This window comes from Magallana gigas, chromosome 7, assembly GCF_963853765.1.
Source record: "Magallana gigas chromosome 7, xbMagGiga1.1, whole genome shotgun sequence".
Taxonomy (NCBI): Eukaryota; Metazoa; Mollusca; class Bivalvia; order Ostreida; family Ostreidae; genus Magallana; species Magallana gigas.
Window position 1 is genome coordinate 45,961,208 of NC_088859.1, and position 144,179 is coordinate 46,105,386.

General features: G+C 33.4%; 7 protein-coding genes across 12 annotated transcripts in view; 2 read left to right on the forward strand and 5 right to left on the reverse strand.

Moving 5' to 3' along the window:
- Window positions 1-234: 234 nt before the first annotated feature.
- On the reverse strand, window positions 235-12,012 carry LOC105329746 (neuropeptide SIFamide receptor). The gene is made up of 3 exons (XM_011431111.4): window positions 10,482-12,012; window positions 2,725-2,824; window positions 235-1,047 (listed from the first exon to the last, which is right to left on the reverse strand). The coding sequence occupies exons 1-3, from the start codon at window positions 10,753-10,755 to the stop codon at window positions 300-302; spliced, it is 1,122 nt and encodes a 373-aa protein (XP_011429413.3). The 5' UTR covers window positions 10,756-12,012; the 3' UTR covers window positions 235-299.
- Window positions 12,013-29,435: 17,423 nt separating this feature from the next.
- On the forward strand, window positions 29,436-41,228 carry LOC105337792 (neuropeptide SIFamide receptor). The gene is made up of 3 exons (XM_066067495.1): window positions 29,436-30,066; window positions 34,902-35,001; window positions 40,161-41,228. The coding sequence occupies exons 1-3, from the start codon at window positions 29,763-29,765 to the stop codon at window positions 40,846-40,848; spliced, it is 1,092 nt and encodes a 363-aa protein (XP_065923567.1). The 5' UTR covers window positions 29,436-29,762; the 3' UTR covers window positions 40,849-41,228.
- Window positions 41,229-54,518: 13,290 nt separating this feature from the next.
- Window positions 54,519-68,363, reverse strand: LOC105337786 (neuropeptide SIFamide receptor). Its single transcript, XM_011442681.4, has 3 exons — window positions 67,907-68,363; window positions 58,777-58,876; window positions 54,519-56,016 (listed from the first exon to the last, which is right to left on the reverse strand). The coding sequence occupies exons 1-3, from the start codon at window positions 68,196-68,198 to the stop codon at window positions 55,215-55,217; spliced, it is 1,194 nt and encodes a 397-aa protein (XP_011440983.1). The 5' UTR covers window positions 68,199-68,363; the 3' UTR covers window positions 54,519-55,214.
- Window positions 68,364-101,736: 33,373 nt separating this feature from the next.
- LOC105348653 (ribosome biogenesis protein BMS1 homolog) lies at window positions 101,737-115,939 on the reverse strand. The gene is made up of 23 exons (XM_011458189.4): window positions 115,786-115,939; window positions 113,746-113,956; window positions 113,423-113,613; window positions 113,258-113,337; window positions 112,355-112,543; window positions 110,625-110,767; window positions 110,078-110,199; window positions 109,683-109,882; window positions 109,338-109,468; window positions 109,158-109,254; window positions 108,441-108,999; window positions 107,867-108,027; window positions 107,403-107,484; window positions 107,120-107,242; window positions 106,612-106,772; window positions 106,136-106,324; window positions 105,783-105,963; window positions 105,412-105,470; window positions 105,192-105,314; window positions 104,869-105,016; window positions 104,195-104,370; window positions 103,546-103,698; window positions 101,737-102,980 (listed from the first exon to the last, which is right to left on the reverse strand). The coding sequence occupies exons 2-23, from the start codon at window positions 113,910-113,912 to the stop codon at window positions 102,771-102,773; spliced, it is 3,645 nt and encodes a 1,214-aa protein (XP_011456491.3). The 5' UTR covers window positions 113,913-113,956; window positions 115,786-115,939; the 3' UTR covers window positions 101,737-102,770.
- A 2,753-nt stretch (window positions 115,940-118,692) lies between these two features.
- LOC105317101 (UPF0489 protein C5orf22 homolog) lies at window positions 118,693-121,359 on the forward strand. Of its 2 annotated transcripts, XM_034455103.2 has the most exons (4): window positions 118,695-119,005; window positions 119,104-119,165; window positions 119,599-119,724; window positions 120,110-121,359. In XM_034455103.2, exons 1-4 carry the CDS (start codon window positions 118,798-118,800, stop codon window positions 121,265-121,267), a joined length of 1,554 nt encoding a protein of 517 aa, XP_034310994.2. In that variant the 5' UTR covers window positions 118,695-118,797; the 3' UTR covers window positions 121,268-121,359. The 2 variants fall into 2 exon arrangements, with proteins under 2 accessions (XP_034310995.2, XP_034310994.2); XM_034455104.2 differs by lacking the exon at window positions 119,599-119,724 and having other exon boundaries at window positions 118,693-119,005.
- Window positions 121,360-121,524: 165 nt separating this feature from the next.
- Window positions 121,525-125,610, reverse strand: LOC105348652 (hydroxyacyl-coenzyme A dehydrogenase, mitochondrial). Its single transcript, XM_034455106.2, has 8 exons — window positions 125,413-125,610; window positions 124,043-124,168; window positions 123,727-123,884; window positions 123,177-123,303; window positions 122,788-122,877; window positions 122,478-122,550; window positions 121,917-122,033; window positions 121,525-121,817 (listed from the first exon to the last, which is right to left on the reverse strand). The coding sequence occupies exons 1-8, from the start codon at window positions 125,527-125,529 to the stop codon at window positions 121,696-121,698; spliced, it is 930 nt and encodes a 309-aa protein (XP_034310997.1). The 5' UTR covers window positions 125,530-125,610; the 3' UTR covers window positions 121,525-121,695.
- Window positions 125,611-134,106: 8,496 nt separating this feature from the next.
- LOC105348651 (tachykinin-like peptides receptor 99D) overlaps window positions 134,107-144,179 on the reverse strand; it is a 23,299-nt gene continuing 13,226 nt past the window's right edge. Inside the window, exons 3-7 of one of the 5 annotated variants that reach the window (XM_011458187.4) lie at window positions 143,281-143,431; window positions 136,165-136,361; window positions 135,939-136,018; window positions 135,518-135,620; window positions 134,107-134,706 (exon numbers count right to left, since the gene is read on the reverse strand). In XM_011458187.4, the coding sequence (XP_011456489.1) occupies window positions 135,553-135,620; window positions 135,939-136,018; window positions 136,165-136,361; window positions 143,281-143,431 (496 nt within the window). In that variant the 3' untranslated portion in view covers window positions 134,107-134,706; window positions 135,518-135,552. Of the gene's footprint in view, window positions 136,019-136,164; window positions 136,362-143,280; window positions 143,432-144,179 lie in introns of all 5 variants that reach the window. The other 4 variants (XM_011458186.4, XM_020062486.3, XR_004598017.2 and 1 more) reach the window with 4 other exon arrangements.

Below are 144,179 nucleotides of genomic sequence, written 5' to 3' on the forward strand. Positions count from 1 at the left end.
AATCTCTTGTTACTAATGATAGGTTGAAAATGTCTGTCTTCCGAAACGGCCATACCCGTTTTGAGGAATCTACACAAAAACTTTAACATCAAAGGTAATTTGTTTAGTGTTGTGTTGTTTATAGTCAAATGAAAGTGAGCAAATAAGGCAGTTAATTAATTATATTGTTAGACTTTCATTCCACAAACAAAATAGCTCGGAGGATTGAATATAATTTGGCAACTCAACAAGACGAATTCATGAAAAATTATTTTTATGCATCAACAACTTCACAGAGAATGAAACAGCAATAACGGTAATCAGTCGTAAACATTATTGAATAATCTGTCTGTTCGAGACGCTTTGCGCTCTTTTTGTAATCCGTTAGTCCTTAGTGTCACGTGACCATTAGTATAATCTACCGACACATATCTAGTACTGGCGTACGAACTCAGTTGACGTGGAATTTCGTATGCTGCTTTCTTGCACATTAAGATAGTTTTTATCCTCGTGCGAATTTTTTTACTGAACAAACTGTATACGATTGGATTGATGCTACTGTTCGCACAGCCCAGCCATTGGCAGATTGGGATGACGTAATTAAATAGAATGAAGTCGTCTTTCGACGGTGGATCCATTCGCATTTTTATCTGTATCACCCACAGTGGAAACCAAGACGCAGCAAAGAGTACCACAACGACTACCAACATCTTGACCACTTTTATTTTGGACCTGTGTATTATCCCGTTAGATCCATACACACCCGGCGCTTTCCTGTGCCAGACTTTATATCCAATCACACAATAACACGTGGTAATCAACACCAGAGGAATGGAATAACAAAACAATAAAGAACCAGCCAGGAAGTAGATTGTCTCAAACGTCGTGGACGGCCACCTCGGTGAACAGACGTATGTCAGGTCCGGGTGGGAACTGTACAGTTCCAAGTTATAAACCACTAGGTACGGTATCATCAAGACCACGCTGAAAGTCCAGATGCCGCACATTATTATTTTACAGGTTCTCCATGTTATTTTGTAGCTTAAAGGATAACATATGGCCAGGCACCTGCAAAATAACAAAGAAACATCAAATAATAGGCCCACACAAAGCCGTCAATTATTTCCATTTCTACAATAAAACATAACAACATAGCATCAAGTAAATTGGTGGTATACTCAGGCTAATGTTTGAACGTGATTACGTGAATATAGGGGATAACGTAATAGCATGTAACTATAGCATACAGTAAGACGCCAAACTATAAATTTTCATCAAAAGGAATGCTGACATTAACCAAAAAAAGGAACTCCAATAGGATAACCCCTGAATTAGTGCTTGGACTCGTCATATTTGCAATACTATGGAATCATCATTGTTCGTGGGGGACCATTGTTTTTGGCTTTCGTGGTTAACTCTTCTCACGAATTTACATCCCCACGAATGTATATACAAGCATTTGTTTAATATTTATCAAAATTATCCCGAACTTGCTACCAACAAAATTATGTCCCCGCGAACCAGAAAAATTTTGGCAACCCACGAACACTGACCCCCACGAATAAAAATTATTCCAAAGTAGTTATCCATCGAAGAATTTTTTTTCAATTAAAAATTGTTCTGTCACTATAAACCGATTTGTTGTATATGATGTGCTTTGCATAAAGCGAGGTTTTTTAAGCCAATACCCAAACAAAATGAAATCCAATGCATGTCATGAATAAACGTTAACCCGATGACACTGCAATTAGTAGTAGTATTTGCAGAGTTCATAAATGTGGATGGCATGTATTGCATTGTATTTATATTATGCGACCCAAGGCATAACGTCTGATTTTTGGTAAATTACAAGTAAAAGATGGCACATGAATAAATAAACTGATTACGTATATTTCTAACAAGAAATCGTTAAAAATGTGATAACATAAACAAATCCAGAAACTTGGAAACATTTGATGCAATTTATCAAACGCCACATTCTTTCGGGAATGAAAGTGATTAAAGTTAAAGCAAACAACTCCTCCCCACCATCCTGGTACCACAGTTACTATAATGCATGTGTAACTGCATCTTAGGCATACGTTTTGAACAAAGTGGTAACTTATCCAATATTTCTGTGGTGTAAAGGAAATACGAGATGGCTGCACATCATCATGGTTTTCTATTTCAGACTGCTTGGAGGCCAAGAACAATTTATTTTATTGTTTTATGACTGGATATCAATAATTTCCATGACAAAAGATAGCAACAAGAGATATCAAACACGCACAATCTTTGAGCCCTTCTTCTTTTTCGTTAAAAAATGCATTCACTGCGTTGTCTCCTCGGTAAAAAAATAAGATATCAGTATCGTTGTATTCGTTCAAATGAGTTACTGCACAAGAAGACGCATGGTATGGTAATAAATTAATACATGTTAGGGATGTTTCATACTTATTTTACTACTTATATAGTTTGCAAATTTTACAAACATCCTTAGGGCGATGAGGTGAATGAGGTGAATTTCCGATCTCATGTATCTCGTGATTTGAAGCGCGTGTTCTTAATTAATCAAACTACCCCGATAGCAACAAGCCAAGATATTTTACAAAACTGTTCAACAGAGCGATGGGACATTTACAATTATGTTCTTCCGATCAACAATTCAATCAACAGAACGTTTTTATTCCGATACAGAGGAGATAAAAACAACTGTGACGAGGGAAAAAACAAATCAAGTTGAGTTCAGACGGATCGCTTTAATACCTGTCAATCGCTATGGCTGCCAAAGTATTCACCGAGGCACAGACGGAGATTCCTTGAAGAAAAGGCGTCAACTTACACAGCACTGCACCATACCGCCAGTCTGTAAGGGAGAAAAAATATCAGACAATGGTTTGGTTAAATATATTTAAATTATCTATTGCTGCCAGTTCAAAGGACAGAATTTCTAAGGAACCTTTAACAAAATGGTGTTTGTCGTTAAACAGACACATATTCATCATGTTATAAAAAAATCACAATAATTTTTTTGCAGCTGTAAGCCATTTTGATTGTAATGATACACCTTTCTGTGGAAACATACAAGATGTAATGGCACTTAAATATGAACGGAATGTCATTTCTGTCAGATTGCAAACGGAAATGATCTGCAACCGCAAACTTGAGCAACGTTTCGCGATGCACGAAACTATCTGGTCTTTGTAACATCTAAATCTTTCAGAAATCGGTACATGACTTGAAAAGTTTCTCAAAAACATCTTGATCGAAGAAAACATTTGGAAAACGCATTATTCTGAACAAAGGATTGCACTTTCTGATTGTTTAGTCTCACTATCCACCACAGGTCATTACTGTTGTATAAGGTCAGTGCCGATTGGAGTGTACTGGGTTCAATTATCTATTTATCAATTTAATTAACTATATGCATGTGATGTAAATGCTAGCATTTTATCTCTGCTTTCCCCTGCGTGAAAAGGATATATGTGCGTTTAATTACGCTGTTCAATTCAATGCCCTAGACATTGTGTCGGGGTAGCCTTGACCTTTGAAACATGCTTATACACCGAGGCTTTATTGATATTTGAGCCCAGGGTCGATCATCTTTGGATTTTTGTTATAGATTCAGAGTTGCCTTGTCTTGGACGATCTCTTTCTTTCACCTGTCCAATTAATATCATGTAATCTTGATGAATCTGCAAAATTGTCCTTGTTCCGTAAAATATGAACGTGTTTTTGAATTTAGAAAATAATGGAATCGCTTAGGGCCTGTACGTATTCTATTTAATTCACGAAAGCACCGTGTTTCTTTCGATGTTAAAGTTGTCAAATGATATAACCAGCCTGGAAAAATCGCAGAGAGTCGATGTTTGCAAAATAAAATAAATTTTGCGTCCAATTTCCGGTAGCAAACCATAAATGATCGAAATGTCAAAGACCGCCAAATCCCATCATTTTAATCATTTATCGAGACAAAGTTGTAGAATATTGTCAATAGATCCCCAAGGCCGTCTTAATCTTGTCTGATCCCGAGTGAATATAGAAGGACTTGCGTAACATAACTCATTATTGAATGAAATTTGAAAATTTCTAGATAAGCATTGAAACAGATGGACATGGTCTACTTATTTTACAACAATTAGTTAAATATCACTCCAAACCTTAGAGAAAGCCATGCCCCATTTCAACTGCTTGGAAGTTCCCAGATAGATACGTCTGGCATTACTAATTATTTCTGTATGGTCTAATTCCAATCTAAATTTAGTATGTACTACTACATGGTGTACTGTAAATTGGTCTAAATGTCAGATATTTTTTCTCAAAGAACAACTTAAGCATGAGAATTATTGAACTGACAACATTGGCTTGAAGAAACAGAGAAGGTGATTTGTCAAACTTGAGACTTTCGCTCTGCAGAGGGACATATGAAGGAGTGTCCTCATCACGTCGTTCGTCGCCTAAAGAGGAACCCTGATGTATTTCATGACTCATAACCGCATCACTGCCATATGGATCCATCAGAGTGACCTTGAACTTGACCCAAAGGCATCATTAATGGAGTTTTAATTACGAATGAAAACCTTTGATATGAATTGATCAAAATCGAGAGCGATACAAACCGGACAAGAACCGATAATAATTCTGAGGCTGTAAAATAAAAGACCCCTATACCATTGCCATTACTGTACCCAGTAAAGACAACTGTACAAAGAAGATAAGGTTAATTTTGCCGAACTTTGCCCAAACTTAAAAAAATAAACCTGAAACGAAGCGGGTCATTTTTAAGTTTGTCGTGAAATATTGTAACTTTATCTTGTTAGTCATTTTCTTGTTAAAATTAAGTTTGATCCCACAAGATTCGTCGCTGGGTAAGGTTTAGCAATACAACCTTACTCTCTAGAAGTAGAAGGTCGTCATATGAACGTGACATATTCCAACGAACATGTGTGACATACACTTATGATTTGGTTACTGTGCCTAAGCCAAGGTCTCCAGCGACACCGGGGCCCGATGTTAGCGATTTTTATTGTCAAATTTAAAATTTGATTTCTTACATGTCAGTTTTCTTATGGTCGGAACTTGAGAATCATTATTCCCTGTGAGAAATTTCTATTCTTAAAGAATTAATTTGGTGCTTATTTCTTGTCCATTTGACCTTTTTAAAAAGATATAAATTAAAAGATTCCAATCTACTTGACTATATAGAGAGTATAATCTTTTTATTGAAGACGTAGTCAATGGTTATTATGTGTCAGATATCTTATTCTTTTTTAGGCCAATGCAGAAGTATGGAGTACGAATACCGGAATATGATGTTACATCGGACATTATTCCAACATCTCAAGCCATGGTCCGAAGAGCGGACTCCTCCAGGTGGGAGAGTATTGTACATGTTGGCCGTGGTTTGCGCTGATGACATAATGTATGTTATGTCCTTTATTTGAAACGACTTTTTTTTTGCAACCTATCAATTATAAACTGGTTTGTAGCAATTCATTTTACGACAAAGCTTTTTTTTTTCAATAAATTCGCGACAAGAAATATTTGCAATAAAAAGTCCTTGCAAACAACAATGCTATAACAAATTCGTTGTTTAGTAAATTCACGTTTTGGCAATAACGATGATATTAAGATACATCATGTAAATATCTACATTTTCACATAATTTAGAATAGATAAGAAAAACATACATGTTTTAACATATGAGGCATTTAAAAACAGTAAAGGTAAGGCGCTTGAATAAAAGTTCTTCTAATTGCAAATAGTATTGACGTCTGTGGGAGGATTGAAACGAAAATAAAAGGCTATATGGAACATATGAATGCCATAAATCGTCTATCATCCTATTGTTTTGTTTTTTGCTTTTGAACATCTCGAGAACGTCTTGTTTGAGTATCGCCATTATCAATATACATCAAATACAGAATTTACAGTATGACACTAGAATAAAGAACTTTAAGATTGAGATTTGAATCCATCAGGTTCAGGTACAGTTGACAAATCATCTTTCTCAGTATCTATTTTTCGTTGACTTGAAGTACAAAATATTGATTTTCACATGCTCCTAAGCTGTTAAAGTATGAAATTGTATTTCATAATAATAATTTTGGGTTTTCTCTTTCTTTTTAACATTGTTCTTTATTACTTTGTTATAAATGGATCAAGGTAACCTTATTCTAACTACGTCAATCGGATACGTGGCTGTCTATCATATATATTCATTAAAGTAAACTAACAGATTAATTAATTTATACACTAACACTTATTTTTGATGTGCGAAGTTTCATTTGATGAAAATGAATCTTTGTTACCCGATTTAAAAAACAGCATGTTTTATCGCACAGAGCAAGATGACGCATGCACAGTTTGCAAACTACTATATCTTTATATCACGCTTACTTTCTTGTGCCTTTCATTTAAACGGCACTATTCAACCTGACATCTTATTTGCTCACATAAGTTAGGTACTTCGGAGTTTTCAATTTTTTACCATATCTCTTCGTTGTGAAAACCCTAAACGTCTGATGACGTTTCTAATCAAATACTGATATTCCATTTTCTTTCGGTCCGCTGATTTGAAAAAAACCCAACTGTTACCGGTACCACTACCCACAAACAATGTACATTTTAACACAAATGAGCGAATTAAATTTATATTGCTACCACTTCTCGTTTCTCTGTGACGTCAGGCGACGTCATCTTTTTATAAAGTGAATTTTAACGAGAATATCTGTCTTTAGTTACTGACTTCTGTGCAACGAAATAAATCCCGTCAAAATTTGATACATAGAATATCACGACAATATACAGTCTAACTTGATGTTTTAATATACTTTTGGTTTTAAGCCCATTCTATAGACACTACATGGTTTATTGTTGACATGACACAGAATCTAGCCGTGCTCCTTGACCTCATTTTCTCAGGATTAAATTTTTAATGATTCTTAGTTATAAAGGAATATATTTTTTTAATTTTAATTTATTTGAAACTATTGCTCAATTATGTCTACCAAATTTAGTAACGATATGACGCAAAGTAAAATAGCTATGGCAAAATTCTTCATATGTTTTGATTGACCCTCGTATTGTACATGCATTATTTTCATTCATGTATTCTCTACCTTCTGAGATTTATGATACTCGGTTGAGTTCAGTATTTCGTAAGAGTTTAGTTCTTGTAGACTTAAAGTCTGTTTTTTATTTTGCTCTAATAATTTTAAAATTCTACTCTAAATTTGTCAAAATATTCCCCCAAATGATTCTTTCCAAATGGATTGAGCAATAATCTAAATAACCCATACTATTTTTGAATTACTTTCGGTGCTGTGACAAACTGGTCCTTGTTCAATATTTATCGAAGATATAGCGGTGCGGGGACCAGTCAGGGACTGTGATTTTCGTTGCTCGGTGTCGTGTAATGATTCCTTCCGGTCTGTGATTAATATTGATGTCAGAAAGCATTGAGCACCATGTGCGTGGAGCTAAGACGTTTTCACAATGTCCTCCCCAGACTGAATTCGTGAGGATACCGGCTCATGTCTGGATTGATAGTTTCACGATGCAATATAACAAGTTTTTTTGTCACTACATCATAGTATTTTACAAAACTTATTGTGTAAGGTGTAAATTATCAGAAGAGGTACTGTATAGGGGGTTATTTTTCACCCTTTTCTGCCTGCAAAATTGATTTTAATACGCCCAGTTTTAAATTCACACGCTGACAATGAGGGCATGAGGACCAAAAATAAAACGGAGGCGAATGTTTGCATATATACAGTAGTTCCTCTTATTAGCTTTGTTGAAAAATGAATAAGATAAAAGAGTTGACTTTAAGAAACATATCCACACTTTAGTGATAGGTGCAAGACTCTTAGAAATTGTTAGTTCGTCACAGATCATCCAAGACCATACAGAAAATAGAAGATCACTTTTGGAAGCAAAGAGAGAAGTAGAAATAGCAAACAATTAATTAACTATGGGATGTGTAGATTTGTCTCTTTGTATCGCTCAACCAGAATGATAAATGTTAAGGATAATGGGCAATTAAGCAATTCAAACGTATATACAGTTGAAGATATTTACTATTTGTTTTTCAGAAATCGTGGCAAACCATCTCATCAGAAAAAAATCAACCGCCAGAGTAACACGTGTTTGAAGAATGGATGGCTGCTTTATAAATGACTTAACCACGTGTTCAAGAGAGAACTGTCGCTTTATTCAATTCATTACTCAATTATATACAGACAAAAAACTCGGATAATTGGATATACTTTTCAGAGCATCATGCCCGGACTATTTTATAGTCTCTAATATTTCATGTTTTAACACCTGAAACAGATTATTTCCTACCAGCTCCCATCGACTTTTTTATCGAACGATCTTGAAATATAAATTCGCATTTTCTCAACCTTTTCACTAACTATATTAGGAAATACTTGTTTAATTTTTATTTTTTAAAGAGACATTACAAGTTTTCTTTAGACAAATTAATCTATTGCCAAAGCAGCTTTATAGGTGTTTTACTTCCCCTTCAGCGTTACCGATTTTCTAATTTCCTTGTTGTATTAAAATAGGACGCAGATCATTATTATTAACAGGATATTTAAAACGGTTAAAGAGTTTCCGAAAGGAGACGGATTCTGATTAAATTTCTACGCTACATGGCCGTCGTAAAGTTCTGTTAGAGATGCAAGATGTCCATTACGACCTACTTGAGCGCCCAGACTTAAAAGCAAATGGTGGTTTACGAACGTTCGTTACCCAATCTGAAACTAAGTCAAGTTACATCAACGTTCGAGATAGATGGCGGTTTTGCTGTTCCATTAATGGGACTGTCTCGTCCACGCATCCGCTCCAGCCCATTCACGGTTTTATCAACGTTGTTTTGCATATAACGGACAAATTAATGGTAAGACGCCTGCTATGAGCTGTCTTTCAAAATGTCGGCTTCATTGAGAATATCACAAAACGCACTTAACACAGCTTAGCCGCAAAACAATTAGTCAATATGAGTCTTGAGAATAAGTGAGTATTAATTTGAAGACATGAAACATTAAAGATTTTTTTAAAGCAAACAAAATTGTCACGAAAATTGAATAATGGTGTTATATAAATAAGAAATGAACTACCAAGAATAGATAATATAAATGGTTGACAAAATGGATGGGAAATGGGCCAAGAAAAGTAAATTTTCTACTGACATTTGTTGCAGGTCTTTGACTTGTATCTAAATAATTCATTAAATGACCTGTTATACAAAAAAGAACTACCTAAAGAAATAATCAAAAGCGATAGCAAGGAGGAAAAACCATTCGGTTTGTTATAAATAGAAATCTCGGAAAATTGTAATATTGGAAAACTTTAATTTATGTATGTGGGAAAGCATTTTCTTAATCAACCAAACAAAAGTAAAAGAACTACCCCCTCCAAACAAACAAAAAAAGCACACACACCAAAAAAAAAACCCACCAAAAAAGAAAATTAAATAAAAAAACGCAACTAAACTTACATTAAAACAGGTTTTTTTTTAATTATATCTGGAAAGGGGGGGGGGGGGTCACAAGCTCTTGCTTTTCTGTTCTCAATATCAATATTGACTCGCAATTTCAAGACACGAGCTATTTTATATTTTGTTTCACTTTTTTCTGTCTTATTTTTTTTTGTATATTGACAAAATTACACGAACTTGCTCTTTCAAAAACTAATTCTTGGCGAGATGATCACGATTACTGAGAGAAGTGTTTAATAAGAGACGAGAAACCCCACATATCTACAGGTATGTCACATCAGTAGTTCACCATGTTTAATATATATCATACATGTATTGTTCAGATAGAGTTGTGGTTGTTATGTTTAAATATAATTAACTTGGTATCACACTATGATAAAAATATTTCTTTTCAATATTAAACAACATATACAAAATACCAGTCTATATGGAAAAATATGGCTGTTGTCTTGCATCACGTATTTTCAGAAAAATTTTGAAAAACGAGACCGCAATATCATGATAGACCTCACGTAATGCAATAAAGATTTCAGATGTCTGGCAATCCAAGAGGTTTATGCAAATTCCACAACGTAAAATATGACTTCATTGATTAATTTTTACGAGCGCACGATTCATATATTCATAATACCGCATGTTTAATCTGATTTAATTGACTCTGGTTGGATGCTGCAGCTTAAACAAAGCTTGACGACACAGTTTACAAATTTTAAATATTACGGATCTAACGTTGAAGAAAAAAACTTCAATGAAAGATTCACTCATTTATTCTTATTAAAAGTTTTGGTTTTATTTTCTGATTTTGAAAATTTTCTGATAATTTAATAAAAAATACCCGAATACATATACTCCTGAAACTAGTAAGATTAATCAGAATTAGGTCCTGGCTTTCATACTGAAATAGAAAATCAAATCGAAAACGTGGAAACAATTTAAAAATTGTAAGTTTTACCTTAGCATAAGTACCGGATATATTGTTGTTAAGTTAATAGTATGATAGTATCAACTGACTTACCTAAGAATATATTAATCATTGTATTGATTGGCATAACGACCAGTGCGACCAATAGGTCTGCCACGGCGAGGTTCACGATGAAAAAGTTGGTCTTGGTGTGCATCCATCGATGTCTGACCACGACTGCAATAACAGTAAGGTTTCCCAACAATGCAAACAGAAATATGAGAGAATAAGCCACGGAATACACCACTATAATGTCAATGTCGTGCTTCAGGTCAGGGAAAGAAATGGAGGTCCCGTTCACAACATCACCACTGGAATTTCTTTCCATTACAGTTTAATCATAAACTCTTTCACTGGTAGATGCTTTTCACCAAAATAAGTGGTTTGTGTAGGGGGGTTATGGCTAGTGTTCCTGGTTTATCTGTCGGGGGAGTTCGCTCTCTGGAATACGCGCGACTACGGCGTGTTCCGTCGATTGTGGTCCTAGCGGAGAATATGACGGGCTCTAATGTTTTCGCTGTTCGCCTAACGATCTTTTATTTTGTTCTCGTTACTTGATCCTTATTGATTGGAGGTGTTCATTTTTAAGAAATATTCCTGCTCACAACTTGGAACATTTAAACGATTCAGTGTAACCTGGCACTTCATTTGGTCCAAAGATTTCTTTTTTATCAATTAACTCAATTATATGCTCCAAGAATTGGAAAGTTTCTTCTGACGTGACCGTGAGTAGGCTTAATGTGCGCAATAAAAAAAAAGTTTTATACAAATTTTATTTGCTGATAAAAATCTAAGAACAACATGGCAAGAGTTCAAGCGTGCATTTCGTCCTGATCTCCCTTTTCTAATGAAAATATTTATTTAATTGTCTGCATCCAATTTCTCCCCTTCTACCTGATTAAGTTAGAAGACGATGACATCCTTGAAGCTACGATTTTCTGTAATACAAATCCTGTCATAATTCCCTACGAGTGGACTAAGGGAAGATGCATACGCGGATGGCGACAGACTATAATTATGTCCAGTGCTTTATGGATGGGTAAATCCGCAAATGACGGCGTGGTCTCTTAACATCAGCCGCCGTGAGCCAAGTACAGTTTTTCTGTGTGCTGACATGTTGTAATTATCCCCTGTAGAACTGTGGAAATTATCATTTTTTATCGTTTTCTCAATACTTATGGCCTTGTAATTTTATTTCATTTTTTAGATTTTCTATCCCGATGCTGATCAAAGAAATCATGTGTCAAAAGAGGAATGAGAACCTAGTTCAAGAAAATGACATGTATAATAAAATTATGGCTACTATCTCGTTTTTATCATTTATTCATCGAAAATATTTTATGAGCGAAATAATTTTTATAACTATACTACACAACAAAACCGAGCTAATTTTGATATGATACTGATTATTACACGTTTGAGGGAAAAATTATTTTTACGCACAACTTCAGATTTATCACTCCTCCCTACACGTGAAAAACGGAACACCCTTAAATCTCATCTCCTACTGTTTTTATCGGAGAAAAGCATTTTGACAATAGCGAGTTGTTCCAATACATTACGTTCATGCGAAAGAATCGGAAACGCATGCGTCAACAACAGATTTGTTTTTTATGGCTATCACTTTGAATATTAATCGAAACGAAAGATTATCTTCTTTATTAGCGCGTCTCTTATAAGATCTCGCTTGTTTTCTATGACATGTAGTAGAACGGCGTCCAAAAACCAGGGGTCGCTGCGGTCAACGCTTGGCGCGTGTAGGATCCGTCAGAAATAGAGCGTCGCTGGTTTGTTGTATTATTACCAAAATAACTAGCAGAAACATGCAGAATTAAGTGATCCGAGGGTTGCAATGTGTGCTCAGACATGTCAAAACAAAAAAGCTGAAATAAACCACTTACGTTACGTATACAATGGATACGGTATTACCGTGCTCTCGTAAACAACAGCCATTGAACAGCAAACACAACTCAACTGAGTATGAATGTTGAAACAATAGAAAAAGTTGAAATTCATCACTGGAATAGACATTGTAATAATCTTAAGACAGTGAATATAACAATATTCATAAATACATATAAAACAGAAAGTAAGAAAAGTGACTGCATTTAACTGATTTCAGAAAGAGAAAACAAGCCGCCTGGGGAACATGATGACTCGCTTCCTCACACGTCCATTTGTTTCTTGGTTTAGAGAAGGCACGATTTGTTGAACATAAGTTTCTTAGACTTTACTATTGATAGAACGCTTGTACTCTCACAAATCGTATACATAAAGGCAATCTTGCTTGGAAACATGAAAGTCTCCTACCTTAAGTGCTGAAATTTAGGGTCACTTAATAGAGATCTGCTACTGTGAAAATATAGAGAAGCTTTAAGGTTTCATCTCAAGTTTGAGAATGTTGGGCCCTACCGTAAATAAAATATATAGGAAATTTTTTTCACGATCTTGCTTGGAAACATCGAAGTCTCATACTTAGAGGTTAAAATTTCTCAAGGTCACAAGCCAGCAATCAACCACTGCCACTGTGAAAATACGGTGATAGTACCCTCTTTAGTTCGAGAAATTCGGACTCTTGTGGAAATACAAAATTTTACTAAAAGAGGGAATGGAACATTTGACCCTAAAACGTCGCAGTCCACTGACAAGTTGTTAAATAATAAGATGAAATGTAGGAACATGGAAAAAAACCCAAACAGATATCAAAATTTTAATGTGAATCTCCACCTGCAAAATTCGTTTGCTTGCTGTTGCTTCCGCGCTACGAGATTTTTTAAAGTACCTAAAAAAGTGCTTTCTGGCTCCAGGGATCTTGGTCCACCTAGTAATGTCTAATTGATTTATGCTTATTTCTTTTTCCTCTCTGTATAAGACAATGAAATCATCAACAATGAAAGAGGCGTTTTTCTTAAAACATAAATTTTTAAAATTTAAATTGTTCTCATCAAGTATTTAAATTCAGTTTAACGAATAAGAACTTTAAGAGTATATTCACATCGAAATAAATTGATCCGTCATTTTTACGATTGTATTGTCAGATAACGAGACTAATTACCATTATTTGAAGCCACAAGCATGAATGGAATAATATGGGATATCCAATTTGGAGAATTTGAATCGGATATAATAAACTTTTTTGCTGATTAGTTTTCTTAGTAAGGTCCTGATGTGTTAGACATCCAACATCTTTAATTATATAGATGGACAAAGCAAGAATGGATTCAGATAGAGATAAAAAGGATACGTGAGGTACTTTGTTTGCCTCCAGTAGAATAGAAAATATATTGTTTCGATCTGTTTCTTTCTGTGTAAAAACCATTCCATGAAACGTGTCAGTTACAGAAAGTGTCCACCTTCTTCAAACATTTCTGATAAATTGGACTAATCTGTCACTTAAGTACAAAGAAGACATTTAGTAAAAATCTAAAACAATTACCACTTCTGTTTCGCCAAAAAGAAATTTTGATCGAGTCAACATGTAGGAGTCCTGTTAGGTGCAGGTTTGTTGCTCCCGGTCTGAACAAATTCGGAATTTTTAGACCGGAAGCTACAGACCTGCGTCTAGAGTACTGTGTTTGGAAGAATATATTTTTGATTAATTTTAATTTTAAAAGTTGTTATTTTTTTGCTTATGGTTTATCATAAAATTATAATACCTGCATGGAAAACATTCTTTTTATTTTTGATTATCATCAACCAAATGATATAACTTTTCGGACCTTTTGAATACGGAAAATTGCACAAACAAATCAAGTCAAACATATCATAAAGCAGCATACAAGCATTCTGTCTTGAAAAGGATTCTTCCAAATTTGTAAATTGTGAAAATTTATATGTGAATACTTCGGACCTGTCATGTAATTACTGTGCAATTAGCATGAACTGGGCGAAGTCGTGGGCGTCTTTACAATGTGCGCACACATTATTCAGTTGTATTCCATGTCAGTAACCTTTACATTATTATCTTGGGATTAACGCTGCTGTATCGCTATATTATGAATCAAATATATATTAAACATTGTAAGCATACCGTTGTTTTTTTCAATTCTTAATGATTATATGCATCTCTTCATCACCTCAGTGCACTTACAATAACACACTGGATAGTCTGTTCATAACCACACAATGCTGACTATTTAGGAATAGGGGTCAATTGTAATGACAACTAAATCTAATGGGACTCTTTTACCCTCGTCTAGTTTTCAGAAATACATATTCTGTAATGCACCGTCTTTGTTCCCGCACCCACTCCAATCCCAACAAGTTTTCATAAAGCATCAATTTCAATCAAGGGGAACAACAATCAGATACAGTTATTTTACCCCTGTGTTGAGAAAAACTTATAAACATGATAATGAAAATCAAGGCTTTAGATTAATAGTTCCAAAAGCCCCCTCGTCCGGACATAAAATTCTGAGCTTCCGCTCGCTAGCATAACACGTGATGTGTAGCACATTTATTTAACAAAATGTATTGGGTTTGATTATCTCTCCGTTTTTAATGGCAATTGAAATGAATGTGACCACATTGCAAAGAGCAAGACCAATCTCAGGCTGACACGCCATTTCTGAAATGAACATAAAATAAAAAATTTGCGATTTTATTTTATTCTGTTGGCAGTGGTCAACGAAATGAGAAGATGAAGAGGTGATGAGCCTGAAAACTACGTTTGATTCCTGTAACAGAGGAAGTGGAGCACAATGAAGTTTTAAATGTAGGGATTGGTTTTCAGAAAGAGCTGGTGGGTGGGAAGGGTTTAAATGTGGGAGTGGGAGCAAAACCGTCATGCGACTTGGGGGCTTTATAGTATTTTGGAAATGGAAGTGGGATTTAAACATCTTAATAGTTAATAAGAAACACATCCTATGCTTTACATGTCTGCCTGCTGCACAATTAGAAACCATCTTTCCCATACGGAGGCCAAAATAACGAATTGTCTGTTGTCCTGTAAGCAAGCGGTAAACCAGGGTAGTGACCCTAAATACCCAGCATTCTTTAGTATAATAAGGGATTACTTAGATAGATAATTTGAAGTATTTCTTGACATCTCAATTGGTCAAGAAAAATAAACCTGAAACAAGGGCACCGCAAAGCGGAGCATCCCCTCGCGAAATGAAAACATTGTGCGGGGAAATGCATTATTCAGAAATAAACACTCATGTAATTGAAGAGACCAAATATTGAACTTGTTAAAAAACATTTGATTTAAAATATTTCGTTTATTCCTATCCCCAGCACGCTCTGTGTGTATCCATGGGGGATAGGTGCATTTACGTGGTTGTACAATTGCTCCCATTACTAGGGAAAACACACCACAAACGTGTTGAATTTTAGTAATATAGTTTAATAAATTCTCTTTATCCAGTGACATACATGACGCATGTAGACAATTAGTGTAGGCAAATTTAAGTTTCATATTGAAAAGGAAACGTAGCTAAGATCTGGCGATTTATAGTCTGCTTTACGAGAAAATTCGAGTTAACATGTAATTTTAAACCCAATATTTTAAAAAGAGTAACATATATGTACATGTATGTATCTTCAGCGATTAAAATGAAATGAATTCCCGGTTAATCATGTTGACGATAATTGTCAAAGTCTCTTCTGAAATTATGAACCTGTTCTTCTCTAAGTAATTCGTTAAATATAGCCCGAAATACGGCCCAGACGGCTGCTTGTTTCGATTAAATAAGGGTGAACTTAATCTCCTGCTTGCTCAGTTTTTCACTTTGGACATCCTTTCAACTCCCCATATCTCAAAAATGTTTGCCTTTTACCTTTACAGGGCTTACATCCAACAAAATATCAAGTTGTTGATTTGAAATGTTTACTTTCACGAACCGGAAGTCGTACATAACATTTCTTAGTGTTGTAATTTTAACGATATCTTAAAAACTTTATAACGAAATTCCTTGAAAATAAATAGGGGTTGTCCTTTAAATATGCTTATGAAGTTTGATACACATGCATGGAAGGGTTTTCTTTAAATTTTGCTAAAAAGGCTGAAAAAGACACACACACATACATACACACACACGCACAGCAGCGATGCTATATCCCCCTCGAAACAAGTTGCGTGAGGGGATAATAACAAGACTGTCAAAACTAGAGACCCATGGGCTACATCGCTTACCCCAACAACAGTTCTCGTATCATTCTATTTTAAAATATTGTAAAACACTCATATAATCAAAGAATTGTCAATAAAATGAGATACACAAAAATAAGCCTTATATTTAAGACATCATACCCTAAGATCTAAGATGCGTAAACCGACTGACCAATCTTATTTTTCTAGCCCTCAACGTTTTAAAGAATATACAATTGTGGTATTAACTATATAATAAACAATTCTAAAAAGTGAAAGAACGTCACTGTGACTTTAATATAAGGATATGAAGATATAAAGATGCTTACAAAGTAAAATAACTAAACGTAGCATTGCATTTCTTAAGAAAAATGTTTTTAAACATTTTCCCTAATATATACCTGTGTTGAAATTTGAACCCATCTTGGGGCCCCAGTATTGGTCTAGGGGTCATGGTTTCATCAATTTAAAATTCATATTATTTTAGAATGTACCATGAATATTAATTCACAAATTGTAGCAATGTAGTTCTTGGGAAGATATTAAAAACACATTTCCTATATGTTTCAACGTTGAACTTTGAACCCTCTCGGGACTTGAGTATTGGTTGGGGGTCACGTTTTTAATAATTTAGAATCTAGAATATCTTAGGATGCTTGCATAGTAATATCACAAATTGTAGCAATAAAGTTCTTGGGAAATTTAAAAAAAAAACATTTTCCTTACATACCTCTGTTATACTTTGAACCCCTCTTTGAGCCCCAATTTTGATCCGGGGGGTCACGGTTTTAACAATTTATAATCTACAATACTTGAGTATGCTTGCATAGTAATATCACAAACGTAGCATTTACTTTTTGAGAAGATTTTTAAATATTGCCCCTATATATTTCGATGTTAAACTTTGAATTGGTACCCAGTTTTGGTCCGGGGTCACCAGTTTAACAATTTAGAATCTTCATGTATGCAAACTTTGTTATGAATATTGGCATTTCTGGTGCAGTGGTTCTTGAGAAGATAATATACTTCTATTTCGGATTTGAACATATTTTATTATGCAAAATAATATTTACATAATAGGATTGGGCAGCAGGCAAAGCCTATTTAAGCCTTCTATACTTCTATTTCGTAATAATGAACCTTTTAAAAAGGGTTTCGCCCCCTTAAAAACAAATTAGCCTTCCCATAAGGTTGTCTTGCACCAAGTTTGGTTCAATTTGGCCCATTGGTTCAAAGAAAAGATCAAAAATGTGAAAAGTTTACAGAGAGACGGACAAACGGACGGACAAAAAGTGATAGGAAAATCCCACTTGAAGCGAAACTATGCAAATTTGAGCAGTTAGAAAAAGTTATTCTCTAAGGTATCCCACTCTTCAATGTTCTTGTATCAAAAATTTCATGAAAAGTATATCGTGGAAAACTGTAGACAAAACACACTTAAAAAATACAATGATAATGGGAGGTCAGTGTTCAACCCTCTTAGTTATGGCCAATTTAATTTGACCTTTTGCACCTAAAATGCGATTTCAGCCTGATTAGGATTTATTGTCAGTTATTTCTTCAAATATATATATATATATATGGCTTCAAAGGCAAAATTGGCTTTTAAAAATTCAGACATTTTATATTTATTTGCATGATTTTATGCTAAACGTGTATCACTATCTCAATATATAATTTTGTACATGTCACACAGAGCCTATAGAACATGTCACCAACATATCAAATGTTACAAATGTGAATAATGAATAAAGTATAATAAAAAGAAAAGTATATTGAAAATTCATAAATTTACTTGTTTCTGTCATTTTTGTCTAAAACCCTTCCGCACAAAAAATAGTTCCCCCTAAAACTTGTTTGTTTCTTGAATTCAAATGGATTTTCCTTATGAATATTGTTTATTTATGAAATAATGATCTTTCTTTGATGATCAAATAAATAAAATCATATTCATTTAAAATTTAATGATAATCTGCGCAATGAAATCAAAACTTGAGGAGTGGGTTACCATAAAGAGAAAGAATAAATCCAGATGACAATAGACAATCGTTAGGAGAAAAACAATAAGCTACAAGCCATTGTCAGAATCCGCTAATAACAAAAATAAGATGGTTGTGGGACAAATTAAAGGGGAAACATCGAGTAAGATGTGTCTTTAAATGCATACAAGAAAAGAGAAATAATGCAAAGAGGTATGTAAGAACGATAAACAGCCGAGTTATTCTCCATTGTCCAACAAAACATCGATGCACATGAAGCACCGATCCATCTTTTTTAGCCTTTTTATGACAATTTATTGCTTAAAAAAATTTAATGCTATGTTAAATCTTGCCAGACTGAAATCAAATGTACGTGTACACACTCTCATGCGATTTTAATGCCGCTTGACTGAATTTGATAAAATATGTACATGTAATTTTTATGTTGGTCTTTCATTTCATTCTCCATATTAGAAAATGGCAAAATGTTATTCAAGTTCTTTTTCTCGACCTAAATGCTATTTGTTTTTCTGTAAAGTTGTCAAATTCAACGGCATTTTTATAAATGAGTTTCTTTTTTTTTTTAAAAGGAGAACATTGGTGAAGTACTTATACTCACTTGTTAAATCACGTTTCCAAATAAACGATTTTCGTAAATGTTTCAGTACCAGATTCTATGTAAGATGAATTCAATGAGCTATTCATAATTGTCCCAGGACTAGACCCATTTAACTACACATGGTGCATGTTTTTGTACTCTTTAAATTAAACGTTAGGATCCTCAGGAGTAAACATTCACTATGAGGCATATATTGGATATCGCATACCTTTGTGAATCTCTTCTAACAAAAATAAAGGAGAAACTGGCAGCAAATCCGAAGTTATTTTACAAAACACTACCTAAGATGGTAAACTCGAAAATCTCATCGATGTGGTATTTACAGAACTAAAACACTGTTCTAGTTCGATGAAAATAAGATATTTCTTGTTTAATAAATGATGTGATGACTCTGAATTAACAAAACAGTTGCTTTTGTTCAAGAATACATCGTTAGAAAATATGCTCTGTCTATGTTATTATTTCCTATTTCTTAAAAAATGTGTCATTTTAATAGTGGCAACTTTCTCTTCATCTCAATAAAACATTTATGACGATTCGGTTGTTGATTTTTATATTGACTTGGAGAGGGCAAGCCATATTGAAAACATGTTTCAGAAAGAATTCCGCGAATAATTGGTATATTTTAAGCGGATCCAAGCAATATTAGAAGTGATAGGATTTGGTGTCAGTTCTTCGTAAAATCCTCAATTTTATATAGGAATCCTAATTGTTTCTTAGTCCAAATAAATCATTGAAACCTCTTTACCTTCTAATGAGGTTTTTAATAATCACATCGTATACGAAAACATGACACCCCTTGCCACAGTTACAAGGAAAAAAGGTAAATTGAAAAATCACAGTAGGTTAAAACGGTTACTACCATTGTTTTTCACATATCCAAGTATAATTTTTTTTAATAGAAAAAATATAAAAATTCGCGAATCAGTTTATATACTTTAAACGGATCCAAGCAATATTTGAAAAGATAGCTTTTAGTTCTTCGTAAAATCCTCAATTTAAAAAACTAACGTTAATTGATTTAAATAACAGGAAAACGTATACAAAAAATATTGTAAAAATGATAACGCTTGCCTTAACTTTTTCAAAATGTGTAGTTGTTTTCCAAATTATGGACATCTCTTAACCTTTTAAAATATTTAAAAATAATCATATCGTATATGAAAACATTACACCCCTTGCTACGGAAACAAGGGAAAAGAGAAATTGAAAAATTTCAGTGGTTTAAAACGGTTACTACTGTTGGTTTTCCAAATATCCAAGTATCATTCTTTGAGCAAAACTTTCTGTTCTTATTATTCAACAAGAAAGAAGTATTGTTACTTAATCCGAAAGTAATGTCTATACGTAAATAGTTTGAAAGGTTAATAAACTGATATCCTCCTTCAAATATATTATTGTAGATTCAAAGTAGTTGGTTACGGTATCAATAAGATTTCATTTAAAAATTACAAATATATTTATTCCTCTTCTTTTTATCTTGTTGCCTATAAAACGGTTTTCAATTTTCATTGACATGAATTAAAAAAACAATCCTTGATAAATCGTATATGTTCGAAAAGAAGTCTTGAATATAGTGTAGTAATGATGGTTACAACAATGAAATCTTAAATATTTAAAATTATTCTTATTTCAGCAAAATGTTTTAATTTGTTGCATTTCTTTTCATTTCATCACGGATGGCTAAATGTTGCGACCGCATACAGTGCCTGATTCTGGAGTTCCAACGAAAATAAAATGTGTCGGAGTTCCTTACACTGAACCCGTGTGGGTAATGGTGATCTGGCGTCAGTTATGTTTTGAGTAGAAGCATTCTTTTCCTTTAAGATTGGTACTGTAGAATCGATATCAAAACCCAAAGTATATATATTATTATTGATTTATTTAGTTTTAAAATGTACCTTGTTCTTCGGAAAAGTTACTTGTACCTAATGATGCATCGGTAATTGAATATTAGTTGCTAAAGTAGCAATATGTGTATTTAGTTAATCTCTTGCTGGAATTAATTGTGCAAAACAGAGTATCCATTATAGGTAAACATCGAGACTCATCGGGTCAAGATTTCAAAGGACGCAGCTGCAGTATCTGGTTAGCGAATTAGCCTATTTTCAGATGAGAGAAGTTAACGCCTTTGGAAAAGACGGTTAATTTTTTTTTCATCTAAAGGGCTCCAAATAAGCTCCTTTGAGACTTTAAACAATGGTAATAGATCTATGTATATCGAGGGAGTGGGATAGTAATAATTATATTCAGGCTATAACGGACCAGTCTGAAGTTAGCAGCCACTAACAGCAGCCACAAAGCCCATAGAAGCTAGCAGCCAATAAGGAAATTCATCAAAGTACTGAGAGTACTCGAACAGAAAATTATATATTACTTTATTACCGGTATATCTAAATTAGGCCTAATATCAAGAAACTTTATGCCTGAATAATTTCTCTGAGCATTGGCAACTTCGGAGGCAGTAAAGCTTGCCTGGATAAAATGTGTTTGTGTCTACTGAATTCAATTGAATAATGGTATTTGTATATACGTATGCTTAAAATTTGATCTCCATGATTGTTTACTCTTCTCCGAAAATAACATGCATCGAAAATCATAAAAATCGTCCAATTATTACTAAAGTGGGACGATCAGACAATTTACATTGTGATTTTATTATCATTAAAAAAAACTAGCCTCAAACCAAAACGAAAGAAGAAATTAAACATGAATTTGGGATTATTTTGTGTCAGCCATGTTTTGACGTGAAACTTTGGAATATATACAATGGTTTAGTTAGCTCACCCGAACCTTTGGAATATATACAGGGTTAGTCAGCTCATTCAAACTTTGTCATATTTTAGCACATTTTGACCATTTACAATGATATATAGGTTAAAAGTGGTCCATTGTCTTCCTTATCTTTGAAGTGTGCATCAAACGAATAACAGGGCAGTGTAGGGGTCCTATGGGGCTATTATTTCCCGGTCTCAAATTTCGGCTGTAGGGGTACCACCAAGTGGCTCCTGGGGGTTCTGGCTCATTTCAGGGGTTTATATCTCACTTGAGATTGAGCACAAAAACTTGGAAATATTAGGATTAGGTACCAAATGGTTCCCAGTCATTTTGGCTTCCTTGGTGGTAACCCTACAGCCCAAATTTGAGACCGGGAGATAATAGCCCCTTAGGTCCCCTACACTGCCCTGGTATCCGTTTAATGCATATTTCAAAGATAAAAGAGATAATGGCCCGTTTTTCACCCCTATATCATTGTGAAATGCTAATATATGACAAAGTTCGGGTGAGCTAAACCGACTCTTTTCGCTGTCATTGTTGTATCCGTCGGGGGTTCACGTCAAAAAATGGCTGAGACAAAATAATCCCAATTTCACCTGAGGATTTTTGCCGTTTTTGACTGCGAAATATGATAATCTTTTTATGAGAATAAAATTACAGTGCTATGTGATTTATTGTCTCATATTCGTATCAATACGATGTATTTTTTATTTTCCATTGTTGTTGTTTCCGGGGAGTAAAAAGCCCCGAGGATAGATTTTTAAACACTGTTCAACTTCGATGTAAACAAATTATCTTACTACACTGTATGTGTCTTGTGTTGTGTTTGTTAGATTGTTTGTTTGCTTGTTTGGGATTTATAGGGGGTGGGTTCTAATTAAACGTAGAGTAAGTATTGTATGTTTTATAAAAAAAAATCCAAAGGTTTGCTTTCAATTGACAACATATAAATGTGTTTTGGTTAGAATATACAGCGAATATCGTTGTGTGCCTTTTAATTTACTTTAATTTATCATGTCTTATATATCATAATACGTTTGCATAGCACTTGATACGATGCATATAGTTTCTCTATATGTATCAATAAGACTACACTTAGGATAACAATATCTTCATAGCTTATTACCCGTATAGACGTATTTCATTTCTATCCAACAAAGACACATTTATAACTCTTATCCAGATGAGCTTTACTGCTTCGGAAGTCGTCAATGCTCGTACAAATTATTGTCCATTTATCATTTTTATCTTAATTAAAATTTGTCGATACTAAAGTAAAATATAATTTTATGTTCGAGTACTCTCAGTACTTTGATGAATTTACTTATCGGCTGCTAGCTTCTACGGGCTTTGTAGCTGCTGTTAGTGGCTGCTAGCTTCAGCCTGGTCTACATCGCTATTTTTTTTTACAATTCCACTCCCTAGTTGCAATTTTTGCATTTCACTATAAGTTGATTCCATCTGGAAGTAATTATTTTTTAAAGTCTACTTAATGAATATGAGCGAAAATCTATGAATTCTTCCAAAATTGTTGCTTTGCAATTTTGTAATACTTTAACAATACTAATGTAGATATTATTAATTACATTGGTTAAACCTAGCTTTTGAATGAGACTCTTAATCACTTTGATCCAGTTAAGTAAGTTAACGTAGAAAACTGAAAATGAAAGTTGTGATTCGAGATCGCCTCCATTTGATGTGCTTTTTGTACTAACTCAACTAAGTGAAACTTCAAACTAGAGTGATAAGCCCTCGACATCCGCAATATCGGAGAGGTGATCCAAGGAAAATTATATCAGGTTCTCTTTGGGAATCAAGTAAGTTGTTAGAACTAGTGTCTAAACAAATTATACATGTATATACTAAAAATTATGTTCAACCTAATTTTAAAAGTAATTATCGTAGACGTCAGGGGAGGTACACTTAAAACAAAAGTGGTCACATAGTCTCTAGACAATGGTCTGTCATTTGATATATAGGTTTTTCAAAGAAAATGCATCTTAAGCGGGTGTAAAAATGCCACCTTGTCAATGGCATAATGCTCTTTCCAGAATTAAAAAAAAAGTCGGTTAGACGAAATTGGGACTGAATGACTGACGTACATACGGAAAAACAGCGATAAAGATAATAGTCGCCTACAGTTTCACCTGTTGGTGACTAAAAAGGCAGCTATAAACTCTATAGTTTCATTAAGTTTCACCTGTAGGGAACTAACAAAACTGTTCAAGTAACATAACATGATACAATTCAATTTGTTCACATCTTTTTATTCAAAGAATTTATTTCACAATCTTAATGAGGTAACCAAATGATAAATGGATTATTTGATTGAACTGCACGGTTTTCATTTTTGAAGAAGCCCTACCACTAAGATTAGGAGCTAAGTCTTATATCTACTCATTTTTCCCAATCATAGTCCATATGTACGTGTGCAACGTCCTTTAAACGTTGAAGAATTCACCAATCAAGCCAATTTTGTAGTCGGAAAATCTGGCACATAAACTGTAGAGCAGAATCGATCCAACGACTTTCCTTTCCAGGACTTGAATGATTAGGTGTGCTAAATTGTGTTTCCGTGCCTTTGTTGAAATTGATTGAGCAATAGATAAACTTAATCTTTAGAGTAAGTTATTCAAAAAAAGCGTATGAAAGAAACTTAAGTATTATAATCAATTTAATTAAACCTAATACTACAAATACTACATGTACTTTTAAACGTTAATAATTCTATTAATGTGAAATGAATAAATTGCATTGTAAACAAACAGTTCTTTTACAGAATCAAGGCTTTGTCGGTCGCTGAAAAACAGAATTGATATAGCCATAAAACAGACCTTGATCTTGATTACGACATTAGTATCTTTTAATGCAGAGGCAGAAATATCAAGACGATTTGAAAATAGGTAAAAAAAAGAAGAAGAGAAGACATGACTTCAAGAGAGCAGAGGACTCAACAAAGAGACCGAAAGATGAGCTTGGAAAAAGGAAATGAAAAGATGCAATCAGAACAGAAAAAAATATTTCCATCCCAGTTGTGCTTCTTCAGAGCACCTACATGTACCTCAATGTTCTCATGAAGAAATATAGCAAACTGTTACAGAGATTACATCAACTATAGACAGGCTCTGGAAATGGAGAAAAAATGGAACTCAAAAAGAAAATGATCGTGTTAATTAGAAAGGATAATTATGCATGGTACAACTACAAAACATAACACTTAGGAGTAAGACTTTTTAAAAAGCCTTTACTGAACCCCAAAATGACCAAAAGAAAGAAGAAGGAAAGAAAGAAAGTAAAAAAAAATAGCAGATGTTTTCTATCTTACATTAACAGAAGAACTGAATATGAAACACAGGTAAGGAAACAAGAAAAAGAAAAGAACTGTCGCAGATACACTGCCTGGAATGTTAATAAAAAGGGCAAACTTTTGAGGGGAGCAGCTTAATTAACTTTACATGATAAAGGAGCGTGGTCACGATTTTGGTCAAATTTTATTTTTTTGTTTTTATTATTCACAATGCTTTAAATAAGAATGCTTTTCTAATGATCAAATAAAATTCAGAGTCAGTCGTAGAGTTATAAGCAAGATACAGACCTCACAATTCTTTGTCATGTAAACAAGGCTCGTGTCCTGTTTTTGTTTACATAGGTTCAATATACCAGTAAAAATCTTTTTCAAGTTGATTTGTCAATCTTTTTATTCATTTTATGCATAAATAAACAGTTCCTAACGTTTGACACATATATTTTAGGCCCAAAACTGAAATTTTCACCTGAACGTTCAAAATGTAAACAAAAACTTTGTTTACATAGCAAATAATTCTAAGCTCTGTAACTCGCTTATAAATCAACGAATGGCAATTAAATTTTAATTGCCTATTAAAAATACCATACTGAAACACTGTAAACATTAAAATCGGAAAAATAATTTTTGACCAAAATTGTGACCATGCCCCTTTAATAGGTTTACAGGTGAATAAAACAGAATAAGAAAAGAGGCAAAATTACTTGAAAAAAAAGAACCAGAGTTTTGACGAAGGGAAGAAATTAGCATTGAATAGAATAAAGTCTGATGCCAAGAAACCATTTACAAAAATAAAGAAAAATAAAATAGAGTTTGCTCAACAGCAGAGATAAACTCGACCAAAAATTTTGCTTAGAAAATCTAGCTTAGCTTAGACATCAATTTATACTATAGTAGCTTTTGACGATGTCAACCATTCTGGGTTACATGTACACATCTTAAAGATTCTGATAGAGAGGCATGCATTTTCAAGCAACATGACAATTTTCAGAACATTGTTGAGACTATACACAAATTGGAAAAAAAAAATCAAACTTGCAGGACCTGACTATGCTGTGCGCATTTGACACGAAGAAAAATATGCTTTAGTATTTTGATTGACCTGATTTTCCTTTACTCATCCCGAGTTTTACTGATTGCTAATAATTAATACGATAATTATTATATCGGAGGCTTTAACGGGTATAACATAGACTGGGCCCACTGCCATCGCAGACTTCCCAGTACTGGGTTCCTATTAATATTGGAAACCATGTGCCTCAATCTTCTGCAAATTTACTATGTCCTTAATCCCAAATTCCCCATATGTAATTCTGCATGTAAAACTATTTCAAATTCCTACCCTGCCCTCTACTTTCCTATTACCTTCCTAAGACTTCTCTTGTTTCTGCAAAGGCCTCTCCGCTGTACACGTGTCGCCTTTGAGCTTTTCAGCAAGTCTGCCTCAGCTGCTGGCTGCGTTGAATTATACTTGTGGCAGTTCATTCTAAAGAGTGTCAGGTCATTCCATTTTTATGGGTGCGTTAAATTCTATTTTAATATATATTTATGACGTGTATCTTATTATTTGTCACTTTTTTATGTTAGTCATATTATTACTTTTATTTTGTTTTATATGTTTTACTATTGGGTGTCAGCATATTGCAAAATATATTCCAAAAAACTTTACAGAGTTGTCAGTTGTTTTTCTAGTCGAAGCTAACCCACTGGATGATGTATAATATTTTACATTTCGTCATTTGATTATATGACATTTGCTTATTTCTAAAGTTGTTTTGTTCTTTCTATGGATATAAATCAAAAAACCTAATGTAGTTGTGTTGGCATTAAATAAAATAAATTAGCTATTATGTTTAATGATAATACTTTTTAATCTATGTGACGTGTGTTTTCCTATTGTTTTTATCATTTGTTTACATTCTATATCACTCGCTGATTGGCGTCGGATGATTACGTAATGGTTTGTGTTATCTCTAGGTTAAATTTCCTTTTTTAAATATCATCTTTGTAATTGAGGTCTAAAGGAATCAGCGTGGTCCTTGAGACCACATGATCATTAATTATCTGTTTACTAAAGAAGAAAGCCACGCTGAACATGCAAGAAAATTATTTTGGAAGAACATTCCATCGACCCCTTTTTTGCCATTTTTATAATGTTGCCCTTTAATTAATATTTGAGTATATGTGAGTATCTTTGGGGAAGATTCGCACCATCTAGTGTAACTTGAGCTTTGCCGTTGACTTCAGGCTGTCCAATAATCCTTCCATCGGAAGGAATTTTTCACGACCCTTTTCCGTTCCGAAATCCCTCCTCCCCTTTCCTCTTGCAATTGTTTAACTTAGCTTTGAAAAATCAGGTTGAAATGAAAGGTTGAAGTCAACGAACACTCTAGTTGTAAATTAATTAGAAAGGTGATTAGTTAATTGATCGATTCTTGATTGGCTTAGTTAGATGGCGAATGGTATCATCGTTGTAAGACAATTTTTTGTGTGACGTGTGAAGTCATTGCTGTTTTCTCCCTCTGTCGGGTCAATCAACCGACGAAATGATAAGACAGATTGCTAACCTTGGATATGGCTTGCATTGCCCAAACGAACTAAGTCCCATTGATGGAAACTGTGTTTATTTAATGATAAAAGAAGGATCGGTGCTCCTTGCTGGCCAATAAATCGAGGACTGAAGCGTCAAAATGTTTCTCATAAAAACAAATTTGATTTTCTGACAACTGAGTCTAGAATTGGTGAACTTAACTCCTTTTGTACATCGATGTTGTAAATTTTGCAAATTGTTGTATTAATTTGATGGGAAAACACAACCATCTTTGTGAGGACCACGAGGGTTCTTTATATAATTAGAGCTACTCGTCGTCATTTGTCAATCACATAGACACCTCTCTGATTATACATTAAACAAGAGTGTCAAGCACTTTAAGTAGACAAAAATAGAGGCGTCTGGCTTTCATTCGCAAGAAGTACATCGTTATACCATCCCCAGACTCTGTGTGCCTGAACAAATAGAGAGAAGTTTCCTGTAAAGTCTCATTCAACAAATCTTCATTTATCAGCCTTGAGGTGAATTATTGAGCTCATTTCAGTTTTCTTCCGCAAAATTTTTCTTATTGCAAATTTTAATGCATGCTTAGAGTTCACAAAAGGCCATTTTTAAAATAACAAAAAAAACATTCAATTTTGTTGTTTAATTTAATATCTATAATTATTCAAAATCAGTTTACATGAATTGTTCTTCTGCAGATCACTCTAAATTGTAAAATTTTCTGTATAAACCATATGTCCATAAAATTAATTGCCCAGATTTGGGAAATTTTGTATTATAACAACTTTTCCAAAATACTGTGTTCTATTTGAAAGAACAACACTCACAACTAACAAGTCATTGGTTCGTGGATATTTTGTAGTAATTTTCTACCTCCAAACAAAGAAGAGTTTGGTGAAGTTACATTTTACCAATAATGGGTCAGGAAGGTTAAGTGTGGAGAAAGAGACAAATGAATAAATAAAACAGAACGACAGTATTACCACTTTCGGGGGCTTCTCGACTCAAAATATTGGTGTCTTTGATTTTTTTCTTTCTTGAATGCCTCAGCTTGCTACCAGCATGCCGACCACGCTTTTGCGTCGACTGAATAGTCTTGCGACATCACGTGATCAGGTGAAAACAGAATATTTAAAACTGGGGCATTTACAGACCTGGTCGGTCAGTAAAGAAATAATTGGAAATTATATGCAATACTTTTAAATGCGTTTAAATTAATTTGTATAATTTGTAGAATGTTTACAGCTTATGTAGATCATCACACTGTTAAAGTTTGGGTGGATTTTTTACATAGCAAAAACAGCGTTAAAATCGGCATTAATAGCTTAAATTGAGATAATTTAAAATGTCAATTTTTAGTTAGTAATCACCAAAAAACCTGTTACAATAAAGACCGATTTTTTAGTTTAGCATTCTGAGTTTTAATCCAAAGACAATTTTAACGGCGAATGTTCGTGTACATCACTATCTATGTCTTTTGGAAACTAAAGTCAATGTCAATACCATGACGTGATAGTAGCCCATCAGAAGAAAAAAACAAAATGTATTTCAAGTCATTCTGATCTTTTACTAATGTATCAAATAGCTCATGGGAAATCCAAAACAGGAACTATGGATTTTTTTCAATATTCTTTTCGATACTACTCAGTTGTATTCCTATACCGTAATGATAAGACTGCTCGCTCATACGCTAAGTCGTTAAACAAGGGCCAATAACAGCGAATCTCCGATCCAGCTCTCTATAATGAAGCGCTACCCGCAGTCTATCGAACTCTTTGCACACTAAAATAGATTTTAAATTGTCTGAAGGTGATGTAAAAGAGCGCCATCCGACAATTTCGATCATTTCATTTCCGCTGTGTGCCCTTCGATGTCATGATGCTATTCCGACAGCGCTAAAACGAGACAAGAGGAGGCATTTAATCAAATATTATTTGATTCTTTGAACAAAAAACCCAACCCAACTAGCTTGTAAAGGATCTGCCTTAGCTTCGAGTAATCCGTGAATCAGGCATGACTTCTACATTGCCTTTTAAAAATTTCACATTTCAGAACTTAAACAACAGTGTTAGTAATGTGAGTGTGAAACAACTTTTTATTCTGAAACAGCCTTCCTATATGATCGCTATCTATTCCATTGCGTACAGTGTAGTGTTTCTGTGTGCTTTGTTTGGGAATCTTATGGTGGTCACCGTTGTTTTTAAGAACCGGGCCATGCGCACGGTGACTAACTGCTTCATTGTCAACCTGGCCGTGGCTGATATCCTTGTTGCAGTATTTAATCTTCCAATTACTTTGCTCTCCAATCTTTATCTGGGTAAGTTTTAAATTATCTCTATTTTAAATTTTGGATTAAATCTGTTGAATCAGAAATGTTTGTTTTTAAAACTCCCAGCTTTACATTCCAAAACTCATAGCTTTACTTTGCAAAACGTAACAGCTTTTGCAAAACTTCAGCTTTATTTTGCAAAACTCACAGCTTACCTTGCAAAACTTAAGCTTTACTCTAAAATACAAAACTTACAGCTTTATTTTAAATTACAAAACTCAAAGCTTCACTTTGCAGAATCCAAACTTCAACTTTGCTATCCTATAGTAAAACAACAGTGGTTTTATCTATTGCTTTTCAAAGGGCATCGTTTTTATTCAAATAATTGAATATAATACGATAGAGTAGATTTCTGTTTTGATGGTAAATGATAAGAAATACAATATTTTACAGTAAAACTGATTTGGCTTAATTCGACATCGACATCATTGCTGACAAATAATGAAAACTGAATGCTCTAAAGAAAATATAAAAATAACGGTTTGGCTTATTGCAATTTTTTGGGGTACAAAAATAACTTCAGGTAAATGCTTGTATAGTTTAAATACTTTGATGTTAAGTAGTGTCTTAAATAATAATAAAAAACCCACGGTCTCTTCTATTTCATTTTTTTCTGAAAACACGAATACAAGATTTTTTAGTCCCCTAATAATGATGTTGGCGGGACTTAAGGTTTTAACGCGTTTTAAATAAACGAATGATACTGCATGTACAATACGAGGTTCCATCAAAACATACGAAGACTTTTGCCATAGAAATATATCTACAAATTATGCTTAAAATCAAAGGTATATTAAAACATCAATATAATTATCATGATATTCTATGTACCAAATTATGACAGGATATAGTGTTTCGTTCAACAGAAATCAGTAACTAAAACAGATATTCTCATTAAAATTCACTAAAAAAGATGACGTCGCCGGACGTCAAATAGCAACGAGAAGTGCTAACAATATGGATTTAACTCCGTAAAACGCCGATTCAAACTGAGAAAATGCTCGATGATGCAAATACTATGTCAAAAGTTATTCGCACATTTGTGTTCAAATGTAATTCACTTTTTTGGGTGATGGTAAAAAATGACAATAATAAACCGTCAACCATCTCCAAAATCCATAACAGAGCAACACGCAGGCACGTAGCTTCGGGGGGGGGGGGGGGGGCGAGCCCCCCTTTTTCTCGCAGCAACTAATTTTCTTAAATTAACATAGTAAAATTGAATCAGCATGGAGTTGCCCCCCCCCCCCCCCCACTTTTTTGGGAGTATGTAAGTTATAAATATACAATCCCCCCCCCCCCCCCACGGATTATGAATCTGAAGATTTTGGGAAATTACATTTTTTCCCCTTTTTTTTTGGCTTGTCAAAATTTTTTTGATGAGTCTTCCCCCCCCCCCCCCACTTTCAAAATCGATGCTACGTGCCTGACACGGACCTCCAAAAAGATAGAGAGCATCCTCTGCTGACCAGTCACACCCGCCGTGTGCTCTTTGTCGTAATCGGAAAAAACGGTAACTGGTTTGATTTTTTACATCAAACGGCCAGAAAGAAAAATGGAATGTCAGTATTTTTAAAATGAGTAACGTCATCAGACGTCCAGGGTTTTCCCTACAGTACTGTGAACGCAGAAATACAGGGTAAAAATAAATGAAAACTTCGAAGTTTAAATTAATCTGAGCAAATTAGATGTCAAGTTGCATAGTGCCGTTTTAAACATTGCAGGATGAAAAGCACAAGAGACTAAGCGTGATATATACATTGGCCATTTTGATAAACTGTGCATGCGTCATTTTGACGTTTCAGTTTTTGACGTTACCGTGCTCCTTGGTAATTAAACTTGTTATTAAAATCGGGTAACAAAAATAAGTGTTGATGTACGAATTAACTTGTTAGTCATAACTTTCAAAAAAAACTATATGATAGACAACCATAATGTGGGGGTACCATACGGCTTTCCATAACAACCACATAGTCTTCGTATTTTTGATTGAACCTCGAAGTCAGAATAAAGTTATCTTCGATCCATGTATAACAAAGTTATTAAAAAGATGAAAAAGAAAGAGAAAGCCCGAAAGTGTTTTTATGAAATACAATTCCAATCTTTAACAACTTACAAGAAAGTGAAAATCAATATTTTGTACTAAAGGCAATGGAAAACAGATACTGAGAATATTGAATTGTCAATTGTACATGATGGAACCAAGTCCAAGTCTTTATGTTCTCGATTCTAGTGTCAGACTGTAAATTCTGTATTTCATGTACATGTATATTGATAATGGCGATACTCAAACAAGACGTTCTCGAGATGTTCAAAAGCAAAAAAGAAAAGAAAACAAAACAAATCAAAACAATAGGATGATCGACGATTTGTGGCACTCATATGTTCCAGTTTTTAAAACGCCTTTTATGTCAAAACTTGTATGTCATTTTTATATTATATGAAAATGTAGATATATTCTTGAGCTTTTTCTAAAATTCACCGTTATAGAATGCTTAGGCTTGATTGTTGAAATTTTATAATTTTGTTATGATAGTAGAAGTTTTATTCATCGTATACAGTACATTTTCAAAAATAAAAGTTATTCTACAATTCGATTTCGAAACATAAAAAAGTGCAAAAATACATTTATTGGCGTTATCCTTCAAATAAGCATGTCTATGCAAGTCTTGACTTAAGTTTTTAAAAATCAACGCAGAAAATACAAACTTGAACTGTTTACAACTCTGATTATTAAAATGTTATTCTGTTCATGGCATCATTGTTTTGGAAAAAGTTACATCATTAATCTTAAAGCATTAAAATCAAAACCGTTTGGGCATCTTTTTAACCGAATCAGTGGCACATTTTTCTGGACGTGAGTGATTTCCCTGTCTACGTGACTGCGTAGATGAGATGTAATAACAAAAAATAAATCTTGTTAGAATTATTATAACAGAGGGAGTATGATATAGCTGTCCAGGCGACCCTAGACGAATTTGTCAACGCTAGTGACTGCTTCCGATGGGAATGGTAATTATTCCTGGAGTTTGACAGAAGATGAAGTACAGGGCTAAATATCGAAGACTGGTGGCTCCTTGGATAGTCAAAAGTTTTCCCACAAAGCCATTTTTTAAATTATTATTTCAGAGCTAATGATGCCAATTGTGTTTACGGTTTTTGATTCCCTTGCAACTTCGGTTTGCAATATGAGAGAGACGACTTTAGTTTAAAAGTACTATTCATAAAATATCTTTTAACCACACCAGAGGTAAACCCACTTTTAAGAAAATTTTAAACACTATAAGCCTATCTGGACAAGAACGCGTTCCAGTGTTTTTCTGATAAAGAAAAAATCAAATTGTGGTTGGAAAAATTTTAACCATTTTCTAAATGTCGCTGAAAATCGTGATTTTATGGTCTACTTTCAATTTGATTTGGGTTTATTTCTTCGGTAATAAAGAAAATACCGTAGGTACCTAATCTTTAAGCAAATTTTCAAATAGTGGATATTGAAAAAAAAAATACATTACGGTGTTAAGGAGAAAAATGTGCTAATGAGATGAAATGCAATGGCATCGAAGATGCACGTAATGCATTAATTCTGTTGGGTGAAGACAATGCTTGAGAGATCGGAATTTATTGATTCATCCTATAAAACGTGTTGCATTGGCATTAAACTAATTCTATTCCTTCCGATTAAGGATACCAATGTTCCAAATCATTTTAGACATAAACTTGCGCGTTCTAGGAATCTAATCATTTGAATTGCATGACAAAATATCTCTGAATTTTTGGGTCGAATAAGCAGCAAGTTCATGGGAATTGGGATCATAAGGAGTTAGCGTGTGGAGTGATTGGTCTTATTTATTTTTGCAGACATGTTTCACACCGAGACCAACTGAAACACTGATAGGTTGTAATGAGTTATAAAGGGGACAATACATACTTAACAAAGCAGAATTCAATACAGCGTTCTCATTTTTTGTCTGTAACGATTTCCCTGTATATAAATCTTTGGTAATGAGATATCTTTATTTAATTATCCTCACCCTCTTGTCTTCATTAATAAACGAATAGATAAAAAGAATGTATAGCCTTCAGATACGTGTATATAGCTCCCCTCCGCCAACCACTGATATAAAGCGACAGATCAATAAATATCATTTATTAGAGAGCTAACGACTTACATCTTAGAACATGGTCATTCATTATATTCAATATTTAACCAGTATCAATTTCCGCGAAATTAATTGAGCAAGGTTAATTAATGGAGGGGTGAACACTCTCCACATCGTTTACTTCTCGTTATCATTATAGGAGATTTTATATATGGACAATTTGCTTTGCTAGCGATTAAGAATGTCACGATGTATAGACATTATCTACAAACTTTTAATTGTTTTTTTTGTAATCGATTTCAGTATGAAATATTTACATTGATCTACTAAGCATTTCTCAAGAAATATAACTGTGTTTCTTTATCGATAGGTTTTGCTCACACTATTAGTAATTGGTTTTATCTTTAAAACGCAGCAATTATATGTACCACTTTATTTCATATTGCACGGTTCTAAGATGTAGTTTTCGAAAAAGTCTCATATTACATGACCACTTGCATTATCATTTGGTACAATATTCAGAACTTAAAAATAAGGTTTATCAACAATACATCGTGTAATAATTGGCATTGACCCGTATTAGATTACTCGTTTACGTAGTCTTCTCATCATTTTTTGCTAAATGAGTTGACGTAAATGAGAAACAGCACTCTAAACATACAAATCTAATTCAACCTTTGGTTTCCAGAAAAAAGAAAATTGATTTGAAATTTTATAATCTAGGTTGGCCTTTTGGACCTATTCTGTGCAAAGTGACGCCATACCTCCAAGGAGTGTCCGTCTGTGCATCTGTAAACACACTGGCCGTCATAGCAGTAGACAGGTAAACACTAAACACTCTACAATATATAGCAATAGACAGGTATACACTAAACACTCTACAATATAAAGCAGAAGACAGGTATACACTAAACACTCTACAATATATAGCCATAGACAGGTAAACACTAAACACTCTACAATATATAGCGATAGACAGGTAAACACTAAACACTCTACAATATATAGCGATAGACAGGTAAACACTAAACACTCTACAATATATAGCGATAGACAGGTAAACACTAAACACTCTACAATATATAGCGATAGACAGGTAAACACTAAACACTCTACAATATATAGCCATAGACAGGTAAACACTAAACACTCTACAATATATAGCGATAGACAGGTAAACACTAAACACTCTACAATATATAGCGATAGACAGGTAAACACTAAACACTCTACAATATATAGCGATAGACAGGTATACACTAAACACTCTACAATATATAGCCATAGACATTTAAACACTAAACACTCTACAATGTATAACAGTAGACAGGTAAACACTAAACACTTTACAATATATAGCGATAGAAAGGTATATACTAAACACTCTTCAATATATAGTGATAGACAGGTATACACTAAACACTCTACAATATATAGCCATAGACATTTAAACACTAAACACTCTACAATGTATAACAGTAGACAGGTAAACACTAAACACTTTACAATATATAGCGATAGAAAGGTATATACTAAACACTCTTCAATATATAGTGATAGACAGGTATACAATAAACACTCTACAATATATAGCGATAGACAGGTAAACACTAAACACTCTACAATATAAAGCAATAAACAGGTAAACAATAAACACTCTACAATATAAAGCCATAGACAGTTAAACACTAAACACTCTACAATATATAGCAGTAGACAGGTATACAATAAACAATCTATAATATATAACGATAGACGGGTAAACACTAAACACTCTACATAACACAGCGATAGACAGGTAAACACTAAACATTCTACAATATATAGCAGAAGACAGGTATACACTAAACCCTCTTCAATATATAACGATAGACAGGTATACACTAAACACTGTACATAACACAGCGATAGACAGGTATACACTAACCACTTTACAATATATAGCCATAGACATTTAAACACTCTACAATGTATAGCAGTAGACAGGTAAACACTAAACACTCTACAATATAAAGCAGAAGACAGGTATACACTAAACACTCTACAATATATAGCCATAGACATTTAAACACTCTACAATGTATAGCAGTAGACAGGTAAACACTAAACACTTTACAATATATAGCCATAGACATTTAAACACTCTACAATGTATAGCAGTAGACAGGTAAACACTAAACACTTTACAATATATAGCCATAGACATTTAAACACTCTACAATGTATAGCAGTAGACAGGTATACACTAAACACTCTACAATATATAGCCATAGACATTTAAACACTCTACAATGTATAGCAGTAGACAGGTAAACACTAAACACTTTACAATATATAGCCATAGACATTTAAACACTCTACAATGTATAGCAGAAGACAGGTATACACTAACCACTTTACAATATATAGCCATAGACATTTAAACACTCTACAATGTATAGCAGTAGACAGGTAAACACTAAACACTCTACAATATATAGCGGTAGACAGGTAAACACTAAACACTCTACAATATATAGCGATAGACAGGTAAACACTAAACACTCTACAATATATAGCAATAAACAGGTAAACAATAAACACTCTACAATATAAAGCCATAGACAGTTAAACACTAAACACTCTTCAATATATAACGATAGACAGGTATACACTAAACACTGTACATAACACAGCGATAGACAGGTAAACACTAAACACTTTACAATATATAGCAGTAGACATTTAAACACTCTACAATGTATAGCAGTAGACAGGTAAACACTAAACACTCTACAATATATAGCGATAGACAGGTAAACACTAAACACTCTACATAACACAGCGATAGGCAGGTAAACACTAAACATTCTACAATATATAGCCAGACAGTTGAACACTCAACACTCTAAAATTTATAGCGGTAGACAAGTATACAATAAACAATCTACAATATATAATGATAGACAGGTAAACACTAAACACTCTACATAACACAGCGATAGACAGTTTAACACTAAACACTCTACAATATATAGCGGTAGACAGGTATACACTAAACAATCTACAATATATAGCGATAGACATGTATATACCAAACACTCTGCAATATATAGCGATAGACAGGTAAACACTAAACACTTTACAATATATAGCGGTAGACAGGTTAACACTAAACACTCTACAATATATAGCGAAAGACAGGTAAACACTCTACAATATAAAGCAATAAACAGGTAAACACTCTACATAACACAGCGATAGACAGGTAAACACTAAACATTCTACAATATATAGCGATAGACTGGTAAACACTAAACACTCTACAATATATAGCAATAGACAGTTTAACACTAAATAATCTACAATAAATAGCAATAGACAGTTTAACACTAAATAATCTACAATATATAGCCATAGACAGTTAAACACTAAACACTCACACTATATAACGGTAGACAGGTATACACTAAACACTCTACATAACACAGCTATAGACAGGTAAACACAAAAATACTTTATAATATTTAGCGGTATACACTTAACTCTTTACAATATACGGCGGAAGACAGGTAAACACTTAACACTTTTCAAAATATAGCGATAGACAAGTAAGCACTAAACACTCTACAATATATAGCGATAGACCGCTGAACACTAAGCAATAAAAGGAGTAGACACGTATACAACAAACACCAATTGATAGGCATACACTAAATCAGGAGCAGTATAAGGTACACACTAAACACTGGACAACACATTGCTATAGACAGGTATATACTTAATATTTACCACACAATACATAGATGTAGACAGGAATCCACTTTACTATACATAACAGTAGACATATATACATTTAATACAATATTTACATTTAATTTAGTAGAAGTGTATATACTCTACAATTGATAGCAACAGCCATGCATTCAATTTAACTCTATAGAGCACATATCAGTGAACACTTTTCAAGTACAAGTCAGAAGATAATAAATGTATACAATGTACTTATTATTAATATACACAATATGATAATTGACTAGTATGGACTGAACACGTTATGGTTAAAACAAGTCGACTTCAATATACTTGCACTTTATAGTAAACATAAGTAAACGAGTGTATACATATCCAATGTACTACACATTATACGTGACAAGAGAAATTACAATTGTACACTTAACGTTTTATAGCTAATACAAGTAGGCAGGTACATGTACATATGTACACTTGACATTTTACTGTCCGTGTGTACATTTGATCATTTATCACACCAGAGAACAGAACAAAGCATTTTGTTCCAATGGATACAAGAATTTTCATACGATTTTGAGATAATATGAATGCTATTATAATTTTTATGCTGCTGTAGACGCCTGATACGTCCGCCTTCTTGTATATTAGAATTACATGTACGTTGACCATATGTACACATTAACTTAATCGGCTATGTTATGGAACGATAACATTTTTTATCAATGTTTTTGCAGGATATGTAACAAATAACAGCCTATTTGTTGGTTTTTGCACTGATTATTTGAGATAATTTGCCGCCATTTTTTATGCATTCCACATACCACTCACAGTTTCTTTATTTGGTGTTCTGTGTGTATGGCGACAAATTGGTAAATTTGCACCACTCACCCCTTGTAGCTTCATCCTGATTACATTTTATCTGGCTAAGTGTAATGTAGAAGTATATTAAATACACACATCTTTGTTTGCAGTGCTTATTTACATCTTTAGAGATTTACTTACAAAAAAAGTAAACATTTGTATGACTTATATGTAATTATTGTCAATTTTGGTGCGGGGGGGTGGGGTGGGGTGGGGGGGGGGGGGGGTAGGAAACTACAGAGAAACTAAACTTGGCTGTGAAACATATGCTTTTATTCTTTCTTGTTGATATATCAATGAATGAATTATAACAAAATACATGTACAACAATTAATTTTGAAATATTCATGCACAATCAAATTTTAAAAAAGTTTTACTGTTCTCTGCACAAGAAATCGGCAATGTGAACAAATTGGCACCCTTTCATCCCTACCTTTAATTGTAGAGAGTAGGTATCCTTCTATATTGAAAACAATTCCAAAAGTAAGACTCATAATAAATTGTTTGCTGAGGAAAAGGAAAAAAATTGTATTTATTAATAATTCCGTATGATGTGATAATATCTCAATGATTTGTTTATAATCATAGTACTAGTGTATCACTGTATGCATACATGAAAACGTTAGGTAATGTTTATATTTATTAGTGAAACAGGACAGATTATTAATATTTAGATTATTTAGATACATGTACTAATCTTCATGCGGGGATCTAGAAAGGAGGGGGTCAGAGGATCTGGACCCTCTCCTCGGGAAAATTGGAGCTTATTAAATTTACATAGTAAAATTTTTTAAAATTGGCCTAGGACTCCCTACAGAAAAAATTAGCTACGCTTATGAAGTTCTCTACCATAACCGCATTTTTACGCAAAAGGGGTGAATAAACCCGGGTTTTAAACTATTACTGGTGGTGAAATACCTCAGGGTTCAAACGCATCAGGTGGAAATGCACCAGGGCAAACAAAATCACTTAGATCCGCGAAGCACACTGCATTATTACTAGTCTACTTAGATATTCTGTGTAAAAGTAAATACAAATAATTATTTAGTTAGGTAGGGAGAAGTGAACATAGCATTTATTTGTATATAAGAGCATGTACGTATGATTTTTATTTAGAACAGTTTGATGTCGCTAGGATACATATTTTCAGATCCTTGATTTGATTGGTTAATTTAGATATTGAATCTCGAATTTCGAATCTTGAATCTCGTATTTCGAATCTCGTATTTCGAATCTCGAATCTCGAATGATCCTTCTCGGCTTTCGTAGATTAGGCACTCGGACTCTCTCTTTTACGTTCATGCCAAGATCTTTACTATTTTAAAGACGATTTTAAAAATTTTCATAAATCATAAACATTTCTAATACTACAACTTAAATCTATTTCAGATACTTTGCAATTTGTTCTCCGCTGAAGTATAAGTTAGACTCCGTACGACTGCGCAGGATCATCGTCTGCATCTGGATCACTTCCGGTGTCATCATTGTCCCGTGGGCCGTTTTCTACATACAACAAGATTACAGCTACACCGATCATATCACGCTCAACATATGCTACGAAAAGTGGCCCAGCGAGATCGCCAAAAACGGATACTTTTTAGGTGTGATTTTTCTGTGTTGCTATACAATTCCGTTGGTTCTTATATGCATTTGCTATATGGGGATATGTATCAAGGTCTGTAACAGGAAACAGCTTGGAACATGCAGTTCAGGAAATAATGTTATTCAAAGATCAAAGGTTAAAGTGGTGAAGATGCTTGCTGTTGTGGTTTTCCTATTTGCATTTTCTTGGCTACCTTTATACATAGTTAAAATGCTTATAGCATTCCACGATACTAATAATAATTTTCTGCATGACACAGTGATCCCTCTCGCACAATGGCTCGGATCGTCAAACTCTGGAGTAAATCCGATTATTTACTGCTCCTTTAGCCGGAAGTTTAGAAACAGCTTCCGAAAAATTCTGTGTCCGGGAATTCTGGGAACCAATGCAAATGGCCAAGTCAGGCGAAACAACACTCCAAAGGGGATGTATGCTGAAGCGACAGGGAACGAACGCTCGTACACGTTTGTGTAAATTAGAAAAAAAATATTTATCATTATTGAAGCAAATTTATACAAGTATTTCGTAAAATATTCAACTACCAAACAAGTCTTATATATTCAATCTTGTATACCGAGGTCATTTTTACTTTCAACATCCTTTTCACTAGTATATGAATTACTTATGCAGTTCTAATAGACGGGCTTTGGTATTTGTTTATAAATATCTTTGAAGTAACGAAGATAAATGCTACAATTTATAAATTTTTTGATAAGATAATTTTATTTCCAAATTTTGTGTGTTAAAGGATTGTTCCTGTAATTTAGAATGTCTGAAAAATGTGTAATGGTTTAATGCTCTGTATGATAAATGAAATATCAATAAAGAAGATGGCGTTTTCAGACCATTATACATATGAATGGATGATGATGCGGGCTTCTTTCCTTTCTCTCCTTTTCTTTATTCTTTCCAATGAATGCTTGGAAAGCTGATCTAATCAGCGCCTTAAACCATGGCGATCTGTGGTCTTAAATGCAGCTTTTGTTGTTCGTGATCAAACATCGATAGGATGGCCGACTCTTGTTCATTGCATGAGAAAGGCTTTTTTCTCTTAAAACTGAATTTTGTTAGGCTTCATTCGCAATTTTTTGTGCAAGAGTCAAAGTTTCTAAATGAACACCTATTTAGGATTGGAGCTTAAGTATAAATCACGAAGCAAAATTTCACATCATTTCCATATAATTATTTGATTCAAACAATCAAAGGCTCAAAGCGAAAGATTATAATTTGACAATTCTAACACATTAACTTAATACAAAATGAAATTTAAATTCTTTCTATCCACAATTGCGATATAAGAATGTATGCAATATATATATATATATATATATATATATATATATATATATATATATATATATATATATATATATATAACAAAAAGTGAAAAGCAAATTTGAAAATTATCTTAGTGTATCGAATTTCATTGACACTTAATTGAAATTTTAGAATTGGTATCAATCAATGTACTGATGAGATCGGACAGGTTAGAATTAAATTGTCGGTAAAAATTGTTTACTTGTCTTTTCAAATTCCTGATAAAGAATGAACCAATAATCAAAGAGAGAGGAAAACAAAAAATTAACCCAAACACCAATGAAGTTACAAGACAAACTATAAGACTTTGACATAGATATTTATTTTAGTACCCAAACCTAACTCATATTAAAAATGAATCAATAACAAAGGGAAGGGAAAACAAAAAATAAACCCATACATCAATGAAATTGCAAGACGAACGATAATATTTTGACATAAATATATATTTTTGAAAGCCTACAGACAATCCTGGACCTCTCATGAACACTTAGTTATTATTTAATCAATACATACATGTATGTACTTGAATGATCATAAAAATATCAAACATTTATAAGGTACATTACGTAAAATATACATAGACTGTCACAATCTCATGCTGGTGCAAGAATGGCATCCGCGCCATTCCATACTTAAATTGTTTCAAACTATTGTAAACTTACGGCAAACTACTTTAAAACTATCACTGATTTAATGATTTGTTATTGATTGTCTACGGAAATACGTCGAGTGATAAAGTTCATAGAAGGCGAGGCGAATGTATGTTCCTCCCATGCGTCAGTTATCTTGTGCTTCCCTTTAAGGTAGTCCATCCATAACTAAGGCGAATTTAACAATTTTGATTGATCTATACTACATCAAATACGTATTATAGAGCTATTATGAGGCTGACATAAACCAAACTCGGGTGTATGTATGTAGTCAATTAAATGAGCTATCACCTAAATTGCACATAAAACTTTTTTAAAGTGTTGTCTCACCTTTAGGAAAATCTTTAAAAATCACTTTCTGAAAATATGTATGGTAAACTATGAATAACTTTAGCATATTCGAAGAAAGGGAAAGCTTTTGCAACTGTTTACCAAGAGAAATGTGAGAAAATTGCTTGTACTAACGAAATACATTTATAAATGCATTTCTCCCATAGATTTCAATGTTAACTTCAGCATATGATAAATTTATTAAAATTAATATAAGTTTATATTTGAATTTCAAAGGTGAATCTTTATTATTTGATAAACTCCTTAAAATCACTATAAAATTTTAGTGATCAAACTTGCAATCTATTAGATATGAAATATGATAGTTATGGATAGACTACCTTAAATGCAGCCACATTGTTTAACCAACACGCTGTTATCGCCTTCCTCCAATTCTACACCTTTTTCATTACTGTAGTAATTATCTGTCTGTAGACTCTGGATATATTTCTCCCTGCTGAATGTGCAGCTCCACAGGCCTCTTGAAACAGTCTTTTTTTTCATTTCTAACATAATTTGATTAAACACACTAAGTCAATGGGTAAATTGTAGCTCTCGTGTCAGAATCTCATTGAGTCTGAATAGGCTTACAGCATCCACATTGGATTTGCTAGGTTTGTAGGTAATGGTTAACTTATCCACCAGCAAAGCGGTAACCCAAGGTATTCAGTACCATCAAGCTTAGCAAAAACTAGAACGTAAATCAAATGGCTGTTATAGATATACATTGTATATCAAATACTTTTGTTCATTCAACTGATCCAGTACTTTCCCTCTTACTGCCCAATTAAGCACAAAGAACCTAAGCTAAAGAACTAAAGCTAACGTGTTGGGTAATTCTGCTCTGACTTTGGACAATTTTCTCTTATCATGGACAAACTGTCCTGGTTCTGATACAGCAATGCACCTCTGTGTAATGTAAATAGCTTTAAACTTCTGGGAAGTCAACGATTGGTGGAATCGTGTGCTTTTTGAGAATATGAAATAACATTTCTCTCTCCTTGTCCTTTTCACAGTCAAAGAGGGAAGTCAACGATTGGTGGAATCGTGTGCTTTTTGAGAATATGAAATAACATTTCTCTCTTTTTGTCCTTTTCACGGTAGGAGATTGATATTACCTACTGGTATTTCTGTTTTTAAATCCAGTGGTCATATCTAATAATATGCGGTATCTCGGCGTGATTCGGAATAATTTTATTAGTTGAAGCCTACAAACCCTAAGAAAGATCTTGCCTATTTAGAATTTGAATAAGTAGGCAAGTGTTTGGTTTTGTCAATATCTTTTTTGTCGTCATGCTCCTTCGACACTATATGTCCGAAGTTTTTTACTCTATTCCTAAAAAATGAACACTTCTTTTGAGTTCATTGCAGTCCATATATATTTTAATTCTGTGAAATACGTGAATAAGTTTTTGCAAATGCATGTCAAATAATAAGAAAATGAGTTCATTCAATTATATAATACAGATTCAAAAATATTAAACAAAGTGTACATCGCCAATATTTAACTGTGCTTGTGATGCTGAAGCATTTAAGAAATGAAGATAATAATTTTTCTATTGATCGACGTATCAAAGAAAAAATTGACCGGAAAACGTTTTCCGGTCAATTTTTTCTTTGATACGTCGATCAATAGAAAAATTATTATCTTCATTTCTTATCATTTAATAAAACATTTTCAAATAAAAAAATGTGAAGTGTCATTGATCAAAAATGTAAATAATGTAAATGAAGCGGCGCGTATGAATACAAAACAAGAACAGCAACAATATTCAAAATGGATTCGCCTTCAGCTGATGCAGAGTTACTGGACTGAATTTAATGGATTAAACACAAATAGTGAGTTAAAATCTGAACGGGCTGAATTGAAAACGAAAGGAAAATACATGCGATAGCTTGTGATATCATTCACTGTGCAGAAAAACTCGTATTAAAACTAGTTTTCATGTGAGATCGCTGGAATATGCAACTGGACATAACCATCCAAGGAAAAGCGATCGTGGACGAAAATAGCTGATATGTCGACAAAGAATAGTACGTATAAGTGACTTTTGTAAACTATGTGGTAACTAGATAGCCAGTGATGTACTTAAATGGTATATATCTGCCGCTTGGAATTCACCGAAGGAGTTGATGCATTACTCATAGCTTTTCTTTACGACGCTTAAGTATTCTGATGACCGATCATGTACGTGTGTAAATTTAAAAATTATCGTTACCAAATTTGAACAGCAGTGTTACTGTGAAAGTTTATAGGCCTTTATGTTCGTTATAATATTCCTGGAAAAGGAACAGCCAGCCTCGCTGTAAATGTTGATTGATCTCAAGCAGACGAAATCGTGAGAAGACGCTTAATTTTCTATTTCGTGAATCAAACAATGTGTTTTATTTATTTTTGAAGCTTAAGGTTAAACTTTCAAGTTTTTATATTCACAAGGTTGCATTTTGTTTGCTGACAATAAAACAGACACAACTTTACATTTTGTTGACAGTGTTTATCTTGGAAATTCCCGTTCTATAAATAGTGTTAGATCAGAACAGTTGAGAAAAGTAGATCCGGCAAAAATTTTATTGATGCAGGTATCAAAGAAATTTTTCAACCAATCAGAAGCGCCGATATCTCATCAAACGAATAAATATTAAATGATTTTCAAGTCCAAAACTAATTCCTTTAATTTAAAAAAAAACTCCGTGGAACTACATGTGCCGATGAGCTTCCTCTTTCTTTCCAATCCATATAAATTTTAATAATGTGAAATACCTGTATAAGTAAGGTATGGTGCCCGCACACAAGTAATGTGAAGTACTTGTTAACCGACCAAGAGTCCTGGATTAATCTATATGCATACTGTCTTTTATCGTTCTGGAGTTAAGTTGACGATGGTTGATAAAAAAGGTCGGATAGAGGCTTCGTGCTTCTTCGTTGAATGAATTCGACAGAAAACCAGCTCCACTGGCAAAGTAGCGCTGCTTTCACACTTCTTTTATACTTCTGATTAAATAGATAGGAATCACTCAGCATACATTTGACAATATTTGACTTAATCGTAATAAAAACTATGTACTCTGGGATAAAATTTCTGTAACTGCTGTTTCTCTTAAATATCCTCACAAATCTGATATTGCTGGGTTTTTTTCTTTACAGATTGGGATTGGTGCTCTTATTCACCCGATTAGGAAGAGCGACTGGTTGTATCTCATAGCTAGAGAAAAGCCCCATGTTATAAGGAAATGTCCTAGTTGTAACGTTTCTAATTTAATGTTTCTAATCTTTACATGAACACTGCAACTATCCCAATACTTATAAAGAAGAATGGAATGATATCCAGATCCTCTTAGAAACTAGAATATTTGTTTGAATGTTAGCAACCTAGATCCTGATGGTAGAACAACTAAAATTTGTATTAAACACTACACATCAATTTAGGTGGATAGTCACTCAATGATCAATTTAGGTGGATATTCACTCAATGATCAATTTAGGTGGATAGTCACCCAATGATAAATTGAGGTGGATAGTCACTCAATGATCAATTTAGGTTGATAGTCACCAAATGATCAATTTAGGTGGATAGTCACTCAATGATCAATTTTGGTGGATAGTCACCCAATGATCAATTTAGGTGGATAGTCACCCAATGATCAATTTAGATGGATAGTCACATCACCCAATGACCAATTTAGATGGAGAGTCACCCAGTGATCAATTTAGGTGGATAGTCACTTAATGATTAATTTAGGTGGATAGTCACCCAATGATCAATTTACGTGGATAATCACTCAATGATCAATTTAGGTGGATAGTCACCCAATGATCAATTTAGGTGGATAGTCTCTCAATGATCAATTTAGGTTGATAGTCACCCAATGATCAATTTAGGTGGATAGTCACTCAATGATCAATTTATGTTGATAGTCACCCAATGATCAATTTAGGTTGATAGTCACCCAATGATCAATTTATGTTGATAGTCACCCAATGATCAATTTAGGTTGATAGTAACTCAATGATCAATTTAGATGGATAGTCACTCAATGATCAATTTAGGTGGATAGTCACTCAATGATCAATTTAAGAGGGTAGTCGCTGATGTACTGCAGATCTTACTACTCTCAGTATATTCCAATACCACTGTAGGTCATTTTCTATCCTGAGTTGATAAGGAGGATATGTGGATCAACATTTTGTAGAGATATTGGTTCAAATCCCTCACCTGTTATTCCAATCCAATGAGAATTAATGTTTATTTCTAGGAAAACAGGAACCTCCGAATTAAGTTACTGGTAGGAAAAACCAAAAAAGTTTTGGGTATCACACCGGCAATCGACCTTAGTAGTTCCATAAATACTTCAGAATTATTTTTTTTCTATACTGAATTTTTACATGTCCCTGTACTCAGTTTTAAAATTATTTGTACCACCGAGAAGGATATTTCATGCATTTTGTTGGATGATGATAATTTTCATAAGAACCTCTTTACAGGCACATGCAGCAGCTTCAGGGGAGTGTGCAGTCTGTTTACATACAAACGGATAACACGTGGTTTTGAGTGTAGACCTTTTTGGAGCTAGATATTTTGAGAAAATGTCATATTGTGTGTCCTTTTTTTAATGTTAGTTGATGAGATAGGTAACAAATAATAATTCCTCCAAATATTTTGTCAAGAAAAATACAAACTGAGTCTATAGTGTTATATAGTGAATTTAAAAAAAGAAGAAGAATATGCTTTACTTGTTAATTACAGTTTACACTTCTCTCGTACATGTACCAATAGAACTTGGTAGTATTGAACATTTTCTGCGACATTCCGAAGTTATCTTTCTTTTAATAGAAAAATAGATGACCGACTACTTGGAAACTTGTTGAAAATCAGATAAAACTATGCACAATAGAAATATTTTAAACACAGAAACAGGTCACAAGATTTTCTAGATATATCATATTTTTCGTTAATGCTATGCTTGCAGCAACATGAGCATGATAGTATAATATATGTTCTTTAAATATTTCATACATGTATATACGCCTTCTTTGGTGTGAAATTGTTTTAACATACCAGTTTCAGTACAAATGCCATAAATTCTTGGCAATTCCAACTTATATTACATTTAAATATCAACATATTATTAACATAATTATATAACATTTACATGCACATTTCATCATATATAAAATTGTCCTCTGCACCTTTGCATATACACGTCAGAGAAAATACATGTTAAGAAGTAATTAACTAGTAATTTAAATTTTAATCTCTACCTACAACACTTGCATATTACCACGAATAACGATTATGCTAGCTACACGTTTTACATATGTGCAAGGCTTTTACATGTAAGTAATTGCTTTCTGGAAAAAGCTATTTCGTGCATCAACTTAATTCAATCGTTTGTGAGCTTAATCAGTAACATAAATTTCTGTGTCAAAATGTTACTGGAAGTTACAACCCACCCGAAACACTATACATCCTAGCGTAATCATGTTGGAAGTTGGGAACTAAATTGCCTTCAATTATTTTTTCCGTTGTGTGAGCTATATTGATTTAAAACAATCGATGGCAGATCAAATGGTTTACGGGAATTTGAATGTTTCCTGGGACTCGAATCTTCTCAAAAGCTCTCACCTTCTTGCTTGTCTACCAGCCCTCAACGTTCTTTGACTCTTTTATGGTCCTTTCTTACTAAGTAGACATTATCGTAGAATGTATGGATCCACCTTAAGGTGGTTAATTTAGCATTATACAAGAGAAAAATTTTGGTGGTATTCTTGGATGTTTTAGTCTATAATCATTTTTTATCCCATTTAACCGACAACTCAATGTATATTTCATACTACATACGTTTGATGTATGAGGAAACATTATCTTTTATTTTCATGTTAAAAAACAAGACACAGCTTTTCATTATGTCGGAAGTGTCGTGTCTAATATCCCACGCATGCGGAATGATGTCCTTTGGTCAAATGGAAACTCCAGCGAATAGACCGGAGACACCTTAGGCCGAGTTCAGTGGAGGACAGTTTACAAGCGCAAGGGTTTTTTTTATCCCACAAATCAATAGACAAAACGTTTTCTGCGAACGTTGAGAACAAACGTTAAACAAATTTACGACGACAAATCGCTGTTTCTTCTAAAGCCTCAATTTCAACCTACGATACATAATTAATTGATTAATTGTTCTTATCAGAGGCGTTTTAAAAGAACTACGTGTGTATTGAAGCTGACCCGTATTTTTAGTTTACAAAAGAGCGGAAAAGGCAAGATAGAGGTTTATTTTATTTGTAAATAACATCGGCATACTCTAAAATATGGCATGATATAATTGTCCTGGCCTCGACATTAACACTGTCTTTTTACTAAGATATTAAAGAATAACATCCAAAGCAAAGACATTCGACTTTATTTAGAAGTGCGGAAAAGTGATAGAATTTGATGAAATAAAAAAAACCCAACTCTTTGAACTCATGTGTGTGTGTGTCTTATTGTTTCATTATGTACTACGTGTCAATAAGTTAAAAATGTTCCCGCCTGTTTACATAATTTAAACACAAAAGTCCGAAAAGCAGTTTCTCAGCGGCCGAGCGACATAAAGTTTAGGTTTATTTCATGCACTCACAGTTAACAATGCAAAACTGCATCTTTTAAAATTGGTCATAAACGCATCATGTTAAATCAAAAACACATCATGTGATGCAGTTACATATATGTCACGTGAATATATGTAGCATAATTATATCTTTGACACTTTATACTTAATGGACCAAAATCAATTATAATTCCATGTGCTATATCACCTGCCATGTATGATTAATCAGTTGTTGACTGATATACATTTTACGGAAACAGTTTAATTGGTCTAGAAAAATCAATGAAATCAAATGAAATATAATTTCAAGGTGAAAAATGTTGAAGATACCGAGGTTTTAACCAATCGTCTTGCCATGTCATGTTCAGGCCAATCCAGGTTTTAGAGTATGCAAATTAACGTCACATACAGATCTAGAGAAAAGAAGAACGTAGGCCGATTATGAGTCAATTCACGCTGAAAGATTATACACTGCACATGCATTCACTTCTTTACCATTACCTCTTTCCTCTTCTCCAGTGCATGTAGTTTTCCCATGTGATATTATGGGTGCATATATTTATTAATATCTTATAATCAATATTTGAGACTGCACATGACAATTTTAATATTTCCTTGTGCATTTGCAAATTTGAGATTAATTGCAGTACATGTATACCCCCCCCCCCCTTTTTATCTTAAATATTATTTTATCTTTAAGGTATCCCACTCCTCAATGTTCAAGAATTTCTTGGTATAATAAGCTTTTTTTAAATAAGACATCTTCATTTGTTTATACAGTACATTCATTTACAAAATAAAAACATGATAAACACACCTTATTATTGTGTCCGTGCAATTACCATATCCATTATAACAATACCTTGGACCTTCGGTAGGACATTACCATCTATTTCTTGGATCAAAATGAGTTAAAATGAGCTGGTTTTGAGTGATATATGCAATGGTTGCATAGTCTTAGCTCAAAAGTAAGACAAATCTTGTTGATTTCAAAGATCCATGGCTGAGTGGCGAACAATGAAATAGACGGCCTGACAGGCCTACGTCACATTGCTGTTTGGCACAAATACCCAAAGTCCAAGCTCCTGTTTATTTAGTTCTATTTTTAAGACCTCTGATTGTTCAAAAAAAGGGGGAATCAAGCAGGTTTTTTTTAAAAATTCGTCGAGATCATGAATTAAAATGTATCATTTTTTTGTAACTAGCAAAGATAATTTTTTACCTATTTTAAATTTGAAGCTTTTTGATATTAATTAGTATTCAGACCTATTCGTGTCCGAATTTTAAAGAATACAATGCAACTATTATAACAAGGCTAAGTAGAAATAGATAATACTGGCGGACCTGTAAATTGCTGTTTCAAAATCACTTGTTCTTTGGCCAACTGTTGAGTCCGTTTCCGTAAAAATCGATCCCATGTGAATATAAACATTCTGAACGGGCCTGCTAAGATACTATTTACAAACCACACTTTTTAGGCGCAATTCGTGCTATTTTTATAGGTACAAGTTTATGAAACCTAGCTCATAATTTAACACACAAAATAAACTGGTCCTTTGTGAGAATCGGTCTTGATAGTTGAACTGCAGAACAAAACAAAACAAAACAGATTGTCCATAGCTGATAGTACTTCAAATTAATGTATTTGTCAGTGGTTTACTTGATTTATGCGTTACCATTAAGTCTCAGCACTCTATATAATGTATTTTCGCAGCATCTTATCAAGAAATAAATTGTGCTTTCAAATTTTCTTATTATATATAGACAATTTTAGTGTACTTTACTCAATTACTAACAAAGTGCCAAGAATACTAAAAAAAACTTGATATGAAGTATTCAATTATCATTTATGAACAAGCATTGAGACTAAATTTCGTAAAAGAAAATGTCATCCAACACTAATAAGCCCTATATGATTATTATTACGATTATGATATAAATCATGAACGAAAATTTGTATTGTTTTTTTGAAGGTATTAATTTATATCGGAATTCGATTTGAAATTTTTTTGTCACTATAAGTCAAAATAAAGTACATATTTTTGCAAAAAGGTCGCAGATATCAACATTATTGTAACGAATACCAGTGGTACATTAACAATAGTGCAGAGTGTAGTTTATGGGAACAGTCCTTCTTCCTTAAAAACAATCTTGCAACAAATATTTTGCATGTATCTTATAAATTTCAAAAATTAAAGGACTATGTGCGGTATGGTCAAATATCTGCCCCAATTTTAACCAATTTTTAAATAGTATCTTATAAAACTCAAAAATCTTCATAAATCAATCTACAGTGGACGCGTATCACTTTTATCTTGATTTTAGTCATCATTGCTCATTCGCTCTTTATCTATGACGTCAACTAAATGACCTTATTCCCGCAAATTTGCAAACAAATGAAAATATTCTCATTTTTGCTTTATATTTTGTATTCTGAAGTAAAGAGCGCAGGTCTGCTCAAGTACGATTTTAACATGTTTTTCTTCAGATAATTGTACACACTATACCAAAACATGGTACTTGAGCAAGCCTGCGCTCGATGTTTCCCAGTCGAAAAACCATCAGAATACACCCATATTTTGCTACAAAACATCTATTTATCAAAATAAGGCGATCTTCATGACATCTTTATACATTATGACGTCACTGTGGTGATAACCTTTTACACCCCTTATCTTCAAAATCATTTTAACTATCTTCCACCTTATTTTTAAAACTCTTAATAAAACTTTAATTTTGGAGGCAAAAACTGCATAATACCGCACATAGTCCTTTCATACAAACTTATAGGATATATTTGCGTCAAGCAACATTACAATGTGCCACGCAAGAGAGAGAGAGAGAGAGAGAGAGAGAGAGAGAGAGAGAGAGAGAGAGAGAGAGAAAGAGAGAGAGAGAGATCTATATATTTGCAGAACATCAAATCAATGTTATAACTATATAATTAATTGGTCCTGTATTTCATTAGAAAAAAGAATAATTGCCACGAACCTACGTCTGGATAACGGAAACATGATTCTATTTCGAAACGATCTGACAAATGTATTCGATATTATAGGAAACGGATTTTTAATTAATTTTTGAGAATGGCTTTTGAACAAGACAAAAGATATAATAAAAAGCAATACTCTTTAAATACCGCTAAGCTTTATCGCCAAACATGCTGTTGGTTTGAGATTACACATGGAAACTGTTGACATTACAGCTCGAGCTATTTTCAGATCTACTTCATTTTGTCAAAGTTTTTCAAGTTCATGGATAGAGTGTAATTCTATACATTTGATATAAAATACATGGTATCTAAAATGTAAACGTTGCTGTCACGCCACCTCAGGTCTGTGAAAGGGCTTTAATATGTCCACAGTGTCAAAGTGATATGACGTCACTCTGCAGACTGAACACACGACCGTCAGCGGGTAAGCGTAATGAATGACTTGACCTACATGTAGATAGGCGGACCAAAGTGAGCGCGTTTTAAATGAATTTTATACACCGATTAGTTTACAAAATGAAACAGTAATGTCTATAGTTTTTAAGCTAAAATTGCATTCTGTATCTCACCATTTACATATTAATATTTTATAGTGACGACTGCGGATGATTCAAAGCTCTTTAGGATGACTTTTACTGAAGCCTGGATAGAATATAACAACATTCAAACCCTTCTTGCTCATTATGACAATGTGATTAAAAATATCTGGTTGCTCTTAGAAGATCAAGAAAAAAGAAATATGATGGACATTGATAGAGTTGATGATCTGAAAGCAGTACTTCAGCACGCTTGGTCAATGATCCCTTAAATGTACCAACAGATCTTGTATTCACTACAAAGTTATCGGATCAAAGGGCCAAAGAAGATAGGATGATAAGATAGCGCAAATGCCCATTTGGTTCAGTCGTAAAATTTAATTTCAAATCTGTTTTTGCCTATTAAATCTATTTGATAATTTTATTGTACAAGTTTGCAAAAGCAAAATTTCTATTTATATTCAGATTTTGATATTTTAACAAATGGTAAGATAAAGAAATATTGCCTTATGTTTTGGTGGCATCGAAGCCACAACATAAAAAGCTAATACATATAAGATAACCGAATGTCTGGTGTCACAAAGCCATTTTAGTCACAACAAAGTGGGCTATATAAATGCTTTGGCCACGAATTTACGGACTTGTATTATTTTTCTAAAACATTCAATTCTTGCGATACAAAATGATATTTCTAATGTATAGTGGGTTATCTCTTCACTTTTTTGTTGATTGAAATCGGTTTGATTTTATTAGACCTTATTTAGACGATGAGTATGTATGCAGTAGATATGCCTTTTGGCAACGCACTTTCAAAAAAAAATACGCAATTTGAAAAAAATTTCAAAGTACGTTTAATTTTGGACAAAATCAACGCACTTTGGAATTTTTTTTCAAAGTGCGTTATGAAGGTACATCAAAATTTTTTAGTATCGAGACACTTAATGCACTTTGAAAAAATATGTATAAATCATAAATTCTGGAATTAAATTTCTAATTTGTTAATAGTATAATGATTTGTTAACACTTATGAATCTAATTTACAGTCTTTAAAAACGAGAATAGGGGTAAAGGTGGGGGATAACCAAAGATACAGGTCAATTACCAGTACTTCATTTCATTGATTACAGGTAGAAGGTCCTGTAGCCCTCTTTTTACTTTCCAAACATATATGATATTCAGCAATACGCTTTGTCGTAAATAAAGTACAGTGATATTGAAAAAAAAACTAGATGTTCAAACAATAATTTCTTCAAAGGTATGTTAAAGAATCTTTAGGTGTTTCAACATAGACCCTCTTTTCAAATTCTAATCAAATAAATCATTTCATTATATGTGTATATATGACGCCGCGGTTGAATTTAACGTGGTTGAAATGAGAAGGATATTTTGCATCAAACTAAAACGACCAAAAAGGTTTTATCAATTGACTGTTTTCAACTAGAATATCATAAAACGCGATGGTCACCTTACTTTACTGTTTCATTTGCATTTTTTCCTTGTGTGTTTTCTATCCCCTCGCCAAATCTCGGTGATAGGATACTCATTTAGCCTGTGACCAAGGAAGGTAACTCGTATTGAAATAATGATGTGATCAGAAAGTGAGCAACAATACCGCATACCCTTGGTTTATTGTAACTAAAGTTGATCTTATCATCAATATATTAGAACATCTTGACAGTCTTAAATATTTGTGGTCATCATCTTTGAGACTTTGTCAATAAGAAACTCCTCAAAAATTAAAATATTTAATAACAAAAATACGTTACACAACTTAACAAGGAGATACATATAGCAAACATTTTACAAAATTTAAAGTAGTTTAAGAAATAACGCATATTCATAAAAAATATAATAAATGCGCAACTTCCTGTCAGTTTTCAGTTTAAAAACGTATGCATATTGGTCAAATAAATATCACTAGCTGTCAGATATTATCAGACTTTTTAAAGTAAAATTGAATTGAAAATAGACATCGATTTTCTTTTATGAAATTGTAATACAAGTATCTTAATAAGCAACGCAAACGATTTTAAGATATTCAAATCGATAAATAATAATTGTATAAAGCTAGAGAATGAAACAAGATATTACAGTGATTACAGACATTTCTAACTTGTTACAATTTTTGCAATAACGTTTTAACTATGTTTTCCGGTAAACAAGTGACCTTATTTCGTTTGTATCTGAAAATAGCAAGAGGCTTGAATCAATACACTGAGCAATACAAGTTGAATGCAAAATAAGTGAATTTTGATGAACGTTTTATAAAGATTAATGTTGAGGATGACAAACGACAAAAGATGGGGGTTTATGACATGTGAATTAGAAAAGGCATAACAACATCATCGATTTAAAGTTTAAAGACAAGAAGATAATCCGCACCTTCCGTTTTATGCTGAACTGTTGTAATTGAACGTGCCTGTGACGTCATATTCTTGTCTGATTCGTGTCCTCCTTTCTGAAGCTGACTGTCATGTTGCCGTCCGAATACTGAACGAGCATGAATCTGGCCTGGTTGTAGACCCGTTCGTCTTTCGAAATCCTTTCCTCACTTCTAGAACTGGACGATTCAGGGTGGGGATTTTTACCCGATTGGTACGTTAGATAACGCGATGGGTAAAAGTAGGGCTTGCACATCATCAGACACTTGAACCCATGGCGGTATTTCTTGCTGTAGAAGCAGTAGATCATTGGGTTTATTCCACTGTTACACAGCCCTAGCCACTGACTAATTGGAATGATGATGCTGAACAGCAAATCAAAATCTTTACTGTTTGTGGCAGGAGGTGAGAAATACAACTTAAAGAAAATTACGTATAATGGCAGCCATGACAGAGCATACAGGCTTATCACAATTCCAAACATCTTTATGACTTTGATTTTTGACTTGTGGATGACGCCGCTGTAACACGTATTGGACACGCCTGGGGCATGTCGACGCCAAACGCGGACAGTTATAGAGGTATAACAAACCATAATGAGCAACAAAGGCAAGGTGTAACACAACACGAACAGTCCCACAACAAAATACGCTCGCTGGTAGTCGAAGTTTGGCCAAAGCTGAAAGCACATCGGAATAACCTGAGTACCTGTATGCGTCTCGTATTCCTCGTAAAAAACTACTATCGGTATCGACAAGGCAATGGATGTGATCCAGATACAGAGAATGGCGATTCGGGCTGCTGTTTTAGATATTTTCGACAACCACGTGTTACATATGGCCATATACCTGAAATGTTAAATAAGAAGATACAATTCATGTACTTTCATGTTCATGACAGACATAGAAATTAAACACACGCAGTATCGTATCGGTAGAATTCATTTGAACTGCATGTCTTTAGAATTTGCATTATTTTGCTTTTCATATTTCTTTTATATTAGGATAAGTCGTATTTTGATATGTGTATGTGTGTGTATATATATATATATATATATATATATATATATATATATATATATATATATATATATATATATATATAAAAAGAAGAATAATCTGGGGAAAATAAGGACCACGCTTTTAAAAGGTGATAAAAGAAACGCTTAAATGTTTACTTTGAAGTATACGAACGCCATACACTTTAAGAGTTATAGGTTAGTTTGTAAGGATGTGATGCGGATTTTCCATTAGCAGTCGTTCCAGGCCCAGTGGCCTCAAACGTATAGACATGTCAAAATAGGGAATGAGTATAACTTTTGAATAATTTCAACGAAATTTCTGCTGTAGGCTTGTAGGCCAATATATTTAAAAAGTGGAAAATAATTTAAATTTATGACTCGACCAAATCAGAAAATTTAAAGATATTTGTGAAATGAGTTTTTTTTTGTTTATGGTACAAGGTATAAGGGCCCGGTCAGACGTTTTATTGTTCATTACCATTATGTGTCGGAAACATTCCCCTGAGTCACATCAATTACTCGGGAACCTTTTTTCCGATTTCTCGGGTCAGAAATTTGGAGTAAACGTTAGTGTATTAGAAAACCATTAATTCAAATGAACTGAATAAAGTTTAACTTAATGCCGGAAGTACGGTTAGATGGCCTAATTATCTTAAAACAGCACGAAAGAAATATTTCAGAAAAAGCATCATATCCATTGATTAGATAAACTACCATTTTATACGACCTATGAAATCATAACAGCCCCCTCAAATACAAAAGTCATACATGTTAAGATTTATTCTTATGACACTGTATAAATCTGAAAAAGATTAAATTGAGTTATTTTTATAATTCTATAAAAATAAATGCACAATGCTCTTACGCTCAAGGTTATTACGCCACATGGTATCAACATCTATATGTATTGTTTCATTTGATTCGAGAAATGCATTGAATGAGAAGACATAAATATACAAAGATAGTAGATTTGTATATGAGAAAATGCAAATTCATATACTGAACTGAGTATACAATATAATTACCAATTGGTGTCACATTTTTGCTTTCAATGTAAGGATTTTTTCCTCATTAAACGTTACAAGAAAAAAAATTTAAAAATGAATGTACGTTAATAAGAAAGAACCTGTAACATTTGCAACTGATTCACAAGTATCAACATTTTTGTAAAGGAAATAAATAAGTAAATGCCATTCCTTCGAGGTGTTAGCTTGAATACAACCAGGAGGACATCTAAGAGTAGTTGTTTGGTCTAACGATTTAAAAAGGTTATTTCATATTACATTGTGCATTTTTTAGCTAAATGTACCTCCGAGAAAATACGAGTTTGACGAATTTCAACAAACAATACGTGAATGGAATTTAACAGAATACAAGTTTTAAATTTTCTGGCCCCAGTAGGGATTTGTTTCGTTTTTTAAAAATTGTTTTCGAAATCTCAAAAGATAAAGACAAAAACACTTATTTCACTAACCGTCACTCATATTTTACTCCCTGTTTTCTGTGAAAGGCCCTAGGTGTTCTGGATGCTTACTGATGTAGCCATCAAACTAAACGTGTCGGGGAGTGAAGGGGTGGGGTGGGGGGGGGGGGGTCTTTAGATATTTTTAGTTTAATCACAAAGTTTCTGAAGTTAGTGATAAAAATAGTAATTAAGAATACCTGAGAAAATAACTTCTCAAGCTCAAGAGAGGTTCAATAAAGTCTTTGTTGAAATATCCCCAGTATCATATAGATGTTGAAACATGATTTGGATTAAATAAATAGCTATATGTAACTGTATTTCTACATCAGTAGAATCCTAATTGAGTGAGGACCTATCTAGTTGGGTTCGAAATGATGCTTATGAACCAAAAGTTCCAGTATGATTTTATCATAATTAGCAGGTGCTTCAAGCAAATAATTGACATTTTGCCTTTTAAAAGTAGTTTATTCCTTGTAAACCTATATGTACCAGAAACGAAATTATGATTTTCACAGCCTCACTTGACTTGTTAGAGATTACAAGGTCTGTTAGATATGTACGAATCTGGACATTATTAAGGCGTCGCCGACTGTGTATAAAAGAATTGGAACAAACCTTGCTTAGTATTAACACCACGCTCAACATCTATTTTTAAAATCAATTGGATTCGAACCCTTAAGACAAGATTAAGTTAGTTCTACATTTGTTAACAAAGAGTACTGTATTAACCCAAAGCAGATTATTGTGAAGGATATAGATAATCCCCATAAATTGCCTTATTGTGTATGCATCTTATTCCAGAAGTCAATTTTAATTCATTCAAAGATGATATCTGTAATAAAAAAATATCTAGTGAATTGCCATAAATATTTCTTTTTGTGGCTTTCTGCAGCAGGTAGCCATGATAACTGGCAAAATTTTCTAATGTAAATAACCGTCTTCAAATTACGAAAAAATAAATATTTGGCATCTAATTAGATTGTAATGGACAGGAAGAGATATGGAATTATAGATATAGGAAGTCACTTTCACCCCCATTTTTTTCATTAATGGAGGATGCCTAAGGGAGTTAAATCAGAACTTATTGGATTTTATTTGTAACCCGTGATTCCGTGAACGAACCTGTCGACAGCTATGAGGGCCAGCGTGTTCACTGACACACAGACAGACACTTGCTGGAGGAAGGGCGTGGCTTTACACAGGAAGGACCCCAACCGCCATCCTGAAAGAGTCAAATCACATATGAATACAAATGGTTACTTATAGATTAACCGCAATCGCAAATTCTCGGGCTTTTCCGACAGAGCTAGGAAAAACACCTCGAATGTATTAACATTACCGGATGTTAGAATTTTAAACAAAATGGAGTCGCTTCCCATTAAATGTAAAATAAGTATCGGGTAGACAGCCTTGTAAGTCGCTTCTGTGTTATATTTTAAAGTATATAATTTACTTAAATGAAGTCTAGCTTACATCTCAACAGATCATAAAATGTGTTGTATTTTAATATATCACGTTTAATTAAAAAAAAAGGGGGGGGGGGGGTTGTCATGGACGCCTAGATAATACATTCGAGGTGTTTTTCCGAGCTTGCCGGAAAGGCCCGAGAAGTTGCGATTGAGATTTACCGTGTACTACCACACGCACTTGCTTAAAATTACAACCCCTCTTCTTTAATATAAATGAGAAAATACACATTTTTGTATGCTTTGTTACACAGAAAAAAACCTGAGTGTCCGTTTTATTTTTTTTTATTAAAAAAAACCCCTGAAAGTTGAGAGGATATAAATAACCTCATACCTGCTATATATATGTGTGTGTTTCCTGCCCTCCAAAAGTACTATAAAATGGTAAGAAAACATTGGGAAATTTTTAAAAGTTGTGAAATAAAGGGGTTACAAAATAACAATCCCCACCAAAAGTTAATGGGGCATTTATTGAAATTAACCAAACAGATCTTCCTTAAAATTTTAGATATGATTTTTTTTAGCTTTAAACTATTTCATGTATTTAGATTTGAATACAAATATTCCCCAAAATCTCTATAAAGAGCTTTTCTTCCAAAAGAGATCAACATTGTCTGAAATGGTCACGACCATCAAACCCTCTTAATGCAAGGAATAAGAAATTCCTTTACAAATTTTGCGAACAAGCAAACATTTATATATACATGTACCGTGTTACAAATCATGCATTTTTATTTTCCATATTCTTACAATTCTTTTCAAAATGAGGGTTTATTACAATAAAATGGCAATTCCAATTCTCCAAGTGATTTTACATAACTCTTAAAATCCGGCTCTTTCAAAAGCATAATGGCATTCGTCCAGTCTCAATTCAAAGATGTGAGAGGATAGTCTACTCTAACTGATTAGCTTTTTGTACATAAAAGGTATAGGTTTACAAAGGAATTACTGCATGGCGATCTGAGCAATAACGTGCTTTTAGACAATTTATTCTGAAAAAAGCTAATTAAATCTACTGAACTTTGAACAAATAAATAATCAAATAATCTTTTATTCATTATTAGGTTTCTTTTTTACAACTGGTATCGTCTTGTTCAACCGAATAAATCCTTTAATCTTAGAACAATACCTATACTGAGAGAGAGAGAGAGAGAGAGAGAGAGAGAGAGAGAGAGAGAGAGAGAGAGAGAGAGAGAGAGAGAGAGAGAGAGAGAGAGAGATGTCCAGTATAGGATGAGGGTAACCAGTAATCAATGTCAAACCATATATATTTTTTATACATCTACGTTTGCGCAAAGAACCCTTAATAACGCTTTCACTGTTGTTTTTTTAAGAATCAATATCTGAACTGTTCGTTATCTGAGACACTTGTCACAAGATACAAAGAAGATCTCTAACTTGATTAACAGAAACACGGCTTTTATTTGCGTAGAACCGCAATTAATGTACAGTCTTGATTTTTACTGATCGTTTACTCGTATATATCATTACCAGAGGAGTATTACACATAGATATGAGCTCAGATTTCTTTCATTGAAAAGTCGATCTTAAAATGATTTATCAATATGCAGTCGCTTATATTCCCTGTCTTAGAAAGTTTGCTTAGATACCATATGTCACTTTTTGGGGAAATAGATTATTCATATTCATCTTAATGAAATAACTGCTTCATACATTCATAGAACCTTTTCATTATCCCTTCAAAAAGCCTACACATTGTCTAAAAAATGTGACGAATCTATACTACTCGAATTTTTGGGCTCTAATACCGAGAAATCGGAAGAGTACTGTCTTTTGTTTTATATATTTTAAACATCATTAGTACTTGAAGATTACCAATTTGATTGATTTTTTCCTCAATCAAGCTTCGCCAATTAATAATCACCGAAAATTCCTTTAAAAATCCGGAAATTATCTGGATTTTTTGGATTTTACAATCTTGCACATGCGCATTACATTCGCGCTAAATCTTGAAGATTACCAATTTGATTGATTTTTTCCTCAATCAAGCTTCGCCAATTAATAATCACCGAAAATTCCTTTAAAAATCCGGAAATTATCTGGATTTTTTGGATTTTACAATCTTGCACATGCGCATTACATTCACGCTAAATCACGGTAGGGTCTTTAGTTTATGTTTCCACAATATCACATTTGCATGGATAAACTCAGAAACGATATTACATGTACGTGTAAATTTTCATTGAAAATTTGTCTTATATTCTGTTCATCAAAGGAATACGGGAGATAACTCTAACTCAGTGCATCCCGAGAGTTCCGAATGTCAACATGATGTGAAAATTCGAAACGAGTAAAAAACGGTGGTGAAAAAGTATTGAATTTTTCATTAAAATGAATTAAATTTTTAGATGAAAATTTGACTGTTATTTTCAATGAAGCCTTATTAATTTTCTCCAAAATTGTTTCGGAGCAATTTGCATTTTTTTGCTACATTACGGGTATATGGGAGTCACCTTAACTGTGGTAAAGGTCTGTTCCGGGACACAGTTAGATTATTCTAACTAAGCAGAGTGTAGTGAAATTAATAGCACTATTGTAGTCTTAAAGCTTGATTATGTAAATGTCAACAATAAGCTAGGTGTGTCGATGTACCTATTTCGTAAATGTCCGCTAGCATATGCAATGTCAACCCGTGCACGCACGGGTCAAAATCTAGTATATTTTTTTAATTTAACAGAGAATGGCTCACTCGGAATGAGTGACGGATCAAACTAATAAACAAAGTATCCCGTCGATATTTCTTCCACTGCTGGGATTTTATTGAGTTTCTTATCCACTAATCTGTAAATGTTTGATTCTTGAGGCCTCAAATGTCTGCTGTGTTAGTTCTTTACTTACACAACATAAAGCATGTAAGATGGTTCATGGATAATGGCGCAAACAATTCGTGGAAGAGCTCGGGATTTTACCTTGTTTACCATTGTTTTCAGCCATTAACGATAATCAAAATTCTCGAGAAAATTGGTTCTTTTCCAGAAGTTATGTGTGTCTAAAAACTAATAAAAGAAAAACCGTGTTCAGAAAAAAAAATGTCTTTTTATTGTACTTTTTTCCATTAGAAAGCAAATAAAAGTCATATTTTTGTATAGTAGAGCAACTGTTACACCGAAGTAAAAACAACTGGAAAGAAGTTATATTTTAAAAACACGAACCGTTCCTAAATGAAGGCTAATGAAGGCTAGTAAAACTATTGTATGAAATGTCAAGGCACTTCTCCGTTTTACTCATTGAAAACCTAAAGAACAAACAAACAAAAGATATATTCCTAGGAATCACCAGCTTCTATCGGAAATTTGGGATTCTTGGGATTATTTCCTGTTTAATCAGAGTGGATAATAAAGTTCCTTTTGTTTTCCTAGAGCTCCGTGTTTGTGGCAGATTTACATAATTGTCTTATCTGTAGAATTTCCGTTGTATGCAGGTCCTCCGAATTCCGCGGATTTATCTATATAATTTTTTGTCGACCATAAAATATGATAATCAAAAGTCATTACAAACGTCTATTTTATTTCGATTTAATAAATATAATCTGGGAATACTAGGTCTAGAAAGGTAATAAATTCTTTTCTAAATCATTAAATGTTTCCTTTTTGAGTCTTACATCCCCCCCCCCCCCCCCCCAAGGCTAGTTGACTCAAAAGTCGTGCCACGATTGTTTCATTGCAGTCCTGCTGAACTTATGAAAGCAAACAATTTTTTAGGTGCAATAAATTTGAAAGTTTCATGTTTAGGGGTTTTCGATTGATATTTTGATCTACAAAGTAAATATTATCGGCATTCATTTTTGAAAGTTCACCAACATATACATTCAATGAACTTCATCTAGATGCACCAAATACGCTTTTGGTAACGACAGTTGTTACAATCCGTATGGTCTCGGTTTGATTTATCGTTTAAAGCTATACATGTATATTCTTTAAGCTATTGTCGGAAACCCATGCTCACTAACCTCCCATGCTCACTAACCGTTGGCAAACTCATGGAACTTTTCTTGTTTTCATAGATATTTTTACTGGAAAATAAACTGAGCTTCCCTACGGTCAGTAAGTGTATTCGAGAGATGTCGTGCACGGATTATTGACGCTCCTATAAGTAAGAGAGACCCAACTTAACTGCAGGTCGGTCGCTCCCAGTCTGAAAAAAATTCGGATGAACGACCGGGGAGCTACAGTGGCACCAATTAAAAAATTGTGTATCTTATGCGCATAAAACGCTAGTTTTGGACTGATTAACCATATTTATACGCAAATTCTGTGAAAACAATTAGTACCATTCAATTCTTCAAGCATTTCTTTTAAGTCCAACTAAAAACAAGACGCCCATGGGCTACCTCGCTCACCTGAGCAACAATTGGCATGATTAACTAAGCTTTATGGAGTCATAATACAAAATATCTGGACAATGTATTGTAATAAATGTACATCCTTTATAAATAAAAATCCATTTTCCTGGATACTTTAATGTTCATTATCAAGTCTCCTTTCTAATAGGTAGGATGATTTTATAGTCATATCACATGTTGAGCATTGCAGTTCATCCGCAGATCCTAAACAATTGTTTATATACAGGATATAAAGCTGCATCAGTTCTGAACCCCTTGTGAGGCCCAAGAATTGTCCAAAACTAAACAATTTTAAAGAATCAGCAATCTGTATAAATGCTCGCATATAAGTTAAACTATAAATTATAACATTTAAGTTTTTGTGAATAATGAAAATGTTTTCCTTTGTAAAATTGGATCCCAAATGTGGCCCAATCCTACTCCTCGAGATTTTGAATTTTTAAATGAATTTGAATTTATGTACATTATCTGAGGTTGCTTCTATTAAAGTCACAGTAGCTTTTCTAGGCAAATGGTTTTTAAAATATTTTTTCCTACAAAAAACTACATAAATTTTTGCCCCCCCCCCTCCAATCATACACCTAGGGATCATGATTTGAACAAACTTGAACCTACCGCACCTGAGGATGCTTCCACATAAGTTTCAGCTTTTCTGGCCAATTGGTTCTGCTCTCTCTCTCTCTCTCTCTCTCTCTCTCTCTCTCTCTCTCTCTCTCTCTCTAAAACATTTTCGAATAATTTTTCTCGTTATGTCACAAATGAGATAATTTTATTACTATGCTCCGAAAATTGCTGATTCACACCGGAAATAGTTAATATATTGCCCTCCCGGAAAAAGTTATATTTCACAGGAAATGGTTATATTGCCCTTCCGAAACTGTTATATAACCCTCGCGTGCAATGATTCTGCAAATTAGTTACGTCGGGTTTGAAATTTAGCTAAGCAAACGTAAACAGTTCCTCGAAAATAAAAATTTCATGACAGTGTCTGCTATCCAGAGAAACTTACTTTAATTGTTTAATTTGAAAAATAATCTTCTTTTTGAAAGCATCGATCGACATTTTACCAAAAAAATGATTTGTAAGATATGAAGATGCATTAGTAAAATACACCTGTTAATGAGGTAAATATATTCTTAGACAGATTTTTAATTTTAAAAATGTTATATAACATATATTACATCTTCTCTATGTAAAAATTCAACCCCCATTGTAGCCCCACTCAACCCCCAGGGATCATGGTTTGAAGAGACATAAATCTGCCTTACCTATGGATGCTTCCACACAAGTTTCAGCTTTCCTGGCCATTCAGTTTTTGAAAAGAAGATTTTGAAAGACTTTTCTCTCTATATTCCTATGTAAAAACTTGACCACCATTATGGCCCCACCTTTACCCCGAGGATCATAATTTTCACAACTTTGAATTTACACTACCTGAGGATGCTTCCACATAAGTTTCAGCTTTCCTGGCTGATCAATTTCTGAGAAGAACATTTTTAGAAGATTTACTCTATATTTTCCTATAGAAAAATGTCACTCCCTATTGTGGCCCAAACCCTACCCCCGGGGTTAATTTTTTTACAACTTTGAATCTACACTACCAGTACCTGAGAATGCTTTCCGGCTGATTATTTTTTGAGAGGAAATTTTTTAAAGATTGAATCTATGATTCCTATGTAAAAATTCGATCATCCACGTAGCAGATAAGTGATCAATCCCGTGTCTAGTTGTAACTGGTTTTGCAGTTAATAGAAAATCAAAGTACGGAAGTACTGACGGGAGTTGGTTTTATCGAATATTATTTATCTTAAAATCAACGATATGTTATTTTCCTTGGCAAGTAGTTTATAATCTTTATTTGAATTACGCACATTTTTATAATATGGATTCTCGGACTTTTCCGACAAGAATTTCGAGAAAACCTCTTATGAATCATGTTGTGTAATATTTAAAAATGGAATTGATTTCATCAAACTATGTATCGGTATTCGAAATATTTCAAAAAGTGTATGAATCAAACCAATAATGAACTCTAGTCTCGTTCAACCAAATGCTCGGCCGTCTCCGTTAATCTCCGACAAGTAAGATATACAAGGTCTCGTGATAGCTCGTGCGACCTCTATATATAGACTGATTCTCCGGAGACAGTCGATGGTTGAACGAGACTATAATGAACTCTGGCGTAGGAATACATACGACTGCAAAAAACTTCTAAATTGTTCGTACTATTTAAAATCTGACTATTTCATAGGTATTTATAAATAAGTTTCCTTTAAAAAAATGCTTCAGCGTACATTACATCGAATTTATCGATTATTTTCAAGAACTAATTCTTGTCAGCGGTTTTGATTTGTGCTTAGGTCCAAACACTGTTTCAGTTTCGGTTTGCCAGAGTAACTGCATAGGAGAGTTGATTAAAATCAACTCCCAAAAATAAAAATCGAACACTTCAAACATCCTGTTTCTACTTAAGAGAATCAGTTTCAAAGAATGGACGATATATTGAACGTACAGTACGAACGTAAACAATTTTTTGAAGATAAGGCGAAATCCGTCCACGAATGAAAAGATTTGAATTGAATGTTTAATTTGAATTCATCTCTTCATGTTTATCCTAAACAAATCGCACGGCAATTCTTAACCTGTTTAGAAAAAGAGTCCTACTCTAATATTTCTTATGGTTTCAGATACAGGCCCTTAAATAACCATAATTATCCATTTTTAATTACGAGCGCTCTTGAAGTTGTAAAATTGAGTTCCAGACTACTTTCAGACACGCAGATACAACAAAGGGACTTATGGAATCCGAATTGACATATACTCAAAATAACTGAAGATATCTTTAATTATTTAAATGCATAATGAATTCAACTTATGCGAGTATTAAATGGATTAATGGGAATGCCTATTGAATGAATTACTCCCAATACACCCCATCAAAGCAAAATCGACTGGAAACGAACCTTTTCTACTACCCTTCACATTATTATGATATTTTATCTACTTGAGTTAGAAGTGTTCCTGTGTTTATATTCTTTATATCTTAATTTATTTTATATATGGTTTTATCATAGTATTCATAATTCATAGATTAACCCTCTCAGTTAATGGTGATGTGCATGATAAGTGATATGCACCTTTCAACTTAGACCTTTGCCTATGTATTCAATGGGAATTGCGAAGGAGGGAGAAATATTATTCGACTAATTTTGATGAAAATAAATTCGGGCAATAAATATGTACAGCAATCCCTCCATGAGAGAAATAAGCACCTTGACTTAAATCTAGAATATCAATAACGGAATTATTGCTTTCTTCTGGTAATCTACATTCAAGTTTCAACACTGAAATTTTTAAGATCTTGGTTGAATTGCTGCACCCATTAATTAAATTAATGATATCTTCAAATCAATGGATATATCATCAATTTATATATGATGTTGATTCGGCTCTCCATACTCTTTACTTCAAACTGTTAGGAATGCATGAATCTCTTCAACACGCAGAGTAGGATGAGCATCGAATTTCTCGTCTCCGTGGTCTCTTTGATAGTCCGCGGACCAACAAAAACAGATCACCCAAGATCACTCAAGTGATCTAACAAGTACAAAATTAAGACAAAGGCTCAAAGGTTGATTGCTTGTACCGCCGGGCGCTATAATTTACGTTTTTATGGTTATGTAGTTATATATTCATTTAAGACATGTTTACTCTTTAATTAGTCGACAGTCGTTTACACCTTAAACAGTTCAATTAACACAAATCATAAGTCCAATTCAAGAGCCTATAACACATCTACTCAATACCTCTGCTTCTTTTGTCTATCCTATTTCACTTTTCAAGATTATTAAGATAGCGTTTTCCAATAACTAATTTTAAAATGAAATTTATTCTTGTGATATTTCAGTTTTTCTTGATCTAATTTGTCTGCAATTAGATTCTGATAGAGAATTGCTCCATGCACGGTTTTGTTTGCTAGCTTGTGTCTTTTGTCGAAAACCGATCGCAAAGCGAGTTAAGCGCTATTTTATACATTTTAAAATACATTGTTTGGGACGAAATCAAAGAAAAACATGATCGATACATTGCAATATTAAATACTCAAACAATGAGAAAACATGGGCCAATTATTTTGAAAAAGTCAATACATTGCATGGATGTTACTTATTTCAATGTTCAAGATTGAAGCAAATACAAGCATCAAAAGAAAAAAGTTCTTCCACTCTTTAAATTTTTTAAATAATACTTAATAAATAGTTTATTGAAACTTCAATATTTCCTTAAAGGCAGAGCTTACCATCTTTAAGTCAAACCGATTACAAATAGTCCTATAAAAATTAACTAAAGGTCGATACAGAAATTCCAAAGTATAACTGAAGGAAAATGAAGTTACCATACAAACGTATGACCGTTCATAACTTACCAGAATATATGTTATCCACCAGAGTGAAGGGGACATTGAAGATTGCAATAAGAAGGTCAGCCACAGCCAAATTCACCACAAAATAATTCGTTACTGTTCGCATCCATGGGTATTTCAAAACGACAGCAATTACAAAGCAATTTCCAACGACAGCGAACAGGAAAGCTAGACCATAAGCAAGGGTCAAAATTACAATGACGTGTAGCGGGTGTTTCACTAACGGGTAATATACCTCCTCTTCAAAGCTCTGAAAGTTCGTGGTACAGATGTTGCAATAAACAGATTCGTTCATGTCCGCGCAACACCTCTGATGAGTTTGCCCGTGTTGCGCTCGCAGTAGTCTATATTGCTGCCCCAGCGTCAACAGTAAGAGTTAGAATGTTCAATCGAGTTAGAGTTGAAGCCGATTATGCTCCCTCATCGATTGTTTTTAGAGGTAGTATTCGACTGGTGAGTAGTGACTATTGCTGTGCTTTATCTACATGCTCGTCAGAAACACCCCGAACACTGTTACACCTGATGTTAGTTACGTTGTAATATTTCAGTGACGTTTGTAAAACTCTATAATATGTAGTTATGCAAACATTTTTTATGACGACTTTAACTTGATTGCAATTGGGTTGACATTTACAGTATTTTCATGCGATTTCTTTTCATAATAACGTAGTTGTCTGATGTACTTTTATAACTAGAGTTCCTGTCCTCTCCGTGGTAATGATATTCCACTTTTTGAAATCATAAGGTCTTGAACTACATGCATAGTGTCTATTAATAGAGGAGTTTAGCAACTCAGCCATTGGTCTTTGAAATCAACAAGATTTTTTCTGTCTTTTGAGCTAAGACTGCGCAAGTTTAACTTGTTTTGACATAAGAAATATATAGCTACGTCCAGCCGCCGAAAGTCTAAAGTCTTGTTAAAATGGTTCTACGTATACTTTTCACAGCCATTTATCCTTTGAGAAGGTAGGATAAAAAAGATATTATTAAACTTATGGATCATGATATCGATACACACCTTGCGTCAGGAGAAAAATGTTTAATGTCAATCTGAGGCTAGTTCAACAAAGGGGGTGCTCGCGAGCGCTCGCCAAGATTCCCTATATATGCAACACAAATTTTAACGAGCGCTCGCGAACATTCACTTCGCTGACTATATACATGTATAAGCAAAAAGCTCTCTGCGCTGTGCGCTTATGTAGAATCTGAGATCAGTATTTTAATCAGATTGGAGTTTGTAATAAAACGGTATCGGGCTCATTTTGCAAAGTCTAGAGGTAAAAAGTCTAAAAGGTAAGAGCGAGGGACTTCATCACTCGGCACACCTCGGCCGATTCCGTAACCTACATCAAATTAGAATCGAATCGGCCGAGGTGTGTCGAGTGGGACTTCATGTAGGTTTTTTTTTAACCGGGGTTTTCAAAAGAAAATTTCGACGATTGAAAGGTTGAAAATGGCGGGTGGGCGGGAGGCTGCCAAAAGGGTACTACTATTGTACAGATAACTTCTCCTACAATTTTCAAGATAGAAAGTTTTTGTTTTGCAGATCCATTGCACATATATCAGATATGTGCATATTACTTAGAAATTGATTTTTGATAATATTTGAGAAAAATACCAGCTGTTGAACTTAGTCATATTTTGGCATAATATTGCATACAGGTTACCCCGATTGTACTGATAACTCCTCGTACAGTTTTCAAAATAAATAGTTTTGTTTTGCAGATCAACCGTCCATATATCAAAGATGTGCATATTATTTGGGTTTTGAATTTTTGTGTAATCATCAGCTGTTGAACTTCGTCATTTTTTGACGAAACGGTAACAAATCTCTAAACACTCAATGAAGAAAATGTGTTTTCGTCGGATATCAAGGAAAAGGGACTGGCCCCTCCAATTAAGGATCATGAAGGGTCTAGGGTCTTTCAAGCACAGCGTCTTTCTGATGAATATAGGGTCTAGAGTCTTTCATGCACAGCTTCTTTCTGATGAATATTTTGTAATATGTTAAAGAAGCAAAAATTTCCATCTTTCAATTATTATCCACTCATGATAAAAGAGTTCTCATATGTTACGTAATAAGGGTGGTTTTATGTGGCTAGAAGTTCAATATTTTGATCATTTATATATTAAAAAAGCAGAAATATTTTGAAAAGTATTTTTGAAAAGAAGATACCCAGAATGATGTTATTAACAATATTTTACCAACAAAATTGCGTTAATGGCCCCTATAAGGAGATAAAGGGTCGGCCCCTTAAACAATCTTTTCCATTTTTCCAGATATCTCAAGAACGGAAAGGAATTTCTTAACAGTAATCACCTGTTACACAAAATGTGTTTAGAATTATAATTTTTTTTAATATCAAGAAAAAGGGACTCGCCCCTCAAATTACGGGCCAAGAGGGGTCTAGGTTTTTTCAACCAAAGCTCTTGCACCTGAAACAAAATAGTCTCAAGCTCTTAGAATGAAAACCCCTTTCTTCGATTTCCAAATCATGTTTAGTAGTTGAAAAGCAAACTCAAGGTCATACTTGTATCTCAACTTCTAAAATCGGACGGAAGTCTATAACTGTCTATAAAGCTGAACCTTAACCGGTCAAAGATCGGAAAGATTTGGTATCCAGAAAAATCCTATCTTGAATATCCCATGGCAATCTCAAGTTTGAGGGTCTTACAATTTGAAATTAAGACGGAGCAATGTAATTTTAACAGATGGGAGAACTGCACTGTTCTTACCATACCGAATTAATCATAATAGGCTTCCCTAGGGTTAAAAAATTGAGGCTAATACGCGTTTTTTCGCTTTGATAAGGCTTTTAGATTTACAAAATCAGATGAGATTTTCAGGAACTATTGTGCTTATTTTTACTTCAACCTCAAAAGCACATCCGATTCGTAGGCGGGCATTGGCCCTATACTATTCTTCTGTCTTGTGTTTCTATTCCCCGACACTTTTCTGAATACAAATACCTTCCAAAAATTTTTTTCCAACATTTTCTCTTTGCGAATCCTCTCTTTCTATCCGAAATACTGTTTTTTACAAAACTGGCAACGAATTTATAATGGTGGAATGGATTTTTATTTATTTGGAAGTTCTCGGAACACTTCACTCAATTTTTTCAATTATCATCCGGGTACAGTTTTAATGTTGTTCCTATGCACAGCCCCCTATACGTGTTCGATTGATAAAGAGGACGTTTCAAAGCAGGAATCTCGTCCAATTTTCAATTTTTTAAATTTAGTTTGGACAAAAGTATATTATTTGGATAATTAGAAATATTGATCAAAACGGGACAGAAATGTACACATGGATACGGAATACGTTTGTTGTATAAATTCATATTTAGTTCGAAGAATATTTGGTTAAACTAAGGTTAATGATATATGTCACGATGGGAGAAAATATATCATAATATTTGTTTGTTAGGGCAGACACAGATTTGTCAAACCTTTTCTCTTTAGATGACGGGAGTCCACCGTTAGTTAACGGTTTTTTTTATACATTAAGTTGACCAAATGTTGTGTGTAACATCTGCAGGTGAAAGGGTACATCTATGCATTGTTTTCGAAGTCCATGACATCAGCTACTGTCCAATAACAACCGTTGTTTACGGAGTATTCTACCGGACATCAGTTTGAATTGGTACTGAATATTCTGTTCTCAATAGATTTTCGTATTAATGTCTCAAGAAACTAAATCAACAGTTTTATCGTACTAAGTAACTTTTATTAGTATCTTTATATTGATTTTAGTAATGACGATCGAAACATATAACTCGCCTATTTCATTGATGTAGCTTGTTGACCGGTTGGGTTAAAATAACCGGCTGCAATGAAAAAATCAAGGGTCACGGTGAGTCATAATAAGCGTTGTCTAAACCCTGCACAAACAAACCCAGGTACAAGAAGAGTGAAATGAGTTCTAGTTATTAAATTCAAAAGAGATATGTACATAAGTCTAACCTTTAAGTGCTAAACCTTTCGACTGATTTATGAACCAAAAACAATTATGCATATGTATCCTATATTTGAGCTAATATGAATTCATTGTGTGTTTCATATAGTAGATGTTGTTATCAAATTATCAGTTATAAAAGAGCGTGATTCGACTGAACATATTTTATTTACTCTTCATATTTAAAGCTATACACGCTATAATTTACGTCAATTTTGAATGACAGTGAAAACGCATGTGTTTGTCTACTTATAAAAGTTATCCTTAATCTGTTAATTACAATGGTGAATTCCATCTCGTTATAAAGATATAGATTTTAAATTGTTTATTTTCCTGCCAGAAAAATATACCTTTTCATGAATATTGATGAAGGAAGAGCGAAACCGACCTCATTGCGCATGTCCGCGGAGAACTAGGTGGTCGTTATTGTTTGCCTAATCAAATATCCAACTTGATTTTTAATATGCTTAACAGTTGTTAATTTGAAATACATACATGTATAATGAGTAAAATACGTTCGTCATTCACGATACCTTTACTTCTGCATTAACACTTATAGGATCTATAAATAGCACATAAGGGAAAACACAGGTCTACGTCATTCTTTTAAAGGAAGTATTAATATCTACTCACGGGCTTGTATTTATTTCTTTTGTTTGTACTCGTATATCGGACAAATTCATGCTTTACTGAAAATATCCTTTCCTTTGTGAAACTATCACAATTATGAAGATGTTCACCCTTCACCAGTTGTGGTATGATAGACTAAATTTAGCTGTCGATATCACGTGATAAATTGATATTCACGAGGAGGCATTACTTTCCTGGCAGGAAAATAAATATTTTTCATTGTTTAATATTTGATATATTTGTTACGGGATCGAATTGAGCATTATAATTAACAGCATAGAGGTAACTTTTATTAGTAATCAAACACATACATTTTCCCCTTTATTCAAAATTGACGCAAATTATAGCGTGTATAGCTTTAAAATAGGAAACAAAAGCTAAAAATACAGGGTAATTTCGTTTTCATTGAAAAACGTTTCTTATTGAACCAGCGCAAAAAGAAATAGATATACATGTTTAAAAGAATATTTGCATGTTGCATTCTAGAGATAGATAAACCGTACTAAAAGGTATATAAATTGAAGACAGTATATAGATTGTCATATTGCTACCTCTGGTGCTTTTCTTAGTTTTCGTCCAACACACTCAATACATGAAACATAGAAACAGAAAATATACGAACAATTGATGTTTGTACTTTCTTTTCAAGTCAGTTAACGTAATGTTTGCAAATTTTCATCAGTAATTTGCACAGAGAAAGAGAGAGACACAGAGAAAGAGAGATTATATTAGCATTAGTGGTTGGTTTGCAGAGCTTAAAGTTATTTCCTTTGGTGCTCTCAACTTTATCTGTTAAGTCGTATATTACTAACTTCAAAAAAGTCATACTCACCCAGAGAACTACAGGTGATAATAATAAAACATTCTCGAAGCAATTTCACATAATTATTTAGTAGAGCATTTCATTAGACATTGCAAATAACTTTCCCGGCAAAAAATGCATTAAAAAACTAATCAATATGAATGCAGAATGACTTTCGGGTAGATAGATATTACAATTCCTAAAATTCTAAAGCGTACCCTTGTTTAAATCAAAGATGCCTGAGTACAAACAAGTCCAATTAAGCGCTGATTTTTTTATGATCCTGTATAATTTTTTCAGTCTTAGAGACGTCAATATATAAAATAGTGCATGTTTGTGAGAGTAGCATTATATAAATTGTGCCTGTTTGGGAGGGTAACAGTTGAAATTGACACCCCGAGGAAACCTTTGTCAACCGACGCGAAGCGGAGGTTGACAATGGTTTTCGAGGGGTGTCAATTTCAACTGTTATCCTCCCAAACAGGCACTATTTATTTTATTATACTGAATGTCTTAATTTTAGAGATCTTTTTACTGCTTTTATATAAAAATGACGTGAATTCCACGGCGAACCGTACGCGCATAATTTACGCGCATGTAACATTTCGTTGTGTTACCCGTTGCTAAGTGTGTTGCTAACGCTGAGGGTAATAGAACGGATTATCAACTGAGTCTAAAACAATCAGATTTCAGTATTGAACATGAAAGTATAATAATGTAAATTGTCACCCCAAGAAAACCAATGTTTACCGAAGTTCAAATTTTGTTCACTTTTATTCTCGTATCTGGAGTTATCTAAACAATAAAATGCTTTCTTTTGTTAATCATACGGAATATGAAGGTGACCACATTGCAGAAAAAAATAAATAGCTGGTTATGTATTTTTTTTCTTCAGTGATGGCTACCTTCATAACCAGCACAAATGATCAATGTATATCAGTATTTTATTGTTTATATTCATGTTGAATGAAAGAAATAGCCAAATCGACTTACATGGGAATTTGAGTCTGACATCATCATGATTATATCTAACTGCAGGTTTGTAGCTAGATTATTTCGTGCAGTCCATGGTTTTTCTCAGGCTGCTGAAGGTTTCCACAGATCTATACACTGGTTAGAACTGGTTCGTGTAGATTTATGTCCTTTCAGTGTCTATAGAGCTGTGAATTACAATCAATTTCCGTATGAAATGGAGGGAACCCAACTTGGATGTAAATATCTTACTAATAACACGAAATGCAATTATCGGCAATTTTTAGAAATGACAACACATGCATCTTACACTACAAAGATTTATCTGGCATTAATAGAAGGTTAAATCAGTCTGTACAACAATATGGATAATGTATTGGAACTGGATTCTCTAAATTCTGTTAGTTCTTTTGTGGTTCTTGGAACCACGTTTGAATGATTTTGATACGTGTCAAAACAGTTAATAAAGTGCTGAAAGAAAACTCGCCTATATGAATTTATTTCATTTAATATGGTTCGATGATCGATGAATTACGTTTATAAAATGATAATTCAGCTTCTGTTGGTGACTTGTTACTTGATTGGTAATACATGTAATAGAGTTATTTTCTTAATTTATGACATTAAAATTTTCAAAACGACAATGCAATATATATAGTTTTGAATTCTTTCAATCACTTAAGTTTCATGTACCAAATACGTGGACATTTCCCAACGTCCTTTGTGATTTGCGGCATCAATCTGCATGGCGTTTTGGCGCAGGCGATTGTAATTTTCTTCTGATAATCTGCAATTATTGCTAAAAATTATTGAATTAGAAATTCATTGAATTCATTCAACTATGGAAATGCTTTCTTCGCTTGTTGATGCAGGTATGAAGATAGCAACGCGAGTAGTATCTATATAATTTTTCTCTAATGATCGCTGCATGTAGATCAAATTAAAAAGCACTCTCTCTATCTCTCTCTCTCTCAATTCATTTAAAAAAGATACAATTAACGTCAGCAAATTATATTTTTAAATTAAAATATCGATCATTATTTTGCGTAGAAGACAGCTAATGGATCGATTAATTAAAGTTTGAAGTCAGTTCATGCAGTCAGTGCATTTCGTGTTCTTAAGTTTCGATCGATAACGAAATTTCCACAAAAATAAAAGATAGGAAACTGTGATAGATATTTGAATAAATGTTGTAAATAAGAACTCCAAATAATGCGTTCAATCAAAAGGCAATTTTAAAAAGGCCAAGGAATGCGTATTATTAAACAATATTAATAAAATACTTTCTTTGGTGATTCATTCGGGATATGAAGGCAGCGACATTGCAGAAAAAATACATAACCCGCGTTATGGGGTTATGTTATTTTTTTCTGCAATGATCGCAGCCTTCATAACTCGAATGAATCATCAAAGAAAGCATTTTATTGTTTATATTAACATCTTTCTTTTAGCTAATTGAAAAATCGATTATGAAAAGTAAGTAAAATTTACTAAATTACTGTTAATGTACGTAAGTACGTTAGCTAAAAGAAACAGCCAAATCGTCTCCTGTGAGTCTGACATCGTCATGATTATTTTGTACAGTCCGTGATTTTTCCTAGGTCGCTGTACGTTTGGACCAATCGATAAACAGGGCGTGTCGATATCTGTCCTGTTAGTTTCTTGTCAGTTTCAGCCGCTGTAGATTTCGATAAACGGGGCGTGTAAATTTCGGTCTGGCTGTTTCTATAGAGCTATGAATTAACTATAAGTTTCCGTAAGAAGATTTATTAAATCGGTTAGTATCTATATGAATACAGTCGGATAAAAGCAAAAATTGGGAAGTAAATATTCAGTTGAAGTAAATATTAAATATTTACTTAAATATATATATTTTATTTTCAGGAAAATAAGTTACATTTAATGAATGATAAATCCAGGCCTTTTCTGATCACAGAACATAGAGATAGAAATTTGATGTAACCGATGAAAGAGAACTCACAGCGCAAAATTCATGCGCATACGATTCACCGTAGTTCTTGCCTGGTGTCATCGATGCGAATGCATGTATTTCCCCTTCGTGGAGTAACCTCAGACATGCGTAGCTTAATCATTAAGTTGGAGGTAACTATTTTTATCAAATGTTTTCGATTTACCAGATTCACTGCTAAAAAATATCAAGTTGACGTAATTTCAAATCTGTTTTTAATAATATTAATAACATAATCGAATTTTATGGATAATTTGTAATTTAAAAAAATATTACTTTGTTATAAAGAATTTCTATTTTGTTTTTAAAAATTCATAGTTATAAAAGATAACATTGATAAAATGTTGTAACAGATTAATAAGGTAATGATGTAGTAGTCCTAATACGATTCCCTATCTACGAAATAATCTCTGGTCTGACCAGAGGAGAGGATCGTCCAAGCTACTATAGAGTATTTATCACTAGCTCAAGGTTTCCTGTAATTTATTGAACAAAAGTTATATCTACCTTTCTATGAAATTCTTGACAAAATAACCATTTTATGAATAATAATTCTAGCTGAATTGATAGGGAAAAATATTGCAAAAGTTGAAAAAGGTAAAGTTTGTAGTGACCTATTTTAATGCATTGAGGATGGTGCTGAGACGACGAGAAGCCAATTAACGATGCAACTCCAAAACCCAGCGTCTTTTTCGAACTGTCACATTGTATGGGTGTTTGAAGGCAGATCAGCACAAGCAATACTGAAGTGGCAGGAAATTAAAACAGTTCCCTGTACTTCAATCTCCACGAAATTCAAAGAACTGATTCTGGTCGCCCAGGATGTGGCAATACTAACTAGTTTTGTCATTTTGAATTCAAATCTAAAAAAATAACAAGTAAAGGATTGATATCAAACTAAAAAAGTAAAATAAAAACGTGATTGGTTGCTTAAATAACATGTTTGTTATAATTGTCTGTGTTTTACTCCGATATTTGTGCATTCAAATTAGGATAATTAAGAATTTAAATACATGTAAACAGTACATATTGAACGTGAGGATAATCACTAAAAATACGATACAGAATTTAAATCATTGAACAAATTTCGGTAGATATATAATTACAATAATGACGTAGAGGAAAATCTTTCCATTTTACCCCTTATACAAGATCATTTCAAAGTCATATGATAATATCTTCAGTTTATTTAAAAAAAGAAGAAGACCATATTCTCTCAAAGTACCGCCTGATATCATAAAGATACATTTATATTGAATTTCTTCTCCTCTGATGTTTATGATGTGAATATTGAATATGTGTTGAATGATAACACTGTCTTTGAAGAGCATCAGAAAGTAATAAGGCCTGTATTGATGGAAGTATCGAGTGCCACTAATGCCTCGTCTTCTTTCAATTCTTACCCGTGTATAGAAGTGTATCTAAATGGAGCCTGCTCGGTACTTGAATAATATAGCTTTCTCCTTGTCCACATCTGTCAACACCTGTCTACATCTGTACATCCATATTATGTTATCTTCAACGATCGGACACATTGAAAGGGTCATTATCTTAGAAAAACCTCTTTGTAGAAAATTTTACAATTCCTGCCTATAAGATTTCCTCAGAAATTGGTGATTGGCCTTATATAGTGAATTAAAGGTATTTGTGCTGAATAAGAACTGGGGAAAGTCTAGCTACAGAGTTCTGAAGACACACATCCCCTGGCACCAGTGAATTGTCCTCTGCCACCCAAAGATTTCTAAGTTCTAAACGTGTAAGTTTGTCTATTCACTCAAAACCATTTTACATAAGTTACATGAGGAAAATATTGTACAAATGAATAAGATACCAAAACACGTAGAATTTACAATCGGAGAATGAAAATACAAAAGTTACAGAATGAAAACGCATGTAGCAAACACTAAGATATTGAAACAAACAATCCTACAAGTTGAACAGTTACATTTTTTTTTGGGGGGGGGGGGGGGGGGTAATTTGGAGCTCTCCAACTTTTAACATTTGTTGCGATATTCAGGTAGATAATTCGTGTTTACGACAGACCGACTTCCGTATGGAAAGGGCGTTACAATAAATAAAACGTATGCACACCGCTCCTTGTTCACAAAAAAACACACCCCGGAGTGGAAGTCGGTGCGTCTTGCTGAATGGAATTGTCTTAAACCACTGTTAGAAAATTAGATAATTATCCCGTAAAACCATCATGTCATTCAGACAGTGAAATAGTCGCCTTAATGTTCACTAGGGGTTGTTTGTTCATGGAACGTAGCTCTGTTGGACGATATTTTATGGCGAAGTTTATATCATAAATTTATTTTCAAACGAAGTCAGGATCACAATAAATGAATTAAATTGTTGTTTAAATCAACCTATATGGCCGTTGTTGTGCTGATTTTGACATTAATGTCCGTGTTGGTATTGAATAATCATTTCTATTACAATACTGAAAAAATGTTGTCTGATGTTTTCAAACGAGAGAAAGATTAGTACTAGATATAATAAAGCCAGTTGTGAATTCAGAAAATAAATACCCATACCGTTTTATTCAGGTTAGATATGAGGGACAATTGTGTCAATTAATCCAGGGATTGTGGCCTCCGTAATATATAGTCCCTGGGAAACTGGAGCGTGACCTTGAAACATTCGAGGACAAATGTCACTCACAGAATCGGTCTGGTAAAGATTCAACGGTTCTTAAAATAATATAGTTTGGTAAAAACATATCTCATGATTAAACTAATTACATGCTAGGAGGCACAATGGAAATGGGTTGGAGGTTGAATGCATGTTTGTGTCCCGGTTTCAGATCCTTGTAAAGGGTTAAAATTAGGTTTCCAGGTTGGGCAAACACAATAGATATACACTTATATTTTAGGACATTGAAGCTTGCACATACTTCTTTAAATGTTCTGTCCTTATAAAATTTCAAACACTCTGACTTAAATAAGTGATTTTAAACATGCACCGTTTTTAACTTTCTTTCAAAAAACTTTCATCTTTGATCTTGCGAATCAAGTAGTGAAAAGACGGAAAAACAACTTCAATAACCGGAGGTGCTTATAAACCTATATATTAAAGCACTTCCTTAAGCATTGCAAACAGGCTAAACCAGTTGATATACATAAAAAGCACATTTCTCTGTTTCTCGCCATGCCCGTAGTAAAGAGATGAAATGAAACATTATGAAAAGACAATAAATCAAGAGAATTAGTATGTTGCTTAACAGTTGAGGGGGCTAATAACTTTATTGATGCTTGTAAGGATAGTACAGCGGTAGGTCTCTTCTTTTCAACAAAATGTAAAATCAAGGTCACTGTTCATAATATTATTGAATATATAAAATTAAAGCAAATCATTACAGACGGCCAATTCTTGTGGCGAATATGAAGTTGTTTTTGTTGAAATTTCATACACAGTATTTTACCTAGACTAAGAATATAAAATTGGAGGACCATTAAAAGTTTTATTTCATAGAATGGTCAAGATTAGTCGTAAAACGGGAAATAATTAATTACTATGAAACACTTATCTATCCAAGTAATAAACGCAGAATCAAACGATGCATTTCCGAATTCAATCAGAATAAAATCTAATGCCCGCTTCTTGTAGATAAAGGTTTTTTTCTATCCAAAACAAGCCACAGCGACCAAAAGGTGTTGTATAGGATATATGTCACGATAAGAAAATGGTATTAAGCAAGGTTTGAACCATCGCTTTAGGTAATCAATGCACCAGGTTTACGAAGTATAGGTTTTAATACTTGCCTAATTAGGAGAACACTTGGCTATTTGTATTTCGGAAAGGCCATCATTTCAACCTACATGTATATCTTAGTTGTATTTGACCGAATACCGCTGTAGAACTTACTTTGTCGGGGCCAAAGGTTGAAATACCACTTGCAATGAAATCACGTGATTCTGCAGTGACGTCATAATGTTGGTAAGGAATTCAGACAATGGTTACTTTTGCAGTGAAAGAGAGCTATTAAATATAGTGATTAAAGCTAGCAGTGGCGGGGAGTTAATTTTTTTAATACCCAATGAAGTCTTAAGTTCCTGATTCTTAGATAGATCCTCAAGTTTCCTGCATAAAAACAGAACAAACTCGCGTCTGGCTCCCTGATATCACAAAATAAAATCTAGCTCTAAAGTGTTATTGTGCGAAAGTTGACCTCCTTACTGCGGTAACCGTTTTCTTCAATTTTACAGCATAAAACTGATAAAATTTTTCGAGCAGCTGAGATAATATAATCAGAGAGAGCATTGCGGTATCGCCTTTGATCTCTAGTTCTTAGTGCTTTATCTTTCCTTTCGTAAGGTAGGAGAGTTTCCTGACAAAAGTGGTCTAAATGTGGCAAGCGATAAACCTGCACGCAGTTTCTTCTAATTGGCTTTAGGGGGTTCTGTGACATTTTAATTTAATACTTCAAGCGGAAAAGTAATAATTTCTATAGAAGGAGTTCCGATGGTAAATAACGATACAGGTGGATTTTAAACAAGTAATTTTTGCACTTTCCAATCACTGCGACCTATATTCCAAAAGGTAAACATCTTTTATGATTTTAATCACCGGTCGCTTAATGTGTCTCACCCATTTCTTTTAAAGATAGCATTAGTTCTGAAACGCTCACATGAACTATATTGCCAATGACAGTCGAAAACAACATTTTAATTCATTGTCTCGCTTTTAAAACACACAAACTTATAAAAATTGCTAATCGTGTTATACAATTTTATTGTGAATAGGCTGACATTACAAATTCCTTCAAATAATTCTCTTAATAAGGCAGGTTTTTAGTAACATAACTTTTTATTTTCTTGCTGACGCGAGTTGTGGTATATTATATATAATATAAATGGTTTCAGAATGTGTTCACAATTAGCAAATAATTCTCATGCTTTTGTTTGCATTAATGTCAATATTGTTGGTTTTCTATCAATTTACCGGCACGTCTCTTTTTGCCGTCTTAATCATGTTAATAGATAGTATTAATGAAATAAAAACAATACAATTTGATGTAAGAATTAAAATAAGGAAGAAGATATAACATCAAATAAGAATATGAGAGGAAATTCCGTCCAGCCAATATCTGAGATATACATGTAAATATATAATAAGATGATACACATGTATAAGCTAAGACGTTATAAGATAGACATTTTTTGTTATCCTTTCTTAAAAGAGAGTATAATTATGCTTAGAAATTGAAGTAGATGTAGGTGTCTCTATCTACTCCTACTTTTTTTTAATTTTATATACTATTTGGCTGTTTCTTTTGGCTAAACTGCTAATGTACATTAAGGAGGTTGGCACCTGAAATAATAGTAATGTCAATCATCCGAAAACTACTTTGAATATAAAAATGGGGACCTAAAATGTTCATTTATTTTATTTGTAACCCATGTCCCATGCCATTTTTTGGGAAACATAGGGCCCAAAACAGAAATGATAATTTTCCTGAAATTTTTTGCTAAAATTTGACATGGAAATTGATAATTTGAAGAAATCAAACAAATATTTATAGTTTGAACTATTATTTTGTTATGATTTTAATACAGTATGAAGTTGAACACATGTAGTGACTATAAAAGTAAAATCTAAGTCAAAGTTAAAAAATTCTTGCTTTACTGGTGGCTTCAAAGGCCAGTGCAAAATGAACAACAGATGTTACAAAATTTTGGAGTAATCAAATTATAACGCAAAAAAAATAAATTATAGTAATGTCATCTTTCCAAAACTTTGCATACAAATAGACAGTTAATGTCTCGTTTAAAAGTGAAACAAGTAGGGGTCACATCTCAAAAATTTGAGATATAGCATGAAATATAAGCTAATTTTAGGCCAAAATTGGAGTTAATTTTTTCTTAACTTCTATGAAATATAAGCTAAATATGCCAAAATATATCGAAAGTAATATCAAAATATTGTTTAAATATGTTTTTTAGAACATAATGAATATATCGTAATACTTAATCTATCTAGAAGTTTAGTCTGCGCTGAAAATTAGGAAGCTAAAGTAACAGTACTGTAAAACTAGTGAGTTATGAAATTTGCTCATTTCTTTCTTGAAAACCTTCCGCCACAAAATATAGTCTCTTACTTAACTCTGTAAAAATGTAATTTTTCAAAAACAATTTTATTCAGTAAAGTTTATTTGGCATTGTAAAGTATAAATAAACTACTAGAATTAATATGTGATGCAGAATTTTCAGACTAGAGGTGACCCAAAATGGCTACCCAAAACCTAAGGAGCGAACCTCTTCATCAGTAATTTTGTGAATTTTATGTACTTTTTACAATTAATCTATCAATTTGATAAAAGAGATGGGATGGGATGTAAATATAAACAATAAAATGTTTTCTTTGATGATTCATGCGGGTTATAAAGGTAGCGATCATTGCAGAAAAAAATTAACATAAACCGCTAACATGGGTTATGTTTTTCTCTGCAATATCGCCATCTTCATATCCCGCATGAATCACCCAAAAAAAGTATTTTGCTGTTTAAATAAATGTTGAGGGAAATCATATCAATTTTGATTTGACATTGGAACAATTTAAGATGGTGATATTCTTTTTACCCCTAAATTGTCCTTTCGATTGTGTAAAAAGGATCAAGAATTCTTGAATACAACAGATATGAGAAGACTTTTACTTTCATAATATAAGTCATTTCGATATTTCATTTTGTCAAATGTAGACCCTAACTTTTTCTATGGCAAGTTATAAATTTGTAAAAAGAAAAGCAAAACATGTTTTTTAATATCCTAATACCAGATCTCAATACAATACACACCCTTTTATGTGAAGAGACATTCCAATGTCCGGAAACCTCATGGTTTCGTCCTTAATTAAAGTCTGTACCAAATACGTACTTAGATGAGTATATGACGACCATGTGCGTCAAAAGATACTTCAGGTTCAGACCCGTATCAACAAAGCTATCGTACAGTAAGGTTGTTTCTGGGTAAATACATGTACCTATCTCATTTTATCCTTTTAAGAAGTCAATGGCCTTTGTACGACTATTTTGTTTTAAACCCGATTCCAAATTTTGTTGGAATCGTTTATGGTAAAATAATTTTCAGGAAATTATCTATTATGATAATTAAATAGTTATCAAATGGTTGTTAAGAAGAAAATGTAAGTAAAAGATTTTTAATAAAACGGTATCTAGTCCACCTCGAGATATATCAGTAGGCATTTATGCATTTTTACATGTTAGGGAAATTTACGAGAGGTAATTCATGTCAAAGATAATGGCTTGAAATAACAATAAAAATGTTAGGATAGGTTGTTTAGATAACGGTATTAAAACAGCAGTGGTGGCGTAAGTACAAAAATATATCTCAATAGTCTCAATTATCCTCAAATTCTTGTTATTATGTGGGTATAAAACTTGCACTTTACTTTGCAGTATTTTCAGCCATGCTGTGCACGAACAGTCAACCAACTTCCCGGTCCCGGTCTTGATCTTCACGCGAAAAAATACAGATAACTGGTTGCCTTTTGGCAAAGAGAAGACGTCGCTTGAACATGGATTTAACATCATAACGATATCTCTTCTCATGCCAGCATTTTCAGCATTCAATTTACCAAGGTCACTATGTAACCCTACACTCTTGAGAATGTGTCATGAAAAAATGCTAGTGTTTATTACAAAGATGTTTTGATATTAATAAGAGAAAATACGTCGCTTGTAGAATGAAAATTGAGACTTGTTTTTCCTATCATTACAAAGTTACGAGATACATTTGATATCTGGCTTACCTGAGCTGAAGGCTTTTCTGGTAATATTTCCTCTGTTCCTCATCGTCATCATCCTTGTTGTTTTCGTTGTCGTCATCGTTGACCGCAGAGTCAACTTTTCATTATTTCAAAGAACAAACAGATAGAAGTAATAAAAAGTCCTTTAAGTTATTCTTCTAAAATATGGAAGACATATTTGTCATATTTTAGCTCACCTGAGCTGAAGGCTCATGTGAAGATTTCTGATCAAAATTTGTCCTTTAATTGTCTGTCATAGTTGCTGTTGTTGCAAATTCTTTACATTCTCATCATCTTCTTCAGAACCATTTTCCCAATTTTAAACAAACTTGCCACAATGCATCATTGGGTAAAGGAAATTCAAGTTTGTTCAAATGAAGGGCCATACCCTCTTTCAAGGGGAGATAATTCAGAGCTATTGAAAACCATTCAATCATAAAAGCTGAAAGTTGTGTGGAAGCATTCTCAGGTAGTGTGGATTTAAGTTTGTTCAAATCATGATCGCTGTGGACAGGGTGGGACCACAATGGGGAGTAAATTTTTTACACAAGGATTTATAGAGAAAAATCTTTTAAGATCTTCTTCTCAAAAACGATTCAGCCAGAAATGCAAACTTCAATTATCAAAGTACATGATCAATTTCAACTAAATTTAATACAGGGCATTCAAGTAGAAAAAGTTTTTAACCGGGTTTTCCAACGGAAAAATACGGTTATTAAAATGGTGAAAATGGCGGGCGGACGGGCGGGCGACTGACAAAAGGGTACCCTCATTGTACGGATAACTCCTCCTACACTTTTCAAGGAAGGAGTTTGTTCTTTTGCAGATCAATTGTACATATATCAGAGGTGTGCATAATGCTATGATTTTGATTTTTAATAATATATGAAAAAAAATACCAGCCTTTGAACTGAGTCATTTTTTGGCAAAATATTGCATATAGGGTACCCTCAATGTACGGATAACTTCTTGTACAGTTTTCAATATAAGAAGTTGTTCTTTTGAAGATCAATTGTACATTTATCAAAGATGTGCACATTGCTAGGATTTTGATTCCTGATAATTTATAAATAAAACACCAGCTTTTGAACTTAGTCATTTTTGGGCAAAATATTGCATATAGGGTACCCTCATTGTACGCATAACTCCTCCAACAGTTTTCAAGATAGGAAGTTGTTGGGGTTTTTTTGCAGATCAATTGTACATAAATCAGAGGTTTGCACATTGCTAGGATGTTGAAAAATACCAAGTTTTGAACTTCGTCATCTTTTTGCAAAATATTGCATATAGGGTACTCCATTTCACTGGATACGGTAGGTAGTGTTTATCAATTCAGGATTGACATGGATTATGGATACACTTCACTTCAAAGAAAACCCGGTTTGCTGTCACATTGACAGCTTTTCACTTGTTTTTTTTTCAATTTTGAAAACAATATAGGTTATTTTATGTAGAAATTAACATAAAATAAAATCCTGATCCCAGGGAGTAAGGAAGGAACACTAAAATGGCCCAAAGTTCAAATAAAAAATTGAAGCTTTTTATGTATCAAATTATTATGAAGGCCAAAATGGTTAAACGTGTATTTGATTTATTCTTACTATAAGACTATCTGTTAATTTTTCGGGGGGGGGGGGGTCCAATTTTACATAAAAATAGACCTGATTGTAGAAAAATATTATTCAGAGGAAACCAGGGATATACTTTTAATAATGTATAAAAGTAATACGGAGTAACCTCGACGTGTATATATATATATATATATATATATATATATATATATATATATATATATATATATATATATATATATATATATATATATATATATATCATACAGAATGTCTAATATATTCAATCATAATTTCAGAAGGTGTTACATACACAATAAAAAAGATATATGGAAAAAAATCATTAATAACAAAACGTATATCATTATTCAAGTCTCAGTGACATATTTGCTCTTGTCTAAAGTGCATTACTCTAAAATCATTACAAAATTGCAAAAACATTCTTCGTTCAATGATCTATATCATATGACAATTTATGACAATTTGGATATTTTTTTGTTTAGAAATTGGACCTTAGACGAGTGAAAAAAATATTACCTTGGCACTGACATACTTAACTGACACTGTGTTGGAGGCTAAAACTTGTGAAATTAATGCTAGAGCACATGATTTTAAATGAAATGCCATAACGCCGTAATTATTGGCGTCATTGGGGCTTCAGATAGGGGGTCCGGATTCAATGAGAATTTTAAAATTGTAATAGATACCTAAAAATTTATTTAGAAACAAAAAACATACATAAAGGAGGAAATGGCGGTAATACATAAGCAACCTATTGTGGAAAAAAATAATTTCTATTTAGACCTTGGAGACTAAGAAAGTTTCAAAACGGGGATTTCTAATTTGTATAAGAATATACAGGGATGACGTTTTATCGCAAATATAGGCTTTGATTTGTTTAATTGATATTTAGTCAAACTAGTTTTAAGAAAGATGTATAATTTCATACCACGACTCACGGGGGACAAAATGGGATCAAAAAGGTCGAACAAAGGTAATATGAACTAATACGATTTTCAAGTTTTTAAATTGAACATATTTTATTGAATAAAATGTCGAAAGAGTTGGACACGATATCTAAAACTAAGGTAGTCTTCTCCTTCATACATACTTACTACCATACAAAAATTAATTCATTACAATTATAGTATAAGTATCTTACAGAATGAATGATTATCTATTTAGTAGCATAAGTCTTATCAAAAAATACGCAAATATGAAAACTTCTAACTGACTTTCAGAATTTCAAATGTTTCATATTGTTGTTACTAGTACTTCCATACTCGTGTAGGAAAGTGTGTATTGCCATACATATTACATCATCAGACGATGATATATCACCCTATCGGCGATAGTAATTATAAAATAAATGCACATCAATTATGTTTAAAAAGTTCAATTATATAAGATTATATATATCTATAAGGCTTGTCTTGATACATGTAACAAATATTTTTACACACCAAAGAAAAACAGCAAGTGCTATGTATTATCTAAATATCCACATGAACTCATTGGTTTTGATGTTATATTACATCTATGAGAATCAGAGTTATTAAAAACAGGTGTGTCTTATCTTTATGTGAATACTATTTAAAGCTCTGTTACCATATAGTAAATACCTTGGTCTTTAGACAGGTCGAGACCACTAGATTTTGACGTGACGTCGGCATAAATTTGCTTACAAAATTAGGTATCTGTTTACTTTTATTGCCAAACCAATCAGGTGAATGAGTTGCAAGGCATTGTGGGCTACTACAAGTTTCAGTGTATACAAAGCGTACTGAAAATATATTACCATTTTGAATTGTCCTTTGGAAACTCATTTTCAATTATTTTTTATAATTTTTGAAATAAACATGGAAAATCATGTCTGATCTTTCATTTCTATGCTCACATTTGAAAAATATTGCCTATGAGGCCATATATCAACCCATCTAAATACCTCATTGTCAAAGTACGCCCTATTATATTAGAAACAGTGAGTACGTTTTTCACGTGATACCCCAGGTTTGGGACAACATCTAATAGTAGAATTTTGAAGTTTCTTCAGGGACACTCATCAGAATGCTTAGTGTACAAAATACTACACGATACATAACTTGTACTTCTGTATTTGTATATTTGTGCATTTCTACTATCGTGGCTATTTATGTATGTTATAAATATACAATTACCTGCATTTATTAATGGTGTATAATAATTAAGTCACCAATAAACAATTAGGCAGTTTTTCCTTATCAAAATCTGCTTGTACTTGTATGCGTATGTATACCAGTCTATTGATACTGATCGATCTTTGAAGCAACAATTGATAAATTAAAACAACAGTATTTTTCAATGTGAGCATGGAACTTTTACCTTCTAAAGTAAAAATCAAGTTGTACGAATTTTCCCGCAAGCAATTAAATATTGTGTATAAAACAGCTACAAACCACGTGTATGTGTTGAATGTAAACACGTTGTAGACCGTCATGCTTTGCGACTCATTCACTGGATTGGAGAACCTTTTTGACGTAAATATTGTCACATGTTAAATAATGCTATCCATATAAGGTAGTGTACCCGACCTGTTAGAGGCTTTGTAGGGATGCTCTTTAATATTAAATTATCGAGGTTGCTTCCCTTTTATGAATACTCAGATCATTGCACTTACGAATAGCATCAGGTAAAATGATACGTCCAGTCTGTATCTAGGCATTGAATAGTTTGAGGAGTTTCCAGTGTTGTAATGCAAAATGACGTTTTAAATGCTAGTAATTATGTCTTTATGATAGAATAGAACAAGAGTTTTATGAATTTTGAACATTGATAGATGATAACGGTCTCTTCTCGATATTGATGATTCCCATTCTGTTTCCAAACGTTATCAATTTAATCAATCAATTGGAATAAAATTGTAGTATTTTTTATTATTTTATAATTCAGCAGTTTAAAATCATTATCATATACATGTCAATTTTCTGAATACCTTTTCGTTGTAATGATCTGTTACTACATGCAACTATTGATAATCTACGTACTGAGCTCATATTTACAGCAACATCATTTGCACAAAAAAGTAATGACGGAATTCGGTTCGTTTGTCCGTATTTATTCATATATCATTAGATAGAAAAATCATTAGCGGATGTGATGACTACTATTAGTCAAGTTGAACAGGTATATTAAGAATTTTAAAAATCTTATTGTACTTTTTGATAGATACAAAGTTTGTGTTTCAGTGAAATTAATGAGCGATTTGATCTACTCTTTCGTATTATTATATTGTAGTTGATGTAATTATCTACCTGATAACATATACATGTTTTAAGTTAGACATTGTTGCTTAGGTCATTAGTAAGGTCTATTTGTTATTAACCGCAGATGTTTTATGGATCTTTGCCCAACCCGAAACTTTCAGTGACGTTTATGCATGCTTAAAAATTGGACAAAGGGTTGATAGAATATAATCATAGAAAATCATGACGTTTGATGTAATTTAATTTCCACCAATTAACAAGAACCAAGAGTTCCTTCAACTGTGAGATTAAGATATTGGAGAAGGACGCTGGTGATCTCATAGCTTGCGGATTCCTGGGCTCATCTATCGGGGCAATGACTCACAGAACACTGACGTCACGGTATCGACGTCACGAGCTGAGTACTTGTATTTGATTTCAAATGACTATACTTTGTATGACCCTTGGTATGGCCATTAAGGAAGGAGTCTTTTCTGGTTTTCGACTTGTCAAACGTAAAATTGATTAATAGTTCATAAAATCAAGATGAAAGGAAATTAAAATAGAATATTTTTCTTTCTTTTTTATGATCGTACAACTTGGCATAGAAAATGTAATCAAAGTTTACAATCTAATAGGGACTATATTTTTGGCATAATATTGGCGTAGGAAAATATCACATGTTGCGCAATTCAGAATTGCTGCAGATTAATGAGTTTGATTTAGCATTTTAAAAACAATAACATTAATGTTGGATTTTTTCACTAATGTAAACTAATGATATGATACTTGGGTTTCAGAATATGTTTTTAAAATATGATTTGCCTATCAAACTACATTTTTAAAGGCTTTTTAAAGCGCCCATTCTATACTGATAACACTGATTTTTGTGAAAAAATCAGCTTTCCTCTCTTATTAAATGGTCAATATATTAGCTTTTCTGTCAATTTATATCTTTTTATAAAGTCTTCATTTTACATAAAAATCAGAAATATTTTATTATTTGAAGCATAAAAAAATAGTAAAAATTTCTTCAGAACTTAAGAAAATTAGAGGAAATGCGGGCTAAGCAATATCAATTTTAGTATAAACATTTATTCCAAATTAGTAGTATAAGCTGATAGACATTCTGATATTCTATCATTTCATTGAAGAATAGAATATTCAAATCTTAAACAAATATCTACAGAACTACAAAGAGCTACACTTATCTTTATCATCCTTTACGTTGAGGAAAAAGGTAGTGACCTTGACCTGACCTTTATGCAAAAACGAAAAGGTCAAATTTGATAAAACTGATAGAATCATTTGGTAATATGATCCGTTTGACTGTGTCAAAATTTCATGAATTTCTTATTATAAGAACTATGTTTGATAACGAGAAGACTCCTTCCTTAACTTGGGTTACTTTTAACATGTAATAAAGTTACATGAGAACCATTTCTAAAAACACTAAACACATTATCCTAAAGGGTTTTTTTTAATTGAAGAATTCTTAACTTTTTCTCAAAGCATTTCTGATGGTATTTTGGCATTAGATATCGTCCATGAGTTTTCATTACCGATTGACAAAGAGTAAGGCCAAATTAAAATTTCTGCATAACCAGCTTACGTTGTTTGAAATTGTTTACATTGCTCGCTACCTTCATACCCTTATGAATCAGAAACCATATTTTGTTCATGTATTAAAGTAGTCCTAGTATCGCACTACGTCATAATACGGATTTTACAATATTGGTTCGACTTTTACACAGCGTTTTTGATACCCGGTATTGATTTTGCTTTACATCGCTGTTGTAAACAATGGCAATAATAAGCAATTAGAACGGTAATATATGTATTCTATGAGAGATAGAAATGATTAATGTTGAAAAACTCTATTCTGTGAAAGTAAAATGAAAAACGAAGTTTCTGATTAACCAGAATCTTAGGTATGCTTATATCTTCTTTGTTTTGACCCCCCCCCCCCCCCCCCCGATTTTTTCTTTTTCTTTTACTAAAACCGGTTTAAATTTAGAGACAGAAGCTATTTCGAATTTAATCAATCGTCAATTAATTAATGTTTAAATGATATCTAACATTGTTGACAGATCTAGGCAGAAAACTGTATCAAAATGTGACTTTTACGGATTTTTTTCGTCAGGATCAACTTGGTTTAGAGCTTATAGCGTGAAAAGTAATCCGTCACCATATAATTTATTTTACCAAATCTTTTTTCTAAGATGTCAATCTATAGAATAAACACCATAAATTTAAGTTTGAGTCCATAAAATAGTAAAAAAATTACCAAACGTGATACTAGCATTGCATTTTTTGTATTCTATTTTGATACATCAGGTCTATAAAGCGTACTTACTTACAAAAATTTGCGCAAAATTATTGATGAGATATGGCTTAAACAAATATTTATACTTTATTTTGTATGTTCAGTTCTAATTTTCCCAAAATTTGTAATTATTTTTATGAAAAACGGACGTCTGGCAAATTTCATAATTGTCAATAATTTTCGCAAGGGGGTACACCCGTCTGAAAGGTGATAACAAACAAACTAGCATGTAAACATACATATTTTCTTTTGTATATGTATTGCTAGAATGTATATTTATCATTTAAAGCTAAGCTTTTAATGATTGAGCCCATTAAGTGCCGAGTATAGGACTACCTTAAGCTATATCACACTATGGTCTGTTATACTACTAGTAATACATGCTTGCACGTATGATTCGTATTAGATGATACTTTTTCATTTCGCGAAGTGAATGCTCATATAAAACATATAAAACATGATGTGTACATGTTTATGAGCAGTATATACAGTACATGTACTAATAAAGACTTTTAATAATAATTTGTTTCTTATCTATTTACTATATATAACTGATTGTATACGTATAAGAATGAACATTTTATCAACGTTGAATTGAGGACTGGATAAAATCCAAGTAATAGTGGTAGGTAATAAACAATGAAATAAGAATTCAATGAACAAAGTCCAATCAATGTGTATCACCTTTTCACATACTAGTACGACCTTTGGGACATTATTTCCTGTGCTCGAAGATGGAGATCATGTTTAGCAATCGTTTTTTAGCTCACCTGAGCTGAAAGCTCAAGTGAGCTATTCTGATCACATTTTGTCTGTCGTCTGTCTGTCCGTCTGTCCGTCTGTCCGTCTGTCCGTCCGTCCGTCCGTAAACTTTTCACATTTTCAACATCTTCTCAAGAACTACTAGGCCAATTTCAACCAAACTTGGCACAAATCATCCTTAGGCAAAGGGGATTCAAAGTTGTGAAAATTAAGGGTCACACCCGTTTTCAAGGGGAGATAATTAGAAATTAATGAAAAATTTCGAGAATTTTTCAAAAATCTTCTTCTCAAGAACCAGAAAGCCAGGAAAGCTGAAACTTGTGTGGAAGCATCCTCAGGTAATGTAGATTCAAAGTTGTGAAATTCATGACCCCCGGGGGTAGGGTGGGGCCACAATGGGGGTTGGAAGTTTTACATAGGAATATATAGAGTAAATCTTTAAAAATCTTCTTCTCAGAAACTAAACAGTCAGGAAAGCTGAAACTTGTGTGGAAGCATCCTCAGGTAGTGTAGATTCAAAGTTGTGAAATTCATGACCCCCGGGGTAGGGTGGGGCCACAATGGGGGGTCGAAGTTTTACATAGGAATATATAGAGTAAATCTTTAAAAATCATCTGCTCAGAAACTAAACAGCCAGGAAAGCTGAAACTTGTGTGGAAGCATCCTCAGGTAGTGTAGATTCAAAGTTGTGAAAATCATGATCCCTGGGGCTAGGGTGAGGCCACATTGGGGGGGGGGGGTGTTAAAATTTTACATAGAAATATATAGAGTAAATCTTTGAAAATCTTCTTCTCAGAAACTAATCAGCCAGGAAAGGTGAAACTTGTGTGGAAGCATCCTCAGGTAGTGTAGATTCAAAGTTGTGAAAATCATGATCCCTGGGTGTAGGGTGGGGCACAATGGGGGGTCGAAGTTTTACATAGGAATATATAGAGTAAATCTTTAAAAATCTTCTTCTCAGAAACTAATCAGCCAGGAAAGCTGAAACTTGTGTGGAAGTATCCTCAGGTAGTGTAGATTCAAAGTTGTGAAAATCATGATCCCTGGGGGTAGGGTGGGCCACATGGGGGGGGGGGGGTTGTTAAAGTTTTACATAGGAATACATAAAGTAAATCTTTAAAAATCTTCTTCTCAGAAACTAATCAGCAAGATGATTCTTTATAATTGTTAAAACTTTGGCTCCAGGACAATTCTTCGGCCTCACAAGAAGGTTCAGAGTTTGATGTAGCTAAATATCCCATATATAAACAATTGTAAAGGATCTTTTTGAGAACTGCAATACTCAACATGTGATATGACTATAAAATTGAAGCAGGCAGCTATTTTTTCATTGGAATCTTTTTGTATTACTGTATTGAGTTATTGCCCTTGATTTATTGATTCTTGATTATTTTAATTAATGCATCCACTGTTAACCAATTATTGTGATGATTATTTTTATACAATAATAAATATTCAATGTATATAAGTTGTTCTGCATAAGAAGTTTTGGGTAAGGCCGGATAAGTTTGTTTATTTTTGATTTCCAATTTTTAGAGACTGTGAATTATTTTAGGTTGGCACATATATAGGGACAGTGTCTATTGCATTGTGTCTATTGCATTTCGATGAGCGACTTTTTGGGGTTAAACTTGAAGAGGTATGGATAGATTGAGTGTGTGAACATCCTTGCTCTATCTAATCTACGTGTTTTTCTAACCTTCGATACAAAGTGTGCGGTCATTCCTGCCCTGTATCGTATTAATACAAGTGTGCAGTCATATCTGCTTGTATTGGTGATGGTTGCAGCGGAGCACTAATGTATGGTCATCCCTGCTGGTGTTCAGGCCTTTCTAGCGCAAGTGTGCGGCACTCCCTGCTTGCGTTAGGTTGAGCTGTTGGCGCAAGTGTGCGGTCATCCCTGCTTGCGTAAACGTTGGAACCTGTTGAGTTGCGGAGGTGTGCGTTCATCCCTGCCTGCGTAACGTTGAGTCCCTATATATGTGCAGGAGCGGTGATTAAAGTCTGCTCTTGTAAATATTGGCAGCAATCAGGGCTATCCGAGTTCCAAGGGGGAAAAATGGATTTTATTTATACAGGATCTACATGTATTATTGTACATTGTCCAGATTGTTTGTATTATGACTCCATTAAGCTGACTTTATCATACCTATTGTTCCTCAGGTGAGCGATGTGGCCCATGGGCCTCTTGTTTCTTTTAATCACAGAAGTGTTGTAGCATTTTGCTTTGAAGGTTTTCAGGTTGCCTTCAAAGAAAATGTAGAAATGGTTATTTTTTTTCAAATTCACAATAAAATCATAGCCCGAGAGATTTTCTTCTTAATTAAAATTAATAGTCAGTTATTGAACCCAGAAGTTCATCTGTGCCTGCAAAGAACAATCCAATAAACGGTCTGGCGGACGAAGTAATCATGATTACTTTTAAATGCAATGGAATAAATTTATATTTGTATAACATTGTATAACTGAGGACAGTTTGTAACTTATATAGGTTATTGAAAGACACTCATTTAATCATCTATATTATACCGGTAACTCTTTGTTGAGCTTTCTATTTTTATACATGTGTATTGTTTACCTTGAGTGTATGTTAACAATGTACCATCTTGTGGTCCATTGCCCTTAACTGGTGAATAATGTCACATTGTAAATTTGGATTTACTAGTACATCCAGGGCTCACGCTGCACTTCGCATTTGTCGCTTTTTGCGATTTTTCAGAATTCATTATGTCGGTAAAATAACGGAAATACAGATTCATAGGCTTTTAGGTTTTTCTTCTTCTTTTTTTTTTGTTTGTAACTCTGTCATTTGACACCAAAAACCGCTTTATCTAGTAGATTGATTGTCTCATAGTCAATTGACTTTATTTAAAATCCCTTTTCATTTTGTTTTGTTGTCCTGGGCTATACCTTCTATATCAAAAAAGTTAAAAACAACCCGAAACTCATTACAAACAACTCCAAACTTCCTGAAGCAAACCCAGTAGTGGGTAGCATCATAAAGAAAGGGAAGTACAGTTAAACTTCGGTATCTCGAACTTGCCGGGACTCGGGAAAAACGTCGAGATATAAATTTTCAAAAATTTGGATTGACCTCCGCAAAGTATGGTTGCGTTTCGGGGCCTACACTTGTGTTTCGACTTATAAGCTGCTCTTTTTTTATTGTATTGTCAACATATAAAGTATTATGACCTTTTATAACAGTATAGGGATGCGGATTTTTTTTATAAATTTATTTAGAATATAGTTGTTCTAGTTTTATGGCGACTGTTTGTATTTGCTTTCGCGTTGTCGATTCAAATGTTAACAGGTTTTACTGTAAGTATTTTGTAAATGTTTATTTCTTACATCTCTACAAAGCATGGTAAAATGTGATATGGGTTTGTACTTGCTAAATGTCGATTTCTTTTTCAATCTAAATGTTAATTTCTATTCAAAAACAAGATTTGTAATGCCCCAAAGCGTAAGCGAAATGGCAGAATAACTTCAACATGCAGCAATGCTGATCGTGCCCATCTATTACGGTGAGCTGACAAAGGTTTAGTTTTATACCGAAGACAAAAATACCGCAAGCACCTGACTTTTTATATTTTTTTATCGTAATAAAAAAAAATACGCTCCAACCAAATAATAAATCCTTTTGCATTAATAGCCAAAGGTAAGGGTATAATTTTATTATGATGAAAATGTATAACGTTAGATGCCTGTAGAAAATAGTTAACTATCTTATGGAGCGTAGGAGTCGGAGGCAAATTAGAAGGAAAGTAGGAAGGAAAAATCATTTTCAAAATCCTCAAAATACGAATGGGGAAGGGGGGGGGGGTTAGCAAAAATAAAATCCCCTCCTCCCGGTTTCGACGCCTATGTACAGTATGTTTTAAGATATATTGTGCAATCCCCACCCACCAACACAAACACCTTGTTTTGGAACCGGTAGTTTGCTCTCCGCTTGATAGATATTAGTTTTTTGTTTTGTTTTGTTTTGGTTTTTTTTTTTGGGGGGGGGGGTGGTCATATAACAAACATAATTATCTTTTTTTAATTTTTTGAAAATAACGGACATAAGCGACCTCTTTTTACCCCGCCCACCTCCAAGAAAAAATAAACAAACGACACTCCTCTTTGTTAACATTAAAACACATTTGTCATTTCAAAATGAATAATTTATGCGCCCTTCTGCAATCGTACATGCACTTAACCATTGCAATTGAAATGGCGATCGTTTTCTCGAAAAATATATGTCATATCTGCATTCTGCTATATTTTTCCATTAAAATCTAAATGCAACAACTAATCAATGCGTATAATTACATGTAATTTACATAAGTAGTTCTTAAACATCGATTTCTATGTCGATGTGAAACTATATTTCATACATGTTTGGTTAAACGCCATGCAAAATAATAGTCAACAATAAAATTGATTCTATTGTTAAAAGCAAAATTTCAAGAGTTATTTTTCATGCATTCTATTTTCAAGGCTCATCTCTACAGTCCAATATAATAACCAGTTTAAACCGGTGTAACGAAGAATATTGACCCGGGTTGAAAATTGACCCAGGGGTCATTTTTCAACGTTGAATATTGACCCGGGAGGTCATTTTTCAACGTTGAAAATCGAGACCAAAATCGTGAAATTTATACCCGGGGTCATTTTTCAACGGTATGAGAAAGATTTTTCTAAACTCTTTTCACCACGACACGTTGAAAATTGATCCTGTTGACAATTGACCCCAACTTCAAAGTTTTGATCTGAACTGGAACTTACTCTACACGGTTTAAATGTAAAATCATGCACATATTTGAAAGATTCAGTTTTAAAATTTTCATACTGTCCGATACATATGCGGACGTGGCTGATTTATTTTAGGTTTATATGTCTGATTAATCATCTAAATTTGATACTGAAAAATGGAAATGGAACGGGCGAGTCAGGCTATAATAATTTCTGTTAGAATTGATTTTTATTCCATAAATATATCTAACGAATATTGACGCACCAGCCAACTTTCTGCATGTGCAAAGTCGTAGTTCATCTCTATTATTTCAAGTTTTCAATTCCATTGTTTACCTGTAAATTAGAAACACAGGCAACTAACGTTATATTTTTCTCATAATTAAAAACAAATGCCCTCTACAGTAAAAATGTAAACATGCGATTTGAAAAAGTGGGCTTACATCTACATGTACAGTCGGAGGATGGTTGATCTAAACATATTAACGGTACATATGAAAAGTTGAATAGATAAAGATTTCTCAAGCATACTATTGATAGAGAAACACTTGTTAAAGTTCGCTTTTATCAGAGCTAAACTGGAATATGGTGATGTTGTGCGGGGCAACTGTATCAAGGAAATGAAAACTCCGAAGTGCTTAAACATGACTTTTTATAACACCACTTCTTGACTTTGTATGTTTGAAAGGGTCTACATAGGCTATGTCTGTTATCCAATCCATTTGAATTTCAATAAAAAAAACCCCGTTTAAATCAAATTAATAATGTACATTTTTGTAGGTGCCTGTCATAGAAGGGTCAAACATCTACTCCAACGCTGTTCTTCTACTACATATTTCTATTCAAAAGATGCAATTTACCAATTTATTGACGAAAACAATTAATGTTAGTAAATTTATTTTAAATTTTTGTGATCAAAACAATTTAGAAACTATTAAAGCAATATTATATTATGGTCATCTTGTACAAAAATTAGGTTGCCAACTTGCTACCGATTCCATGAAGCAGAATTGTTTATGCCTATAAAAATTAGCGATTTGATGACATTTAGTTACATCAGAAGTTATCCTAACGGAACAAATAAAACACTGAGATATATCGGCTTTCGAGATATATAGTAACTATGTAGCATTGTTCATGAAAGATTACATGTTAGCGTATCATCATCTTGTAAACTGCTATTGGCTGGATGGGTGTGAATATAAAATTCAGATAATCAGAGTTTTAACAAACTCAGTGGGTGCAAAAACAAACCTCACAATATGACATACTGTAAATTTTGTGTTTACACCCACCCAGAAAATTTGCAATGAACAATATCAAAGTTTCTATTTACTGGGTGAATGTAAAAGCACAATTAAGCAATGTAATTTTCTTAATTATTTATATTTGTACACTTATCCAGCGAAAAAAAGGAGTGTTATTGAATTGAATAGTGTAACGTGAAACCATGTATACAAATGTATTCTTTAAAAAAAACATATTTTTTTTTAAATTATAGAATTCACACAAAACAGCAATACGCGAAAAGTTTGTTATGAATAAAATAGTTATTACATATTTAAAGGGATAATATGTAAATTCGAAAAATAATCAGTGAAGTCTCATTTTTTGCCCCCCTCCCCCCCTCCCCCCCTCCCCCCCTCCCCCCAATTTGAAACATGTAAATCTTAAGAATGAATATGTAAAAACTGATAATTTTTAATTAAAAAAACTCAAGTTATAAATATTGCTTCGTTAATTTGTGCTTCTTTGCTGTTGAATTTTGAACCGGTTTCATGATCAAAATTCAACGATGCGGGTCAATTTTCAACGGATAAGGGTCTTTATTCAACACATTTCGTCTCAATATTCAACGTTGAAAAATGACCCCCGGGTCAATTTTCAACCCGGGTCAAAATTTTTCGTTACACCGGCTTTAAACACAGCTTTTCTTGTTGCAACTAGTTTACTCTCTCCGTGATCTGCAATTTATACCGATTTATTTAATAAAATAACTGGTTTCATCAATAGGGGAATGTAAATATAAGCATTAAATGATTTATTTTTGACGTCGTCTTGTCAATAAGCAGCCAAATTATCAAAACACGCTAACGCCTTTATTAATTTAATAACCCCCCCCCCCCCCCCCTTTTTTTTAATCTACAATGAATAGTAAAAAAATTAAATTATAAGTAATGAATTCAATATTTATTAGTTTTATACGATATAAAATGGTTTGAAACTTCGCGGTTCATAAAGCGTAAACTGCCCCAAACCATTTTATATCGTATAAAACAAATTAATATGGAATTTATTCGTTTGATGAGATATCGGCGCTTCTGATTGGTCGAAAAATTTCTTTGATACCTGCATCAATAAAATTTTGCCGGATCTACTTTTCTCAACTGTTCTGATCTAACACTAGGCTATTTATAGAACGGGAATTTCCAAAATAAACACTGTCAACAAAGTGTAAAGTTGTGTCTGTTTTATTGTCAGCAAACAAAATACAACTTTATAAACATAAAAACTTGAAAGTCTAACCTTCAAAAATAAACAAAACACAATATCTTATTCACGAAATAGAAAATAAAGCGCCTTCTCACGATTTCGTCTGCTTCAGATCAATCAACATTACTGCGAGGCTGGCTGTTCCTTTTCCAGAATAATCATAACGAACATATAGGCCCATACACTTTCACGGTAACACTGCTGTTCAAATTTGGTAACGATGATTTTAAATTTACACAGTACCCTACATGATCGGTCATCAGAAATTCAGAATAAGCATCGTTTTGAGTACAATGCATCATGCATCAACTCCTTCGGCGTATTCCAAGCGGCAGATACTATAGTATACAATTTAAGTACATCACTGGCTATATAGTTACCACAAAAGTCGCTTATACATACTATTCTTTGTCGACATATCAACTATTTTCGTGCACGATCGCCTCTCCTTGGATGGTTACGTCCAGTTGCATTTTCCACCGATCTCACATGAAAACTAGTTTTATTACGAATTTTTCTGCACAGTGAATAATATCACAAGCTATCGAATGTATTTTCCTTTCGTTTTTAATTCAACCGGTTTAGATTTTAACTCACTATTTGTGTTTAATCCATTAAATTCAGTTCAATAGTTCTGCATCAGCTGAAGGCGCATCCATTTTGAATATTGTTGCTGTTGTTATTTTGTATTCATACGCGCCGCTTCATTTACATTATTTACATTTTTGATCAATGACACTTCACATTTTTTGATTTGAAAATGTTTTATTAAATGATAAGAAATGAAGATAATAATTTTTCTATTGATCGACGTATCAAAGAAAAAATTGACCGGAAAACTTTTTTCCGGTCAATTTTTTCTTTGATACGTCGATCAATAGAAAAATTATTATCTTCATTTCTTAATTCTGATTGGCTAAAAAATTATTTTATATCGTATAAAGAATGTTGCCTACGTCATAGTAAGACTAACGTCAAAAATGTATTAATACGCCTGGCGTAACGTTTGAATTTTGTACAATTTTTCGTCATTTTTAAGAACAAATGACCGTTTTTATCTACATGCATTGAAAAGTAAAAAAAAAATAAATTATTAAGGAATGAATTCAATATTTATTTGTTTTATACGATATAAAATGGTTTGGGGCAGTTTACGCTTTATAAACCGCGAAGCGGTTTATAAAAAGCGTAAACTGTTTCAAACCATTTTATATCGTATAAAACTAATAAATATTGAATTCATTGCTTATAATTTAATTTTTTTACTCTTCGTTGTAGATAAAAACGGTCATTTAAACTTCAAAATGACGTAAAATTGTACAAAATTCAAACGCAACGTCAGGCGTATTGATGCGTTTTTGACGTTAGTCTTACTATGACGTAGGCAACATTCTTTACACGATATAAAATAATTTTTTAGCCAATCAGAAAAGCGTTACAACCAGAATTAAATTATTAAGGAATGAATTCAATATCTATTAGTTTTATACGATATAAAATGGTTTGAAACAGTTTACGCTTTTTTAAAAATCGCTTCACGGTTTAACGTTATAAAGCGTAAACTGCCCCAAACCATTTTATATCGAATACAAGTGAAAAGCTGTCACTGTGACAGCAAACCGGGTTTTCTTTTATGTGAACTGTATCCTTAATCCATGTCAACCCGTATCCAGTGAAATGGAGTACCCTATATGCAACATTTTGCCAAAAAATGACTAAGTTCAAAAGCTAGTATTTTTTTGATACATTATCGGAAATCAAAATCCTAGCAATATGCACACCTCTGATATATGTACAATTGATCTGCAAAAGAGCAACTTCCTATCTTGAAAACTGTAGGAGGAGTTATCCGTACAATGAGGGTACCCTATATGCAATATTTTGCCAAAATATGACTAAGTTCAAAAGCTGGTATTTTTTCGATAAGTTATCGGAAATCAAAATCCTAGCAATATGCACACCTCTGATATATGTACAATTGATCTGCAAAAGAACAACTTCTTATCTTGAAAACTGTAGGAGGAGTTATCCGTACAATGAGGGTACCCTATATGCAATATTTTGCCAAAATATGACTAAGTTCAAAAGCTGGTATTTTTTCGATAAGTTATCGGAAATCAAAATCCTAGCAATATGCACACCTCTGATATATGTACAATTGATCTGCAAAAGAACAACTTCTTATCTTGAAAACTGTAGGAGGAGTTATCCGTACAATGAGGGTACCCTTTTGGCAGCCACCCACCCGCCATTTTCACCATTTTAATAACCGGATTTTTCCGTTGGAAAACCCGGTTAAAAACAAATAAATATTGAATTCATTCCTTAAATAATTCGCGTTTATATAACGCCATGCATATACGTAAATAGCATGTAGTAAGATTTTTCCATTCAATGAAATGTCGCAATATTATTCATAACAGAACAAAATCAGCATCTTAGTTCAACGTTTTCTATTGAGGGGATTTACAGTCCATGTAATTGGTATTGTTAATCTAATTTTTCTGCATGTCTTAGGAACCAAAAACAAATCATCTGTTTTTGCGAGTATTAAGGTTTGTTGAACTTGTACTGTCAAGTAAATTGGTTAGTGAATGAAATTGCAAAAGCGATGTCCTCCTAAAATAAACACGTAAATGTATTGTTTATTTGTAACAATAATAAGGTCGCTTTATATCTGCGCGAGAGCCGTCAGGCTCGGTTGTATGTATAGTGTGATATAATACTGTATAACATGATACAATGATATTGTATCATTATGTGATTCAACATTGAATTTTTCTACACAATATCATATTCTATCATATAATACAATATTGTGCTTAATTGTATATAAATACAATATCACATTGTATAGTATATTAAATATTGCATCATACAATACAATAATGCACACATGATGCATTATCATTGGAATAGGAATCGGTTTATGGTATATTATTTATCAAAAATCATATCTTCAAGCAGGTTTAAGTGTGGTAAGACAAAGTTTTCTTGGCATCCTTGATAATGAAGATCAGGCTCTGTATCTAAATTGAGCCTTAAGATTCCAATCATTACAATGTATCACAGTTACATGAAAGTTTGTCAGCATTTCCAACATTCAAACCTGCTCTGAACTTCTCCAAAAACTAACATCTGTTCCAGCATTCAGATAATCAAGCTCTGTAGCTAAAGCTACTTCTATATATTACACATCAATAGTTAAATATAACATATCAACTCAGTATTGAATTTTAATATTTTGGTGACATTTAAAATTGACTTCAAAGATACACCATTTGTTACTAATGGAATATGACAATATCCATCTGACACTGTCAGGCCAGATTAGTGATGGCTAATTCTCTATATCTTGTTTGTATTGTATTTCCTGTCCACAGTAAGAGCACCTCCACACACAGCAGAATAATGAAATCACAGCTTCTCAAGCTCTTAACAGGATGAGGGAATTGATTACAAAAATAATGGAGGCATTAACACAACAAATGGTATAAAAAGCAAACTGCTAAAAATACCCCTTAGTGTCACAGCCTGATAATTAAGAGCTTGAAATTACTGTCGGAGATTAAAGCAATCCTATCCTTCCCACATATACTTTCTGATCCATTAAAAGCTGAGAGTAATTGATACATGTATAATCCCACAATAAAACATTGAAAGTCTCAATCCTTCTTGTATTTCTCGTTCTTTTTCTGGAGCTTGCCTAATGCCCGGTATATGTCCTTTTTGACCTGCTTCTGTTTCCTAGCTTTAATGACCCCAATTCTATCCATCTCCTTTTGGTGTTTGGACACTCTCTCTCTCATTCTCATCTTATCTGACTTCAACTTATGTCGATACAGGTTTTGTACCATCTTCATCATTTTATTAACCTATAATAAAAAATTCAATTTCAAATGAGAAATGGCTATTGTAGTTTTCCATTGAGCTTTTCAAATTCAAAATATGTTAATTTAAAGTTCTAATAGTTTCATATGATTTTTTTATCCAAAAAAAAAGGATTTTTCTTTTGTTTGGAAATATCAGGAACATACTTTTTTCAGGAATATCAGGGTTGTATTGAAAAACAATCACATTTCAATACATGATATCATGTACACTGGCTACAAAGGGTTCAATAACCACTTAATCTACTTTGTTCATTCCTTCAACTTTATCTTTGTAGGGCTTCATAATTACTCTATCACCACATATCTAAGCTTTGTAAAACTTATGTTAAGCTTACTGGTAATCAATCTTCATGTCATTGTGCATCTCAAGTTTTAGTTAATACATATATTGTATTTAATCCACCAATATCTGGTATTTTGGGTTCAAAAATAAGATTTGTTTGTGTACGCCACTAACCTTGGGTTCATTCACCTTTTGAATAATGTGTGTACACTACCAACATTTGCTTCATGGGGCTCTAGAATAATGAATGAGTACTACACTAACCTTGGCTTCATGGGGCTCTAGAATAACTGCTACTCTCTTATAAGGATCTTCCTTTGCCTTCAGCACTTTGGGAGTGTCTTTGAATGGCAGCATCTTCTGTAGATCTTTGGGGATTTTCAGAGTTGGCTCATACCTCTTCTTTCTCTCAACAGGCTGTCAATGAATCCAAAATTTCATTTCTGTTTTTCAACTTCTCTGCATATCAATATGTTTAATAATACTTTAGGATTTTTAAATTTTCTTCCTTTTTTGTCTTCTAATAATAAAATGCCACAAATAACAAATCAATGCAAACTTATGTAAACTTCATCTAAAAACAGTAATTCAGACCCAGTATTTATAATAGAAGACTTTGTCACAATAAAACAGGACTGGTACCTTAAATTTTATTTTAAAATATTAGACAAGGACTTTACTTGTCTTGATTCAGTGTTCATTGTTAACAAGTTTAAAAAAAAAGTAAGTCTTTCATCAACTCTCACAAAGCAATTAATCATATATCCAGCAAAATGTATATGTAATAATACATGTACAATGATGACAATCTTCTGAAGAATATATGTACCAGTATATCAATTTAAACATGGATTTATCTTTTCGCTATATTTAACACACACGTACAAGATTAGTGTTCTTTGTTATTACCCACCTTGTATAGTGAGTCCTCTTTCGGAGGAGCCATAATGCTCCTCTCTCTCTTCAACTGCCCCAGGGTCTTCATCCCTACCCAGGCTGCCTTTTCTGCTGGGGGCAACAGAAGGGAGGTAACAGTGGCATAAAACTGAGGCACCTCCACAGGGTACCAGGTTCTCATGAAAACAATATCTGCAATCACCGAAAGGAAATAATTCCATGATTGTATCAAACCAACAGATGGATGTATGCATTTGAAACAATGTTTACAATATACTCAGGGAAGAAGATTTTATAACATGTATCGAAACTATCAACAAAGTAAAGACACAATATATACATAAATTGGAAACTTTTAATTCATCTACAAGGAAATACATCATATGAATTCTTATAGAACTTGCTGGAACTGTATTTTTTTTTGAAAATTAGAATTTTTAATATCTGGCAATTAATTTTTATCTATAGGTACCAACTAGGCCAATAAATGCTTTTTCAATGAACCAAAATTGCACTACCCTTTATATATGATAAATAAGTAAATCTGAATTTTAAAAGGATGCAAAAAAAAAGTGTAAGCTTTAAGTTTTATTCATTTGTTTTATCTAACATAGCGAAACATTTCCACTGCATTCAAATGATCCTGTATTCTTTACATGTATACATCTGATTATTGAATGGTTGGCTTACCACTGAGGAGAATCTTGTCTTCAAATGTGGCCCTGAAGGCCCCCTCTGGGGTCTTAAGAGCCTTCTTCACTTGTCCTCGGATTCCACTGACCGTACGTATCTTGGCCCCTTCAAACTTCGTTACTTCCAACATGGAGTTAAACATGCCCTGTGGACATTAGAACACAAATCTATGTAATTACCAGTTATAATAATAGTGAACTAGATGATTGGGTCTGACTGGGTCTGCAAGCACAGAGATGTTTGCTAATTTGAGATAAACTAAAAAGAGGACAGTTGGAGTAATGAAAAATATGGGAATGTTGCTGACTTTTACGATGTACCTGAACAAATGCTGTTTTCTTATAGATTTTGTAGGGTGTTCCAGTAAGCTTCAGTTTCTTGACAATCTGCATTGATTTATCCAATTCCAGGACCACTCCTGTTGCAGCAATCCTAAAGCCAGGCTGTAAAAAAAAAATTAGGAAAAATTACAATTGATTTATTAATTCCTCTTATATTTTCTATGAATGATGAAGAGCCTATGTAGTATTAAGGAGTTACCTCACTTCCTGTTAGACTCTCCACAGCCAACAAGCCAGTTCCCTGGGGGGTGATAGGGCCTGACATAAAAAAGAAAATTATTGTATTTCCTAAAAGCATACAAATTATACAGAAATAAAATAAAGACTAGAATCTAAACTACAGTACATTTTGACATATTATTCCTGTCAAAAACATACTACATTGTACCGGTATATCTGTTTGTTAGTTGTTATCTTCATAATTTTCATGATTAAGAAAAAATTCAGAAATTATTTTAACCATTGAAAAATACTATAAGCTAATAACATTGCACTAGAAATCATGTCTGGTAAATAAAGCATAAAATTTTATTGGCAATATCAAAACTCAAAAACCCTCTGGTGACATACCCCAGAAGCAGGCGTGGCAGTGTAGATGTTGTGGCGTGTACTTAAGAAGGCGATTCCTGAAGTTGTGGTCTTGTATCGAGTACAGTGGGATGGACTGGAATCTCCGCCAACCAAGGGAGATAATCAGTGGATTCCGACTCTTGAGGATCTTCTTGTACCATCTGTGCTTCTTTAAGCGAGTCTGTACATAACAATGACAAATTTGAGATTAAAGGTTGTCACAGTTCTATATGTAGGTTCAGGGACAAACTTAATAGAATAGTGCTACAAAACAGAAGTAATGATAAAGACATGATCAATGTCTCCATCTTTTTTAATATAAAAAGAAGAAATTAACAAAAAATCATTTTTACCTGTACATATCCTATATTCCCCTCCACACTCTGCTGTCCCCCGAGTATGAGGGGATAGGTTGCATCAAAGTTATTGATAAGCTCACATGGAAGTCTGTCTAATTCCACTCGGACATACATCCCTGGCCGAAACCCCTCGTATCCCACCCTTAAACTGTCTTCCATGTTTTCAAACTCTGCTCTGTTCAACTAAAACGTTTCAAAAAAAAAAAAAAAGTGTTGAAAATGAAGTTTTAATACAACTTTAAAATTTATAAATAGATAATAAGACCTTAATTTATTCTACGAATATTTGTATGTACCTGTACATTGTTTCAAAGTAGAAAAAAATATAAATTAAAAAAAATAGTATTCAAGTTGTTTTTGATTATATATTGTGTAGCACAGATGTGCTCATTATATTCATTGTGAGTGAAACATACATTTAGATGTTAGTAGTTTTAGAATTTTGGTTAAATTTGGTTTGATTGTAATACCTTAGCTTGTTCTTCATTTGCCAGCTTCCAGTTGTCGTAGAATTCGTTATCGCCCTTCATGTCATACTCATTGTCAAACAACTCCTTTAGCTTCTTCTTCTTCTCCATCCTACGTTCCATCGCTGTCTTCTCCGCTTTAGTCTTTTTCCTCACTGATGGTTCTTCAAGGAAGAAAAGTGTTTCATTTCAAATTGAGAGTAATACTGTGGAATCATTTAAAGGCCAATGTTTGTGGATTGTGGTTTTTTATTCATGGGGATGTAATTTCATGGATGCATCAATTTTCAGTTTCAGTAAGAAAACTATTTCATCAAGTTTGTTTTTGTTGAGGATGTAAATTCGTGGGAGAGGGCCATCCATGAATACCACGAAAATTGAACCACCACGAATTCTAATGAATTCAGAGTATTTAAGGAGTTGCAGCACAAGATGGTGCTTTCAAAGGGAAAGTAAGAATTCTTCACTAGATAATTGCATATTTTAATATACACAACACCCTTTTATTTACCTCCATCAGCATTCTCATCATCTTCTTTATCATCATTTTCTTCATCATCATCTACATCATCCTCTCCATCACCATGGTGAATCTCTCCAGTTTCTAGATCCTCAAAGTCTCCAAACAGTTCATCTACAGAATCGTAACATACATTTTGATGTGAACCTTTTCACTATCAGAGTATACAATCTTTTTATAGATTTAAACTGTTTCAGTATATAAATCATTTCATAGATTTGAACTATTTCAGAATATAAATTTTATTGCTTTTCCTCTTAATAAATGAACATACCATCCTGTTCTAAGAGTGCTTTAGCATCCTCACTCTTGTCCCAGTTTCCTGTCACAAAGCAGTCTTTGATCAAATCCTGAATCTGTGAAACAATTCATGGTATTAGACATATCTGTGTGTACACTTTTCTCCTGTAATGTAATGTGGTTGGTACATGTAGTTACGTTTTAACATGCCATATCCCACACACAATTTCACAGAAATTTTCAAATATAAAAAATGTGCATGAGATAAATGTAGCATATACCCATGATCAAAGGCAATGCCTGTTTCATATACATGCAGATAGAAATGTACTTTGAGGTATTTATTCAAGATACATATGCACAGTTCAGGTAACCAATCCAACCAGCATGATTTTGACTTTCAAGTTACAAGAACACTTTCTTGAATATACAACTTTTAAAAACTTTTTTCCTCAAAGTAAATGCTATTGACCTTTTCTTCTTGACTTTTTGACCTACCTCTTCTAGTTCCCAGCTCTGGAGTTTATCAGGCACACATTTCGAACTGTCTGTCATGTTAGCTGAGATGTTGGGGTTATTCTTTTCATCTTTCTTTTTTAACACCTTGAACAGCCCTCCCAGCTCATCATCTTCCTCTTCTCCTTCTTTATCTTCCTCAACTTTCATAAAATGGACAATTTTATAGAAACAAAACCACTTTTTTTTTAAAAACATTCTTTGAGATCAACTTTATAAAAACAGTGTGATACATATAAATATGTAACAGAATTTTCATCTACTGTACATTTTTAATTAAACGCGAGGAATTATTATCTGCGTAAAATCGCAAGAAGCACATCCCACAGATTTTGAAATCTCACTATTATTTTTTGGACAGATGTAAAATATTTGGAATTATGATAAAAATTCAGCGTTCATGATTTTATGTTCTCCTTATTTGATGCAAAACCATCGATTCGTGGAATTAGTATTCACGTAACATAAGGAACTACAGTATGGCAGTTTCTATTATATCTACATGTATAGCTGTATCCAAACTTTTATATTTGGGGTCCTTGCTGATTGTGTTTACCTTTTCCATAGATCAGCTTCCTGTAATTTATTCTCTCAGTCTGTCTCTTTTTAAATGATTCAGCAGCTGCAGCAGCTAAATTGGCCTTCCATTTCAAATTTCCCTCTTCATCCTCTTCTTCTTCATCACTTATATCTTCACCACTATCCTCCTCCTCTTCACTTTCTTCATCCTCTTCATTTTCATCATCTTCCTCCTCCTCCATATCATCATCACTATCTTCTGTTTCACTATTGGAGTTATCAGATTTCAATCCTTTAGGTGTGTCTGTATCAACATTTTTACCACTGGAGGATAAAGTTACATTAGCACCAACAATTTCTGAGGAATTTGCAGTTTTGGAATCACCTGTAGTCCTTGATAATTTCAACTTCTTGGATGAAGTCTCCTCATCATCAGAGTCACTGTTTGAATCCGATCCAGATTCACTACCTACACTTTCCTCCATTTTTCCTGTCCTCTCAGAACTTGAAACAGTTTGATTTTTAACTGAATTTGAAAACAGATTAAAGGATTCTTCTTCTTCATCACTGTCATCAAACACCAAGTCCTCTGTTTGCTGATGGTACATAAAATAACATAAACACCATGTTAGATACAACAATTCCTCTCCATACAAACTGTACTAAATATTTCAACATCATTAAACGCTTCTTGCTTCCTTTTATCACCTCAAGAATCTTACTTTCATTTTGATGTCAAAATATTATAAAATACCTTTTCCTGTTTTTGATTGGTTGCAGCAACATCATTAAAGTCTGCTGACCTTCGAACCCTTGCAGTTCCTTCCTCATCATCTGCCTCAGAATCCTCTCTAAAATTATTAATATCCAATCAATTACTATAGTGATATTTGAAATAAATGTTCTCACTAATCAAATATACAACAGCACTTACTTAATGTCTGCCTCTGTGATTGGGGCAGTGTTAGAAAACAAGGTCATTTGACTAGTGCCCATTTTCTGGTCCAATGGATTGTTTACATTCATTAGGGAGGCCACCAATTCATTCATAGGTTCATCATTTTCCTGATAAAGAAAGAAATGTTTAAAGTTCTGCCTTACATTTTTATTCCATATTATTCAATTACCAGTATTTATCCAATTAAACCTAGTGAATACAATTACATGTACATATATGTTAAGCAAAATGGTTTTAAACTACATGTTTTATATATGGTGCCATTTAAAATACTTAACATGGGCACATATTTGATCTGGGTCTTCAAGCTTTGATCAGTACCTCCACATTCTGCTTTAAGGAGTGACTGCCCCCGAGATCAATGTACACAGCATCCTTGTCATATATGACCCCGCCCACTCCTGACATAGGGGCATAGATCAGCCTCTCTTTAATATGGAGCGTCTTTTTCTTCTCCTTGTCCGGCATTGGACAGGGGTCCGGTAAACTCTGCATGTCACTTATACTGTAATCCCCACAACCTGAAAACATCACATACAGCCCTAATTATATTAAACAAGAGTTTGATGTACATTCAGTTGCCCCATAAAAAAAAAAACATTGCTTCATTCTATCTTCTATCTCTTAAAAATACCATGGTATTAAACAATAGGAATGGCATTTGTCAGATGGAACATTCATGCAGTGATGATTGTACATTGGAGGACAAAGGTTACCTGGAAGGTGGATCATGGAGTGATTCTTGAGATGTGTCCCCCTCACATAGCCATACATAGACAACTTTCTGTCACATTTTGGCTTCTGTCGAATGGTTTCTGGGTCTGTGATGTCTTCAATTCTACATCAATAATAATTAGCTATCAATTTTTTTCTATTTTAACTACCGTAAAAGTGATCATTTACATGTAGGATTTACAAAAGTTACGCGGCAAGCTAAAAATCACCTAAAATACCCTTGTATGTTAAAAAAAATTAAACCTTTAGTGTGGTAAAGCATGCATCTGCGTATTTAATACTTGCGTATATTTTTTAGCTTCAATAACCACTTTTCCATTAAACATTAAATGAAGACATATATACCATGATTTCAGTAGAATCATATCCAAAACAATTATTTTAAATAAACATCAAATGTTTAATCAAATGTCAAATGAATTCAATGATTGATCATAAATTATTGAACAGACTGAGTTGAACAAATTAGGAATCAATCTCCAATATCAGTTGAATGATCAGATTTAGCTGAGGAAGGGATAACTTTACCTGTCTACAACAATGTATGGATGAGTAAGCCTCCATTGCAGTGGTCTGAACTTCATGACTGAGATGAACCGACACAGATTGTGTACTTCTGTCTTCTGGTATTCTTCATTCACCATTCCAGACAGATAGAATAGCTTAGCACCCTTGAAAAAAAGGAACCACACCATGCATTATTTGTATGACACTAGCACTCTTGCAATACATGTATTGAAAAAGTTCAACTTTTTTAAAAGGGTCTGATCTGATGTCCTGAGTAATTGACCTTTGAACTTGGACTTCAGAACAACATGGACCACCTACTCCTTATCATATATGGTTACCAATATATCAAGTTCAATGTCTGTCAAGCAAAGGAATAAAAATGTATAAAGTGAACATCACTGTCTACTTTTAATGTCCAAAGTTCCAGTAGTATGACCTTTGACTTCTGACCACACGACCTTAAAATCAATAGGGATCACATACTTTTTAATGGGCACCTGTGTACCAAGTTTGATGTCTGTCCATTAACGAGTTCTAAAGGTATTGATCTGACAACACTTAATCCAATGGTCAATGTCCAGAGTTTAAACCTGGGTTTAAGCAAGACATAAAAAAGGGTTCTCAATTGATCAGACTGCAATTAGATGTTTCAGTTTGGTAGTCAGGTTTCATTTTACATTAATTGTTGTCATCATAGGAATTAACAAACCATCAGATATAAATATTGTAATTGGATCAGCAGTATCAGATGAAATACATGTATGAGTTTGAAGTTTGCCAATATTACAGTAATTACTATTAACAATATCTTTCTGATGAATGATTAAATAGATAAGTATTCAACAGTGATTCTATTACCTACCATTAATGCTGAAAAGGTTAGGAATAACATGCTGTTGTTGGGAATAACATGCTGTTTTTACAATTATTTCAATTTACATCTACTGAATGATTTCCCAGGGATTAGTAATCCTCAACAATGGCAATTGTTAAAGTCTCTGCACACAAAGATTTTTTTCCTCCGTAAAAAAATCTTAATTAATAGTAAATGCATGCAAACTTTATTTTGCATGTCATGATGTGTTGATATTACTAAAGTCTTTTTTATCTTAGTTGATATTCTTTTTTATATTTCCGAGACCGTATCTAGATATATAGTATAAAAATCAGTGCTTTAAAATATACACAAAAAAGACTTTGTGCAATGCTACCTATTTTGGATTCTAAATCTACCTCTTTTTCATAACTGGAGGCAAACATTTATGGGATTCATTACATTATTAACTCTAAGCAATCTGGATACACTCAACTGTTTATTTTTACTGTCCCTTAATGCCATAAAATTCTGCCTTGATACATCTCTTTTGACCATTATACATCATGAGAGGAAAGTCTGTATTGTACTAATTCTTAAGCAATGTTTATTTGAAACTTTCATTAGCAGAGAATTTGAAGGTTAAAATGCTGTTCTTTTGGACCATCTGTAAATGGCAGTTCCTTTCGTTTACTGACCCATCCATCAATAAAGGTATATTTTTCTGTTACATTTCAGGAAATAAAGCCTGTTTTGCACACCACAGTTATGGATCAAGAAAGGAAACTCTTACAATATTCTTTCCTTAACTTGAAAAATAAAAAACTGTTATAAGTAATTTCCCTTTCAATTTTATGTGCAGTATGTATATCAATATAGCAGCATTTGACCATATGTGATAGCCTGTAGATATTATTTCCCACAAACAGTTTACCTGATAGACTTCGGTCCAGAATCTGTGTTTGAGTCTTTTCTTTGTTTTTCTCATTTGTTTATTATCCTTGAAAGCATCTAGATGTGTCAACACCCCCATAATCCTCGGAAAACCATGAACTTGGCAAATGTTCAAAAACTCAAAAGTCTCCATTTCAAAACCAAAACTTGCATCAACTAAAAGTAATACCTGGAAATTGAAGTTGAAAAACAAGAATGAATTGATATTGTCCTCGGCAAATCAAAGTACTTGAATGTATAAAATATGTATCCCCAAAATTGGGGGGGGGGGGGGGCAGGGGAGGAGGAATGCTGTTTTTTTGTAATGATATTACCAGTAGACACAATTCCGTTTTGTACTCCGTACACATGAATATAATTATTTGTATGTTCCAAATTTAATAACACAAAAATAAACAAATCAAACGAAAAAATTCTCAAATTCCAGTATTTGGTTCTTCAACTTATCAAATGTACTTGTAGGCAGTTATTACCCAATAAAGAATAAAGTAGTCAGATTTTTCTTATTTAATTAAGGTTATGTTGAAGTACATGTAATCAATCATTTTTAAAAATTTGATAATCAAATGCATTCCATATAAAGGATTTTACACCAAACTTAACTTGATTACAAATAGCACACTATAAAAGCTAGATCTTGGTATTCAAAATGATACTCTGTGAAGAAAATGTTGTTACTTTGTACATCTGGTATTAAATACCAACTACCTATTTAACAATGAATTTTGTCTGAAATGGCTGTGTATTATAAACAAGGCCTTATATCAGCAGAACTGTTTTATTCTGCCTTCAAAGTCATGCCCTGATCCTGAGAATGATTTCTGTATAGATTCTACATTAAGTTTTCTGTTATGTCTATGGATCTTCTAGATTTAATACTGACCAGGTCTGCGACTTTGGCCAAGTCGATCATGCTGTTGATATCATTGTTACATTCCATCAGAGTCAGTCTCCGTGTTTTCCCTATGAATAAGATATATCCATTAACATAGTTCTACGAATTTATATTTGTATTCACAATGTATATATGATATTACAAATTCTTTACCTGACACCACTGTGACTGGGCCCTGTACATTGGCAAGTCGCTGCTTGGTGAAATTTTTGACAATACACTGTAGCAAGGTAGATTTGCCCACTTTTGGAGGCCCCACAATGGCTATCACTATTGGTGGGGGCTCCAGAGGGGTCCTGTCCACTAAAGGAATGTGCTGCTTCTTGGTTTTGATATCCTGTGTCCTAAAAGAAATTACAAGAGAACAATAATATTTTATTTTTGTTGTAACTAATGCAAGAAAACTTAAAATGTCATTCCATTATCTTTAATTCAACTGACATGTACATGATCCAATCAAAAGTTCTCCAACAAACCTGCGAATAAGTTTGGCAGTTTTTTGGGCATGTTGAATGGCAAACGCTTTAGGATTTCTCTGCTGGGGAGTTAACTCTTGCTGGTGCTTATTCTTTGCCTTTTTCTTCTCAGCCTTTGGCCCTGCCTGACGTTTCCTATGTTTCTTTTGATTACCATCTTCCTCCATTTTTGTAATTTATCAATTCAACCAAATGAATTATTTCATCATACCTGAAATTTACATTAAATCATTTTACCTTCTGATGTCATCAGCGATCGATTTTCTTTGGTTTAACCTCTACATAATTTAACTAATGTTCTAGCGAGTGCTAAGTGGGCTCAATAGACAACGTGTACAAATGTATCTTTTTCATTTGACAATAAAAATGCTTAAAAACACAAAAGTCAGCAACACATATGCTAAGTACGTGAAAAAACTGTATCCTTGCGTCATGGGTTTGCGAAGGTCTAATAAATTATAAACGTTGCCTCTAATGGCTCTCTCTATATTCAACAGTTTTAAAACTACAGTGTATATCACTTTAAACCTAGTAAGACATAGCATTAAAAAACTGCCGATACCAAAACAAAAAATGTCATCATTTGCAGTTTATTTTTTAGGTATAAATAAGCATAATACATGTACCGCATTTGACCAATGAAAATGGGAGTCATATATTTCTGATAGTATTATTCGTCTGCAAAATTCTTCAATAATACTTGAAACAAAAAAACATAACCTTATTAACGAATATATTTATTAATATTTTGAATTGTTTTTAAAGCATTTATTTCAACCTAAATAGTTCAATTATTTAATTTACCTCATAAGTACATTTCATGACTTAAATGCTATACATGTTTAATTTAGAAGAAGCTTACTCTAAAGCACTCTTCAGCTTCAATACTAAGAAAAACAATACAAAGTCATGATATAATTTTAGAATGAAATTACACCATCACAGGTGTATTTTACCAAACGATTACCAAACAATGTGTAAATATAGATATTGTGATATTTATATAATTGAGATTTCAGCCAGTTTTGTTAACTAACGGTACATGTATTATAAAATTTATAGTAAAACATAAAGCTTTTTATTAGTCTCTTGAGTAATTGTGTGATTTAAACCTTTGCACGTAGCAAAATATCTTGTGTGATATAGATGTACATTTGTATAAACTTAAGATGAAAGGAGATTCCATATGTCCAGTGTTGTAAGTACATGTAATTAAAATGATATCATTTTGAGGTAAACTCACACAGCCAAAATAGACTATCAAAAACACATGACGGCATGATACCTAATATGACTTGCTGACATGTGCATCATTTCCTCCCCCAAATTCCGACACACGGAATGGTATTAATTAAAAATAAATTAAACAGGTTGGGACCAATCGCCTAAATGGGATTTAATAACCCGTTTGGGATATAATAGCCCAAATGGGATTTAAATTTTAAGTGCAAAAAATAAAAATTTCTGATTTTGAAATTTTTGATATAAATCCGCATTAGAATAGATGAAATGCAACAACTTTTGGTAAACAACTTTTTCTGGAACAGTACCGTTACGGAGATTGATCCCTCAGTATATCCAAAACAAAAATTTCAAAATCAAAAATTTTAATATTTTGCACTTAAAATTTATATCCCATTTGGGCTATTATATCCCAAACGGGTTATTATATCCCATTTGGGCGATTAACCTGTTTAATTCATTTTTAATTAATACCATTCTGTACAGTACTGACTGTTTAATTTATGTTGCGCTTGCCCCAGCGGTCGCATAAAAAAACATATTATGCACTTGTGTGTATTTAATTCAAATTTGTGTTGCGCTCGCTCCAACGATCGCACGTAAAACATACATGTATCATAAAAATCTTTGACATGTGTAGATGTGCCATATATAAGACCGCATATTTCAATTTACATGTGTAAACATTAAATGTTCTGCACAACCTTATATCTAAGTAGCAATATAATTCCCGAAAAGTACCTAATAATTAATTTTTTCGTAACTTTATGCAAAAAAAAAATCAGAAGAAATTCTCACGTTTTCCACAGGAGGTCGCCATCTTGCAGCTGTCGGTAAATATAGAAACATAAATATGTACGAAATATTCTTTGTGTAGAAGCCTTATTTGAATCATCAAATTTCGAATTCTTTCGAATGTAGATTTCAGTATTATTTTCTATAAAAAGGATAATTTGGGGGCTATAAAGTCTCGAATTTGAAAGAAAATTGAATGAAATAATGGGTCTCTCAGATACTATATTTACCGCTAGCTAAAAAAGTTAAGTCGGTCGTTATATTATTCTCGTTTCTAAAACAAAAGTAAATCAAAACTACCTGCGTTATGGTTAAATATATTATTATTAAAATGAATGATTTATCAGATTTTTTGAGTCTATCAACAATGATTTTTCAGATGAGTCTATCAACACAATGTGAGTAATTAAAAATTATCTAAATTCTATGTTTTAACGACTGTCCTCACAAAGCTGGCAAAGTTTTTATCAGTTCAGTGAATTGTGTAATGCAGCTTCTTTCACACTATGATTTATGCATTGGGGGGGGGGGGGGTTAAATGAGGCGTGTTAAATTCATTTATTAGGACAGATAAGATACTTTAAAATATGAATCAACAAATCTGAAAATTCTTTTGAAAAATCGTTGAAAAAATGTATATTTAAGGTAGCAAGGGACAGTTTCGAATAAAGTACAATATTTTTGTTAAAATGAGAATTGCTGTACTTGAAGGCTTATGAGTGTTGCTAAAATTCATGAACTGATTTTTAATGATTATCATTAGTTAGAGGGGTGTCTCTTGTTGAAATTGATATGCAATATGTAGGCCCCTTATGTTAGGTACATGAGAATCAGAGGTAAAATGCGAAACCTGCGGCTATGACTGTTGTGCTGACTTTACACAGTGAAATTGCAAGTTACAGACGGGAGGTAAAATAACACGAAAAGTAGGTGGATGGGACATTGTAAACTATACAGCGGTAAGTTTCTGACATGTGATAGTGCAACATGCACGCGGTACGGAAGGTCAACCCTCTGCAGGGAATTAACTGGGGGAGGTCTAAAAAGCTGAAAAATCATGAAAAATTAGCAAAATATGAAAGGGTCAAAATCTCATCAAAACCAGTATGTAGAGAATTTTACAGGTTTTGACTAGTAATTTTCTTCAGAAATTGGTGATTGGCCTTATAAAGAGTGAATTAAAGGTATTTGTGCTGAATGGGAACTGAGGAAATTCTAGTTACAGAGTTCCGAAGACATGCATCCCTTGGCTACAATGAATTGTATAAAAAAAAACTGTCCCCTGCCACCTAACATAACATCTATCTGTAACCCTTATCGATAAATACATACATGTATATCGATGTAAACTGGCCTATGCTTACTAAAACCTCCAAATAGTGTCACGTTTAATTTGAACTTCATTGTATATTATTTCATAGAATGTGTATGTGCTTTATATTTTTTTCGTAGACTAAATAAGGTTTACTGGAAAACGAACCGATTTCCGATCAACAAAAAACAGGGAGCGATGATCCACTGTACATTTTATTGGGGAAAAAATATCATTTTGTATCCCAATAATTGGAATTTTTAAACAAAATAATAGAAGTCCGTAGATTCGTGGCTGAAGTCCCATATAGCATTTAAATAACACTTCGCTGTGATTGAAATTGCTCAGTGGTTCGAGTACCAGACCCAAGAAAACTATATAAAAATAGGCTTCAAGGGTGTGTGTTCAATACCATCAAAACTTCGGCAATATTTTTTTTCTTATCGTTTGTTAAAATATACATGTACTCGTGAAATTGTACTTTTGCTAACTTGTTTTAAAAAATTATCAAATGGATTTAAATGGAAAAATTAAATATGAAGTTGTAATTTAAGATTAAACCTACCCCCCCCCCCTAATCCCTCTCCCCCCCCCCCCCCCCCCGCCCCCCATGGGGTGGTCCAAGAAATAATTTTGGGAGAGTGGGTGTGCGAGGCCTATTTTGGTAACTTTAATAAATGAGTTTGATTTTTCCAGTATTAGCTATGTTTTCAGTCTCATAAAAAATAAAAAGAATAAAAGATAATAATAGACTTCTAGGATGCGCTTATACCTACTGTAGCTCTAAGAGCAATTTTACATATATCTAAGTCGGTTAAGATTTTTCTTGCTTTCCCCAGGAATTGTATTCAGAACATAAAAGCTGAAATGCAAACTCCCTACTGCTGCGCAGTAATATATAATATCTATATCTAAACAGGATCCAAATGATGGGTATACTACGTAACAATCATGTATCTCTGCATTCAAGTTGGTTTTTATTGAATTTCTATCAATTGAAATTGAATATATACAAACATGTTATATTTATTGATAATAATGCACCCCATGTGATTTTTTACACGTCAGACAAAATGAGACCATAAGGGGCATGTAATGTGAGACAAAGACATCTGTAAAACTCAGTATATGATAGAAATGTATATATATATAGATAAAATATTATCTTGTTCAAATCATACATGATGTAAATAACTAACACTAGAATGGGATAAATTCATGAGTGCATAACAGTTAATGTATATTCCTGTTCATATACTTGATTCTTTTAACCAAAGGCACCAAAATGGTTGCCAAGAATGCAACAAAATTCTATTTTTCCATATGTATAATAAACATATTATACATTATGAATCGAAATGATTTTGGAGAAAAGTACTTAGTCTTTAGATATACATGTACACTGTGTGCAAATAATATCGTTCTACATAGGGCAGCAAGTTAGAAAATAAATGTACTGCCAAGTGCAGATTACATAACACATATATGAAAATGAAATGAAATAAAAGCAACAAACACTCAGCCTGATGCAAATTTTAATCTGAATAATAAATTAGCATTGTTTGTCACGCATTAAAATCGTCGGTTCCCACGTGTCTACTTCAACGTGAGAGTTTTACTTCCGTAATTTCTAAGGATGGCTTCGCTGACCGAATCTTAAATTAAGCACGTTCAGAAAACGTACTGTAGACTAGTGAACAGAGATGTCTAGACAACGGACAGGTTTTCTGTTAAAACCACGGTGTGTTTTGTACTCTATTGTGTCTGCTGTCATCGTCGTTATCTTATGGAAATTATACATTAATTACTCATTCTACACCAGTAAAAATATCGTGGGGCAATGGTCTGTGGAGGATAATTATAGAACGTCGCCGTCCATCGATGTCTTCATATTTGAGGAGCACCACGAAGGTACTCTCTCTCTCTCTCTCTCTCTCTCTCTCTCTCTCTCGATTGTTTTAAAAGAATGAATGTGTTTTGATGAATATTAATCAAATTTATTTTGATAGCCATACCGTACTGGTTTAACAGTAGTAGCGGTCATTTGATAGAGAAGAAAGGACTGACTTTGGTAAGTACTTTGCATCATACTAGTACATGTACTTGCATTCGCGGATCCAGAACATATTCCCGGGCGGGGAGGGGGTCCGAGGGATAATTATGTTTGCAGTGAAGGGATGGGTCATGAGGCCTATTTTCAGTTACTATGTGAATTAAAATTTTTTTGAATATTCTGTCATATTGTATATACTTTGCGGTAAATTCAAATTTACAACATGACATTTCCAAGGGGAGGGGGGTGCTAACCCCCCCCCCCCCCCCCCTTAATCTGCACGTGCTGTGCTTTTCTGCATATGCATGTTTTGGACCTACATGGATTCTGCCATTCTGGAGCAATTTTGAGTCATATTTAATATGTGAGATATGTGTTTAGATATAAGACTAATGACTTGACTTATAGCGGGTTTTGAATTGTTTTATGCCATTTAAGTCAATCTTGACAGATTCACATCGATGGGCACAGCGATATGGGGCTACCACAGTCTTTCAGAAAATTTCCCTATTTACGCTGGCCCAAGAACAGTAAAGAGCTAGAGTACTATATGCAGGCTAACGACCTCTTCATCATAGTGAGTAATGTGAACCTTTTTAGAACTATTTAGAGGACGTTAATTCTATAATCGGTATTTTAATACATACCAACATTCGCAATTGATATCAAATCACAAGTATACATACAATTAACATACATAAGTTTTAACTTACATACGTTCAGAATCACGGAATTTCAAACTTAGATACATGTATAGTGAATAGTCATAATTTTGCATTTACACCAACCTAGCAAATTCAAAATTAACATGACAGATGGATGGTAAACATTAACAATGGAGATATATATATATATACACATAATACGGTATCTACTTAATCAGTTAATACTAAATTCACGAGGGGGGGTGTATTGTAGCATGATACATTAACTCTAATATATCTATTGAACATCAATTTCAGTCAGCAGCCATGGCGGGTATGTTCAGCAAAGTCATCTGGGTATGGCCCCGCTGGGACCAAGTAAACCACGAGGACAAAGCACGTGACCTATCGGAAATCAACGTGGGTTGGTTGATGGTGGATACCTTGATCCCCAAAATGAAGCGTAGAACGTTCTGCTTCTGCCACAACAGCCTGAGCACAAACAAGAATACGGACAGGTCAGTGAGTAAAACAGAGGAGTGTCGACGACTTCCCACCTCTCTGGAGAGGCAGGCCGACTTTCCAGAGGGTGTTGTGATAGACAGGAAGACGTGCAAGATCGAAATGTCGTTTCTACACGAAGAAATCAGTGAGGATTTGGCGGCTGATGTTTTTAGAAAGGAAGCAGAAAACTTCAGAGAAAACGGTGTTATTTTGGATATAGACGAAGACTTCTATGCTTGTACCTTTGCATCGCGACCTCTGTTGAATGCTGGCTTTACTGAGGAAGAACTCGACGATTTGAATGAGATAACAGGGAGTATATTTTGTCCAAATAACGTGAAAGAAGAACAGGAAGCTGATACTTTACTTTCACAATTGCTAGATGAGGTTATGACCTCTGGTTGTCTTGAAAAGAAAACAGAATGCCAACAAAAGGACGTATCAATTCAAAACAAATATTTCAACATACTTCAAAGAAATAGTAAACATTTAGTATGTGGTAAGAAACAGAGAAAGGAGGGAAACAAAGAGGAGCAACTGAGAAAGCTGGTAAAAACAATGGTATCCTGGAATCCGAGAAAGGTAACGGCCATCAAACAAGTGGGCTTCTGTTTGACCACGTCAAAGTCACGTGGTCTCGACATGACCAAAGCTGCCGAGTTTCACGTCTGTATGGGGGCCAATACACCTAATAGGACACTAGTTATTGAACACAATACTACACTACCTGAGATAAACAAGCGGACGTTGGGTCTGAAAGAAATCTTTGAGGCAATGAAACCTCGTCTTCTACCCACCATGGTTACATTGTGCAGGTCTTCTAGAGATGGTTATGTTCCAAGAGAATTTCAGAATAAAATAGAGAGTGATATAATGGAAAGCTTGGAATCATTGTCCCCACTAAAGTTGCACTACGATGATGAACTTTTAGGTGGGAGAAAGGGGTGGTATGAATCAAGAGTTTTATCATAAGTTTATGTTCCACATAAACCTTACACTGATCTCGATTATATGTATATATATGCATTCACCAGTTGTCTTATACAATAAATAAAATCACAATATGAAGTTTTAATTTTATCATGTATTTTTATATCATGTTAATTATTTTGAGACCAACCAAGTTTGCCATGTAGGAAAAATATGATATTAAATCACGTTTCAAAATACAATGCCGGTGCCTGATTCCAATCCATGTTTGTTGCATAATACACAATAAACACTATATATCACATTGATTTGACACACTTTATGAAATTTTTTTATAAAACAAAAATTGTTTACTATCAAACATCAGTAGTCTTTGAGACTATAAACAATGCCCCACAACACTGTTCCATGATTAGCACTTTGATGAGTATGACACGAGACTGCCATAATGGACATTTCTGATCACAGCTTTACTTCTTGTAGGGATAGAATCCCTCACCGCTCTTCCTTCCTAGTTTTCCTTGAGCCACCATTTTATCCAAGAGAGAACTTGGTTTAAAGAGTGGGTTGTCAGGGTAGTTCTTGCTCCAGCCTACACAATAAATGAAAAAAAACTATTGTCATACTGATTCTGAAACAGAAATAGCAAGAGATTTAAGAATGATAGACCATATACATAATTATTTTTTACCATCTAGAATAAACTTCATAGTGTCCAGTCCTACGTAATCGCTCAGTTCAAAAGGCCCCATGGGATACCCAGCTCCGAGCTTCATAGCAGTGTCCACATCTTGAATAGAGGCATCACCTGCAAAATAAATCAATCCTCAAAACAGGTAAATTTGTCCAAAGAAGTACATAGCTGTGGTAAATAGTCAAGTTTATGGTAATGTCTCATACTTACCTGGTACATCTTTCACTATACATCCAGAGAGAATTTATATTTTTTAAAGTCATCAAAAACTTTTACAGTAATAATATGCCTTGAACAACTACATTTACTGGAGTGATACTCCTTCACAAGATACAATAAAGATTCAAATATATAAATTACAATAAATATCCCCATTGGCTACCTCTTTCCAATATATCAATTACAATAAATCCCGCCATTGGCTATCTCTTTCCAATATATCAATTACAATAAATCCCCCCATTGGCTACCTCTTTCCAATATATCAATTACAATAAATCCCCCCATTGGCTACCTCTTTCCAATATATCAATTACAATAAATCCCCCCATTGGCTACCTCTTTCCACCATTCTGACTGCTTCCAGCATGTAAGGCACCAACAATCTGTTCACAATGAATCCTGGAGTATCCTGCAGATTATTTTGCAGATTAAAATTTGAAACCCTTTTATCAATATATAAATACAAAACTTACATGGATGAAATTTTTTTGTACAACCCTTGTTCAATGTCATTCAATGGCCAAAATAAAACTGGTAATCTTGGCAAAAAATTGAAGATAACTTATCTATGGTGACAAGTAAATTTCACAATTTTAACAACTATCCAGTATTTTAAATATATATAGATATTCAAAGTACACCATACCTTACAAGAGACTGTGACCTTCTCCATATCTTTTCCGAAGGCCAATAATTTGTCAAACGTAGCATCACTTGTGGCTGGAATCCTAATAACCTGTCAATTGCAGTCAACAATTAACTGAGATGATAAAATTGTAATAAAAGTTAGACTCAAATTATGGAGAATACTGTGGAATCATTCAAACTTATGCAGGCAAATTATTTATGGATTGTAAATTTTCAAAGGTTTTTAAAGTTTTTTTTGTCCCTTCCATGAACATTGCATTTAAAGATGTTAATTTGAAGGTGAAGGGTACCCAAGAAATCTACAAAATTGAGCTACTACTAATTCTAATGATTTCACAGTAGTCGATTCATTCCCTTATTTGGTTTTCGATCAGAAATCTGACTAACCTCCAACAGCTTCATCATGGGTACTGGATTGAAGAAGTGTAATCCTCCAAACCTGTCCTTGCGCTTAGCAGCGACAGCAATATCGGTTATGGGAATGGAGGAGGTGTTACTGGTGAAGATGGTATGCCTAGATGAAAAACATGCAATAAATGTTACTCTAGTATTTGATAGTTATATACAAATCAAGATAAGACAATGACATCCCTATAAAGTATAATGTTCTGTGGAGTGCTGCATTTAATTTGTCTGTCCCCATATATTTATTTTAAAGTGTTATACTCTGAGATGTGAAATGTAATATACTTTAGGCAATTAACAAAACTGCTGCATCTGCAATTTCACTTCTTTTTTACACAAAATATATCAACCAAAATGCTTATAAATTTGAACGCACCTAATTTGTATTACATTAAAGTCTCCCTGCTTATTTTTGAAAATTGAAATCTTATGAAATAAATTGGGATGTCACTGATGTTGATGACTAGACAAAGCATGCAGACTCACTATAAATTTAAGATGAAAAGAAATGAAGGGTAATTTGTTTGTTTACTCTGGAGCAACGGCTTCCAGCTCTCTGAACAGCTTCTTTTTTGTTTCCAGGTTTTCGACGATTGCCTCTATGACGAGATCAGTGTGCGACACACAGGTGATGGGGCTGGTTGCTGTAGAAATTCTGCCCATAGTATCCTTCACAAAAGCCTCTCCAGCCTATGAATAAAAAAAACAACACAAATTTTCTAATGTACCGGTATCATTCAATAGTTATTAAAAATGAAGATCACCTACTTTTCGAAAAAGCTATATAAATTTAACTATGACTGTTTTTATTAGTTTTTATGCAGATTAGTATTTTATATCATCCTTACTGCAGGGTTCTCAAACTTCTTTTTGGCGACTCTTTCCAAACTTTTATGGATGCCATTCATAGACTTGCCAAGGATGGTGTTGTCTTGGTCAACCAAAGAAACTGTATGCCCAGTTGATGCTGCAACCTATCACAATTAATTGTATTGTTGAACATCAAATCATAGTCATTTATTTACAACTTGTATAATTGATGTACCATTTTAATTATCCCTCAATCCTCAAAATTAAGGCTCATTTTACCAAACTGCAGATCTGTAGTTCTTTGGGAAAATTATGGTTGATGTGTATTAAATGTACTGGTAACAAATTTATACTAAGCCACAGGAGGTGTAGCATCCACAACTGTAGTACTGCTCACTTTTGTGTCCAATTAATTGCCTTGCAAATTTTTAAACATGACTGATGCACAATATAGGCCTGCATGACTATCTGAATTTTCCAGTACAGCTACAGTGATGCATCTACATTATTTCATGTCAGTAAAACTGGGAACTTCTTTAGGCAAAAAATATTATTGTAATACCGAGACGAGCGAGAGACGGGCAAAGCCTTAACAGTATATATAAACACGTTATATATTAACACATATATATAAAAAATCAAATGAAAGTTGAATCAGGGCTACAAAGTGCTAAAAAAAATTCTTCCAGCACCTGTGTGCTGCCATATTGGCCATCATTTTGTTAAAAAAATCATTAAATGATTAGCGCTTGTCAGTGACTTTTCCTTAATGTTTATTGCCCCTAAACTCGATTTGAAACTTTTCAAGGTTACAATTAAAAGTAATTTAAATGAAAATTATTAACTATTCAAACTAGATGAGTTTCGACAGTGCTTTAATCAAGAAGTATGACTAGTTTCACATATGACTCATCCAATTATTGGATGGAAATTCAAATCATTAACATCAAAGAAGCAATCTTTTAGGCACTGAATAAAGTAGAAAAATTTCAATTTATCAACAATTATCCGTGGATGTAGGCTATGCCTGTCCACTTCTCAAAAGAGAATAACTTAACCCATCAAAGTAAAAAAAAAAATTATTATAGTAATTTATGTCATTTTAATGCCCCTTTTTGGTTTCTTTTGAGTCATTTTGGGTCGTTTATGGTTTCTTCTTGTCCTTTTGGTTACATCGAAGCACCCCCATCACCTTTACACATTAAAAGGGATGGGGATGCAGTAAAGGACACACAAATATTTTTGTATGTATGCATTGGAAAGGGATATAAATTTTATTTTAATAAGCCATTCGGCCTAATTCATTGTGTTATGACCACGTTTTACTCTGTGCAAATATAACAAACTTTGTTGGAGGTCCAAAGTTCACTAAAGCCTTGCAAGAAATACAGATTATGCTGCATCATACCTGAGCAATACCTGAACCCATCAGCCCTCCTCCAATGACAGTGACATGATTAAATGCGTTTGCCCTTTGTGCACTAGTTGCAAAAGAACGAACAAAACTTTTGCATAGATTGGCCATCACCAGTCTCTTTTTTTGGCACAGTTGAAACGTTCTGGAAAGAAAGTCCGTTCTTCTAAAACACAGTGCAATCAACGCTTTATTCTTCGTATTCTATATTAGATTATATAAACATCTCAATAACATGGATTCGCTACAAAATAGCGCGTTCTTACTATGATTCGACATAATCACTGTCTCAAAATTTAATATTTTTTCAGGTTGATTTTGATCTAACATTTGATGAATTCATGGTGTGTATATAGATAGACATACATGCGTTCTGAGAAAAATTGACATTGAAGGAAAGACCATATCCCCTACACTGACCCCAGCCAATGTAACTAGGAAACTACACTGAGGTGTCTAATTAATTTCTTTTCACTAGATATTTCTTTGAAAACCAACATTTTTCAAAGAATCGTTAAAATGTAACTAGTAGACCGATTTTTAAAAGACTTGAATTGATAAATTCAGAATTTCTCAAGCTTTTTTTTCATCATTTTCAATATTTTTCCATTTTTGACATTCACTATCCAAAGGAAGAATTTTTTTTATTGCGGCTTACATATTGCAATAAATATATACTTAGAGCTTTTTAAAATATCTTATAAAATGATATTCACTGTATTTAGATTATTTATCATAATTGTAGAATACGCTTTCAACTTCGTGGACAAAACTGATAAACTGCATGTAATTTCAGGGACGTATATACTAAGTATACTTAGTATATACGTCCCTGGTAACTATCTTTTAAATTCTAGCTCTAGTGTAAAAAAAAAAACCCACCAAAACGGTACATGTAAGTAAGTAAGTGAATGATTTATTATAGTGACATGTGTTTTATAAACAAATATAGAGACATGTATATTATATAATAACTTGATGAATAAACACCCGGCCCATCGGACCTATATGTCACTTTATAAATAATAATAAGTTTACGCATTGTTATTTTTTATACAGGATAAATTTTCTGCACATAAAAGCTGAATATACAAATTTTGCAGTTTGTCTAAGAAAGTTAGATAAGAGAAAACCAGTGCAGCCTGAGTCTCACATGTTTAGTAATCGATTATTAAAGCCAATACTTGTAAAGAATTCGGTTCTAAGTTTTGAATAAGATGTACAATGCAATAAAAATGAAATTCGTCTTCTATTGCTTCTACAGAACATATAATACATAGCCTTTCATTTACTTCCTCCCACCTAAATCGTCCCGTTTTTATTCTGATAGGAAGAACACCACACCTAAATTGTGCTAATATAGACCTGTGAGATTTGGGTTTGTCCATTGTAACGTATTTTTCTAAATCAAAATCACTTTTAAAAGACATGTAAGTTCTAAGTTTTGTTCTGAATCCTTTTATAATTTATATGCATGCATTTTTAGAGGACTTTTTTAAATTTAAATTATAATGCTAATGAAAAGGTGACCATTTCACATCCGTTTTTTTAGCGTGATTTCGAATTATACTAGTATTCTTTAGAAATAAGCATATCTTAATATTAAATGGACTGATATTAACCATTTTGTTTCTGCACTTAATTTCAGAGGATCATTACCTTATGAAAAAGTAATTTTTATTTAACCATAATCTTTCAGTTGGGCATTCTTTTATTAAGAAAAGTTGGTTTTGTTTTATATTATATTTTTGCCCTTCGCCGCCTATATTACAGTGTACATACCCCATCATAATTTTTTCATGTTGGGAATTTTTAGGTATAATTTTGGGGAAAACATGCACTTTTCAGCATGGGGAATGAGGCCAAATTTCGACCCCAGAGAGACCCTAAAAATCCATGAAATTGGTATACCAGGCTGAAGCTAGCAGCCACTAACAGCAGCCACAAAGCCCGTAGAAGCTAGCAGCCAATAAGGAAATTCATCAAAGTACTGAGAGTACTCGAACAAAAAATTATAGTTTACTTAATTATCGACATATTTTAATTAATATCAAAATGATAAATGCTCAATAATTTGTACGAGCATTGACGAATTCTGAAGCAGTAAAGCTCAGAGTTATAAATGACTCTTTGTTAAATAGAAATGAAATACGTTTATACGTGTCATAAGTTATGAAAATAATGTTATCCTAAGTGTAGTCTTATTAATACAAATAGGAAAACTATATGCATCGTATAAAGTGATATGCAAACGTATTATGATATAAAAACATGATAAATTAAAATAAATTTAAAGGCATAAAATGATACAAAAACAATAAAAACCCAAAGCCAATACAAAATTGCACATGTAGGTATGAATTTACATATGTGTAAAATACATGTATACACAGGAATGCAAATCGCGTCGTATGAATGGGGTTTTAGATACTTTCTCATCATGGGCCTGTGTTAGGAACGTGTGATATCAATTATTGTGTTATTATTTATTTTTTTGGTTGTCATCGATCAATATTTTTAGTGTTTTTCTGTATGGTCATACATGTTTACCACTTTAGAAATGTGGAGGAAATATACAATGTCATTTTATAGTCCCCCTTTTTTCTCTCAATGTTGTTATTTCATCTGTAACCCCAACGCCTATCGCATCGTTATCATTATATATATATATATTTTCCAGTGTCTTTGAGATAACACTACGAACTGATTTTGTAATGTGCAATACATTTCATATCAATGAGGATTTTAATATTTAATCGTACAATTGCTGAAAATTCATTCGGAATATCATGAGGTGATCAAATCTATCATAAAGCCCTTCGGCCTTTCTTGGATTCGATCACCAAAACCGTAGGCGTATTTGATCACCTCATAAAACTTAAAGAATGATTCCTTATTCCATAAATTAAGACATTTTTATTTTATCGCAACATCTTCGTAATTTATATACTATAGAATGTTGCTGATTGATATTAAATAATAGCCAACGCCACATATGCTTCCATATAGTCATATTATCTGTTCCGATACAGTTACTATAGTATTGGCAGAACAGTAGCTCCACGGGAAATTCGGGTTGACAGGCCGTTGGCCGTTAAAGGGACATGGTCACGATTTTGGTCAAATATTATTTTTTCGATTTTAATGTTTACAATGCTTCAGTAAGGCATTTTTATTCGGCAACCAAAATTTGGGTGTCATTTGATGAGTTATAAACCAGTTACAGAGCTTGCAGGGCACGAGCCTTGTTTACATGACGAAGAATTGTAAGCCCTGTATCTTGCTTAAAACTCAACGAATGGCACCAAAACTTCATTTGATCATTAGAAATGCATTCCTAAAGCATTGCAAATAATAAAAACAGAGAAATAAAATTTGACCAAAATCGTGACCATCGTAACCAATTATTCATGCGCATTGCATGTGTCCAAAATGCATAGTCATGTTTTAAAAACACGTTATTAATAAGAAAACTAAAAAAGATAGACAATTCATTAGAAATTAAAAAAAAGAAACAAAATGCCCACCTTTTTGACAAAACGTGGCTCTTTGTGTAACTATTTGGTATAGCGGAAGCTTTACCTTGACGCTGTTTGGTTTTTTGTTTATTTGTGCTATTTATAGTAACATTGGCGATTTGCCTGCCTATAGCCAGGACTCTGCTTTCAGCAAAGCCCGGCTAAAAACAGAGAAATAAAATTTGACCAAAATCGTGACCATCGTAACCCAAATTTCCCGTGGCGCTACAGTTCTGCAGCTGCGATACTGTAAGATCGTAATTATTTAAGGAATAAGGAATCCTTTTTTGAGTATATTATTAGGTGATAACTTTGGTCGGGGCGTGATCAAATCGAATAAAGGCGGAAGGTCTTAATGCTAGATTTTTGCCACGCAATTATTACCTCATATAATATTCAAAGAATGATTCTTTTTTACTTATATTTATATCATTTTCATATATTGTACGATTAAATATTTGAATGTAAATAAGCAAACCATACTTATTTGGTCATTTGAATTCACAACACTGTATAGTACAAAATCAATACGTAGTGTTATTACAGCCAAAGACACTGAAAAGTGCAAATATTTGGATTTTATTCAACGGTTCTACTGCGTTCTGCGGTTTGAATGTTGTCGTATATTCACGACGTAGAAAGTGAACCACCAAAGAATGGTAAAAGCAAGACATGAATAAAAACAGTTTTTGATCTTTGCAAATTCATATGGGATATTTTGATTCCTTCATGTAATCTTCGTGCACCTAAAATAGGTATTAACAGTAACTGCTGTAAGAATGAAATCTTAAAGGTGCAATTAAATTTCACAAAATGTGATTATAAGTCCCTGGGCACCAGAACTTCAGACTACTGCATCAATATCGTGATGTAAATTGCTTGACAAAATTCAATGTACTTCTAAAAAAATATATTTCGTGCCTTTTCAGCATTGAAAAAATTCAAAAGGTCCTGTGATGTCACTAAGAAGAAATTAACGAGGCGTTTAAGGAAGGAATTGGATAGCTACAAAATCTTTACGAATAAAGGCTGGGCATCTAAAAAAGTGAAACTGTTTTAACCCAGTTTAATTTCATATGAATCATTCGTATGAATTATAAAGAAGCTATTAAATGTATTCCAATCATTTAGTTTTTATTAGAAAGTACAGAACCAGTTGTGCTAAAATATCGCAAAAACGCTGTCAAACGACAGGCGGATAGTGCCAAATTTCAATGTGACTAAGAAAAAAGTCTAAACATGGGTAAACTATTTATTCTACTATTATTAATTGAATAGCGCGTTACAAACATAATTTAAATTGTAATAATTTTTGCCGAAAGGACGTCACATTTAAGGTCAAGAGGTGCTTACTGCAGGTTTATGAAATTCAAGATATAAATTCTGTTAATGATGCTTCATAACAATATCTTTGTATCATAGGGTGTACTGGGGCTTAAATTTTTGGTAAACTCAATGAAAAATCATGTTTTAAACAACCATTCTCTATGAAATATGAAGGATAAAAGTAATAATTCTCGGATTTGTGTCCTTTTTGGCTAATGAAATATTTCTAGAATGCCTCCAGTCTCTCGAAAAACGGCATTAAACAAGCTCTTGACCTCCTTTTTAAAATGATGTCAAATTGAATATAGGTACCGGTGTTATTTTTCCCGTGATTAAATAAAGAATGTCAAAATATTGTTTTATTTTCTACATAATTTCTTTAAAGCTATAAAATACGGGAAAAGATTCATCAAATCAATTATGACGTCATAATGGTTCTAGCACCAAAAAAGACAGTCTGGAATCATTTATAGATCACCGCAAATAATGATATATCGAATTCAGCTGTGTCATAGGGATTGCCAAGGTCAGAAAAAAACCAACAGTTCAATTGTTCTTGCCAATACGTGTTTTTATTTCAAGTTTTTTGAAAATATCGAAATGATTTTATTTTTCAAATGAGCTGAATATATTAATAGCATATTTAGAAATAATGAAGTCAATAGTAGGTCACAGATAAGCTTAAGATCATAAAAAGTACTCACGACAATTTAATTCGGGATGATGGAGAGAGGAATGAAGCAACACTAACCATGAGTTTCCGACCATGCATATTTTGGGTTTTACAAATCTTACTAAACTTAGTATGCAGTTTGATAAATGAAATAATAACCTTGAATAAAAACAAAGATGCGATGATGACGGATTGAAAGAGCGAAGACCAGGGAGCGAAAACCAGACGCCAAATGACCACAGCACAACGTAACATCCTTTCATTGATAGAGTAAGATTGTTGCCCTGTAGTTACCTCTGTCAATCTGTTGCCATCTAATCTTCGCTCATTCAAGACATTTTTTTACATTCATAATATATGATATATTATATGCGATAATAAACACGTGTTTGTTATAGGCAGAGATATTGAAAAAACAGTTATGGCAAACCTAGAACTACACGAACAGATCGTCCAAAGTGTGTCAATGTTTTGCTTAAAAAAATGTTTTATTCAATTTACAGAAATAAATTGATGTGTATTGTGGACAGTCTGTGAGATAAACGAAGTTAAGCCCCATTGTTTTTACAGATTTGAGTAACAGTATTGTGTAGGTTACCTTATGAACTATTATGCTTGCATTTAAGACCATTTTACACCATATAGCCAAATGTTTTTGTAACAGTTCTTTTATACATGTAACGAAATATTTTATCTCATTCAATCTGCGATATAAAGTGATTGGATAACGTATTATTTTCTATATATAAATTATTTTACTTTTGATCAAGAGTTATCTCCCCTAGTTAATTATTGCCCAGTGTGACCAATATTTTAATCTATGTGTTTCTCTATAACATAAAATCACATGTTTACCACGCTTGAATCTTTGCCCTTTTAAACAATGGAATGTACAAAGCCTAGGTATTTACAAGTTATCGAAGTTAATTGAAAGATAGAAAGCCTCTTTTGCAAATGGTTAACTTGGAAATTTTATATTACACCGAAAGCTTTAAAAATGGACATGTAATGGCCATTTATTGGAAGACTTTATTCTATATTGAAATCAAAGAACCTCAAAAACTGTGTGATAAACCAATACAGCCCTGCTTATGGGAGGTCGACGTTCGTTCCTGGCGTTGCCGTTTGATCTCCAAGAAACGGATACACTGAGGATGTTGGGAGAAGATGTTGTAATGGCTACGTGGAATTGGTGAAACATGTCACGTAAACACAGACTATTGAGTTTTCCAGACCACTTTTCACTAATTGGCAGCACAGACAAGAGAAAACCCAACCTCAGAAGAAAAAATCCGCCAGGGGATTTCTGAGGAGGGGGAGAGGATCAATTTTAATATTAACATTCTTTTTCTAATAGTAATTGGTTTTGAGTACGTTTGAAAGACATACATGTATGAAATTGCAAGGTGCTTTCACCAAATCTATAGAGATTCCAATGGTACATTATGCGTGCTGAGCTCTAATGTGTCCGATATTGGATTGAGCTAACTCTTTCAAAGTCAAATACAGTTTATACTTTGCAATCTGATTGAAATGGCTGTACAACCAAAATACATTTTGAATGATCTTGAAAATGATATTTTTGCCACTGTAGTATCTTTTTATGGCAAGATTTACACTTAAATCTGTTACTATGGCAACAGATTTTCCTTAGAACCAGTTTACATATCTGTATATTTTTAAAAACATTTGATCAATGTGATATGTAATATTTATCTGATATACAAAAAATAAAAATTAGGCAAACATGCACCACAGCTCCCTTTTTTTTATTCATGCCAAAAATCGAAAATTTAAAAAATAGTAGATTAAAGAACACCTTGTTTGGATTCAACTCTCTGATTCGTATTAAATGATTTCAGAGTGTCTTTTTGGTGCAAGATCCATTATTTCTTCTACTTAATGACTATAAAGGAATTATACTGAAAACAAACATTTTCTTAACATTCCATTTGAAAACTAATCCGGATACCTATGATCAATTTAATATCATTTTAAAGAAAGTTCCAGGAATATTCTATATGCAGTTTAGAGAGACTGCAGGCATTCTGGATACATATCATTTGCCAAAAACGGAAAAAACAAACAAACAAAATATTTGCAGCTGGTTTCCTTTTCATTTCATTGAAGAGGGCAGTTCAAAACACGACTTTTCACCGTGTTTATTTTAAAATTAAGTCCCGGTACACCTTATAAAAGCAAGCTATTTGTTATGAAGTTTAACTAAAAGAACTTATATCTCAAATTTTTAAAACTTGTTGGCTTTCATTTAAAAGATCTTGACTTTAACTGTTCTGCACTAAGGCCGATGAAGGGCTTAACGGCTACATATATATATATGAAACTCGGAGTCTCCAGCTTAACATAATGGTTTAGACGTATCGAAAATTTAGTTAAGTTTAGTTTCATGGTCATGTTGTAAAAATTGCATTTTCTGCCACCTGGTAAACTCAAAATCAAAAAAAACAAAATGACAATATTATATTAATAACTTTCTTAAACATTGTTTTTGAAAATTAATATGTATAGTGTTGGTCAAAGCAAATGTACACAGAGATCCACGATGTTCCAGAGCGCTCTATCAAGTGAACAAGTGAGTACATGAATGGGTATCTTAATCAAATAACACAAGGGCACACAAACAACGGTTTGTATTAACTTTATTCATTTATTTGTCAACATCTAAATTTTTTCACCCTATTTGTAGTCGAATTGATGGCACAGTAAGATAGTAAGGAAGGTTTATTACTACAACTATTCGGGAAGAAACATGCCGTTTTTTGCCGGACAGAAATGGATAAAAGCGTCGACGTAAGGTCACTGCCGTAGTTGACCTTGTTATACATCATTATCTTCATTTTCTGTTAGAAGAAGTAAATTTGCCTACACGAAATTTAAAATGCATGTCATGTGGATTCTTTTCGAATCGATTGAATGTGGATGAATATATAAATATGCTGTTAAAGGTTACGGCTAGTGTATTGGAAATAACGCAATCTCTGATAACAAAGCCTTTAATTATTTCAAACTCTTTTACAAAAATAGGCATTTCTCTCTTAGATAAATTACTTTGAAAATTGAAATAGCATTGGGGCTACAACATGAGGCACATTTCTCTATATCTAATAACATGTCCCACCTGTGTTAAATAGGGAAAGAAAACGCAAGAAAAAGCATAAAAAGACGACTTTACTAGAAATATATTACATGACATGTGGTATACTAGTTTCATATTGGATATAAGCCATTCAGCTCCCAAAGGTTACCAATGAGTCGTAATAACGGAACGAAATCAAATTAATTGAACGTAACAAAATGTCCGACCACCAATACAAGGAAATCCGGACGTCATTGAGTGTATTCCCGTGACACGGGAGATTATTGAAGATAAGCATTTCCATCACAACACGATCTAATCAAGATATATACGGCATTCTAGCAAACCAATTATGTAGCCAGTACACACTCTCAACATGCACAGAGCAACCAAGGATCAAACATGTCTAAATGAGGCTATATAAGGAATTTGCTCATCATCTAAAGCAATGACTTTGCAATACATAATATCATTGTTTGAGCTCGTTCGAAGACAGTTATTTGAACATTATTTGGTAGATCGTTACTCTGCACACAAATTCTCCACCATTCGTCCAGCGCCCCCTATCGGCAATCACCTAGCACTTAAAGTCACTATTGGAATGTTACCAAAATGAACGCGTTTTACGCCCTCCTTCTTAACAAGTGTATCGTAAATTGCCGTGTCAACTGTTTCTGAAAGAAATAGCAAACAAAGTCTAAATAACATATTTAATATGTAAATTTAATTCATGATGCAAAATCGGCATAAAATGCATTTTCTTTAATATGCATGTACACGTATCAATTACTTTTTCAAAGCGCAATAATACCGAGATGTAGCACACTTCACTTAGAGGGATAACATTTTATTATTGCCCTCGTGGATAATCAGTATTTCAAATCGCTATGCTCCATGATAAATATGTCTTCCAATTACATGTATACATACTTATATTTAATGTGACACTTAGTTATATTAAAATATAGTGCATTAAGCGCAAAATATATTCCAAAGGATGATATACATACATTTAGTTCAAATACGACTGATAATTTTCAGCGTGAAACACAAAGCACCAATACGAAACACACAGTTAATTGATGTGATTCACTGAATGAAAGCCAGTTGTACACGACAAAGTCAACATCTAAGTGTTATTTAGTGTGCCCTATGAGAGTTTGTCAATATCAACAGAGGAAACGACGTGGTCAGGAATCAACTGTACTACCACATCTAGTAGAGGTTTGCAGTAAAAGCATTCGGATACAAAAAGCTATAATTGTGGAAACAGTGAGAGACATAAAATGGAAGATGTTTAAAGCAGAACATTAGCAAAGCGTTCTGAAAGCTCACACCTAAACATATTTTCTAATCAGACTTGATTTAACGATACAAGTAATGTATTTACATGCACAAAGCATACGCGTTACAAACAGTGAAACTGAACAAGAGTCTATATATAGCGCTTACGTAATTTAGTTAGTTATACACAGTGAAACTGACCTATGGTTTTACCACAGGGGTCTCAAGTGCTGGGATTAGCTTGTGAATGGTACCAGATTGTAATCGTTCTTACAAGTACTTGAAAATCGCCACGTCTTGAAATCTGCGAGTATTAGAATTGCATTTTTTCATTTATAGATATAAAGGACGATTTCAAGCAAGGATTCCGTTAAAGGAATTTAAAAGCTGAGTTATTCATACTCCTAGTACACAAAAAACAATGAAAAAATCGTTTGCTGAGTACGCTGTACTCATAAATATTCAGCACTAGTTCTCCGCCCCTTCTTGTGATTGACAGGTGACGAGCTGGCGTCATCCACCGATTCGGTGGTCGTGTACTGGGAACACCCGTTTCCATGGTGTTTGTCTGTCAGTGCGTAAGTATTAGAGCTATTTCGGAATAATGTGACAGGAAGCCTACCAGGTTTGGATCTGTCCTTGAACTTTGCGCATAATCTGCAGGGACAGCAGCAAAACAGTTTGACAAATCCATGTCTGAACCTAAAAGTAGAGAATAAAAGACGAAACCATAAAATGCCCTAAGACTTGATATGGATATTACCATTTTCATCTTCCATATCAACATCAAATGTGCACTTTATGACAAAAATTATTCAATTCCCCTAAAAAATTAAAGTGGCTCGTACCTAGAATTCATCCAACAGTAGATGATCGGATTGTACATAGAGTTGCTCATAGCCATCCAGTAAATGACGTTATAAACGTTCTGCATGTGTTTCCAGTTGTTGATCTCCGGTTTGGTAGCAGCCAACACAAAGTAGAGATGATACGGCAACCAGCACACAGCAAACGTGACCACGACTACTATCATCATCTTGACTACCTGCTCGGAGTAAAACCAATTCATAGCTTACACATTACTGTGGTTTCATTTATATTGGTCAGTATTTATTTTCGTGGGTTTATTGACAGTTTGTTTAAATGATACGTGAATTTGTGGCCAGTTGTTCTATCAATGAATGTGTTATTAGATATACCGGTAGCACTATGTACAATGTACGTGAACTTCGATGATCAACAACAAAATCCACGAAAAATTGGAATTCAACGAAGTAACTACAATAGTTTGTCCAACATGTTCAGAGATATTATAATATTTTACCATATGATATACCGAGTATTTTACCCACTGAACATTATATTTTCCCCAGATTTTCGGAAAAAACTTATTAGCAGTTACGTTACTTTATCATAATTCACCAAAACATATCGCCTGTTTTAATCTATAAAACGGTTCTAAGTTGATAATAGCAAGAGATCGTTTCATGAATTAGAACTTTGACCACTTCATATTCTAAAATTATTTCTTAATAGGCTTGGTTCAAGTATGTATAGTTATAAATGTTCCTACATCAATAAAATAAGAAGATTAAATAAGAAATAACACTTGATTGATTGGTATCTGTATTCATTTTCAAACATCTATTGGTCATTAAACCAATGAATAACATATATATATATATATATATATATATATATATATATATATATATATATATATATATATATATATAATATACACACACACACACACCCTAGCCGATGTCGCGAGTTAATTTACGTAACCTCTTACTGGGCATGCGTAAGAGTCTTTTCCTTTAGGAATAAATAATTTTCATATAGGATATGTAGAGTTATCGGTACTTCCAACGGTAATTTATCTAGTGGGGTAAATTAAATTTCCTTCACAAAGGAAATCTACATTTTCTGCATTAACTTCCTGTAGAAATACTTAAACTTTATAAGATTTATAATTGCTATGGGATAGATAGAGAAAATATTCAACGATTTTTTATATATCCCACAGGAATATTTTTCTCCTTTAAGAATAATTATCTTGATTTTCATTGATTATTAATATTTAAAGGATAATATCTTTGTCAGGCGACACACACTAGATAAAAATGTTTATATATTATCTAAACAATTATCTATCATTCGACATAGACGGATTTCTATGGAAAATGTGCCCTAAGCGAGTGCAAAAATGTCAATTCAATTATCTGGCTCTGTGATACCTGTATAAATTTATAACTCTAAACACACGAGAAACTACATGTCAAAAAACAATTACCCAAAAGTATGCGCGAATAAGTTGGACTGCTGTTAAAAGAGCATCGAATCAATACGTATTTCCCTATAATTTAAAAGCATCTTCATTGTCGTGAAGCCTGTCATTTTATCTGTAAAATTGCCCTGAATCCAACAAACACCAATTGCATTATCACAAGATCCGGTTTCATTAAATGAAAATACCGATGACTATTTAAAAAAGATGCCTGGCAACAAAATTGGTTAATGTAAAAGTGTACTTGGACTTGATTCCCATTACCTTCCTAGAACATTTGATATTACAGAGAAAAGCGAAACTGGGCTTACATGTCCGAGTAGAAAAGTTGAAAGTCTTGGATATTTTTGAAAATTGCGAATAATCTTTTATCACTTAATTTCTGTATAACGATTCGATATAGTTTGTTTGTTATCAGATCTAAAATTGAATTTAAAGATTTTAAGATGAGGAAAAAAAATATTATTCCCCTGTTCGCGACCATCCTTCATTAAGAAAGTGAAATTGTGTTCTGTAATCTGCTTTTAAAAATAGTAAATCCACGTATTAATCTGTGCAAGTTATTTCCGAGAGAGTGACACTGCTGCTTTAAGCCTTATCAGTCTCAGACGAACGTTAATCTTCTTTGTGGATACAATGCCGATACAGTGTCAGCCAAGAACAGGAAGCGGCCTGTCATCATGCGACACTAAACAGAAACACAACATCGGCGGTTAGAGCCCGGATGTCACCCAGATCGCTTCATTTGCATCATATTAAAGCACGATTTCAGTGAGCGAATAAACAAGAGTTTTAGACAACAAAACAAAATAAGTAAGTCTCTATCGAATCCTTACATGTATCGAATCCTGTGGTAGTGCCATACAAGTATCTGTTTATTCAAATGCTTTCTATACAGGTTATGCGGGAACAAAGACAGCAAACATCGCAGATATTAAATTGCTTTAATTCTCTCCTGCATTTATTGCTACATGTACCTTCATAGCACGTATTGTTTTTTATATTGGAATATATACTATTAAAATTATTTTATCATATCTCGAATATTCGTATAATGCCGTTGTTGTCATGCAGTACGTTACAAAAATGGAAGAGCCATTTTTTCCCATATATGTATATAAAGATTCATACAACAGCTTGACGTATGTCCGTGTGTTTCGTGTTTTGAATATAGCGAAAAGTTTCGATCAATATTACAAAATGTTCATCGCAAAGTAAACATTTAAGGTGGTATGGGAATAGATGTGCTCAATGAACTAACAAAACTCTGCTAAATATTAAGTTTGAAGACATTATAATAGGGTTTGAAGGTCAAGGCCATTTTAAGAAAGTGTAGGCCTTCTTTAAAAAACGAAGAAGCTAAAATATATAAATGTGTAGAAAAATACCCAAATTTATGAATTTATCCTTTACTAAATAATAGTTCATAGCTAACAAACCATATCTCAAAATTTTATGTAGATCTTATGGTTAATTTGTTGTCCATCCGGCCTCCATAAACTGGTTTAAATTTTATATATATATATATATATATATATATATATATATATATATATATATATATATATATATATATATATATATATATATATATATATATATATATATATATATTAATCTGAGAGCAGATACGTACATGACGTGCTGCGCATGTTAACGTTAATTAATTAAGCATTGAATATAAATATAAGCATTAAATGCTTATTTTTGTCTGTCGTAGGTCTTATAACACAACACGCAGTATGATGATTTGTCTGCACCGTTTGGTGTGTTACATATGAACGACGACACCCAAAAATAAGCATTCAATGCCTATATTTACATTCATACTGATTGTCAATTTTCATGAAATATTTGCGTATCTTCCCTTTAAAGCCATTATATACGCGCTTAGTCAGGGATATGAAACATACATGTACATGTAACAGCCATATTTACATGTTATTTAGTTCGCTTCCGCGACTAAAAATATAGTCGCAGAAACTTTTTCAAAAAGAAATCTTTTTTATTGACAAATAGATATGATTTACCGATTGTTCTCCATTCGTAAATATCAAATTGGTATGTAAGTTTTAATGTTTCATTTGATCCTACAATAAAAAAAAATGTACTAAAAACGCGTGATGAGTTATTTTGTGCTTATTGATCATGAATTACTAAGTGTGTTCAAAAGAAATTGAACGTCGCAGATTTCCAATGCAAACATAAAGGGAAATATACACTGAATGTTTATATTAATATTAATAATAATGTTTTTAATTAATAGCTTTTCATTTTATCGTCCTAAATAGTCTTAATGTGTTGACCTAAATATAAAATTAGAATCGTATGTTTAATTTTAGACGGGTTTATTCCAAACAATGGTATGTATTTCCTAGTCGTAAATAAATAAATGAGAAAGATTTACACATATAATATTTGCATGAAGGTTATATCTTAACAAAGAGTAATTAAATTTGGAAAGTAGTTTTCAATTTTTTTTAAATAAAGAATATCAATTATCAATCGTCATTCTTTATTTGGATTTCCTGTCCAATTATTACTAGTATCGAGATTTATTAAGTTGAAAATTGCATGCAAAATTAACTTAAAATAGTTTTGCCATGCCTATTCTAGATGATACAAAAGATTAAAAAGGGCGGATAACTCCGGTCGTTAAGACGAGTGCAACCAACCATTCAGAGGAGATTCACATTACTTTGCTTAAAAAATCTCAAGACTTTCAGGGAAAAACTCTCAATTGAATTGAATTATTTATGCATTTTACTTGCACCATAAGAAAGTTTTAAATAGTTTAGATAAAAGATCACAGCGGATGAGATTTGCGTTTGGTGGGTTATGAAGACATGAACACAAGTCTGTCTGATGAAAAACATTCACATTTTTCTTTTTGCATTTATTTGAAAATTGGCCATAAAAATAGAGAAAATATTTTTTTTCTTATCAGTTTTTTTTATTCGCAAAAGACAAATAATGTTCATGAATTGGGGAAATTTGTCGAAATTACAGAGAATGAACTGTTGAATAAAAGCAAAAACTACATGACAATTTCAAGTTTTAAAAAATTGCTTAATTTATTTAGAGTAAATTTAAACAACAGAACAGATCTGTTGAGAAAATATCCCGCTCAAGTTACGTACAATTTCATTAACTTTGAAGATACGCCAATGAAATATAAAGAATCTTTTAACAAATTGCATTAGTAGTATCACACGTGGAATTTGTTTCATCACAGCAGACAGATAAGCCTTCCACTCTTGAAGAAAGATTTCTTTAACAGTTTAACAGTTGGGGGAACAGCGGACCCGTTGTCTCGTGTGGTGTTATGCAGGCGGCATTTCGCCTATATTTAGGATTTCATGTTCTTGTAAAATAGGAAATCACTGCAATGATTTCGACAAAATGAGATAAGATCTAAACATATTGAACATGATTTCAAGAACTTAATGGGCAAACATAAACGTTACCGTTTTACGCAATTGAGCGCCTTAATGTAATAGTATCTGTCGTTTCTCTATTGTAGATTCTCAAAATCAAATTTTTCTTAATCAATTTTGGTGCCAAATTCTTCCGCCGGTAGCACCAACTGATATTTGTCAATCTCTATTAAACGTTCGAAGAGGCTGTAAACAGAACTTCAAAGATAATTTTGTAAATCTGAGAGGGTAACTTCTTTTTAAATGATGGTATTGTAGAATGATTGTAATTTTTACATTCATTAGGTGAGCCACCATTATGTGAACACTCATTAAATGCAGACCCCAGCGTTCGAGGAATCGATTTCTGGATTTTGGTTTCTTTCCAGTTTACCAAAGAAAATCATATTAAAAACAAATGTTGACATAGATAAAGTTTTCTCTGTTTTTATTTCAATGGTTTAGAAAGTGCTTATAGAAAACACATTAAGTTAGCATTTAGACTGAAGGAGAAAACGATAAGAGGGGATTGGATTCGTGTGATGAACATTGGTTCTAATCACACAGACCCACAAATCGCAACCTAACCGACCATATCTGATCAAAACTCGAGCATATCTTATGCAAAACGAACTCTCAAAAAAGTGAGGATATTAACAATACTGTGTTATCTTGGAAGCATCCTTGAATTCCTGAGCAGTGATATTCCGTCAGATATCCCGACAGATTACGAGCTCTTCCTTATCAACTCTTCCTTTCCTATATATACATGTACGTAAACTTTGTACATACCATATGCTTCCTTTACAAGTACATGACCTGCATATTGTTTCAACAAATACTTTAATTTGATTTGAAAAGAAACCTAGTATCTAACGTTATTTATGTATACATTTTCCGATTAAGACCGAGCGACTTCGCATACCGTTATAGCTATTTTCTTTCCGTCGGAAATCTAATCATGTTGGACCCAAGGCTGAGATACATTTATATGGAATTTCTATAGAGTCCGTGGTCAACTTAGAAGGCTTTTTCTCCTTTCAGTGCCATCAATCATTGTTTAGAAATGCCATAAATGTAAAGATCGACTTTATTACACAAGCAAAATACGAAAAAGGCCTCACCCCGGGATAGTTTATGTCTTTTTATTGAAATCCATAATGGTTGCCCTTTCCATCTGTGAATATAAACATAGTCTTTTGGGTATCTAAGAAGACGACGCGTCCTCTAGTTTTTAAGAGACAGAAGAGTTAAGCTCTTAATCTCGCAGGGCGAGACTTGAACTTCATTACTATCAAAGTACAAGGATAGAAGCCGCACGTATTATTTTATTTTCACTGCGGATTTTATTTTGTACATAATGCAATCTGCACCGGGACTGTTCTTGATGACCGAAGCAGAGAATCTCTTGAGACTTTTAGGTTTCATCAAAATAAACAAGATAAACTGTTAAAATTGAGCAAACGCTAAAACATAAGCAAGGCAAGTGCTTCAATGCAATTAATTTCTAAGCAGTCACCTCTGATGAAGGTTGTCTGAATCCTTGCTGAATTATCCACTTCAATTCTTCATTGTTTGTAAATAATCACTTTCCAAAGATTCTGCATTTCAAAGTAGAGAGAGAGAGAGAGAGAGAGAGAGAGAGAGAGAGAGAGAGAGAGAGAGAGAGAGAGAGAGAGAGAGAGAGAGAGAAAATCCTCCAACCGACTAGTCTACTAGTCTTCGAAGTTAAAACAAGATCAAAGCTTATAAACCTTACCAGATAAAGCCTCTTAAAAATATGAATGACTTAATATTGAGTTTCGGGTTTTTTTTTTTATCTTGTCTTGTGATGTGTATTAGTAACAGACTTTTTCTCCTTCATGGATTATTGTTTGGGTATCAGAAACACAGCAATTGCTGTTTGATAGTTCCTCGAACGAATCGTGTGCCTCATGCATGTTTGGTGCGATTTAAACTTCTTGTATACAAAATAGAATCAAATAATCTGATATAAGTGATCGATCAGACCAAACTTCAAAAAAACCTAAGAATATGACGCTCAAATAACTTCCGGCGGATGTATGTTGTAGACTTGCATCGGTATCTTTCGATTCCCTAAACTTCGGAACCTTAATTCTATCTATCAATGTCTATGAGGAAATGATGACGACTGATATCCAAAACACATATTACTTCGGTGTTTTAGTGCCTTTGGGGGTGGAAGTAGTAATGTTAGGAATAACAAGCTGATGCCCGTCCATTGCCACGTGACTTACCCGTCTTTTGGAGCGAATTCTTTCGTACTGGACAGGGGTGTTCTCCCCGATGGCCCGGCTCCCCCACAACTCGAACCCGACCCTGGCGTAAGTCACCGTTAAGGTCACCAAGGGCAACACGTACGTCACGATCAGAATCAGCAAGTTATACCTGAAGATAGAGGTCATGTAAAAGATTAGCAATCTCCATCAAAGAAAATAGTTCTTACCAACTCCACATATGATGTCTTGCAGCAGTAATCTTTATCGAGAGAGTTTAAACTAAACGCTTTATAACGAAAACTAGAAGTTATCGCGGACAGATTGTTGGCACAATGTCGCGTTCCTTACACTTTTGCTCGAACTTTTTTCGGAATATGTACACTTCGTGCCGCCAAACCATTCTTATCCACGAGAGTTTTATTTCCTTAAAAAGATAAAATTGTGTTACGAGTTTGAGCAGCTACTGTACATACCTAAGTTCTGTTCGTTAAGTTGTTAAGAGAATGCTTGAAACTAACCTGGAAGAGTTAGTTGCTGAATGACTTCTTATATATGACGTTAGTATCACATTTCTTTATGTTTTTGGTTTGATTGATTGTTTGTTTGATTGAAATCATTTCACCGTAAGTGTTCAATCTGTCGTTTGAATCGGTGACATCGTGACCGCCAATACACGCCTTGTATCATTGCACTCATACCAATAGCTAGCATACACCTTTGTGTAATTTTGCACACCGTATATGCATTTAATATTGGCCCGGGGGTTACTCTTTGAACAAACCTTAAATCTACACCTTACATATAAGCTTTTATCTTAATGTTGGTGCGTTTGTTGTAGTGGTTATTTAAGTTGATATGAATGCACATTCGAGTTTTTCCCTGTTATTTCAGAGTTCAGTGGTAATGGTTCTCGGTTT

Bases quoted from the DNA above. Each gene is read 5' to 3' on its own strand.
- LOC105329746 (XM_011431111.4), bottom strand. From the start codon at position 10,755: ATGGAAAGAAATTCCAGTGGTGATGTTGTGAACGGGACCTCCATTTCT. The intron at 2,825-10,481 runs GTAAGTCAGTTG...TCTCCCTTACAG, and splicing joins AATGATTAATATATTCTTAG to ACTGGCGGTATGGTGCAGTG. The intron at 1,048-2,724 runs GTATTAAAGCGA...GTTATTTTGCAG, and splicing joins GCAGCCATAGCGATTGACAG to GTGCCTGGCCATATGTTATC.
- LOC105337792 (XM_066067495.1), top strand. From the start codon at position 29,763: ATGACTTCTACATTGCCTTTTAAAAATTTCACATTTCAGAACTTAAAC. The intron at 30,067-34,901 runs GTAAGTTTTAAA...TTTATAATCTAG, and splicing joins GCTCTCCAATCTTTATCTGG to GTTGGCCTTTTGGACCTATT. The intron at 35,002-40,160 runs GTAAACACTAAA...AATCTATTTCAG, and splicing joins GCCGTCATAGCAGTAGACAG to ATACTTTGCAATTTGTTCTC.
- LOC105337786 (XM_011442681.4), bottom strand. From the start codon at position 68,198: ATGAACGAATCTGTTTATTGCAACATCTGTACCACGAACTTTCAGAGC. The intron at 58,877-67,906 runs GTAAGTTATGAA...TGACTCTTTCAG, and splicing joins GGTGGATAACATATATTCTG to GATGGCGGTTGGGGTCCTTC. The intron at 56,017-58,776 runs GTTCGTTCACGG...TTAACATTTCAG, and splicing joins GCCCTCATAGCTGTCGACAG to GTATATGGCCATATGTAACA.
- LOC105348653 (XM_011458189.4), bottom strand. From the start codon at position 113,912: ATGGAGGAAGATGGTAATCAAAAGAAACATAGGAAACGTCAGGCAGGG. The intron at 113,338-113,422 runs GTAAAGAATTTG...TCTTATTCATAG, and splicing joins CCCAGTCACAGTGGTGTCAG to GGAAAACACGGAGACTGACT. The intron at 105,471-105,782 runs GTATGTCACCAG...TTTTTATGTCAG, and splicing joins CTGCCACGCCTGCTTCTGGG to GCCCTATCACCCCCCAGGGA.
- LOC105317101 (XM_034455103.2), top strand. From the start codon at position 118,798: ATGTCTAGACAACGGACAGGTTTTCTGTTAAAACCACGGTGTGTTTTG. The intron at 119,006-119,103 runs GTACTCTCTCTC...TTATTTTGATAG, and splicing joins ATTTGAGGAGCACCACGAAG to CCATACCGTACTGGTTTAAC. The intron at 119,166-119,598 runs GTAAGTACTTTG...CAATCTTGACAG, and splicing joins AGAAGAAAGGACTGACTTTG to ATTCACATCGATGGGCACAG.
- LOC105348652 (XM_034455106.2), bottom strand. From the start codon at position 125,529: ATGGCCAATCTATGCAAAAGTTTTGTTCGTTCTTTTGCAACTAGTGCA. The intron at 124,169-125,412 runs GTATGATGCAGC...TAATTGTGATAG, and splicing joins TGGGTTCAGGTATTGCTCAG to GTTGCAGCATCAACTGGGCA. The intron at 122,034-122,477 runs GTAGCCAATGGG...TTTATTTTGCAG, and splicing joins AGTCAGAATGGTGGAAAGAG to GTGATGCCTCTATTCAAGAT.